At 50.7% G+C, this 144,179-nt stretch overlaps 2 protein-coding genes across 2 annotated transcripts; both read right to left on the bottom strand.

Moving 5' to 3' along the window:
* Positions 1-53,490: 53,490 nt before the first annotated feature.
* DCDC2C (doublecortin domain containing 2C) lies at positions 53,491-111,289 on the bottom strand. Its single transcript, XM_040994051.1, has 10 exons — positions 111,003-111,289; positions 107,247-107,298; positions 96,793-96,869; positions 92,540-92,668; positions 83,480-83,617; positions 83,221-83,263; positions 80,289-80,415; positions 78,275-78,375; positions 67,686-67,754; positions 53,491-53,553 (listed from the first exon to the last, which is right to left on the bottom strand). The coding sequence occupies exons 1-10, from the start codon at positions 111,287-111,289 to the stop codon at positions 53,491-53,493; spliced, it is 1,086 nt and encodes a 361-aa protein (XP_040849985.1).
* Positions 111,290-112,147: 858 nt separating this feature from the next.
* ALLC (allantoicase) lies at positions 112,148-130,914 on the bottom strand. The gene is made up of 11 exons (XM_040993919.1): positions 130,800-130,914; positions 129,507-129,557; positions 127,685-127,772; positions 126,631-126,756; positions 125,122-125,201; positions 123,604-123,736; positions 116,978-117,133; positions 116,141-116,214; positions 115,190-115,298; positions 112,885-113,009; positions 112,148-112,354 (listed from the first exon to the last, which is right to left on the bottom strand). The coding sequence occupies exons 1-11, from the start codon at positions 130,887-130,889 to the stop codon at positions 112,148-112,150; spliced, it is 1,239 nt and encodes a 412-aa protein (XP_040849853.1). The 5' UTR covers positions 130,890-130,914.
* Between the last annotated feature and the right edge of the window lie 13,265 nt (positions 130,915-144,179).

The raw sequence follows: 144,179 nt of genomic DNA, 5'->3' as shown, positions 1-144,179 counted from the left end.
TGATGAGGAAGAGTGAGTCAAATTTTTGTCCCGTTTCATCCCAGCATTTCCTAGCTCTTCCTACATGCCAGACACTTCCCTAAGAGCTATCATCACCAGTGTGCAACCTGCCTTCCCTTTCCATGGAAAGCATTTTCCTATTGCTGTGATAAGTCTTGGAGATAAAAGTCTACGCTAACACAGTGCTTGGGATTCCAGGCCATCAAAACTCCAGCTGAAGCATTTGGTAACTCTAGGGATAGATACACAGAGTAATGAGAATGCACTGATGGATTCTGGAACCATTATCTCCCCATGTAGGGAATTCCTCCTGCCGCACAGGCAGTTAATACTCAGTTCGGGAAGCGCAAACACGTCACCATGATGCTTGGTTTTACTTTGAAATTCCTAAACCCCCTGCCTAAGCAGATGGGCTCAGGAAGTGGGGTCAGGTGAAGTCCAGGGGATTAGACCAGAAGCATCCAGTCAGCGCGGGAGGAGCCGGCTCAGCCAGACCAAGAGAGCCTGCCCCAGCCAGCAGCCCCTCCCTCCTCCAAGCTTCAGCACACACTCCCTGGGACCCGGGAACTGACCAAATCCTGTCTTTCAGACTCCTCCCAAACTGCTAATCCTCTCCTCTGACCCTGCTCTACTCCCTTCAGTCAGCTGGGCCTCCTGCATTCCTGCCCGGGTGAACTACCCTCCCTCACTGCCTGCCCTCAGGGGTCAGTCTCCATGCTGCACCACCCCCTAACACACACCTCAGCCTAAGCACGGAAGTATGTTCTGATGGAATCCGCCCCTGCAAGTGCGTGTGATGTGCACACAACCTAGCTGTTGCTACAGATGCCCGCGACCAGGGCCAGCAACACCCCAGCGCCCAGCTCCCGACAGCCCCTTCTCCACACCTGTAGCCTTCACTGAGATCAGCCCATCGCCCCTTGCCCACCACCATTCCATGCAGCTGCAAATCCTTTCCCTCCAAACCTGACTTTCGGTGGCTTCAGAATCCATGTGACTGGCAGACCCAACCAGTATGTGATCAATGCTGAGGAAAGAGGCTCTCACGGGAAGGGAGCAGAAGCCATCTGTTTTCAATTGAAGCCTAACGGGAACTTTTCAACACAGGGCCCACTGCACCTGCTATTCACCTCCCACATTCACGATGAGCACAGTAGCTCCATGTCCCAGGGCACAATGCTACGCACCTGTGAGGCCCAGCCCTCCCTTCTCTCTGTCCGTCAGAGAGGAGTCCTCCTCAGCTCTCCATGCTGCCCACAAACCTGCTCCTCCCTGAGGTTCGGGGGAGAGCCCACTTCAACTCCTCCCTTCTCCCCAGTGTAACGTCATTCACCTGCCAGCAGTCCCCACTTAGCACCTCTGGTCCTGATTCTGAGGCATCATTTCCCACTCCAGCTACACTTGACCTCGTCTGTTTCTGCGCCAGTTGTTCCACACGTGGAGTCTATCGAAATCACCGAGGACACAGCGCACATCCTCAGAGCAGGGCCATCTTCCTCTGGCAGCATTTCCAGAGAAGCTGTAGTCTCCCAAGGATCAACGCTTGCCATTCCTGAGGAGCAGGTGCGTCCACGGGGGAACAAGTGCACTTCTGAACAATGTGACGTCAGCAAGTTTTAATGATTTTGTGCTCTACAGTAATGCTTTTCAACAAAAAACTTTCATTTGTTAAACTGGTAGCCACTGAGAGACGAAGCAGTTAAGGAAAAGGTACAGTGAGATAGCTTTGAGCTTCACTCTGGTTTAGTTCCAGGATCATGAGCCTGCATCACCTTTTCGTGGAGGGAAGAGGCACAGATGAGTCCATGCAGCTGGAGCAGTGAGGAAAGCTTCAAGGAAAGCACAGGGCCCCAAGGGGTGAGCGAAGACAGGGATGAGGGGACACGGAGAAGGAAAAAAGAAGGGAAAGAAGGAGAGTGTTAAGAAAGGGCGGAATCATAGGAAGAGGGGACTTGGGGGTCTTTCCAATGACCAGGCACTGTACCAGGTGCCAGGTGCTTCAGGCCAGCCTGGTGACTTAAATCCCTGAGGGACATTGGTGGGTGTGTTAAGCCGTCTTCTGATGCTGCAACAAAAGGCATGAGCTGCTGTAATCTGAGAGGAATGCAGATGTATTTGGCTCAGGGCCGAGTCAGAAAGATCCAAAAGCCTTGGGCAGCCCTGTGCTACAACACAACATGGCAGAGGCGTCCCAAGGTGCGAGAGCCAGCCACCAGCTCAGGCCTCTCATTTGCTTCTTGCAAACCCATGGATTCCGCTGCCTGGCTCCCACTCTCATGATCTTAACACTGAACACCTCCCAGAGGCCCTGCCAACAAGCACCATCAGTAAATGGTGAAAACACACCTGACCTTGGCAGAGGCAGAAAGCAACGTAAGGATCTCACAAATGGCAGTCAGTTGCTGGTCACAAAGCCCATGACAGCATCCTTAGCCACCCCCCATGTTACAATGGTGGTCTAGAAGCATCCACTGGGCAGGAGGGGAAGGGGCACCTGCCTTTTACTGGCCGATACCGTCCAGCAAGAATGCACTGAGGGTACTTCAGGAAGCCTGTTTTGTGTCCCTGACTCAGAACAGGAACAAACATCCCCTATTACCTGTCCATAAAAAAAGCTTACATTGCAGGAATAAGACCAGTAATAACAACAAAACCAGGGAGTGAAGTCAGGGCTTGCTCACTGCACTCCCATCCATAAGTTCCTCCAAAAAGCATCTCCAACCCTCCAGGTTGGACGCTTACCCTGACATCTCAGAGCCACCTGACATCTCACCCCACAGTGTATACAAGCAGGCAAGCTCTTTCCAGTTCAAGCAGCCTGGATGTTTCTTCATCTTCATAAGCTGTCCCATCATGTTCAGCAATGAGCAGCCCTTATAGGTTAGTGTTTGATGAACAACTAAGTCAAACCTACTATATATTCTGGTCAGAGTTTTTACAAAATGTGCACAATTAGCTGAAAGAGTATGTGGCATTCCATTCATGATCCACCCGGGAGGGGAGTCATTCTCCAAGTTCCAAAAACCATCTCTCCCTAGGAAGTTGCAAACAAATCACAAAATATTCTGAAATCTTGGATATGCTCCATCACTAACCACTCCCCATTTAGCCACCAATGGCAGAGCCAAATAAGGGGAGAACGCCGACAGCTGTCCAAGGATTCCTGGTCAGGAAATAGGGCAGAAAATGGAATTAAGCAAAGAGAAGGAAGGAAAGAGGGAGACCTCAAGCTTCAGACACAGCCTCCAAGGAAGAGTCAGTTAAGTAAGTGCCTCCAAAGCATTACAGTCCAGCAGAAATAGAATGGGAAGCACACCCATCGCGTGGACTTTCTGTTCAGCAGGCCCTGAGACCATGGGAGATGAGGCAATGGTGTTCCTCAGCTGCAGAGACAAACTGATGGGAGATGTCCATTTATCTGGAAGAAGTTACAAGCTTATATATAGTAGAAAGGGGGCAGGCAGAATGGTGGTGCTGACAGCGCTCCTACCCAACAATGACGCTGTGACTGGCCGGTAGGCCTGTCTATCTCTCTGGACCCTCCAATCAAGTTATAGCTCACGTTTTACACACAGGGCAGGAAGCTATGCCTCCAGAAAGACTCGTTACATGTGGCTGAAAAATAGGATTTCTTAGAGTTGTTTGCCAGGGAAGTCCTAGCACAGCCTGTTCAAGGACAGAGAAGAGAGAATAGGATGCAGTCCACTGCGTTCTCTGCACACCCAGTGAACAGACAAGTTGGGATCCTGGTTAGCCAAGACTCCTGTCAGGGGTTCCCCGGGAGACAAGGTGTGTTCTGTGCCTGTGGCCCCCCACATGGGCTAAGCAGGCAGAGACCCAGGGGAGATCTCCCACACATCCCAACTTCCTAAGACTAATTTTATTTTTATTTGAAAGACAGGGTTACAAAGAGAAGGACAGAGAGACTTGCACCCACTGATTCACTCTCCAAATGGCCGCTACAGCCAGAGATGAGGCGATCCAAATCCAGGGGCTTCTTCCAGGCCTCCCACACGGGTGCAGAGGTCTAAGGACTTGAGCCATTCTCTGCTGCTTTCTCAAGCCATAAGGAGGGAGCTGGATTGGAAGTGCAGCATCCAGGGATAGAATTGGTGTCCATATGGGATACCAACACCACAGCTGGAGGCCTAGCCTCCCAGCCCTCACACCCATGACTTTTTTGTATAGTAGCCACATTTTACAAAAAAAAAAAAAGTCAAGCTAATTTCAATGACTATTTCAACCTATTATCTACAGATACATTATCACTTAACTATGAAATCCACTAAAACATTTAATGTGATATTTCAACTAAATAAGAGTTTACAAAGTTTTAAGCAAAATTCATGTGATATGTCTAAATAAAAAACAGTTCTTTTTCTTGGACAAAATCTTCCACCATAATTTCTAATGTATGTTAGTTTTAGCATGACTGTATTATAAACCTAATTAGGAAGAAAAATGATATTCAAAAACCACCTGTTCTGTCCGTGAGTCTGCATGTCTGAACACATCACAAAGCAGGACCTGTGCACACGTCCCTCTTCTGCAAGCTTTTTCTCAAGACTCATGCACAATGTAAAAGTGGAAATGTAAGAAGAGAACGGGCACACTTCCGTTTTCCTATTCTGTTTTTTCATAATATCCCGCAGTAGCTTGGACACTGGAATATGTTCATTTTTCCTCTTCAATGACAAGTGAGAGGCGTGTCTGTTCAGAGTGTGCTTTCTCAGTTGTCAAGTGGGGTTACTGCACCTGCCCTTCCCAGCATGTCTCTGTAGGCAGAGATGTTTCTGGCCCTGGAAAGCTTTTCTTTGTTTTCTCCTGAACGAGTTCCATACAGCTGGGTCACTACCTAATGCAAACAATTGGAAGAGGTCATGCTATGAACTTCAATGAATCAATGACAACATACCCAAAATTTCAATGGTAATGGATATGATAAAGATAAAACTACTAATATGAACAAACATGAAGGGAATTTGCAGACAAGCTCTGACTGACAGAAAACAGATCCACAATGTCCAGCCATGAGGAATCTGAAAAGACACCTTAGGGCCACGGTGTCTGAACACTTTGCTTTGAAAGCAGGTGGCAAAAAAAAAAAAAAAAAAAAGAAAGAAAGTAGGTGAAGATGAAAAGCAGCATCAGGGTCCGAGCTCTCGTCAGTGAGCCCTGCTGTGACCATCCTCCCTTCAGGCTGTCAGCTTCATCAATGGAAAGACATGGTGTTTTCTTTTTAATTAAATGAGTCTAACAGGGAATAGGAGTAGGTCGGACAGCGACTTTGCTGTCCGTACTTTGCAATGACGCTCTGGGAACAGCCGTCCTGTACTACATTTAAAGACAGTGCTGTTATGGCAACACAAGGTCTGGAAGAATTCAAGCCATTTCTGGCATTCCCACATTTAAATTTACTCCTCTCTCAGGTCAAGAGTAAGGTCACGCCATTTACACAGCAGACTGCTCTCACTTGGTAATGAGAACAAAGTCAGACGGGTACCTTAAACTCTGTCTTCCCCTGTTAGCCATGGTCAGCTCCTCTCAACAAGAAAATCTACCTCGAGATGTCAGAAGGCAAAGTCTATCAACAACATAATGATCTGATCCTGTGTGTGTGTTGTATATAAGTTTATTTTGATGCAAAAAAATTGAAATCCATGCAAAGATGCATTTAAGCCAATTCATATTGAATAAACATTTTGTTTATATGGAATACACCAAGACAGATATTGTTAGTGTTAATATTCCTACCTAACATACTAAAAATTGTACCGAAGCAGCAGACATTACACTGCTTGCAGTATCTTAGTACCACCCTGTAAGGAGAGGCTCTGTGTTCACATCACGGCCTGGTTTCTGATTCCAGCTTCCTGCTAATGTGCACTGCGAGAGGCATGAGGTGACGGCTCCAGTGGCTGGGTCCCTGTTGCCCACGTGTGAAGCGCGGACGAGCTCCAGGCTGTCAGCTTTGGCGTGGCTTACCCTAGTGCTGCGCAGTGAGGCAGAAGGCAAATTGATCCATGAGTCTGTCTGCTGCTCAAAAATAATCTAAAGCCTGTGCAGATCAGAGGAAAAAAATCAGGTTGCCAATTTATCCAGTGCCCAATTTCCTAAAATTTCATACTAGCTTTCCCACCAACTGAAACGTTTCCTCATCCTGATTCTTCCATGTTTCGAAGTTATTTTGCTATAAAATTATTTCGATATCTGTGCTTTCAGTTAAAATACTGCAATTTCTGGGATAATTTCTGACTGATTGGAACTGAATATGAGACTGAACACAGTACTTGATGAGAAAAATCTGAAAAGATTTTAAGTGCCAACTTTATGTAAGGACTATGTCCTTCTAAAATTTATAAGATTATTGAATTTATTGAGACCAAAGCTATACAGCTGATAAAGCAAACAAATTATTGAGAAAATATTTTAAGTAAGAGAATGATTTGTTAAACAGAAGGCCTGTAAGAGTTCCCAAGTCTTAGAGGTCCTAACAAGAAACTTCCAAGCAAGCCCTATAGAAGCTTTCCATCTTAAACACCAAAAAAAAAAACCTGTACTTTATCAGTAGTTTTATTGCTAAGACTTTTCCTTTTCGTTATTCAACATTTTATGTATATGAAGATAACAAATTTCATGTATTTCATATATACAATTTTAAACCCATAATGATGTCCCTGCCTCACCTCATCCTTCACTTTTCTTCTAAATTTGGTGATAACATTCCTTCAATTTGTTTCATAGTTTCAAGCATTTCATTTGCATCTTGCTTCTTCTATTAAAATACCATAATCCTTCCAGGCGCCAATGGCATCTCTTTGAGAAATATTAAGCATTTCTCAGAAGAATAAGTGTATTGCTCTGTGATATATGATCTCCTTTCATGTGATATTCCCACAACAAGCTTTTATAAGCCCATGTCCAAGGTCCCCTGTGCATGTACAAGGAAGCTTTGCTTCCCAGAAATAAAGACTGTTCCCATGGGCCTGTCTGCCCTATGTTAAAGCTTTTGCGCAGTGCCCACAGCTGTGCCACAGCTACACTCTATACACACAAGGTGGTATCACTACCACTTTCTGTCTAGATGTCGTGACTTCTTCAGCAAAGAGCTCGATTGTTGAAGATTTCACAAAACCGTCATATACTTCACAGAATGTTCAGAATGACTGCGCCACCCACAACTGACACTGGATGTGGGAGGTGACCCATAACTGCTGCTCACGTCGCAGGGTGAGCTGTCGCTTTTCTACTTCTCCAACAGCTGATAGAGCAGCTGCCATTGCAATCCAATGGTGCTGGGAACAAAGTATTAAATGATTCACAGGCCCAGTGAACCCACAGGAACTCAGAGCGTGGTGAAAAGACAACACTACATACCATATGGTTTATGCACTTGGCCCCTAAAAGACCCTCAACAAATCTTCATTGAATAAGAAAATGGAAATATTCCACAGCAGAAAAGTATGCCGAAAGCATCAGCAGAAACTGGCTGTCCGTGAAGGATGCTGCTCTGCTGCAGATCATGCTAATCCTCCAGCAGTTTATGTCGTGTCAGGCTCAGATCGTATTCCACTCAGAGTCTCTGTGACTGGGCTCCAATTCCTGTATAATTCTTGAGAAAGGTAAGAATTTTAGCAACACTGGCTTTATGGCACCCATTTTCCCTGGGGGAAAAAGAAGCAATTGATGAAGAATTCATCTTTTTAGGGAATTTAAAAGAATGGTTTTATGTAGAAGAATAAATAAAAGATGTCCCACATATTTCAAAAAATACTGGAAGAACAGTGGGACTAGAGGAAACGGGGGGGCCAGGCTCCTCAATGCCGCAGAAGCAGTGACACATGCAGAAGAGTGATAATGAACCTCGTTGCACTAAACTGAATCCAAGATACGCTATGAACTCAGAGTCTTAACATGAACAAGTGAAAACAGGTAGTTCTAGAAAAAGTGCCTAAGTATCCATGGCAAAATTCCCCCTCTCATCCATCACACGGTGGTGTGCAAGCCACCCCTGTTGGTGGGAGGTACAGTTGGGCAGTGAAGCTGGGGAGGCCAACTGGACACTCATTCATCTTCTGCCTCTAACTTTCCTGTAAGTTTGAAATTATTTTTAATTATATTTATGTATAAACATTTCAGGAAAATGACTTTTGTTCCAAATTTAAGTATACCCTCTTTTAGCAGACATCTGCTACAACACTGAGGCCCCAGGCCAGTTTCATATGGAAAGCCGGACAATCACTCGGCCAAGGTCAACTCCACAGGACGACTGCTGAGCTGTCAGCAGAGCACTCCATCACCCCAGGATTCTCACAGCACACATCTGGGCTACAAGCTGTGGCCAACAGGAAGGGCCTGACAGAAAAAAACAGAACCCTGACCTCACAGATGCATCAGCTCCATCCTCCATTTCTCTTGAGCAGTAACGACAGGTATGAATGCGGACATACACCAGAAGACTTCTCCTGGCTACGCTCCTTCAACCTTCACATGAGCACTACGAGACAATGAGGACCTAGAACCCACAGTGACTCCCCTTTGCTGTTGCTTGCACAGGTGCCCATCACTCTTAGACTAGTAGGTCTCTGCACACAGGGCTCATGCCATGTGGGTATGCACAGGTGAAGGCCCCAGACTGCTCTTCCAAGGAGGGTCTTGGAGCCACAGGTGATGGAGGCAGGATGATCTAGAGTATACACACCCGAACACCCTCACCCAACAGCACCTGGTGCCCACACTGCTTCCAGGCTGCAGCTTCATGGCGCAGCGATTCAGAAACGGCCCACCCACAGAGTCTCTGTGCCAACACAAAGTTGTCTGCTGCAAGTGTGCTTTCTCTCTGGTTATTAATGTTGTTCATTAAGTGGTCTAATCAACAATAGCAACTTTCCACTTGATATAAACCTTCGATAATTCCTCTTTTGTATTTATTTCAGAGGAGCAGAGACAGACAGGATAAACAGTGCCCAAATTCTGGTTCATTCCCCACATGCCCAAATTATCTAGATGCCTGGGACCACTGAGAACACAGAAGTCAGCTTGAAGGGGCAAGCAAGCACTCAACACACCCCTCCCTCTGAGAGGAAAACAGAAAGCCCAGGTTACCCTGAGGGATTGGTTTTTGCTGCACCCGGCCAGGCCTTTGATACCTGGGAAATGTTAAGAATAAGCAGACCAGTTGGACCTGTGTGACGTTTGAACGGCTCACAAAGGCTCTGATTGAATGTATGTTAAGGTATTCTCTTGCATGAGGTCAGTCTGAAGAATGAGAGACAAGGGGATTTTCTAGTGAATACATATCACCACAGAAAGTGCAGAAACAGGGGGAAAAACACAAACAATCCAAATCAAGAAACAAGGAAAAAACTCCACAAATTGACCCCAAAGAAGAGATGCATGAAGTATCTGATATGTAATTCAAAATATCACATAACAAATGACTAATAACTATACAGGAGTAAGATGACAGGACAGAGTAAGGATGGTTTAAAACAGACGGAGAAGCAAAACAAAAACAGTGTGATCCTGGGAAATAGGAGAGGACAGACTGGCTGCAGAGTGCACTGGAGACCAGTGGGCATGGGAACAGCAGTGCCCGCAGAGCGACGCAGCAGTGAACAGATACCCCAACAGTCAGTGGCAAAGGCAGATCACCAGCAACTCAGGAGGTGAACCCATACAACTGCAGGTCCTACTGATTTTATCCGATCGGAAGCAGAAGCAGAGCGGCAGAGCCCTAACAGATAGATGGGAGCACAGGACAGACTTCACAACCCAGACCCCCACCAGGGCCATCGAGGTGCCGTGTTAAGTTCTGAGGCAAAGGCTCTGGGGAGGGACAACAGCAAGTTGTACAAGCCCTGAATCAGTGGAGAACTCGCTTCTGGCTCAACACATTGTATTATTGCCACCAGGAGAGTCATGCCAGCCTGGCTCGTCACAGGTTCCATCAAAAGTAAGTATGGGTTGCCCAGACTTCCTTTTGTACAGCAAAGGAGATGCTGGGAGCCATGGAGTTGGAGTTAACACCGCAGAGGTGTGAGCATGGCTCCCTCACTAGCAAGGCTGCAAGGACTTCCAGCTGTGTGAAAATGGCCAGCAGGGCTCTCTTCGACCACTTCAATACAATTTCACACTCTTTGAATGAATATCCAACTCCCCATTAAAGAAATCCTGAGAAACCAAAACCTGTTTAGGCATTTGTAGTTGCCTCTGCGAGGTGGCTTTTGTAATTGATGTGAACTTAGGCACTAACATTATCAATAGCATCAAGCTGAATGTCCTTCTGTTTCAAGAACTGATGGACACAGGAGTGCAATGAAGCTAATACTGTTCCCGTACACCTTGCTCTGTGCTTAGCTACTGTCCTGGGCTTAAGTCCCAGAACCTGACCCACCTTTTGAGAAATAACCCAATAACTATTTTAGATTAAAGAAATAATTATGAGAAATTCTTTTATTGTGTGAATATAGAGTTACTGTGATTCTGACAGTTCGCTTGCTTTTGTAAGTCTTTTATACTTCTTTGATTCATGCTTTTTTTTATTTTATGAGATGGTTCTTTTGATTGTTTTTGTGACGAACTGGTTAGAGGAATTAAAAGGAGCTTATATAACCTTTTGAAATATTTTTGTTCTACACTGATGATGTAAGCTTCAGAAATAAGACATGGTAGAAGCATATAATTATTTGATACGTAGCTGCAGTGCTACCAACTCTAGAGTTCCTGGTTGTGGCCCAGTTATTATAGGACAGAATGAATAATGGCTTGCTTTAAAGTAAGACTATTCTTGTATTCATTTACTATTTATTTTTTTTAAATCAAACATAAAGCAAAATAGAACTGTCAGATGTATGCACAAGTTAGTGATTATTTTGGCAAAAACAGACAGCCTTTTTTGAGTTGTTCATCACGAGCATTGAGAGACAGTATTCCGTGTCTTCCTTTTTGTCAGCTCCACACAGCCTTCTTAAGCTCTGAACTCAGCTGAAGCTGGTCACCAGCAGGAAAAGATCAACAAAGTGAAGAAGCAACCGACATAATAAGAGAACATCTTTACATGCTACTCATATCCAGGGTCTACAAAGAGCTTCGGAAACCCAAGGACAGCAAAACAACAACCCTGTGAAGAAATGGGCAGAGGAAATGAACAGATATTTCTCAGAAGAACAAATTCAAATGGCTAACAGACATATGAAAACATGCTCAGACTTCCTAGTCATCAGGGAGATACAAATGAAAACCACATTGATGCTCCACCTGACTCCAGTGACACTGGCCTACACCCAGAACTTCACTAACAACACCTGCTGGCGTGGATGTGGAGAGAAAGGTACCCTCCTTCACTGCCGCTGGGCTAGTACAACCACTGTGGAAATCAGTGTGGAGAGTGCCTGAAGAAATGCAAATAAACCTGCCATACGACCCAACTACCCCGCTGCTAGGAATATACCCAAAGGAAATGAGATCTGCCTAGGAGAAGAACAACTATCATCCTGTTTGTACAGCAGACAATCTGCAATAGTAATGTCATGGGCACTTTCCAGATGCCATCCAGAGAGCAGTGGACAAAGAACTGGAATATATACTCTGAAATACTGCTCAACCATTACAAAGAATGAAATTGTAACATTTGCAACTAAACAGTTCCAACTTGAGACCATTATGCTCAGTGAATTAAGCTGATCCTAAAAGGACAAGAATCATGTTTTCTCTGATACAAGGCAACCTTCATACAAAATACAGGATCAACAGCCCTGTTTTTGCTGCAACTCATAGGTTTTGAAATTTTTGTTTTTATTTTCATTTTTAAATGATTTCTTTTTTAATATTAAATTCTTCAATGACTCATAGGTGATACACTAACATCATTTTTCTCCAAGAAAGTTTTTGTTTTCTTATATTCATTTCCACGTTGACACATTGGTCATTCAGTAGCATGTTATTTAAATTTGTGGCATTGTAAAATTTTTAACATTGTACCTGTTGTTTTTGTTTCATGGCTTTTCATTTAAGGGAATGTATAGTAACTGTGTAATAGAGACTATCATATCCAGATGTGAAGATACAATGCAGTATGCATCTGTACTTCTAAACCAAAGATGAACTCCCAATGAAACTGTTAAATATATCTTAACAATAGGATGCTGGACTGACTACCATTGTCCATTCTCACAATGTCAGGCTACACTTAGACAGCAAAATGATGGACTTATAACTGCTTGTGAGGGACTATACTACTGGTTAAATGTGGGGGAAGTTAGTGGAGGAGGAAGAAATTTGGGGCAGGAGTAAGGGAAATCCCAGAGCCTATGGAATCGTATGAAAAAAAATTAATTAATAAAAGAAACTCCACAGAGATAATTAGGCAAATCAGATCAAATCAAAATCAAAGAAAAAGAAGCAAAACTGTCTATATGTAGATTACATGATCACCTATACAAATATCCTTTAATACTTTATAGCAAAAGCATACCCCCACCAAATTCAGTGAAGTTATCTGGAAAGTCAGTACACACGATTTGCTGGTTTTCCTCACGTCCATAAGCTCCATAATGAGGACTCGAGTCACATCCTCAAGTCCCACCAATTTCTGTGTGCATTTACAGAATACACTGCTTCCAGAGTAGAAACAGGATTCTGCATCTCTCATGTTAGGACGATGCTGAATTCCTCCTGGGCTCAAAAGCAGATCAAAAACACTGACTTCTCTCCTCCATGCACAGTTCACACGCCAAAGGAAGCAATGTGCATTGTAAGTGACTTTACGCATTCACTCCACAAGCGCCTAGAAACTGCAGGCTGTCAACTCTTCATTCTACCAAACAGAAGCTCTGTGTTTACACCTTGTAAGAGAATCTTCTAGGGCAAGCACAGTGGTGTGGTAGGCTAACCAGCCTTACCTGCAGTGCTGGCACCCAGAAACACCAACTCTGATCCAGAGCCCCTCCTAATGGCCTGGGAAAGCACCAGAGGATCATCTAAGTGCTTGGTCCCCTCCAACACGTGGGAGACCTGCAAGAAGCTCCTGGTTTCAGGCCCTAGGACCAGGGCAGCGCCAGACTCTGAGGTCGCTTGGGGAATGAGCCAGTGGATAAAAGATCTCTGTCATCGCTCCCTCTAATTCTGACTTTCAAATAAAAATAAATATTTTTTAAAAAAGAAATATTCCTCAGATGTATTTAAACTTCCTATTGAATGTGGTACAGGTCAGGGAAATTGTTTGTGGTGCTTCAAAACACAATAAAAACCCAAGGTGCTTTTATTTTTTTATTGATGATCTTGTTATTACACAGCTTACGTATCTGGTTACTTTTCCCACTTTTTACAGCGTAACCTTGAAACCCCTTTAGTCCACTCCTTCCATGTACTCTCCTAACTTAGGGTCATTTGGTAAGAAGATAATCTTTCCTTCTCAGATATCATCTACGATAGGGTGGAAAAACAAAAACACTAAACATCCTTCAAAAATAATAAGATCCCAGGGGGAAAATCCTGCTGTGAGAGCTATGCTTGTTAGCTTGGTAAGACAAGCAGGAGCAGGAGCAGCACCTCAAGTGGACCTCCCACAAGGCTGCAGAGGCATATTTTGCCAAATGACAACACTTAATCTGACTCCCTGGCCAGCCTGGCTGTGAGAGCAGGACTTTCTCTCACTCATTGCCATTCCTTCATGATCCATGATCACTTTGTAAGTCTAGACACAAAATGTGCAAGGGCTTCCAAACGTGCACTCAGCCACCAGCTGCTCACTCAGTTTTTATTCTTATTTCCCATTAAATAGGCTTATAGGTAGAGGATTTGCTCCCCTCCCTCCGCCTCCTCCCCTCCCTGTTGCTCCCTATGTTTTACAATATATAGTTCTTCAGCTGCAGTCTGGACTCCAAGACTGCTCTTCACACAGGTCATTGTAGGAACAGGCACTGTTGGAGGACCCAGTGTCTTGTTGTCAAAGCAGTTTAACAGTTTTGTTAAGGAGTAGAGGTGCATAGTGTGGATCTGGTTTTCCTGCTAGTCTAGTCTCCACTAGAACACTCAGTTACGAGAACGTAGGTGTAACACTTTTCTTGTTTGGCATTTTGCATGAAGGTTGTCTTACGTCAGAGAGAGAATATATTCGTCCTTTTGGAGTTGGCTTACTTCCCTGAAGTTGGAGCCATTTGGTTGCCAGTGGTAGAATTTCATTCTTTGTAATGGTTTGAGTCATATTCTGTACAGTAGGTGTATCAGTTTCTTCATCCAGTTCTTTTTTTAACAGGCTTCTGGGTTGTTTCCATGTCTTTCTGCCTTTCCCATAAAAATAAATCTTTGAAAAAAAATTTTTTTAAGAGAAAGAAAGAAAATGAGACTGTAGAAAAGAGACGGTGCTCATGTGAGTCAAACATGGTACCAAGCCTACCCTGGCTCCAGAGCATCAGGTTGGCCAGAAAGAAGCCAGCTCACTCACAAACACTTGCAGCCCTACTGGGTCCTGCTGTAACAACGCGAGGTAGAAGAGGATCAACAGCTTGGGAGATGAGACACTCCTGGCGAGTCAGGCCAAGGGAAATCCTTGACTACAACACGAACAGCACCCTGCCAGGACATCAGACCTGAGTCAGCCAGGAACACAAGTGGGCTTGATGGGCCTGAGCAGAACCGCACACGCAGGGCTGCATGGAACAAGCACAGCCCGGGCTCAGCTGTGAATCCCAGGTCCCCGCCCAGTGACAACACCCACCCAATACACTGCACCTTCTCCCACAGAGCACTAATCACTGCCAGCATGGTTATCCTGTGGTGTCTCAGTTACAGAGTTAAATTTCAGTGGACATATATCCTTATAATCACTCTAAAATAATAGCAGGGATTACTGCTAGTCGAGGGTTTGGGTGAAGAAAGACAGAAACAATCTTTAACCACCATGACTATGATCCAATCCAGCCAAGGATCCGTCTTGATGAATTTTATGGGAAAACGTAAGCCAAGTCAAAATACACAATGAAAACACCTTTGCGTTTAAGGAGAGAAACAAGGCACAGTGCTGGAAAGTGTGTTGATCCACCATGTAGGAACGAGTCCAACAGACAAGCGGAAGGCTCAGGAAAAGCAGCCTAGTGCACCTGCAAGACTCCCACAGCGGATTAGTGAGCAGAACTGGCACAGAGGGATAAAACAGTTCTGCTTGAGTAGAAAACTGACAATCCTACAGAGAACTCCTAACACAATCACGTGGAATAATCCAACCTGAGGGCATCTGATAAATCGCAGAAGCGTCCGGAAGGATGGCAAAGAGTGTTTCAAAGAAAGTCACAATGAGCTTCACCAGGCTGAGGAGCCCCATGGAATGCTCTGCTGTGGCCGGCGTGGCAGAGTGGTCTGCGCTGCCTGCCTCATGGCCCAAGGGTACCAGTCCAGATGGGAGAGGCGGGCACAGTGCCCTCAGCAAACTCACATCTCTGTGACTAACTTTACAAGACGAGACCTGAAGAGCCGTCTCTCCGCTAGCGGATGCGGATATCAACACCACAGAGGTCACCACCTAGGGGCAGGGGGAGGGGGCGCAAGAGGAATTCTGAGCATATATTTTGTTTTCACAACAAAATAAGATTGTGCTTTTTTAAAAAAAAAAACTCATTTAGCATTTTCTTTTCCTAGATTTAGTGATTAGACTATGCAAGTTGTAAGGTCACCAATTACTATAATACGTAAGTGATCTTGAACAAATCCAAATTAAAGATTTTAGGGGACTTATTGCCAGTGGACAAGTCCCTACCTGTGCACACACAAACAAAGCTGCCCATAAAGTCACAGGACAAGGCCAGCATACGCAAATGGCCCATCAAATGCAGGCAAGCATATAAACAGTATTTATCAGGAATATCCTGACTGTCTGATCCTGTAGGTCTTCATGCTCTGGGCAGCACAGGACCATTACTGCCATCTTTCGGTGCAACAGCTCAGCTTGGCCTGGCGTGCCTTCCTCACCTCGTCTCAGTCAAGTACTACCCACAGTGCTAACACATGAGCACAGTACTACCCACAGTGCTAACATGACCACAGTACTACCCACAGTGCTAACATGACCACAGTACTACCCACAGTGCTAACATGACCACAGTACTACCCACAGTGCTAACATGACCACAGTACTACCCACAGTGCTAACACATGACCACAGTACTACCCACAGTGCTAACACATGACCACAGTACTACCCACAGTGCTAACACATGACCACAGTACTACCCACAGTGCTAACATGACCACAGTACTACCCACAGTGCTAACACATGACCACAGTACTACCCACAGGGCTAACACATGACCACAGTACTACCCACAGTGCTAACATGACCACAGTACTACCCACAGTGCTAACATCACCACAGTACTACCCACAGTGCTAACACATGACCACAGCACTACCCACAGTGCTAACATGACCACAGTACTACCCACAGTGCTAAAACATGACCACAGTACTACCCACAGTGCTAACATGACCACAGTACTACCCACAGTGCTAACATGACCACAGTACTACCCACAGTGCTAACATGACCACAGTACTACCCACAGTGCTAACACATGAGCACAGTACTACCCACAGTGCTAACACAAGACCACAGTACTACCCACAGTGCTAACATGACCACAGTACTACCCACAGTGCTAACACATGACCACAGTACTACCCACAGTGCTAACATGACCACAGTACTACCCACAGTGCTAACATGACCACAGTACTACCCACAGTGCTAACACATGAGCACAGTACTACCCACAGTGCTAACATGACCACAGTACTACCCACAGTGCTAACACATGACCACAGTACTACCCACAGGGCTAACACATGACCACAGTACCTCCCACAGTGCTAACATGACCACAGTACTGCCCACAGTGCTAACACATGACCACAGTACTACCCACAGTGCTAACATGACCACAGTACTACCCACAGTGCTAACACATGACCACTGTACTACCCACAGTGCTAACATGACCACAGTACTGCCCACAGTGCTAACACATGACCACAGTACTACCCACAGTGCTAACATGACCACAGTACTACCCACAGTGCTAAAATGAGCACAGTACTACCCACAGTGCTAACACATGACCACAGTACTACCCACAGTGCTAACACATGAGCACAGTACTATCCACAGTGCTAACACATGACCACAGTACTACCCACAGTGCTAACACATGACCACAGTACTACCCACAGTGCTAACACATGACCACAGTACTACCCACAGTGCTAACACATGACCACAGTACTACCCACAGTGCTAACACATGACCACAGTACTACCCACAGTGCTAACACATGACCACAGTACTACCCACAGAGCTAACACATGAGCACAGTACTACCCACAGAGCTAACACATGACCACAGTACTACCCACAGTGCTAACACATGACCACAGTACTACCCACAGTGCTAACACATGACCACAGTACTACCCACAGTGCTAACACATGACCACAGTACTACCCACAGTGCTAACATGACCACAGTACTACCCACAGTGCTAACACATGACCACAGTACTACCCACAGGGCTAACACATGACCACAGTACTACCCACAGTGCTAACATGACCACAGTACTACCCACAGTGCTAACATCACCACAGTACTACCCACAGTGCTAACACATGACCACAGCACTACCCACAGTGCTAACATGACCACAGTACTACCCACAGTGCTAACACATGACCACAGTACTACCCACAGTGCTAACATGACCACAGTACTACCCACAGTGCTAACATGACCACAGTACTACCCACAGTGCTAACATGACCACAGTACTACCCACAGTGCTAACACATGAGCACAGTACTACCCACAGTGCTAACACAAGACCACAGTACTACCCACAGTGCTAACATGACCACAGTACTACCCACAGTGCTAACACATGACCACAGTACTACCCACAGTGCTAACATGACCACAGTACTACCCACAGTGCTAACATGACCACAGTACTACCCACAGTGCTAACACATGAGCACAGTACTACCCACAGTGCTAACATGACCACAGTACTACCCACAGTGCTAACACATGACCACAGTACTACCCACAGGGCTAACACATGACCACAGTACCTCCCACAGTGCTAACATGACCACAGTACTGCCCACAGTGCTAACACATGAGCACAGTACTACCCACAGTGCTAACATGACCACAGTACTACCCACAGTGCTAACACATGACCACTCTACTACCCACAGTGCTAACATGACCACAGTACTGCCCACAGTGCTAACACATGACCACAGTACTACCCACAGTGCTAACATGACCACAGTACTACCCACAGTGCTAAAATGAGCACAGTACTACCCACAGTGCTAACACATGACCACAGTACTACCCACAGTGCTAACACATGAGCACAGTACTATCCACAGTGCTAACACATGACCACAGTACTACCCACAGTGCTAACACATGACCACAGTACTACCCACAGTGCTAACACATGACCACAGTACTACCCACAGTGCTAACACATGACCACAGTACTACCCACAGTGCTAACACATGACCACAGTACTACCCACAGTGCTAACACATGACCACAGTACTACCACAGAGCTAACACATGAGCACAGTACTACCCACAGAGCTAACACATGACCACAGTACTACCCACAGTGCTAACACATGACCACAGTACTACCCACAGTGCTAACACATGACCACAGTACTACCCACAGTGCTAACACATGACCACAGTACTACCCACAGTGCTAACATGACCACAGTACTACCCACAGTGCTAACACATGAGCACAGTACACCGCAGCCCTCTCTTTGCAACCTGGCCTAGCCATGTCTTGGGGCCTGCTCTCTGTCTCTGCCCCACTCAGCAGCTGTGGAAGTATCCTCTGGCCCTCGCCTCTTTCACTCTCCCGTATCTTCCCTTCCCAGCTGCCAAGCACCTCTCAATGTCCTCTTCAGTGTCCTATTCCTTATAGGGCAGTGTTCCCTAAACCCCTGACTCCACTGCTGCTTTCTGATCTCATTCCTTCCCAGCATTCCAACAAATCCCAAATCTACACCTCCAGCTGGCATTGCTTCCAAAGCTGCAGACAGGTACAAACTGAACTGTGCCTCCTCTGACTAACTACACTTCAGTGCCCACGAATGTGAGCTTCTTAGAAAAGGATCTTGCGGACACAGTTAGTTATCCTAGAGTAGGGTGGGCCCCTAGTCCTACGTCACTGCTGTCCTGCCCGAGAGGGAGGCTACTCATAACAGGAGACAGAACCACAAACACCCACAGGCCCTACAGACGCATCACTAGGGATTTCCAAGCAACCCCCAAAGCCAGGACAGAGGGGTGGACAACCCCAGCCCACCCCAACCTCCCACAGCCACCTCACAGACCTCCACAAATGTGTTTGCCAAGGCCCTCAGTTGGGTGGTTCTGGTCCCGGAGGGCCCACAAGCAGAAGTCTGCAGTCAAGTCTCCCCATGACCTCACCAGCACGGCTCTCTCTTGGGGAGATGGTCCTGCACCCTGGCAGTGGCAGCCCCGGACAGCCATGCCCTCATCCTGTGTCAACTCGTTTCTCCCAGTCACCTTTGCCTCTGTTCTGGCCCAAGCTCTCCCTCCTCCTGGTCACTCCCCCGGAGTGTCCGTACCAGAGCTGGAGTCCTGCACGGGCCACAGACCCCAAAAGCCTGCAAGCTTCCCCTCCCTCCTTTCCGGTACACTCCAGCCTCCCTAACCTCGGGGTGCCTTAAGCCTCCTGTGCTTCTCGCCGTCCGAGGCACCACACCCTCCGTGGCCAACAGCAAAGGTGCCAATCCCCACCGCATTCCCAGTGCATCCCCAGTGCCAGGCCCTGACCTGGGAAGGAATGAATGTTCACCCAGAGAGGGTAGCCTGCCCAGAGCTCCAACACCACGCATGCGCCTCTGCGTCTGCCCTCCTTATAAGGAAGGATCTGAGCATGTGCCCTGCTACTCCAAGGCAGGCTGTCACAGATGCATCCTGGAAAGGTGGGCGTGTCCAGCGGACAGGTGGAACGGCATCATTTTGCAGAGTTGAAGAGCTTCCGTTGGCCTTCACGTAAGTAGTTACACCTGGTCCACTAGACCCTCGCTGCGGGCAGAATCCCTGGACTTTGTTAAATAACAGAGAGCTCTGAGTATACAGGCCTGATTTACTGAGGTCCCTCCTCCTGGCATAGGACCTTCAACAATAAGGAGGCTTCAGAAAGTTTCCAGAAAATGAATATAACAGGCAATGTTGCAGGACCGTGAGCGCAAGGATGCTCTCCGTTCTTAGCTCATGTCCAAGAAAAATTTCCCTGTGGACAGGGGCAGTGAACAAAGCATTTACTGAAAGTGACAAACCTCCTTCCTTCCGGAAAATCATGTTGTGGTCTGGGTTTGGGCCAGATATTTATTTCCTAGGTTCTTGCTTTTTACTTAAAAAGGAATTTAAGCACAGGTACTGTTATGCCCAGATCTCGAGTTCCCCATAGACCACCGGGAGACCAAGTCCAATGCAAGCACACAAGGGCAGTTTATTCAAGCTCAAGCCTGGGCCCCAACTGTCACGGCACAGCGATTCAAGATTGAGAGCCGCGAGGCTGGGTGGCGCAGGGATTTTACCACAGTCTAGGGAATTTTCAAGCCAGTACACTCACAATTGGTTCATAACAAAAAAATGCATTGGTAGGCACTGAAGTGAACAACCTTACGGCAGGCAGGGGGAGCGTGAGGAATTGTCTGTTATTCTTCTATAGGCTGCTGGTTAGCTATCTATTTGTGACATTTTTCCAGAATTGAAACCTAAGTCAGAAGTGAGACTCAACTTTCACAGCAAGAATGGCATAGCCCGTGCTAAGGCTCCTCAGTACCAACACAACTTCAACAAGTGGTTAAGTTTATCCAAAGGTGAGGAATGCAAAATCAAGTGGACCAGAGCCAGAAAGAAAGCCTTATGGGACAGATTGCCACATCTCGTTCTAGAATCTGCAGGAAGAGAGTGCAGGGGAGCAGGCGCGAGATGAAAACGGAAAGGACGCGCCACCAAGGAAGCAGGGTCAAAGGGGCCATGAAGATGAATCCCTCCTCCCACAGGCTTTCACAGGACTTGAGAGGGGAGTGCCTAATAACAGGACCCCGGCCCCACCCCAAGCCCCAGTGCACACTCCCTGACTCCAGCCGGGAAGTGCGACTTCCAAACTGTGACCTTGAACTAGCTGACTACCTAGGGCATCTCAATCAGAAGGGCGCTCCAAGGGTGGGACCGCCGAGGAAGTTTGCCAGTGTATTCCCGTATACATATCAAGTAGCTCCTCTGGCCCCTTTCTGGAAGTCAAACCTGGACTTAACTACCCAGGGGAGGAGCAGGAAGCAGGGACTGGCTAGCTCTGAGAAGACTTAGTGCAGTAAATTGCCTTCCAATTGGCCTAACTCCTCACAATAACGCACAGTGCTAAGACACTGCTTGCAACTCCGACATTCTGAACCACAGCGCCCAGGTTCAGATCCCAGCTCCTCTTCCAATTGCAGCTTCCTTCTGATCCACACCCTGAGAGGCAGCTAGTGGTGGCTGAAGCACTGGGTTCCTGACACCCTCCCGGGAGAACTGGCTTGAACCACACAGCTTGCACCTACAGCTGCTGAACACAGCACGGAAGGTTTCCTGTTTGTCTCTTTGTCTTTCTGCATTTCAAATGAAAGCAGATGTGGATTTTCCATGAAGTCATCTGAGTCCCATTAGATTAAACATTAAGTAACTATTTTCTTAATTGAACTCATTACAAGTGCACTTTCCTGCCACAGCTGTACTGAGTTTTGAAGACAACATCCATAATACCTTGTCCCTGTCCTCAAGATGAGCCCAGCCTGGGAAATGGACAAACTGGAAAATGTATAACATTATGGAGTCGGGGTTGGGTACGTGTTCAGTCATTACAGACACCCTTCCAGGTCTTTGGAATCAAGACCAAAATTGCAGACTCCACACGCCTCTGAAGTTTTTACAGAGAAGACATAGCCCTGGAGCTTGTGTGGCCCCCAAGGGGAATGAGGAGAGAGACACAAGAATTTGGGCCAATGTTTAAGAAGTAAAATGAGGGAACACCTCATGATCCAATGCGACAGCCACCAGCCCCGCATGGCTGCTTAAGTTCACCACAATTAAACACAATTAAACGCTTACTGTCTCCATCACATCTCAGCTTCTAAACTAGACGGAGAGAGGAGAGCCATGTGGATCTACATGCTGATAAAAGTCCATGCAAAAAAAAAAAAAAAAAAAGGAAAGAGTGGCTCACTCTTCTAGACCATTCTGAGGGTGTGTGAATGAGATTGCGTTGGGAAGGCCTCCCACTTTCCTCCAGGTGGGACAGTCTGTGCACAGATGTGGCTCATCAGTGAGAAAATAAGAGCCGTGGCAGGACTAAGTGCAACTCACATGCTTTGGGCCATTGCCCCTGGTCTGGCAAGCGGAGATACAAGAGCAAACCCTTATGTGTCAGAAAATGTGTTGTCGCATGCAGACAGCACGCCTGCTTCTGTTATTTTTACCCTTAGGCTGCTAGGTCCAACAATATGTGCATTTTCCAGACCACAGAATAAACATGCGTTAAGGACAAGCCTCTGCCTGCTTTGGGTCTATTCCCAACACTTAGCCAGATCTGACACCATGGAGTACTCCACGAACGTGGTGTATAAATCAAATGAATGAATGAGTGGACACTGAACTTGACACTTAACAGGAAATCGGTGCCTTTTAAAAATAAACAACCCTAGGCTGGCATTGTAGCATAGAAGGTTATGCTGCTGCATGCAATGCCAGCATTCCATTACAGAGCAACAGTTCAAACTCATTTGCTCCATTTTCAACCAAGCTCCCTGCTATTGCATCTGGGACGGCAGCAGAGAAGCCCCAAGCACTAGGACCCCTGCTACCAGCACGGGAGACATGACAGAGTTCCTGGCTCCTGGCTTTGCCCCATCCCAGCCCCAGCTGTGTTAGCCATTTAGGGAGAATACCAGTGGGCAGAAAAGCTCTCTCTCTCACTTTCTCTCTCTCTCTCTCTGTTTCTTTTTTCTCCCTTACCCTGTCCCTATAACTCTACCTTTCAAAAGACAAATATTTCTTTAAGAGTAACAACTCATGTATCTGATTAATTATTTAAAGCAATATAAACGGCAAAAGGAAATTCATTCATCAGACTCTACTCCCCTGCTGGGGCTGAGTCATCTCCACTTGGCTTCTCAGGGATCATGTTGAGTTCCAGGGACGCCTAAGCCTTTGAAGACACAGACAACTCTGCTGGCACAACTAGAATTTGGGGATCAAAGTAATTAAGTTCTGTCTGTGCTCTGAGCTTCTGCCACAAATGGAAAACCAAATTAAATGTATCTATCTAGGAGCTAAGTTTTATATGCTGAATTCTAGAATAAAACGAACAGGAGTACAGCTCATCATGTTGAAGCAACTGAGAAAAACACATTGAAAATAAGTAAAACAATATAAAATATAGCAAGAACTCACAAATGGTAAGCAATTTATTTTCTTCTCACACCATGTTGGATGCCAGGGGAGAGTGATGTCATTATTTTATTATTTATAGGTCCTGAGATACAACCCGTAGGAGAGTTGGCTGAAAAATCTGCACTACCACCCCTTTTGTCATTAATCATCCCACAGCCAAATACTGGAGCTGTGGAAATGTGGAACCGGCACCAGTGCCTGTTACCAGCTGGGGTGACTGGCTGCCAAACAGCAGGCTGGCACGTGTGCCAGGGAGGATTCAAATACAAAGCATCTCATGGCAGGCCCTGGAAGGGATGGCAGAAGTCATTTGGTCCCGTGACTACTTGCCATATGGCAAGATGGCAGCCTGATGTTGGCTCAGCCCCTGCGGCAATAAGCACATAGAGTTCTGTCCTGACTCCACAATGGGCTTGGCCTGTCATTGGTCAAGTCTTCATCCTCCTCCTCCTGTGGTACCCTGTCTGACAGAGGCACTGTGAATGCAAAGGCGTTTCATTTGAAATATTCTGCAAATGGCACATCATACCACAGTGGTAAGTCAGCCAATAAAACCCACATTGCATCCAAGAGAGGTTTTCAGTGTGAGGTGTGACACACCTTAGTTTTCTACTAGCCATCAGTAATCCATGATCCCAAGTAGATTCCTATATCCTTCCTGCTGTCGAGTGACCATACATCCCACAACAGGCTTCAGGCACCATCAGGGCCCACAGAGAAGCTGGGTTCCTTTCAGCTAAAGGACACTGTGGCAGTGCCAGGAGTACCCAGGAACCCTCACAGGTGCAATCTCCCTGCACCTCGCCATAGTCCAGGAGCTCCAATGGATACAACGTTAGAAAGAGCTTAAAGGTATTCTGTGGAAAACACTGCACATATTGATGAGCAGGGACATTGCACAGCATCATGGCCTAAACGGCTCTCCATGCCCCTCTCTCTTCCTCCTCACACATCATCATATTGTAACTGCTTTAGCAATTCAAGATTGGGAGGTAAAACTTAAATAGTTCTTAATAATCAATAAAATGACAGTCTATAAACCATCACAATTCTAGATGATACAGTCCAACATTTGCAAAATTTTACCTACTCTATTGTGACATAAAACCCAAAAGCAAATTAAAGCATCATTAGTGTAATATTAACTTCAAGTAAAAACCTTATGTTAGTGAATTATACTGAATTTCTTTATTATTTGAGAGGCAGCAAGCAACAGACAGGAAAAGCTCCTACCCAGTGGCCAACCCCCTTGAATACCTGTAACAGGTAACTGGGATCGAACTACTGGACGCTGGCAAGCCAATTCAGGTCTGCCATGGGGACGGGAGGAACCCAGCCACTTGCCCTACCAGTGCTGCATCCCAAGTTCTGCACCAGCAGGCAGCTGGGGTCAGGAGCAGAACCAGTACCTGAACTCAGGTACTCCAACATGAGATGTGGCACCCCAACTGGTGGCTAAAACACCTGCCCTTTTTAAGCACATGAATGTTGCAGGGCTCATGAAACCAACAACACTGAAATTCTCCACCAACTTCAGCCCAAAACCACAGGACACGATTGACCGGGTCTTCATAGGTTGGCCTGACTGAAGGCATAGGACCAACCCGACCCAGGCCCTGCATGAGTGAGTAGATTGCCTCCTCTACGTCATGAATGACACAGAGCCATTGTCCAGAACTGTATCTCTGCTAAGTCATAGGACCGCCTCAGGACAATCCTTAACCAGCTTCCAAGCCTTCACCCACTAGACAAAAGGGAAACCCTTGGCTGCACGAAGCTGATCCAATGGCAAGAAAGTGACTCAAGCGGTGCTGTAAAACCATCCTTTGTCATGTGGACAGCATGATTACAGGGAACTCCCAGGGCTGTGTAATCCACAGGTATACCAACTCCCAGACACTGTGTCATTTCAGGAACCCAGAAAATCCTTTGAAATAAGAAACCATCACGGCTATGAATGAAATGGTGAAAAGGGGCTCACCGTAGCACTATTTGGCAGAGATGGCACCAAGCCTTGTCTCCATGACAGCAACAATGACCAACGGTAGCATCCTCTTTCCACCTTCACTCTCACTGCAGGGAAAGCGACAGTGAACAACGACTCCACAGAACCCGGGGCAGCGCAGAGAGAGCAATAAACATCATGGGGAAGAAATACGTGTCCCTGCTCTGGCAGAAAAACTAAGCTGCGCCTGAAGTCGGGTGACAGAGGCCATGAAAACCAGGAGCTACTCTGCTCGCAACTGGAGTTCAGTTCAGAAGCAGGCCACGTCTGTGTAAGAACTGACACCATTACCCAGCTGGCCTTGTCTTGTAACGAGAGCTAAACGCAGCTGCAGCATCCTGAGTGCATCCAGTTTTCTCATTTTAAAATAGAAATGTGCTGACTTCCAAGGTGCCTGTTAGTAATTGTGCGCACCTGGATCATGCCGCATATAAATTCCTCTGAATTTTTTGGTATTATCGACACTAAGGATTAATTTTGAATTTCCATCATGATCCCCAGAAGCAACACCATGAAATTCTTTCTCTTCTTTACCAATAGGCACTCAGGAAATGCAAATGACTATAAAACACAATGCGGTTAGATCTTGTAAATAAGTGAGATGTTGTCAGCAAGGATTCACTCAAAAAAATGTGTATTTGGTGCTAATTATGTCCTGCACTCTGCAGACAGACACATAAAGGACAGAGACCAATATTCCTGCCAGATGGAGCTTGTATCCCAGCAAGAGGTGGTGGCTGTGAGGACACAGAGCTAGGAGACCTTAGGCCCACAACACAGGACAGCGTCCTGCGTGCCTGGCACTAACACAAGGGTGCAAGTCTGGAAAACCTCAAGGCAGTTAAGTAACTACCACTTACTGCGTGGCACATTTGGGCACCTCACAACATGCCGTTTAATAACTCCACTAAGTGGGTTCCAGTGAAACACGGAAAGGTCAGTTTACTGGCAAGTGAGCTTGCCAGAAGTGACCACACTAAAGCAGAAATGCAGGTGCAAACCCTGCATCAGAGCCTGTCCTCTGTCCCCTCTTCACCAACGCCCTGCAGGCCGGGCGCACATGGGGTACAGGACTCAGAGCAACACGAAGTAACAGATCAAAATGTAAGACTGAAAAAGGATCAGGTCCAAGAGTTGACGGGAAGGTTCGTGTAAGCTGTAGCAGGTGAAGTCTCTGCCTGCAGAGCTGACATCCCATATGGGCCCTGTTTTGTGTCCTGGCTACTCCACTTCTGCTCCAGCTCCCTGAAAAAGGCCTAGGAATAGTACCAGAAGATGGTCCAAGTGTTTGGATCCCTGATACTTACACGAAAGACCCAGAAGTTCCTGGCTCCTGGCTCCTACTCCTTGGCTTCACCCTGGGCCAACCCCAGCCACTGAGGCCATATGGGGAGTGCATCAGTGGATGGAATGTCTCTCTATTCTCTCTTTCTCTCCCTCTCTTTCTCTAACTTTGACCTTAAAATAAATTTTTTAAAGTTGAACAGATAGGGTGGACAGAGTCCAGGTAGGCCTTCCCAGAGGTGCAGATATCTGAATCTCTCAGCCACGTGGTTGTGGCTGGGAGAATCCATGCCAGGCCAGGCTTCCTGCTGGGGATCCTAGCTCCCCGTCCACCACTGTCAAACAGTAGGTGAATCCTGGGCTTGTTGGTGACCACAGCAATAACAGAGCTGGGCTTCACCCATTGGCTGCCCAGCGGCAAGCTCTGGGATCTTGGGGGTCTGGAATTAGTGCCTAGGGACAGCCATGGATAAGGTCACAGTACATGTAAGTGAGGAATGAATCCTGAGGGACATTCAACGACAGAGCCACTGTATTTGCAGGTAAGCAAGGGGACTGAGATCCAGTGGCTAGGAGGGGAGAGACTGGAAGATCTGTGTGGGTCAGATTCATGCACCAGCCCACATGGGAGTCCTGAGATGGGCTTGCTAGCATGAAGCATTGCTTATGACCACATGCCAGTCTACATCCAGCTGTGGCTGGAGGCTTGTCTAGCAGGACAAGGTCCTAGTTCCTGACAGAATGTCAGAACTGGGGACAGGTCACATTAGGCAGGGCCATTACATTAAACAGCACACAAGAGAACCAGGATTTATGGGCCAAACCCTGTGGAAATGCAAGTCCTGCTGGTTAGCTCAAGAGTTGGGGTGTGGATGGGCTGAGCCAGGTGTGACCATGGAACCTGCTACAACACTCATGGGTACAGGGACCAAGAATAGTCTGGGCAGGCCCAGGCTGAAGCATCCTCATGTGTATCCTAAAATGGTGTGGGGTGGGTCAGACTGCAAAATTCACCGGCTCATACTAGGCCAATATGGAGGAGCAGGCTATGCTGGGCAAGGGCCCAGCACCCACTGCCATGTGTAAGATCTGGGTCTGGGAGCGGACCAAGTTAGGGAACTTGGGAAATTCCTCTAGTCGGTCATAGCTACTGTTGGTGAGCACAAGGTCCAGGCCTGGGAGTCAGGCAAGCTAGGCAAGGTAGCTCCAATGGTTGGCAAGTGTATGGATTGGTTTTGGAAGGGGGCAGACTGGACAGTGCTAAGCAAACCTTAGCTCACCAGCAAGTGCAAAAACTGGGCTAGAGCACAGGTCATGCTGGGCTAGGCTGTTACCCTACCAGTTTGCATGAGCCAGGGATGGGAGCAGACTGAGCAGGGCCAGATTCCAGCAGTCACCAGCAAGAGTTGGGACTGAAGGCATGCCAGGCCAGGCCAGGCTACAGCATCCAAATGCAAAGGCCAAGACAGGTGAGGGACTAAACCAAGCTGGGTCAAAGCAACCACTGGCACACACAAGATCTATGGCTAGGAACAGGCCTGGTTGGAGAGCAAAGGAAATGCCCTGGCTGTGTCATGGTTCCCACTGGTGAATCTGAAGGTCAGAGTGGGGGCTGCGTTCTAATCTGGGCATGCTACAGTATCTCTCGGCATAAGTGTGGACTGGGTCTTGGATGTGCCAGACTGGGATAGACTCCAGCACCCACTGGCGCTCATGGAAAATGGGGTAGGTGTAGGATGGGCTAGGCATGGTCTCTGCCCCTGCTGAGTCATGTGTGAGCTGTTTCTGGGTGTGGATCAGGCTTGGCTGGGCTGCAATACCCAATGGTAAAAACCAGAATGGGTGAAGGAAAGGCCGCTGTTCCTGCTAGGACAGGAGGTGGACTAAGTAGGGCTGGCCCATGGACCCACTGGTGTGTGTGAGATCTGACATTGGGAGAGGTTCAGATGAGAGCTAGGACTGGGAGCAGGCTGGGCTAGGCTAGGCTGTAGCTCCCACCAGTGTGAAATGGAACCGGTGGGCCAGCCAGGTTAAAGCCAGGCTACAGCACCAAGTGACAAATGCCAAGGTGAGGTAGGCCATGCCAGACTGGGCCACAACACCCAACCAGCACACATAAGACCCATGGAAGGAAGGGGCAAAGCTACTAGGGGACGCTATGGAGAGTTCCCCAGCTGGACCACCACTTCTCCTGAAAAGCATGAGTTGGGATGGGGACAGACCAGGCCGGGCATGGCTCCAATACCTGTTGGCCTCATGTGGACTGGACCAGGGGAAAGCCAGGCTGGGTTGACTCTTCCTACTGATGCATGCATATGTCAAAGTGGGTGTGAGCTGGTTGGGCTTTGCCACAGCATTATACGGCAGATGCTGGCAGGGGTGGCAAATTTTGTCAAGTTAAACTGCAGTGCCACCTGGACCATGCAAGATCTGGGAATGGAAGTGGGCCCAGGAGGGAAACAGTGGGCCCCTCCCTCTTGGGTTATCACTCCCACTGGTGAGCATGAGAACCAGAACTGGGGCAGGCATGACTAGACAGAGTGGTACCCGACAGCAGGTGTGTGGGCTGGATAGTAGGGCTGGGTGGGTTGAACTAGGCTTCAATGCCCATTGATATGTATGAGAGCTGAACAGGATGTGGGACAGACTAGACCAGTCTGCTGTACATAGTGGCAAACTATACATACTGCCCAGGGCAGTGGGCAGGCCTGGTGGGGTTATTGCAGGTTGTTCTGACTAGACTGCAGTTCCTACTAGTGTGCATGAAGGCCGAATGTGTGGCGGGCAGGATCAGGCTGGGCTCCAACACCCAAGGGTTTGTATAAAAGCAGGACTGAGGACAGAATTTACCCAGCAATTGCAACCACCAGCATGTGCATAAGGTGACTGAGGTGACAGATTGTGCCAGACCCTGTATTGGCAAGCACACACAAGAATCAAGTCTGGGATCACCTCAGATTAAGTTTCTATGCAACTGAATTGCTGGACTCGGAACCCCAACTATTGAGAAAACTGCAAGTTCCATGGTCTGACCGTGGAGTGCATGTGTCAGAGCTGGGCCTCCGTCGAGGCTTACATGGAGCAGTGGGCAGCATGTCCAGGTGCACATAGAGGATACGGCAGTACATTGAGTCTTCAGAGGACACCTGGTCCCACAACAAAGGATGGAGGACAGAACAAATCTATCAACTACCCCAGCCAAGTGTTGGCAGTGAATAACTTGGCAAACGGAGACTCTAACTAAGGTGGACTATGTCAAACCAGTGGATTCTGGAGAGATTTCATTGTGCTTGGAGTGGCAGTAATTTGGAACTGTTGAACTATCAAAATCTAATGACCAGGACCCTTAGAGCATGCCCCACGTCGGGTACCCTGGGGGCAGTGTTGGGTGGCTGTCCTCCATCCCAGGGTGCAAAGGCGTTTAGGAGGCCGGGTGTGGCTTCTCCCCTTATCTCCCCACACCCCCAAATACTGGAAGAAAAAAGAGAGACTGTGGGAATAGTGATCTTACCCACCTTCCTGTAACCCTTGACCTTAACCACCCTAATCAACTATGTAAAAATCATCAGAAATCATTTTTTTTAAAGCTGAACAGATAACGCTTGCGCTCCTTCCTCTTTAACATCCTTTAGCCCTACCACATACACTTCCTTCAATTCCTCCACTGTAATGGAGTCTCTGCAAATTTATGCTTTCTCTGCATGGCCACCTATGCTGTTCTGCAGAAATGACTCCACAGTCCTCACAGGAGCAACTCAGCCAAAATAGGGACCATGCCCCACCACAACTTTCCAGTGATTGGCACCTAATACCCCCGTGGAATCCAGTTTAAAACCATCCCAGAATGCACATTTGTTCATCTGGCATCTTTTGGCACCTACTCAGTCTTCCCACTGGGAAACTCAACGAAGCAACAAAGCTGGATGGGGGCAGAGAAGCCTGGGCGACATCCCATGTGATGTGTTTCTTGTGAAGTGTTACAGTTCCCCAAACCTTACCTTCGTCTACCACCTGTATCAAGGCTTGTTTAGAGCAAAGCCTTAAGCTGAAGTAGATTACTAACCTATGCTGGAGAAGCTTGGAAGGAGAAAGCTGCCTGATCTTCAGATGAGGCTTGAGGGTTTCACAGGGAATGGTGACGCTCAGACACGGCACATGAACACAGAACACACTTGCCACTCTGTTGTGCTGTGGTTACACCAGAAATGGAACTATCCAGCAGCCTTCTCCAAGCAAATCTCCCCTCTCCCAGCCCACCTGTCCCAGTCCAGTGCTGTTCAAGACTTCAGCAAGGCTAATGCAAAGACTGCCCCCTGTGTGAGGCAGACGACAACACCTTGGCGGATGCCTGCTGGCAAGACCTGATGCTCTTGAACATGGCATTCGACCTCATAAAAATCATAAACACAAATAAAATCAAACACAAGTAACATCTCAATACACAAGATGTTATCTTTGAACTCATGTAACCCTTTGGCATACTTTCAACTCATTTCATAAAACACAAACAGCTCAATGCAGCCCCTCTTGGAGTATCAGAAATGCAGACCGCAATCAAGGAAGGAAAAAAGGGTAAGAATGACAAACAGACCTGGCTGGCACCTTGTTGGTCCCTGCAGCATTTACTCAGTGGGTGCGCACAGAATCTTCCGGTTAGTAAAATCACACGTGTATACAAAGAAGTTCATGCCTGCAGCATACTAATTTAGATTTGCAGCACTGTTTTTCTAATCTGACATTTCTAAGCATCCACAACCATTAGTTATTTTTATTTTGTAAGGCTGAATCGCCATTACAAAGGAAACCTTGGTGGCTTTTTGCTTGCTGTAATGAACTGTTCCATTGTGAAAATATGGTATGATGCTTGCTACAGCAACTCAATATCAAAGCCATTGATATTTCAAAAACCTGGGAAGAGTTGTAATTCCAAATGCCATTAAGGGTGTCATTGGGCGCTGTCCTGCCATTTTCTACAGAAACTAAATATTCTTGCCTAGTCTCTGCAGAACTGGCTTCAATTATTGCAGGAAGTTAGAAAAAGCTAAACAGGAACAGAAGGCTCTACTACCTGAAACTGCTCATGGACCCATAGAGCAGGCAGTTTGAGGAATTTTTTAAGAGGTATGAGCCAGCCAACCAGAGACCAGCTCCTCTTCCTCTTTGATCTATTGTTTATGCTGGTAAGCAAAAGGCAATTAAACATCAGAACCAGCAATTCATGGAGCTAAGCCAGATGGAAGGGGAAAGTAATTAAAACTGGCATTAACTCACATTCCTAATGCAAAGAGGGAGCACCCCAGCGCTGGCCAGGCAGGAAGAAAACCCAATAAAAACTGGGAAAGCACAGCAGCTGCTCCAGTGCATATGGCCTCCAGACTGGGAAGGCGGTGCTCACATCTCATCAAGTCCACCACACAAGGGCGACCCAGCTGAATGCTGGAAGGAAGTGTGTGGTGCACCTGCCCATGCCCAAAGAAAAGCATTACCACTGCCCACAGCGGCATGGTCGGGGTTGGAGAGGAAAGCAATGTGCAGATGGGAAAATAATGAGGCAGACACAAGATGAAGACTACAAAGCAGGAGGCCAGAGGGTCAACCCAGAAGGCTCGCTGCCTCAACCTTCCATTGAAATGCTTGTGGAGTCAAATTGTAGGAATTGATGTGGCGCAAGCTTTGATAGCCACATCCCACATTGGTGATAACCAGCCAGTGCTCGGTAAGGAGGAAGCAGCAGTGTGGCCGGTGTGCAGAAGTCAGTACATGACTATCTCAGGGTATCCTTAAAGCACACAGTCCTGTGGGCCTGGGCTGCTGCCCAGCTGCCCTCAGCCTGGCTCTCAGACTGTTGCCCACTCATGGACCACTGCCCACAGAGTTTGACCTCGGTCTCGGCATCAGCAGGCTGTGAACTCCAAACTGGAGACACAGTCTTTCCCGCCAATGGTATTTTATAAACTGCCAATGGCACTGACCAATGGATCCGTCCGACAGAGCCCTTCCCTTGGAGAGGGAGAAGCAAGTGGGACCTGGGCTGGAGAACCGGGCCACTCCCAGGAACCACTTTCCTTGCAGCTGGTAGCCTTTACTCCTGGCTCTTGTCAACCACCACGGCCATAGCATCAACTCCTCAGGAGGACTGAAGAACATTGCACAATACAAACACCTTATACCACTCCTAAATATGTAAGTCTAAAAGCATCACGAGTGAATTGTCAAGAGTATTCTACAGGGAACAGTCATAAACTACAGGACTGAGTCATTACAATCAAAACCAAATGGAGCTAACATTCCTAGAATTGAAGGATACTCTTATTTCCATGGCAAAGCTAATTAAATTTTTAAAAAACTAAATTTTAAATTTCAGTTTATTAAAGCAACTGATTTTTTTTGGCAGTAATGATTATTATTTCCCTTTTAATTTTAATTATTTTAATGTTTAAGAGAAAAGTATTATTTTTAAAAATATTTTTAAAATAGTTTTAACCCTTATTTTTACCTAAAATTATTTTTATGGGTATCATTCAAATTTCATATTTTAAGTTAGCTACATTTTTCTTTCTGGTCCTTTACAACCTGTAGAATCTTTTTTCCAAAGGATCTGCTTGATATCAGTAAAAGCGAATGAAAATAGGCATTTTACTAGAAAAAGAAAACAAAAATGGATCTTAAATAGGACAAAAACACTGAAACAGTTAGTGTTTCTTAAATTTTTAAATGAAGTTTTTTCTTTTTCCAGCACGGCCCAGCTAAAATTGCTAATAAGGCACTCCAGTTTTGCGAATGTTCACTGATTGAAACTAACTTGGAACAATATAACTATTCCAATGAAACCCATGACTTGAATATTTTCATATTTTTCTAACGCCAGTCATGACAAAGCCTATTTTACATTTTTGTTTTTAGGAATGAACTTGATCATGAGCCGATGTGAGGGATTTTTGTTGTAGCCAATTATAATTTGGCTATAACAAAAATATATAATTTTATGCTTCACAATCTGGAATCGAACCACTCACCAGGAAAGTGCCAGAAGCAGGTCAGAAGATGTCGCTGCGGTTCTTAATTCCCGTGTTCTTTCTTTGGCTCTCCTTACGCCCAACACTACGTCTGTCTGAAGGGCTGCTCTTGCTAATTTGCTGCCGTCAATCCAACATGAAACAGAACCAGGGATGCAAAACCTGCTACGATCGCGCACGTCAGGACTTACCCAGACACTGATGAACGCAGAAGGGCGGAGAGGGGAGGGTTCAGCCCTGGAAGGTTCGCGCACGTCAGGACTTACCCAGACACTGATGAACGCAGAAGGGCGGAGAGGGAAGGGTTCAGCTCTGGAAGCTTCGTGTTTGGAATCTAGGTTTGGTGTATGCTCTTCTGTCCAAGGCTATGTCCTGGCGAATCTTGGGCGAGTGTGGGAAAAGCAGGAAGCCAAGACTCTAGCACGGGTCTTTAATGTCATTCATCATAAATCAATCGTGGCTTCTTGTAATGAACTCAGGCTCGTCCTGAGTTCAGGTGTGTTCAGTTACATCCTGCAGACTGACCTGCTCTCGGGTGTGTGGGCAGGTGTGCATGCACTTTAGAATCCACTGCTGTTCTGGTTTGCAGTGTTCCGAACCCGTGCCCCTGCTGTCCCTTGCTCCCTGCTGTCCCTGTGGCCCTGCCCTCCCTGTCCCCTGCCCCTGCCTCTCCCTCTCTGCCAACTTCTCTGCACCCCCTGCATCTCCACCCCCAGCTCTAAGGATCTACAGTTTCTCTTCACTGTGATGCCATGTCAATTGGACTGAAGCCCTGGGCAGACAATATCTAGAGGAGACGTTAAGTGGAAATGACCAGCAGCCCTACCTTCATTTGATCCATACAGTGGCTCTAAAATTAAATTTAGAAAGGCAAAGAAGAAATAAAACCCTGAAAGCTAGCCTCACTCCAGATCCTCTAGGGCTTCAGCCTGCACCCCAGCCCCCAGAGGCGAGCTCCTGGCACAACCATGAACTCTGTCCCAGCCCTAACATCATCATCCCATCATCATCCTCACTTCCCATAGGAAAACCATGGTGCCAAGAGGACAAGAGGACAGCTCCCAGCCACACAGCGCTCAGACTGGAGGCGGCTCCCACACCCACGTCTCCACAGCAGCACATGGGTCTCAGCCACAGGCACCGGGATAGCCAGAAGCAGTGCAGAACACAATTCTGCTTTTCTCTTTCTTACACCAAGATCTGTATGTAGGAACTTAATAAAGACAAGAAGGAAATAACTTCCATTTGATTATAAACTTCTGCCCAAAAGCATAACAAATGCTACGGCCAAGTTTAACAAACAGCTCAGGAATCTGTGAGCACAGAACAGTAATAGCTTGTGTTTCTCCCTCCGTACACACCTGCTGTAATGGCAGAGAGGGGAGAATGAGTTCTCTCTCCACCTGGGTCTGCCCCCTCCTGGCACGCAGGGTGCTCCTCTCAGCAGGGCCCAGGGGCAGCACCATCTGCTTGCCCTTTCTTGGAGAGTAACAGGAAGAGCCCACCTCAAGATAAAGCAGTGACGCTAGCTAGCCTTGGTAATCCAGGCTGTTCTAAGCTTCATAATAATCATTATGCTGGAGGGCTGGGGTTAGGCAGCATCAGCCCTAATTTTTGAATGAGTCAACTGAGCAATGTGTAATGAGTAAAATGAGTAAACCTGACCACACTCTCAGTGATTGAAGAAGCTAGATTTGTGCAGTTTGAGTTGGAACAACCGCCAGGAGCCCTGAGCGGTCTGCAGAGACAGAAGAACCATAAACTCCCTTCGGGACTAGGGAGAGCAGCTTTCTCTGGTCCTTGCTTAGTTCCAACTTTGGATCCCCACCCACTCCTACAATGACTATCAGGGTCACCCCAAATGCCCCCCCCAAAAAAACAAACAAAAAACAACAACAACAAAATTAGGATAGACAGAGAACACCAAGGAAAGCCTAGAACCAGACAGGAAATGGTCAGCGGGGACTCACATATACCTTACTGGGTAGAACATGAAAATAAGTTACTCCTCATTGGGGAATTGAAGGTTTCTCTGCACACCCCTCCTAACACTGCTCTGTGCCTCAACTGGTGACATATACCTTGCTAAAAAGTTATAAGCCAGTTTGGACTATCCTAAAACCTGCCAAGTTCAGTAAAAATTATGCTTCAATACTATAAACTGCTAAATACAACAATGAAAATAGACATGAGACAGCTGAATAGTATCCTACAGCCATTTTAAGGTAGATGGAAGCTGGTTGCATATAAACTAAAATTGAAATGCCAATGAAGTAGTCACAGGATGTGGTTAAGAACTTGCATTTTCTAACATATCAGTCACTCAATACCATGTCAATTAACCCCATAATGTTGTAAACTGTTGTTGATGTTATGCTATGGTTTTTAATTGGTCAGGACGATATTCTGCCAGATCTGCTTTCAGACCAAAGATGGTCTCCCCAAGAAACTTTTGAATTGATCTGGACAATAAGATGCTGGACTCTATGCATGGCACATGCTTGCAATGAAAGAAACAAGACTGGATTTGAACTGTGGTACTGCAATAAAGTGGAGTAATCCGCCATGGGTTGAGGGTACGGGGAGGGATTGGGGGAACCTCAGAGCCTATGAAACGATGTCATAAAATGAAATGCAATTAAAAAAATGTACCATTCCATAGGTTCTACTTACGACAATTTCTAACACTAACACACATATCACGCAAATATGTGCATGTTACATCTGCTTTTTGTATGTAGATACAACGTGTAACTACAATATTCCTTAACTTGCTTTTACACAGGGGTTTGAGGACGGCTGAGCCAGTGGAGAGCCCCAAGCGGATGAAGGTTCCCACAGAGGAACACTCTAAGCCAGGGTGCAGGCGCTGAGTCTCACCAACCATACCCCTCCCTTCCAGCTTCATAACAGAATACAGGAAAGACTCCTGGGGGGATTTTGTCATACACATTTTTTTAAAACTTTACAACTGGCAACACCAAACTATGAAATTCACAATTTCAACATTCTACTTGCATACCTCTTCAGCGTATTGTGATAAACTGTCTAATTGTATTCAGATTCCTCATGATCCTGTCTGCTCTCTGACTCCTGTGTTTTGCAACATAGCAGAGGTTTGGGCATTCAAGGCTCTTGTTCTCTTTGTTGTTCCCGAGTCTCCTGTTCTTCCGAGGAGTGTTCACGTGGCTCTTGTGTGTCAGGTACCTGCTCTTCAGATGGCTGGTCCAAGGATGGATCTTGTATGTCAGGCACCTGCTCTTCAGAGGGTTGGTCCAAGGAGTGTTCAGAAAATGCTTGTTCCTCGTGCATGTCTTGTTCTTGCGTTGGTACAGACTCTTCTTGTGATGGTTGTCTTGTTGCTGGTTGTTTTAGAGTTTCTATTTCTACAGGGGTTTCTTGTACTGGCAGATCTTTTTCCTTTAGAATGCCATGTCGTGCTTTTTCTTGTTTTCAATAAACAAAAGAAAACAAAACCATCAATATACATAATAGCCAACCAATCCAAACCAAGTGAATAACAAACATGGATTCAGTAATGATAGCAGATAATATTCATTAAAATAACTTCACATAGGTTGTGTTTTTATGTTATAACTTACTCATATTTGAAAATAAGCTTTCAAACATAAATATATAGGGTGGAACAGTATCAAAGAACCCTAAAAGAAATCACGATAAAAGTGCATTGCCAAATAGTATACAGATAAAATCTATTAGTCTTTAAACATTTAACAGTCACAAGGAAAAAAAAACGTGCTTTCTTTTGAGCCACTGAGAGAGGGAATGGATCTTTAATAAAAGAAAAAAGAAAGAAATCAGAATGCAAGGGAATTCTGAGCCAGTCTCCTCAGAATGGATGTTAAACAGGAAAATCACCGATGGAGCTGCGGAAGAATGCCAGGCACAGTCGGCAAGGCCAACACAGCCTGGCCACGTGCTTGTGTCACACGGCAGGGAGGCTGAAGGCTCTGAAAGCCAGAACCCTGTCCTTCCCTACAAGCCACCAGAAGACACCTCAAGGAGACATTTGGTGAAGTCACATCCCCCATAAGAGTGCCTGGCCAGCAGGCTCCACTCTTCCCCCAGGCACAGCGTCCTGCTAACGCGCACCCCAGAAGGCAGCACTGATGGTCCAGTGCTTGGGTCCTGCCAGCCATGGGACACCACGACCAGTAGAGACTGGGACTGAATACCCAGTGCCTGAATCAAGACATTTAAGGAATGAACCAATGGAAGACAGATCTCTCTCTCACTCTCTTGCTGTCTCGCTCGCTGTCTCTCTCACTCTCTCTGCCTCCCTCCTCCCCTCCCTTTGAAATCAAAGCAAAATAAGTAATTTTTTAAAAAGAAAATTCATCTTAAGTGAGAAGCCTGACCACACTGGAGAGGAGCCACGTACCTCCAGTTTCCAATGAAATGTGGGAAGCAACATATCTACATGTCACCTTGCACCACAAACTGTATTTTCCTTCTAGAAGCACTACTAAGACTCCAAACCAGCATGCCCCACTTGGATTTCATGTTGACCCTCAGAGCCATCATGTAGTCCCGTCCCCTAGACATTGGTTCTCCTCCAGGCAAGCCCTCGCCAGCAGAGTGGCAGCAGTGCGGAGCACCTGACACCTTAGCCCTTCCCTCCCTGCCACCCGCAGTCATCGCAGGGTAAAGACCAAAGTCCTCAGGATAGTGGACGAGGGGGCAGCAGAATGCGTTGGGCATTGAAGCTTGGCACTTCCTTAGCACAGCAGAGTATGGCCAGAGCTGCATCCCCAGCCACACTGGATCCCGGCCTGGGCAAGGGACAGAACAAAGGCCTGTTCTGACCACAGGAAGGGAGCCGTGGCATGTCCCTCCTGCACAGAGACGGCCAAGCATTTGCTCCAACTTGTCCTTGGCTCTTTCTGCCCTCCCTCACTTTGCAAACTCAGCACGCATGCTGAAGAGGGCAGTGTGTCAGCCACCAAGCACTGGAATCACTGCATGGATGAGGGCTGCTCAGGGAAGTCTCCAGCCCACAGCAGACTTCCTGGGACCAGGAGAGAAACCTCAGCCACTGCGGTCTGGAGTAGATCTTACTACCACCTGGCGTCACCTCCTCTCAGTGACACCGAGGCAGTTTGCCTTTCCAGCTGCACTGCACACATTCGCTCCTTCTCTGACTACAAACCAGCGGCACCTCTGCAGCTCACTGTTGCTCTTCCATGCAGTTGGACACTCTGGCCCCTCAGCCGAGCGTCCCCTTCTCCACACTGACCCTTCACAGCTCGTCTGAGCGGCCCTAAGACCCACCTGCCCTGGAGCTCACGGGACTATGACAGCTTTGGTTTGTAACAAGTGATTACGATATGTGAGTCCTACTTTCACATTAACCTTGGACTGCTCAAATGTCCTTTCTGCGTTTTAGTGAATGTGAAAAAAAATAAGGACAAAATATGGGAATACTCAAATTCTGGTGACCACTGAATGAATACACACCATCAACAGCAGGAATGGAAACATCTGGTAAGACGCTGCTCATCACAGCAGAGCTTACCAAGCAAAGCACCAGGGGTCCAGAAAATAAAACCAAACTGCACAGGGCAACACAGGACAGTGTGCCAGCAGAGGTGGACGCCTCCACGCTCTGCCTTCGAAGCTGCCTTTGGCTGCATGCTGCCTCCTGCTCACCGAGCCAGTGCCCAGCACCCCTGCAGACTGTGAGCACTCAAGGCAGGGGCTGGGTCTTACACTTTCTTGTCTCTCCAATGCCCAAGACAGCCTGGCACATGGAAGCAATTCACAAGTGTCGATAAATGAAAGCAACAATCAGTGAGCTAGCAGTGCCACACATGAAGCATTGCCTAAACTGTAACTTAAAATTAGGATGCGCATTATAACGCACTGGAGCATTAAACTGTCTTTATATGAATAGCTTGTCAGAATACCTATAAAGTACATAAAATATTAATAAAAATTTACATGATATACACTATGCATACATATTAAACTGCAAGCCCAGACATCCCTGCGTCCACCCGGGCTGGGAAGCAGTTGCCAGTCACGGGCATTTCCGGCATCGCGTCTGAATCCCGAGCTGAAGTCTGACAGGACTAACGGCTGTCAGCCTGGCGCACCTGCCACGCACCCACTTCTCAGAAGCACCCCAGCTGAAGCCTGCCTTTCTTCCCACACATTTCCGTCATTTCCCTTTTCTCTTGCCCACTCCACTTTCATAAATGATAGCAATAAACACAGTGAAAGTATAAAATAACTTCACAAGGGAACACGGGGCCATCTGCCAGACTTGGACGGCTGGCCGCAGAGTACTGCCACTGAAGTCACTACCTTCCCCTGTCCTTCCCGTGTGGCCCAACAGGTGCCCGCAGGACAGAGGACTCAGCACAGCCCTGAGTGGGCTGCACTCAGCCACAAGCTAAGCCACCGCAGGAGGGGGCGGTAGGTTCTAAGGCCAGCTCAGAGCAGGCACCACACTCCAGCCTCTCTCCCCCCCTGCGAACCCCTATGAATGTTCTCTTACCAGGAAGCGGAACCACTTTTTTATTCTTGCTGATGTTCTTGAGAGATGCTGAGGAAAAAAGAAAATTGAGTCATCCATAGCTGGTCTAAGGATGGAGATTCTATCGTGAGACCCAAGTTGACAACGCGGTGGGCAGGATGCCAACGCGGTGGGAGGGGGTTCAGGGCCAATCCTAGTGAAACCAGGAGCACAGACCATGCACAGGGACACTGTGTAGATGGCACTTCTGGGACTGCAGGGGCACGGGCGGCATCTGATCTTCACTCTTCCTTGAAGGAAAAAGCCCGACTTAGTAGATCTGCTTTGGCCACCCTCCCCATGAGCCCCATGGCAGGGCGTCAGTGGAAGGCACAGGACCTCGTCACAGGGCGTCAGTGGAAGGACGGGACGTCATCACAGGGCGTCCATGGAAGAACAGGACGTCATCACACGGCGTCCGTGGAAGGACGGGACGTCATCACAAGGCGTCAGTGGAAAGATGGGACGTCATCACAGGGCGTCAGTGGAAGGACAGACGTCATCACAGGGCATCAGTGGAAGGACGGGACGTCATCACAGGGCGTCAGTGGAAGGACGGACGTCATCACTGGGAGTCAGTGGAAGGACGGGACGTCATCACAGGGCGTCAGTGGAAGGACGGACGTCATCACTGGGCGTCAGTGGAAGGACGGGACGTCATCACAGGGCGTCAGTGGAAGGACGGACGTCATCACAGGGAGTCAGTGGAAGGACGGGACGTCATCACAGGGCGTCAGTGGAAGGACAGACGTCATCACAGGGCGTCAGTGGAAGGACGGGACGTCATCACTGGGCGTCGGTGGAAGGACGGGACGTCATCACAGGGTGTCAGTGGAAGGACGGGACGTCATCACTGGGCATCAGTGGAAGGACAGGACGTCATCACTGGGAGTCAGTGGAAGGACGGGACGTCATCACAGGGCGTCAGTGGAAGGACAGACGTCATCACTGGGCGTCAGTGGAAGGATGGGACAGCATCACAGGGCGTCAGTGGAAGGACAGGACGTCATCACTGGGCGTCAGTGGAAGGAAAGGATGTCAGTGGAAGGACGGGACGTCATCACTGGGCGTCGGTGGAAGGACGGGACGTCATCACAGGGTGTCAGTGGAAGGACGGGAAGTCATCACTGGGCGTCAGTGGAAGGAAAGGATGTCAGTGGAAGGACGGGACCTCAGCACAGGGCATCAGTGGAAGGCACAGGGCCTGGTCACAGGCTCCACTGAAGGGACAGCACCTTCTCTGCTCGTCACCGGCTTGGCCAGCAACAGTCACCCTGCATGGACCCAGGACTTTAGAAGGCAGGTCTTGGGTATACTCTACTGGCCCCCAGAGCCCAGCCCGGTTCCCAAGCAGCTGCCTCGTAACGGCTCGTGGTCGTTAACCATCAGAAGAGAATGTTCACTCACAAGGGCACTACTGAAATGAGAAATGTGTAACTAGCATGAACACCTGCAAGACAAAGCCCCTTGGTGCCAGCCAGACACCACTGAGCACACAACTTCTCTGAAGAACTCCAGCTTCCACTTACCTATGAGCCTAACTGTCTCCATTTCAGTGCATGCAGAGCATGGGAGAGCCCTTGGCAGCTCAACTACCCGACATGCAGCATAAGCCTCTCTGTGTGCTCCTGAGCACCTGTGTCAAAGGTCCCCTGGCATGATGAGCACAGCATGCTGTGGGCTAATACACACTTTGGTTCCATTGAGTCCGAGCCAAAGCACGAGGCCAGGACTACCGAAGCTGCTCTGAATCCCTGACGCTTCGTCAAATGAGGTGGAAAGAACCTGATGAGCAGGTCAGAGAACTGCCAGTCACTGCAGGAAGGAAAGCAGAGGCCACCACCAGGCTGACGGCACTGCCCAGAGCCAGAGCTGGGGAACCGCCACGTTCCCACGTGGGGCAGAGAAGAGCCAAGGAGGGCTGGTGCAATGCCCGAGGCCGCTGAGGGCCACTGGCCAAGGGCAAGGAAATGAGGCCTCTGTCCACAGAAGAGCCACCGCAAGGCCTGCACTCCTCGCTTCATTCAAAGCCTGCTACTTGTTTTGACACAGTTGTGCAGCCACCCGCACGTGCAGCAGCAGTTGGCAATGAACTAAGACGCCAGGCTTAGGGTCTGGAGGCAGAGCCTGAGCTTGGCCTGAAGGTGTGATGAGCCTGTGAAGTTAGAATCCTGAAGTTAGTGCCGGATGTTTGTCCGTGGCAGCTGTTACCTGGCAACCGATTTCTCTGCAGATTAGGACACTTATAAATCAGAGAAGACATTAACCATTTTCTAAAGCTTTGTAGGAAATAAGTCCCAGCAAAAAGTACTTTGATTAACAAAAGCTTGGAGGGTTCCTCAAAGCTTCTCCTGTCCAACCACAGCCTACAAGGTTAAGCTAAGCAATTAACATCTGTATTTTCTGTTCTCTTGAATGTGCATTGAAGAACTGGACAGCAGAGCACAGGTAGAAGGCATGGGAATCAGCAGGAATCACAAAGCCACCGACAGTATGTAAACCACTCAGAGATGGAGCAGATGAAAACCCACCAACCACACTGCAAGGTGCGTGTACACACACACACACACACAGACACACACCACTCAGAGATACAGGAGCAGATGAAAACCCACCAACCACACTGCAAGCTGCGTTGTACACACACACACACACACACACACACACACAGCACTCGGAGATGGAGCAGATGAAAACCCACCAACCACACTGCAAGCTGCGTTGTACACACACACACACACACACACACACACACCACTCGGAGATACAGGAGCAGATGAAAACCCACCAACCACACTGCAAGGTGCATGTACACACACACACACACACACACACACACACACACATTTTGACACATGGACAGATGCACAGAGTCCCAGCAGAAAAGCCAGGCCTGAGACCCTGCTGGCCTTGGTCTTCCTTAGCCTTGTGTCACAAATCCCAAACCCAAGGGCATTAGCCTTACCAAGTTGAGCTTGACTGCCTTTAGAGGCCCCAGCACCAGCCTGGGCGCACAAAAACGGTAGTTCCCACTCCGTCCTGTAGGCAAGCCTCACAGGTGGAGACTGCAGAAGTAGAGCCCTGACTTAAGTTCACATCACAGTGTGAACAACCCATGGTGGCTTCCAGAGAAGAGTGTATCCATGGGCCAAAGCCAAGGGGGCAGGAGTCACAGCAGGGTGTCCTGAAGCCAGACAACCACCCTCTGCCAAGGACAACCACACAGGCAGATGGAAGTCAGTCTCACAGCGCCACCCAGAGACGCACACAGAGAATCACACAGGAGAGGGTGGGGATAAATCCCGCTTGGAGCGGACTTACAGCCAATGCAGGTTGTCAAATGCCACACTGGGGAACAGGCAGCAACACAGGTCCCTAGCCCGTGGGCACTGCTTGAGGGGCTGTGCCATGGTGGGGAGCAGGCAGCGACACAGGCCCCTAGCACTTGGGCACTGCTCGAGCGGCTGTGCCATGGTGGGGAGCATGCAGCGACACAGGCCCCTAGCACTTGGTCACTGCTCAAGGGGCAACTCAGCTAAGTGTGTACTACCCCCCCCCGTGTGCTCACTTGTCACACATGCTGGCCACTCTCTGGATTACAACCAAAAACAGGTTGTCACAGAGCCAAGCTCACTTGCGAGTATTCTGTAACAATCCAGATTGAGGAAAATCACAACAAAGACAAAACAAGACGTGGAGTGTGGCTTTCCAGGGTGAAGTTTCGGTTTGCATGCACTGCACCCCTCACTGCGCATGCTTAAGGCACAAAAAGACCAAGAGTAGGGAGCAGGTGCATCTGTTTCCACACTGCAGGGAGGTTTGCAGCCCCGGCGCTGCGGGCACCAGGCAGTGCCCAGCTGCTTCCAGAAACAAAGTCGCAGCAGGCAGAAGCTGGCCTCTCCTGCTTCTTCTGTACCTGCTCTAAGACTATCCCCCCAAAACAAAAAGAAAAAAAAACCACAATTAAGCACAGAAAAACATGAGTGCCAGAGAGCTTAAAAAAAAAAAAAAAGAAAAAAACTTATTACAGCCTTGCATTAAATTTCTGGGACTTAAACTTGCCTCATTCTCCAAAACAAAAATGGAACTTGGGAGATCACAAAATACAGACAGGTGCTGTGCTGCATGGGAGCTAGTGTTCCAATTGCAGGGATCTGGACACGTACAAGCCCCGATTCTGCAGAATTCGATGCGATGGATGGATGGCCGCTAACGGCCGCAAGCAGCTGAGAGGAAAGATGAGAAATGGCCACATTCCCTCCTCCCAAATAAATCTTTTTACTGAGCCACAATTTCTGGCAGCTTCGGGTTGGTGAATAGATCTCACAGCTGTGTGTAACGCACTTCCATGAAAAACTGCTCAGAGACCTTGAAGCTGCCCTTGACCTGCAGGGTCATCAGGCAGTGCCTGGAGGGGGAGTGGGCACTCGTGATGAATGGGAGGGCTTGTGGAATCACGCTCTGCCCCCGGTGAAGGCTCCAAATGTGGGCATTGTGGAGGAACCCAAGGCAGCCATGCTGCAGGAGATCCCACATGGCTGCCTGGGAAGATCCTTGCACTGCCTTTGTCACCAAAGACAACACAGGCCACCAGCCCACATCACCTCTGTGAAGTGGGAAAAATCATCTGACAAGGCTGTTATCATGAAATCCAAGGTCCAGGGCAGCGTCTCAAAGGCACTCTAGAATCTGCATATAGTCTCAAATCAGCCGCAGCAGGTGGGTCAATGCATGCATCGGGAGCTTGAAGCTCCATGGGTGTCTGCAGGGGCCTGCAGGCTGGCAGAGGCAGATGGCAGAGATTCTGCCCACTGATCTTTCTGAGGCCACTGATCTATTAAAAATCAAATAACAAAAGGAAAAGTGCGGCAGCAACTGAATCCACGCCCGGCCAGACTTACTTGGGCGCCCCGCTGGTTCCTTTCTGGTCCATAGGTGGTGTTCTGGGACCCAAATGGACTTGCGCTGCAGTGCAGGACAGACACCACCTTCCTCTATTAGTATCTGGGGCATCCATTCTACAAACCCCTTTTCTTGAAAACAGAAAAAAATAACTGAGAATCATGTTGCCATTTGTCACACTTAATGATGATCTCTCTCTCTTAAGTTATAGAAAGTCAACGTTCAAGGGAAATGGCTCAAATATTCTGAGAAAACATTAGCAGCTTCATTGTGAAATTCAAACTCCAAGTAGCATCATCACTGGGTTCCTTAACCACTCACGTTCTCCCAGACCACGGCAGAAGATCCAGGACCATCCCCAGAAACAGCTTTTAGTCCCATCTGGGAGCCAGAGAACCAAAAGGCCCTTCCGTCCCACCTGCTGTGCTGACACACCAAGCAGCCCCTGCTGGCCTGCTCAGCCTGCCCAATGGTCCCCATGGCCCCTCTCTGGGTGCCCACCCTCCCACAGATGCCCACACAACTGTTCCTCAGGGTCTCTTGTCCAGCCAAGGGACCCACTGCTGCTAATTAGCATAACTCTGTAGGTGCAAGCTAAGAAAAACCAGCCAGTGCAAACTGAGGGGTGAGGCACAGACAGACAGCAGGTGTGGGTCAACCACCCCTCAAGCACCAGCAGGTGTTCTGCAACCAGAACCAAGCTCGGGTCCCCACACACAGGATCTACGTGACAACTCTGGGTGGCAGGCACAGGGCAGCAACGCCAATGGTGTGGGACAGTCATCACTGGGCATCTCCCAGGTCTCTCGTCTCTCGATGAAATCTGGGTCACCATTCGGGAAGGAGGCTGTAGGTGCTCCACGTTGGGAATGAGCCAAGTCCGACAAGCACTAAAGGTCTTAGCCCCAAGGCACAGTTATGGAACAAGCTGCTGGGATCTCTTGTGCTTACCCATTGATACAAGACCCTCAGACCTCAGGAATCAGCCCGGAGGGAGTGCAGTACAGCGAATTCAAGAGGAAAAGCACATGACCTTGAAACACATGACCCTCTGGCTGCCTCTCAGCAAAAAAAAACTGTCCAATCCACATCCTACCAAATCGAACAGTTCACACTTGCACAGGACTGCTATCACTGGCAAAGCATTTTGCCAAACAGAATGCCATGAACAGTGTAACCTGTCATCTCCCTGCCCTTCACAGCTAAGAAGCTGCAGCACACAGCCACACGCAGGCGCACTCCAGGGAAGTGCTTGGAAAGCCACCTGGGCAAAGAGCCATGGCTGTCAGCAGAAAGCAGAAACTCAGCAGAGGTATTTGTAGTTGGGTGACGTACGGGGTTCCTGGACAGAGGTGGGTGGGTAAGGTCTTTTCTCCAGGGGGCATTCTCTACATGCTTTAGTTACATTTAAACAGACAGCTTAGCCACGATGTACCAGCTGCTTCAGCAGGGCCTTCTGACACAGCCACGGCTGGATTGTCACCAGATATGTACATTTCTATGTCTTCAACGTCTACTTGACATACCTTTTCTCTTTGTGCTGTGTCTTAAGGACAATCTTTTCTTAAAAGACACTCGTGAATGGTCTCCCTGAAACAGAAACCATCCAGGTTAGCAGCTGACACTTTCTCTGGACTGCAGCAAGAGTCCTCGGGACGGGGGACAGAGCCGGCGTGTGCGGCACATTACCATAAGGGAAGAGAGGAAGCTAAATCTGATGTGTTCCTGTCCATCCTCACGCAATGACCTAGTCCTGTCAAAGCAAACCTCAGAAGCAGCAGCACTAATAATTCAATGGCAGGTGGATCTGTCCTCCTGCATCACAGTTCTTTAAGGGTGCAGAATGGGGAGAGAGACGGCAGCATCAAAATCCTCACTATAACTAAATTATTTGCTGGGGAAATGATAGAATTCCAGTAAATATTGGTGCTAATGTCATAATTACAACCTCAGGAAGCTCCAGTGGCATAACATGGAATATTCCCAAAGCCACATGTGTTCCCACTGAGTCTTCCTTTCCAGGGTCTTCTCATCCTCATGGTGTGGTTTGTAAGAATCACAAGCTAAGAACGCCAAAGCAGGAATCAAAGTGACGGGCAGGGCCTGAAGCAGAGCAGGAAGAGGCTCTTCAATAGACTGAACACCAAGAACACAAACAATAAGACAGAGCTTATTTCTAAGCAATGGAGAGAAATTTCCATCACAGACACTGGGAGTGAAAAGTTTTGGTCTTATTTTAGATGTCTGTTTCCTGGAAATGGTACATAGCAGCCAATCACTGGTTGTCTGTGAAGTAACGATTGTCTGGCAGTCAAGGACACATACGGTGTGATCTCAGTGCTGGGACTTCACAGTGCTACCGAGGGACCAGCTGAGAGCCAGAAAACACCTACTTAACGAGACTCATTCTAAGGGCCGAGCTCTGTTAGTGCTGTTACTACAGACCGTGACTTGCAGGATCTAAGAACTCCCAACATTGGGAGTAGTCAGGATGGTTCCCCAGAAGAGGTGACACTTAGGCGGAGACAGAGCAGTGACACAAGAAAGCTGCGCAGGTGGAGGGTTCCCCTGTCCATGGAGGACAAGGAGGAGGGGACTTGGCACAAGAGTACTGGGAAGGCCTGGTGAGTGACCGCCTGGAAACAGGTGTGGCTGAGCAGGCCTTACAGATAAAACACATGCCTCTTCCAGACCAGGGTGACATGAAGGGCCAAGGTGCTTCCAACAGAGCGAGGCTCAGAGATGCTCAGGGTCTGAGAGGCTGTACTCACGATGAAGCAGCACAGCACATGAAGCAGCACATCCACACTCAGTGCATTTCCTTACCAGCTCAACCAACGGGAAAGTTCACCCACCCGGAGGGCGGCGCAAGTGTCCTGCCCAAAGCCTGACTCCTCAGACAGACCTCTTCTGCACTGAAACTTGCAGTCTCTAAGAGTTCAAAAAATACCCAGAAACCAAGGGACACAGCCTCCAGGTACTTCTAGAAGCCCTGGGGTCTAGAGGCACAGGGCATCCTGCAGGGGCTCTGTGACCTGGACTCCAAGGAGCTACAATGAGCAGTGCTGGCAGAGGCGTGCCCCAGGATGGTGATTAGACATGGAGAGGCAGGGCACAGGGCTTGCCAACGTGAATACATGGGGAAAATGGAACACGGTTCGGGATAAGAACACAAAAGGTATCTGAAGCCAAACAACAAGCTCATAGGAAGAAGCTGGACCCTGAGACATAGCCAAGACCAGGCCCTGAAGGCTGACTTCCCCAGGGTCCTGAGATGCACCCAAGACCCAGAGGCCAGAGGCTGCTTTCCCCAGGGTCCTGAGATGCACCCAAGACCCAGAGGCCAGAGGCTGCTTTCCCCAGGGCTCTTCTTGCTGCCTGAGCATGTCACGCTACACTCATTTTTCTCACGGTCTGTTATAATTCCAGACACATGGTTCTCCATGTTTAACTCATCAATACTGAACAATGTGTCCTAATGTGTAGTAGCTTTAGTTTTCCTGTCAAATAATCAATGGTAGCTAATGAGTACTGAGATCTGCCTGTGCCCAGTGCCACTCCTGAGAGTCCCGCAGGCCCTCCCATCCACAGTGGCAATGAGAATGTCGGCGCACACGACAGGCCGCACAGCCCAGGGTGTCTCAGCCCACCGCTGTCCTCTCACTGCAGCACCTCCACTCACGGCCCACTGCTGCACAGGGGCCAGGGGCCAGGGAGATGCCCTTCAGTCATGTCCTGGTTGGGGACGAAGCTCTGCTTTGTTCTAAGGACACCTAGCATCACAACCACCAAGCTATTTTCCACAGCTTTGCTCCAAGAAAGTCTCCAGGGAAAGCACTCGCAGGTGGCACACGCTGCAAGCTGAGCAAGCCACTGACTCACAAGGCGTTCTATTCCATGAGGAAGACTGACTGACCACAGTCATTGCCTCTCGGGTATTTGGCGAACATTCTCTTCAACAAAATAAGTCTATAATGAGAATAACTGTCAATGTTTGGGGCCAATAATAAAACTGGAGCATTCAAAAGAAATTAGAATTTGCAAACATGTCCATGTGTTTGACAATTTCATGAAATGATATGTTTTTCCTAAATGTAATGATAGATATATCAATGCCTATGAATTTTAAAATATTGTATAATTAAATGTGTTGGCATTTGCAGAGTCCATTGTACCAGTATTCTGGAAATCACCTGTGAATCAAAACCACAAACTTTAATGTAGCCAAGAATGATGGGATTTCTGAATCCACATCAGAGCCAACCTTTAAGAAGCAACACCTGCCAAGTCCTGGTGTGGTACCAAAGAATACCCAAGGTTCTTCAAATTACAAGCAAGTATTCTTGCCTTTTCCAAGCACATACCTGATGAGGCTGGATTTTTTTTCCACCTACTTCAACCAAAACAGCAAACAGTGTGACACAAAAGATGCAAATATCCAGAAGTCTCTTCTGTCAGGCAGAAAGATCTGCCAAAACGGACAACAGTGCCCCTAAGCTGAGGGATTTGTTCTTGCTTGATTTGGGAAACGATTTTCTGAAAGACCTCTGTCATTTAGAGTAATGCGCAACTGATCAATTGTAGCTATTTTAAACAAATCAGTAAGTAACTGTTTTCAACTTCCTGTTTTAATTTCTATGGTAGCAACTACTGATAGATGCTGCCCACACAAACAAACGCCCTCTAAGGTATGTGATAATACAAATGCAAGAGCCCCGAGAATAAGGTTGGGGAACCACTACTCTAAAGAATTAGATGTGTCAAAATTTTATATAATGAACCATTGAATTCATCTAGCAGATTACAAAATAGGAGAGAAGGATGTAGGGGTGCCCACTGACAATGTGGCATTCCATCTCAGTTATGTCCTGGTTAAGCTCTGGATGCTCCACCTCCAATCCAGTTTCCTGCTAATGCGCCTGGGGCAGCAGCAGCTGGTGGCTCAAGTATGCAGCCCTGCCATCCATGCAGCAGATCCATACAGAACTTCCTGGCTCCTGAGTTTGGCCTGACTATTGTGGACATTTGGGCAATAGATCCAGTACACAGAAGGTTCTCATTCTCTCCCTCTGTCAAATAAATATTTTTTAAATGATGCTTATAATTAGTTCCTTTGTATTTTGTTTATGTTCGTTGTATTTGCAAGGCAGAGAAAACCAAATGTTCCATCTGCTGGTTCTTCAAATGCCCGGGCAGCCAGGCCAAAGCCAGGCGCCCACAGTTCAGGCCAGGCCTCCCACGTGGGCAGCTCTCCCCTGCTGTCTCCTAAAATGAAATTGGCAGGACGCTCATGTGCAAGCAGAGGAGCCGGGATTTGAGGCAGGCACTCTTGCATGAAATCTGTGTGTTGGGGGGTAATACTGTTTCAACCACACTTTATAGAAGGATCATGAATCTACTAACATGTCCTACATACACATCAAACTTCCAAGGTCTGAAAAAAAATGCAGCCATATCTTCCAGGCTCAACGTTTGCGGGGAGGATTCCTAAACCAAGATTTCCTTCTTTTCTCTAGAAAAAAAAAAACAGAAATCGCTAGTTTCACCTATTTATGTAACAGTTATAATCTTTAAAGTCTGTTTTGTTTTCTTTCTGACCCAAATTTTGGTGCCTCACAAGCAGATGGAAACCCCACCTTAGAAGTGTTCCTGAAGCCCCCTTTCCCTGCAGGCAAGCTCCGCTCCAACGCCACCACCTCTCTGCACTTGGGACAGACAAGCGCAACTGCTGGTAAACTGGAAACTGGACCCACAGTCTACTGCACTTCCTGTGTGTGAACCAGGACCAGGGTCTGGTCGGCCCAGTAGGTCCCTAGCACAGACACTCACTTGATATTTGGAATTGTTTCTGCGCAGTTTTAAAGCAATGAGGGAACCTATTAAAACTGCAACATTGCAGCGCCGGGATTAGCAAAGAGATGCTTCCATTTTTTCTCCAGCTGTGTGAAGGAGTAGGGAAGAAATACTCTCAGAACTTCTGAGAATGTTAAGATCCCAGAGATCTAAGGAACCCTCCTGCTGACTGTCGGGGAGGGAGCTGCTGACCCACATGACACTGCTGCACAGAACATGTGACCTGGGGGACTGCGGTGACAAAGTCACAGGAAAGGAATGCTGCCCAGGCCACAGGCACAGGAGATGGAATTGGGACATTTAGAAACACCCTCACCCAAACCCAGATGTGCACTCATTGTGTGAAATCCCTGCCTACCAGCTTGGGAAACATGCGCCTAAGCCAAGATGTAGATTTGCTTTTGGGAAGCACGACTTCTGTAAGATCCTGGCTTCTTCACATTCTACTTGGAAGCTGAAAACATGGGCTTTTAATTACAGAACTTTCTCTCACTATCATGGATCCTTCCCTTTCAAATAGCCATCCAGACAGGCCTGGACTTGAGTGGATGGAATCTTCCAGCAGCCTGAGCCGAGCCTCACATCTGAGTTAGACAACTTTGCTGTTCCTCGGGAGTGCGGAAGATATGTGGGCTAAGGGAAGAAAAGGCTACCAAGCAGCCTCGTTTGTCAACTCCAGGACCCGCAAGCCCTTTCCTCTCCCAGCTCTAAACTACCAATGGGAGGAGATATTTTTCTCTCCAAAATATGGCTGTCAATTTAAGGCAACTAAGTAGTAAATCCACCTAGAAGTGCCTTCACAGCGTGTGGTATAGAAAGCCAATAAAGATTTCTCATTTAGCTTTCCCAGTAATGAAAATGCGAAATGTCACTTTCTGTGTCCAAAAATTCTATTTATGACCTTATCTAGGTTATATAAACTCCAGGTTGTTCGGTGCACTGCAGAAATGCAGTAGGGTGACCATATATATTTTTGCAATTAAAAATAATTCATATGTTTTAAAAGTTATAGCTAGCAGATCGATAGCTCATGGGGAAACACAAGCAAGCATAAATAATTCCCTTTCCTTCCATGAATGCAATGGTTTTTGTGTTAGCTGGTCACAGTTTTACAAAACCTGTCAAGTCAAGGCAAACAAAGTGTGCTAAGAGGCCTACTCATTGTGATTGGAAATGGGTCAGGACACCCCACAGGCAGAGGGCTAGACTCCCAGCCCAGAGAGCACGGTCAGGAAGAATTCAGGAGGATCATCCAGCCCCTACCCTAGTCCAGCTAGTCCAACTGGCTGCATTATATGTCAGGCATAACCCATGAAGTTCTTTAGTCTGCTTTCAACCCAAAGGAGGTACCATGCTGACACTATTCAGAACTTACAACAAAATTCCATTGCCATTATTCCTCTGTGTCCCAGCCCATGGCTCAAAGGGATCGCTGTGTTCTTATGTTTAAAATCAGTATTCTGGAAAAGATACTATTATAGACAACAACTCATAAAACAACCTGTTAATACATGAAGGCCTATAGAATATCTGACTTCATCTCACCTGCTTTCCCTTTCACAACGTCAAGGCCAGCAAATAAATGGTAAACATTCCTCAGAGACCAGGAGAACTCAGAAACAGCACGCTGGGCTCAGCATTCTACCCAGAGGCAATGGCTCAGTGACCACGGAACCGTGGGAGAGCCTTGGAAGGCAGCCACTGACCTGACCAAAGCAGCAGCTCCTGGCCCGGTCATGGAAGGGAACCATTGGCCAGACTGTGGCAGGAAGCCAGGCACCAGGAAGTACACATGGTACTGGGACACCGGGGGTCTCAGATCTGTGCCACAAGGGAAAGCCAAGCCCTCTGAGAAGTAAGAAAAAGAAGGGGAATTTCAGTTCACAACCTGAAAGCTAGAGACAAAACTCCAGGAACTGGAAGGTGTACAGGAGGAACTGGAAGGTGTACAGGAGGAACTGGAAGGTGTACAGGTGGAACTGGAAGGTGTACAGGTGGAACTGGAAGGTGTACACGAGGAACTGGAAGGTGTACAGCAGGAACCGGAAGGTGTACAGCTGGGAACTGGAAGGTGTACAGGTGGGAACTGGAAGGTGCAAGGGTGGGAACTGGAAGGTGTACAGGAGGGAAGTGGAAGGTGTACAGGAGGAACTGGAAGGTGTACAGGAGGGAACTGGAAGGTGTACAGGAGGAACTGGAAGGTGTACAGGAGGAACTGGAAGGTGTACAGGAGGAACTGGAAGGTGTACAGGAGGGAACTGGAAGGTGTACAGGAGGAACTGGAAGGTGTACAGGAGGAACTGGAAGGTGTACAGGTGGGAACTGGAAGATGTACAGGAGGAACTAGAAGGTGTACAGGAGGAACCGGAAGGTGTACAGGTGGAACTGGAAGATGTACAGGAGGAACTGGAAGGTGTACAGGAGGGAACTGGAAGGTGTACAGGAGGAACTGGAAGGTGTACAGGAGGGAACTGGAAGGTGTACAGGTGGAACTGGAAGATGTACAGGAGGAACTGGAAGGTGTACAGGAGGGAACTGGAAGGTGTACAGGAGGAACTGGAAGGTGTACAGGAGGAACTGGAAGGTGTACAGGAGGAACTGGAAGGTGTACAGGAGGAACTGGAAGGTGTACAGGTGGAACTGGAAGATGTACAGGAGGAACTGGAAGGTGTACAGGTGGGAACTGGAAGGTGTACAGGTGGAACTGGAAGGTGTACAGGAGGAACTGGAAGGTGTACAGGAGGAACTGGAAGGTGTACAGGAGGGAACTGGAAGGTGTACAGGAGGGAACTGGAAGGTGTACAGGAGGAACTGGAAGGTGTACAGGAGGAACTGGAAGGTGTACAGGTGGAACTGGAAGGTGTACAGGAGGAACTGGAAGGTGTACAGGAGGGAACTGGAAGGTGTACAGGAGGAACTGGAAGGTGTACAGGAGGAACTGGAAGGTGTACAGGAGGAACTGGAAGGTGTAGAGGAGGAACTGGAAGGTGTACACGAGGAACTGGAAGGTGTACAGGAGGGAACTGGAAGGTGTACAGGTGGAACTGGAAGGTGTACAGGAGGAACTGGAAGGTGTACAGGTGGAACTGGAAGGTGTACACGAGGAACTGGAAGGTGTACAGGAGGAACTGGAAGGTGTACAGCTGGGAACTGGAAGGTGTACAGGTGGAACTGGAAGATGTACAGGAGGAACTGGAAGGTGTACAGGAGGAACTGGAAGGTGTACAGGAGGGAACTGGAAGGTGTACAGGAGGAACCGGAAGGTGTACAGGAGGAACTGGAAGGTGTACAGGAGGGAAGTGGAAGGTGTACAGGAGGAACTGGAAGGTGTACAGGAGGAACTGGAAGGTGTACAGGAGGAACCGGAAGGTGTACAGGTGGAACTGGAAGATGTACAGGAGGAACTGGAAGGTGTACAGGAGGGAAGTGGAAGGTGTACAGGAGGAACTGGAAGGTGTACAGGAGGAACTGGAAGGTGTACAGGTGGGAACTGGAAGGTGTACAGGAGGGAACTGGAAGGTGTACAGGAGGGAACTGGAAGGTGTACAGGAGGGAACTGGAAGGTGTACAGGAGGGAACTGGAAGGTGTACAGGTGGGAACTGGAGGTGTACAGGAGGGAACTGGAAGGTGTACAGGAGGGAACTGGAAGGTGTACAGGAGGAACTGGAAGGTGTACAGGAGGGAACTGGAAGGTGTACAGGAGGAACCGGAAGGTGTACAGGAGGAACTGGAAGGTGTACAGGAGGGAAGTGGAAGGTGTACAGGAGGAACTGGAAGGTGTACAGGAGGAACCGGAAGGTGTACAGGAGGAACCGGAAGGTGTACAGGTGGAACTGGAAGATGTACAGGAGGAACTGGAAGGTGTACAGGAGGGAAGTGGAAGGTGTACAGGAGGAACTGGAAGGTGTACAGGAGGAACTGGAAGGTGTACAGGTGGGAACTGGAAGGTGTACAGGAGGAACTGGAAGGTGTACAGGAGGGAACTGGAAGGTGTACAGGAGGGAACTGGAAGGTGTACAGGAGGGAACTGGAAGGTGTACAGGTGGGAACTGGAGGTGTACAGGAGGGAACTGGAAGGTGTACAGGAGGGAACTGGAAGGTGTACACGAGGAACTGGAAGGTGTACAGGAGGGAACTGGAAGGTGTACAGGTGGGAACTGGAAGGTGTACACGAGGAACTGGAAGGTGTACAGGTGGAACTGGAAGGTGTACAGGTGGGAACTGGAAGGTGTACAGGTGGAACTGGAAGGTGTACAGGAGGGAACTGGAAGGTGTACAGGAGGGAACTGGAAGGTGTACAGGAGGGAACTGGAAGGTGTACAGGAGGGAACTGGAAGGTGTACACGAGGAACTGGAAGGTGTACAGGAGGGAACTGGAAGGTGTACAGGAGGGAACTGGAAGGTGTACAGGAGGAACTGGAAGGTGTACAGGAGGAACTGGAAGGTGTACAGGAGGGAACTGGAAGGTGTACAGGAGGAACTGGAAGGTGTACAGGAGGAACTGGAAGGTGTACAGGTGGAACTGGAAGATGTACAGGAGGAACTGGAAGTTGTACAGGAGGAACCGGAAGGTGTACAGGTGGAACTGGAAGATGTACAGGAGGAACTGGAAGGTGTACAGGAGGGAAGTGGAAGGTGTACAGGAGGAACTGGAAGGTGTACAGTTGGGAACTGGAAGGTGTACAGGTGGGAACTGGAAGGTGTACAGGAGGAACTGGAAGGTGTACAGGAGGGAACTGGAAGGTGTACAGGAGGGAACTGGAAGGTGTACACGAGGAACTGGAAGGTGTACAGGAGGGAACTGGAAGGTGTACAGGAGGGAACTGGAAGGTGTACAGGAGGAACTGGAAGGTGTACAGGAGGAACTGGAAGGTGTACAGGAGGGAACTGGAAGGTGTACAGGAGGAACTGGAAGGTGTACAGGAGGGAACTGGAAGGTGTACAGGAGGAACTGGAAGGTGTACAGGAGGGAACTGGAAGGTGTACAGGAGGAACTGGAAGGTGTACAGGAGGGAAGTGGAAGGTGTACAGGTGGAACTGGAAGATGTACAGGAGGAACTGGAAGGTGTACAGGAGGAACTGGAAGGTGTACAGGAGGGAAGTGGAAGGTGTACAGGAGGAACTGGAAGGTGTAGAGGAGGAACTGGGAGGTGTACAGGAGGGAAGTGGAAGGTGTACAGGTGGAACTGGAAGGTGTACAGGAGGAACTGGAAGGTGTACAGGAGGAACTGGAAGGTGTAGAGGAGGGAACTGGAAGGTGTACAGGAGGAACTGGAAGGTGTACAGGAGGGAACTGGAAGGTGTACAGGAGGAACTGGAAGGTGTACAGGAGGAACTGGAAGGTGTACAGGTGGAACTGGAAGGTGTACAGGAGGAACTGGGAGGTGTACAGGTGGAACTGGAAGGTGTACAGGAGGGAACTGGAAGGTGTACAGGAGGAACTGGAAGGTGTACAGGAGGGAACTGGAAGGTGTACAGGTGGAACTGGAAGGTGTACAGGAGGAACTGGAAGGTGTACAGGTGGAACTGGAAGGTGTACAGGAGGAACTGGAAGGTGTACAGGTGGAACTGGAAGGTGTACAGGAGGGAACTGGAAGGTGTACAGGAGGAACTGGAAGGTGTACAGGTGGAACTGGAAGATGTACAGGAGGAACTGGAAGGTGTACAGGTGGGAACTGGAAGGTGTACAGGAGGAACTGGAAGGTGTACAGGAGGAACTGGAAGGTGTACAGGAGGGAACTGGAAGGTGTACAGGTGGAACTGGAAGGTGTACAGCTGGGAACTGGAAGGTGTACAGGAGGAACTGGAAGGTGTAGAGGAGGGAACTGGAAGGTGTACAGGAGGGAACTGGAAGGTGTACAGGAGGAACTGGAAGGTGTACAGGAGGAACTGGAAGGTATACAGGAGGAACTGGAAGGTATACAGCTGAGAACTAGCTCAATTGCCATTCTTGTTCCAGAATTAAACAGGAAGCACTGTATGTCGCCCTGCAGGAACTCCCATGAAAGAGACAAGACAGTCTCCAGGGACCTCATCCCGTGAAAAGCTAGATCTGTCGGTCTATATATCCATTCAGCATCCTGTTTCACACGAAGAGCATTACACAAAACATGTATCTGCAATTGTGCAGATTTTAAACTTAAATTCTCTCTCCACTTGAATCCAGAAGAGCCTACTACATAGAGAGAAAAACAATCTTGATTTTTCTGGAATCAAGCAATTCTCAAAAAGTTGCATTACTTAATATTTAATTCACTATGATTCCACTTAGCATTATTGATGACATACACTTAGCTTCTGGAACTCCAGTGCCAATTAATATTGACCCTGTCTCTTAAGGAAGCAATAAAATACTTAGCATGGTGACACTGTGGTATCAAGATAATAAGGGGAAAAAATAGTAACGACCCTGGACAGGCAATGAATTTTAAAAATCAATTAAAAGATCAATGCTGTTTTCATTTTGTCACAAAAATCCTGAGTCAGAGACAATGCTAGATCACAAAAACCCTGGTTTTATTGGCATTTCTGGCAAAGTTAATTAAGTGGAAACCCTCTCCTGATTGATTGATAAAGCACAGAGCCACAGCAAATTTCTGGTCTGGGTCTCTGTGCGCACTTTCCTTCGGCAGGATGCATAACTGGTGTTTCCCTCAGCAGCTGCAGGCAGTGAAAAATCCCCTAATGTACTGAGCTTAGAATTTATTAACACATTTAAATATTATTTATGTTAATCAATATAAACCATTACATTGATCTTTCAGAAATATTGCACTGTTTTATTCCTCACTAATAGCTAATAGTACGTAAGTGTCAAACACTTTTTTCACCTGATCTCGGGCTTTCTGGGTAAACCCTGGCACAAGGCTCACCATTCCCCACCACCCACAGAGCACACCATACCCAGGATGCACCCATGCCACAGAGCACGCCATACCCAACATGCACCCATGCCACAGAGCACGCCATACCCAACATGCACCCATGCCACAGAGCACGCCATACCCAACATGCACCCATGCCACAGAGCATGCCATACCCAGTATGCACCCATGCCACAGAGCACGCCATACCCAACATGTACCCATGCCACAGAGCACGCCATACCCAACATGCACCCATGCCATAGAGCACGCCATACCCAACATGCACCCATGCCACAGAGCACGCCATACCCAACATGCACCCATGCCACAGAGCACGCCATACCCAGTATGCACCCATGCCACAGAGCACGCCATACCCAACATGCACCCATGCCACAGAGCACGCCATACCCAACATGCACCCATGCCACAGAGCACGCCATATCCAACATGCACCCATGCCACAGAGCACGCCATACCCAGTATGCACCCATGCCACAGAGCACGCCATACCCAACATGCACCCATGCCACAGAGCACGCCATACCCAACATGCACCCATGCCACAGAGCACACCATACCCAACATGCACCCATGCCACAGAGCACGCCATGCCCAACATGCACCCATGCCACAGAGCACGCCATACCCAACATGCACCCATGCCACAGAGCATGCCATACCCAGTATGCACCCATGCCACAGAGCACGCCATACCCAACATGCACCCATGCCACAGAGCACGCCATACCCAACATGCACCCATGCCACAGAGCACGCCATACCCATCATGCACCCATGCCACAGAGCACGCCATACCCAACATGCACCCATGCCACAGAGCACGCCATACCCAACATGCACCCATGCCACAGAGCACGCCATACCCAACATGCACCCATGCCACAGAGCACGCCATACCCAACATGCACCCATGCCACAGAGCATGCCATACCCAGGATGCACCCATGGAATGCACTCAACTGTCCCAACACCCTGCACCTGCCTGAGGAGATTTCAACTCCGAGTGAAGTTCTAAATACAATGTGATGTTACAGGAATTCAGAAAGCCAAGCATTGTGGTCTTACGCAGCAGGTTCAGGGTCTCATGTTCGGAAGCCACGCCTCCTCCACCTCAGGAGAGCAGGTGCTTGGAAGGTGGAACACACCGCCCCCAACGTGTGTCCCTAGACGTCCTGCCTTTACACGATCATGCTGACCCTGTCATGAGTCACACAGCATGCACCTCTAAAATATAACAGGCCATCTCCCATGTTGGCAGTAATGCTCGGACTTTATGTTTTACTAATAGGACACTCACTAGCAAAATTATACTTAACTCTTCGAGCCGTGTTTAAAGTGACACTTATCTTTTCAGCTTCTTAAACACGTTGTGTCCTGGGAGTTGTCGCTGTGACAACCTGTCTTAAAACTAGTGCATCAGAAATGACGGGTGAGTTTATAACCCAGCCTGTTTTGTACAAATGGAACCCGGAACAGGCAAGCTACATTCCAAGTGTTCTTTGTCAGTGCTGGCTTGGCACAGTCATTATCTGCCCAGCACAGCAAGGAAGTAAAACAATTCAACATCTAGATTCATGATGCAAAACTCTCAGCTTACAGTTTGCAAGCCCACTATTTGCTGATTCCAAGTCTTTACTCTTCTTCTACCTAAGGCTCTCCTACTTTTCAACTCTAATCACGAGAAAACACTGAGAAGTCAGTGTGAGTTTGTTCCGTTGGAAAACCGCCCTTTTCGGTCCTGGCTTGAACCTGCCTGGTCAGACTGGAGGCGGCCGGCAGCGGCCTCTGTCGGACGCCTGTGGCAGAGCCTGCCCAGCACCGCAACTGGAGGCAGTGCTGTCTCCAGCGCGAGCCACAGCCAGTGCTGCTAAAAAGGCTAGCATCCATTCCTAGGTGATAAATCCAATGTATGCACAGCACGCTGAGCACAGATGTCAGGTGTGGGAAGTGTCCTCGACTCCAGTTCAGAGTGTTTGTTAATCGCCACAGTAAAGATGAGAGATGGCAGGCAGTCTTAAAGAATGTACACAGAAATAAATTCTTTTGAATACAGGAATTCAGTGATCTTATTCTTCTTGACCACATTTTCTAATTTTCTATAGTAAACACAATTTGTTTATGATTTCATAAGTGTCTTAATTTTAAAGCTATTATGAGATACCAAGAAAAAGATTGATTTGAAAGTAATGCTAATACTGCCTGTGGGGCAGTCCCTCCGTTTGCCTTACATTCCAGAATACGCAAGCAGCAGCGAGTCCCTGCTCCCAAGGGTGCCGCTCTGGGAGGGAACAGGGTTTCCTTGGAGATCACACCGACCTTACTCACTGCCGTTTACCCCCCGCTCGTAACCTGTGCTGGCTTCGGGGCATTCCTAACTTCTGCAATAACTCCACACACTGGGCACTACCCCAATGTCTCCGACAAGGAGACTGCATTCACAGCGAGCTGGCGTGGATCGAAAGCTGCACTCTTTTCACTTCCACGAGTTTGATCAAATATTCTGATTGAAAGAGCAAATAACACACACGCCAGACAAGTGATGATCTCGCCAGTTACTCAACACTAAAAACAGTGGTTTTGTGAGTTCACAGTGCATCGTTCTCATCGGAATGATGGTTTTTCCAGCCAGCATCAGCAAGTGGGCTGCTAACTGCTGCGGAGAACCAGCAGTCAGAGTCTGGGCTCTCCAGAAGGGAGTTAGGAGTGGGGACAGCCCAGTGTCTCCTTTCTGGCCAAGAAATCAAACTCTCTCTACCTTAAAGACAAACAGCACAGAGAGCAGACAGGCTCTAGCAGAGACATCTGGCAGAGACAAGTGCAGGAGTTCTGCCACTTAGCGAGCTAATGGGGAAGCTGATACCGGGATTAAGGGCTCTTCTTGTGACTGTGCATCCACACGTGCCAACGTGCACAGAGAACACGTGCTGTACCCCTCCTCAGAACCCGGGGAGGAGACTCTCACCAGTCGGCCGACACAAACAAAAGCACGTCTCATGCATGTTCTAATCCAACAACGAAACCAAGCTTCCGAGGAGGACCCAGGCTCTGGGATGCGCATTCCCATAGCTCACAGCGCTGGTCGCAAGCTCAGAGCCAGTCCCCAGGCCCCCCGGGGCGGCTTTGAGTTCTCCCCTTCCCACACATGACCACAAGTAGCTCAGAGCACAGAGCAGCCTGAGCAAAGATGACATTTTACAAACTCCAGTGAAAACCATCACCAATGTTTACTCAAGCAGCGAACACCATGAGAACCTGGTCCACTGTGGGACACAGCTGCTGCTGAAGGACCACGCGCTGCCAGGCAGGGGCCTCACCCACCCCCTCGGGGTGTGGCTCGATCTGCAGCCTGGGAAGCCTGTGCCAGGGCTTCCAGGAGTCCCTCACGCCCTGCCATCCCAGTTCCAGTGCGTCTGGCTGAGGTCTGCCATCCACCCACCTGCAAAGCCTCGGAGGTGCTTCTTCCCCTCTGAGTGTTCTTTGCTAGGTCTGGGAGCAGAGCTATGGCACATGACAGAGCCGCGGAAGTTACATTCCTAAAAACATCGACAAGGTAGGGGATCCACTGATCATGCTGTTGGGTGTGTCTACCGAACAGGAAACAAAGCACAGTCTGGCCATACAAACCTTTCTCTCAGTATCTTCGGAGGGCAGCTCATCTTCCTTTCCCTGTTATCCAAAACACACAAATGGTAATCAGTTCTCTGCCACAAGGGAACCCTAAAATAAACCCCAAGCTCCTCCTCCCAGCACCTTCTTGGCTGGTTACATCAACGCCCTCAGGGGCGCCGGGAACACCCAGCCCCATCCCTGCTCCCTGCTGCAGCTCTAAGGCCTTGTCGCCCATGTACCGCTGGCAGGATATTTTATACAGAAGGCAACACATCCCATTCACGCTGCACTTTGGTTTTTTTCTGACTTAATATCCTGGAGCCTTTGCTCTTCAGAACGTAGCTGTGTTGTTGCCCATTCTGCCTGGGAAGCACAAGCCAATCAGCCAATCCCTGTGGGAGAGGTTTGCATCTCGCCCTATCATTTGTTAGCAACATATTTGTGGATCACCTCCAGCTGTTAAAATATTTTTAAAAAGATATGCACACATGTAATTTAGCAGGAATAACAGAAGTCCCAGCTCCAGGGCTGCACCGCTGGAGCCAAGCATCGCTGCTTGCTTGCACCTGCACTTGCGCATTAAGACAAGGCTCACCATCCCCGGGAAGGACCAACCCTTAAAAGGACTCAGGAAGCACCAGGACTTGGAGTTTCTTATTTGTGTTCATTTCATTAGGAGTTGGAAGGATCTATTCCCTTGTCTTTCAGAAATCCATGTTCTTCTGTGTCATAATTGTCCCATCTGCCTTTCCTTTCATTGGTTTTTCTATTAACAACTCATGAGGTCTTTTTCAATCAATAGAGTTTATGTCACAAATATTTTGTTCCTTATTTTGATTACTTAAGACTTTATGTATTTTTTCCAAAAAGAAAATTTTAATTTTCATGCAGAGAAAGGGTCTAGCTTTGTGGCTCATGTCACTCCGCTCACAGAACCACCCTCAGCCGCTGCTTTGCCACATCCGGTCTAGGTGAGAGTTTTCATGATGTCGCATGCTACCTCAAAGCCATAACAAGAGTGATCTTCAAGGTTCTGCCCTAAACACCAGTTACTCCCGCGTGTCAGTCACTCATTCCAGAAACTTCGGAGGGAACACTGCATAGACACAGCTCCAGAGCCACTGCAAGGGCTGGATGGCACAGAAAGTATAAACCTGTAGGAGTCAGTGGAGGAGAGACTGCTGCCTGGGCTGTGGGAGGACGTCCAACAGGAAGCTGTGCCAGGTAGCAGGCGCAGCACAAAAAGAGGCAGTCAGGTACAAGCACGGTCATCGAAACTTAAAGTCAATTTTCTTTTCCCTCCGTCTTTTTATTGAATACATCAAATTTCCCATGAAATTTTGTAGACCTTTTCACAGAAGATAAAAATTTTAAACCAGTAAAACTTGGAAACCATCAAAAAAAAAAAAACAAGCCATGCAAGACCCAGCCACCACTATAAGCAATGATGGGACCTGACCCTCTGGAGGCAGTGGGAGCACTGGGACCTGATCCTGCTGGAGGCAGTGGGAGCACCGGGACCTGACCCTGCTGGAAGCAGTGGGAGCACTGGGACCTGACCCTGCTGGAGGCAGTGGGAGCACCGGGACCTGACCCTGCTGGAGGCAGTGGGAGCACCGGGACCTGACCCTGCTGGAGGCAGTGGGAGCACCGGGACCTGACCCTGCTGGAGGCAGTGGGAGCACCGGGACCTGACCCTGCTGGAGGCAGTGGGAGCACCGGGACCTGACCCTGCTGGAGGCAGTGGGAGCACCGGGACCTGACCCTGCTGGAGGCAGTGGGAGCACCGGGACCTGACCCTGCTGGAGGCAGTGGGAGCACCGGGACCTGACCCTGCTGGAGGCAGTGGGAGCACCGGGACCTGACCCTGCTGGAGGCAGTGGGAGCACCGGGACCTGACCCTGCTGGAGGCAGTGGGAGCACCGGGACCTGACCCTGCTGGAGGCAGTGGGAGCACTGGGACCTGACCCTGCTGGAGGCAGTGGGAGCACTGGGACCTGACCCTGCTGGAGGCAGTGGGAGCACTGGGACCTGACCCTGCTGGAGGCAGTGGGAGCACTGGGACCAGAGCTGCTGGAGGCAGTGGGAGCACTGGGACCAGAGCTGCTGGAGGCAGTGGGAGCACTGGGACCTGACCCTGCTGGAGGCAGTGGGAGCACTGGGACCTGACCCTGCTGGAGGCAGTGGGAGCACTGGGACCTGACCCTGCTGGAGGCAGTGGGAGCACTGGGACCTGACCCTGCTGGAGGCAGTGGGAGCACCGGGACCTGACCCTGCTGGAGGCAGTGGGAGCACCGGGACCTGACCCTGCTGGAGGCAGTGGGAGCACCGGGACCAGAGCTGCTGGAGGCAGTGGGAGCACCGGGACCTGACCCTGCTGGAGGCAGTGGGAGCACTGGGACCTGACCCTGCTGGAGGCAGTGGGAGCACTGGGACCTGACCCTGCTGGAGGCAGTGGGAGCACTGGGACCAGAGCTGCTGGAGGCAGTGGGAGCACCGGGACCTGACCCTGCTGGAGGCAGTGGGAGCACTGGGACCTGACCCTGCTGGAGGCAGTGGGAGCACCGGGACCTGACCCTGCTGGAGGCAGTGGGAGCACTGGGACCTGACCCTGCTGGAGGCAGTGGGAGCACTGGGACCTGACCCTGCTGGAGGCAGTGGGAGCACTGGGACCCAGCTACCGGTGACAGCCGCACAACATCGCTTACATCACCACTGCTGATCACAAATTCAGGTTTGTTGAAAGTTGCAAAGTTTACATTATATGTAAAGGCACTTCTGAAAGTTCAGGGAAAGTGAATTGAAAATATGAGGTTTTTTAGTGTAAAAATTTGGAAACCTGTGCAGTTTGTACATAACACACATTATCCTTGAACTTCTCTAAAATCCTCATGCCTCAAAATTTTTGCACCAGAAGAAACATATTTTCAATTGTCTCCATAAACTTTTTCAAATATCTTCCTGTCTTTATATAGGTTCAAAAAAAGTGATAAAAAAATTTGTAATCAAATATTGTAAGCTTGTATTTTTAAAATAATGCTCACAATAATATACGTACTCTTAAAACTTTGCAAAGCAGTTAGCATTTTACTCTAGGAAGGACACACGTGACAATCAGAACCAACAACTCTGCACCTTAAGGATTCATCATCTGCTTCAGGTAAGCTCAGGCCAGCAGGAAGAGACCTGCAACATTCAACAGTCAATAGCAACAGATGTCACGGATGGGAGATGAGGACCAGGTGCACAGTTGCTATGGAGAGCAGGTACAGCTCACGGAGGCCTAGGGTTCAGAAAGGGTTAACTGGACACTCGTTCTCCACTGCTCCTGTTACTATTCTGAACCCTCAAACACAAAGGTGGGGACCAACACCAGGGCACAGCAGGGCACAGCATGCCGAGTGCACACAGGTTCTCCTGGCTGCTCGTGCACCTGGGAAGGCACCAAGGGATGGCTCAAATACATGGTCTTTCCCACCATACGGGAGATGTGTGTGGGGTGCCAGGCTCCCGGCTGTGGCCTATACCAACCCAACTGGTAAACTACCAGATGGACACTCTCTCTCTTCCTCATTCTCTTTCTCTCTCTCATTCTGCTTTTCAAATAAATAAATAATTTTTTAAATGCCAGCCACTACAGGTTAGGGACATGCAATCTTCTGGGGGGTTTCACACCCACTACATCCTCTTCAGGTCCTGCTGGCAGCAGCAAGGACAGGGACAGGTGGACCTGATGGAGCTCTCGCTAGGGTGGCAGAGCACACAGCTCTGGGGCAGCAAAGGCAACCTCTGGAAACAGACTGTCAGACCCAACACAGTGACTCTCCTGGGAAGTTATACACAGCATCCCGGCTCACTGGGGACATGCCAGCCCTCAGCATTATTCAAGCCTGAGTTCAAATCCAACATCCACCCCTTCCTGTGACCCTGATCAGCTGCACAGTCCATTCTGACTTCTCAAATCTCCCTTTTATTGACACCTGCATTAGGGAGTGAATGAGACGGCCCGCCAAGGCCTGGCGCATGGCACCACTCCCTCCAACACCCCCAGACCTGAGTGGATGAGCAGTACTTGGGCAAGAGAATGGAGGTTTGGTTATTGCCCAGCATTCTCTGATCCCAAAAGCTTAATTATTAACCCATATATCTAAAGACTGAGAGCTTGGGCTTGCTATCATCTTAGCAATATCACTTGCATTTAGAGAAACATCTAGACTCACTCTAAGAAACTGAGCATGCCACTGGCTGGTACCAAGTGACCAACGTGCATGAATGCTCCCAGGGGTCTGTGGGGATGTCCACTGCAAGCAATCTTCCCTGAAGCACAGATGACAAATTCAATGACCAACCTACACAAGACAGCATAAACTCCATGCAGCCAAAATACCCATGCCGGATGTCCATTAAAACATGCATGCTGGGCAGGTGCAAAGGTTCAATTGTCTAATCCTCTGCCTCCAAGCACCAGCATCCCGTATGGTGGCTGGATGGTGTCCCAGCTGCTCCACTTCCCGTCCAGCTCCCTAGTTAATGGCCTGGAAAATCTATGCAGGTGACCCAATAGAAGTTCCTGGTTCCTGGCTTCAGGTAGGCTCAGCTCTAGATGCTGCAGCCATTTGTGGAGTGAACCAGCAGATGGAAGATTATGCTCTCTGTCTCTCTTACTCTGCCTTTTCAATGAAAATAAATAATAAGTAAGTAAATTAATTAATAGTGCACGTGCAGCCCTTCTGCCCTCTTGGCCAAGGTTCTGGGACCAGGGACTTCGTCGCCTCTCCCTGCTGGGTCACAATTTCACTCCCTGTCACCATCTTCGCCCCAGTCTGACATCATCTAACCATATGGGCACCAAGAGCAGTGAGCTGCCATCAAGGCAAACCTGTGAACAATGCCAGGGAAGCAAGGACCAAGCATTGCCCTGAGTCCTGGCCATTTCACATCATCAGCTCCTTGGGTGCTTTTAAAAACCTGAGCTAACTTCCTGAGGACTCAGTGCCTTCCTGGCAGGAAGTCAAGGACAGCCACAAGTGGAATGCGCTTCTCCTGTCTGAGGACAGAAAGGGTGGCTGCCAAGGCTGTGGTGGTTACACCCAGGGTTACGGGCACCTGCAGCCCCTGTTGCAGGTCAGGCTGTAAATCCCATCTACCACACAACCTCCTGCCTGAGGCCCAATGTCTGAAAACCAAGAAACCACCTTTGAAAAGTCTGGAGATCAAATGTTGAAAATATATTCCACCAACTCCATTTCTTAGCTGCCCAACCATTATGCTGATGTGACATTAGGGCCATTCCTAATGGCACCTGGGGCCAGGGAGGCAATGAGGACTAGCACTGGATTGCCCCGGCCAGCCCACATGCCACCTGCAGAACCCTGGCACTCCAACACTCAGAGCTCTTTACAAGCGGATCCACCCACACCACTGCTGACTGGGATGCCCACTAAAAGTACCTCTACAGATGTGCTGAGAAGACATTCCCACATCTGCAACTGTGACTGCAGGGAGAGGTAACAAGGAGACACTAGAACGGCCCAAGAGGCCCCGGCATGGTAGCCTAGTGGCTGAAGTCCTCACCTTGAATGTACCAAGATCCCATATGGGAGCTGCTTCTAATCCTGGCAGCCCCGCTTCCCAGCCAGCTCCCTGTTTGTGGCCTGGGAAAGCAGTCGAGGATGGCCCAAAGTCCTGGGACCCTGTACCCACGTGGAAGACCCAGAAGAGGTTCCTGACTTTGGATCGGTGCAGCTCTGGCTGTTGCAGCCACTTGGGGAGTGAATCAACAAATGGGAGATGTTCCTCTCTGTCTCTCCTCCTCTCGGTATATATGACTTTCCAATAAAATAAATAAACTTTAAAAAAAAATGGCCCAGGAACTTACTGGCTCAGGGAGCCTGGCTGTCGAACACTCTGAGCTTCCTTGGGTCTGAGCCAACTTGAGTCACAGATCCTTTGGCCCTTGAACATGAGCTCTATTCACAAGTCCAGTAATAAGAGAAGCCTTACTGCTGAACCACAAAAACCAAATTACATGAACTCACCACATTGCCTTCAAAGTCAGGACTGGTAACTTGCGTCTCTTCATCTTCCTTGACTATTTCAGCTGGAACCTACGGAGATAAGACACCAGGTTTCCACTTAGGTGTACTCAACCCAATTGTTGAACACTTCAGAGACTGCGTGAAATAGTGTGGGTGACCAGCGGCAGGGAGGGTAACCGCCATCTGTCTGAAACAGCAGTATCTCTTCCATATTCAGTTTTGTTGACAAAATGCCACCTGCCCAAGACAGCTGTTGGGGTCACCTTTAGGAAGGCCATGGATGTTTTCACATGGACAGGATGACACAGTTGCCTCAGACGCCTGTGCTCAGCAGGGGACAGGTGCCTCCCTGGTTCTTGGTGTACCCACAAGGCTCCCAACCCAGGGGCAGGTCCCTGTGCTGGAGACAATCTCACAGCCCTGGGGGCTCTCGCTCCATTCACACCTTCAGTGTGCACAGCTCACAGAAGCACCGACCCATCCTAGTGGCATCCGGTCGCCTCTCTCCCTCCTGGAGAGAATCATGTTCAGCATGGACTGACATGGCCACGTGCACATGGAGCATGTTCAACACAGACTGAGAAGAGTCGAGGAAACCTGCCAGTGGCAGCCTGCTCCTCCCACTTCACAACCACCCACAGGGAAGAAGTGGGGAGTTGTGCACCAGCTTTTCCAACCTGTGCTGAGAAGCACCAGCCATGGAAAGCTGGGCAGCACAGCCACCCTGGGCTAAGGCTGGTGGAGAAACACACCATCACTGTGTGACCAAGCAGAAAGGACTGCCCTTGGCAAAGAGCACGGTGGACCTAAGAACGTGCGAGCGGACCCCATGGCAATGCAGATGTATCGAAATGTGCTCTCCCCGGGCTCCCTTCAACTTTCTGAAAATTCAGATCTAGCTACAGGAGCATCATTCCTACCACAGACAAGAAACTGTGACAAGGAGCACTCAAGGAGCACTCAAACCCTCAAGGAGCACTCAACCCACACAAAAGTAAGCTTTTCCAAAAACATACATGATTTAAAACATTGATACCATGCTGATCATCAGTTCATCTGTTTATTTGAAAATAAAGAGGAGACCTGTCCATTGAATCCCACAGTGTAGGGAGATGCCAGTGATTGTGGAACAAAGAAGCATGGTCACCAAGCAATTCAAAGTCTGAAGGGGAAGACAAGGGTTAACTAGATAATCAGACAGCCAGCAAGGAACGCAGTCGCAGTAGGCACTACCGGAAGAGGCGCACAGAGCGAAAAGAATCATATAGGGAGACTCAACCAACACAGGACAACAGCAAGTCCTCCCCCAGTAGGTGACCGTTCATTTGAACAGAACAGTGTGGGTCAATGATCTAGACAATGGGAACAGAGGGAACAAGCTTGGCAGCAGGGGACACCAAGTCCCAGGAAGGTGGGGGCAGGGGAGGGCCAAAGTGCTTAAAGCAAGAGCCAAGAAGGGTTGACAAGGCCACCTGGAACAAGTGGTGAGGACACAGGCAGAGGTGTGGGCAGAGCCCAGACACAGGACAGAGCTTGAGAGGAGCCAGACATGGGTGGGCTGAGGGCGATCGGTTCAGGGGCATCACAGAGGGTTACTCTCAGCTGCCTGAGTAGACAGATGTCACTCACCAAGACAGAACACGCCCCGAGTGAGAGCTGCAGACGCATGTGGGACCACAGCTGGGACACGGGAAGACAACGGGATGGTGGTGGAAGCACAGCCTCTTACATGGATGCCATGGTAACGTGGGACTTCACGTTATCCAAGGAGAACAGGTGCCCATACCCTGATCCTGCTGAACCCCGATGGTTAGCAGACAGGTGGGAGGTGAGCAGCCTGCCAAGGAGGAGAGAGACAGAGAGAGGCGGAGTGCCGGGAAACCAGTGCTTCTTGTCAAAGGAGGGAAGTATCTCAAGGACGAGAGGTTGAAGGTGACGGTGGCAAGTGATGAGGCTTAACAAACCAGGAAGACTCAAGTGTGGCGAGGTGGAGTGTGGGAGCAAGACAGTGACTCTGAGGAGTCAGGACCTGATGCCCAGGAGCAGTTGGGCACTTTCATCAGTGGTGAAATGCTCACACTGAGAGCCACCCACCTGCGCTCACCCTGCACCCTCTGCAGGCCCAGAGGCGTGGGGAGGACAAGGCAGCGGGTCCAGAGGCGGTGGGGAGGACAAGGCAGCGGGCCCAGAGGCGTGGGGAGGACAAGGCAGCCTTCTGGGGGATTTCTTGCTGTGTAAAGAAAGCCCAGGCTACGAATGGTCCTTCGGTGCCTGGTCAGCACTCACACGTCCTGGAGGGTCCTCCAGATCCTCAGGACTCATGAACACAGCCTGGATCAAAGATGGGGGCACTGAGGATGGCAGGAGGGGTGATGGAAAGAAGTGCAGTGCCCACGACACCCTGGACGCTTCCCTCACCAGAGGCCTCCACCTTCTACTATGCCTTTGCTGTTGAAGGCACATACAGAAACAGAAGCTCGTGGTAGTTTTAAATTCACTCATTAAAGCAGATACCCCCAGGCCTCAGGTAACTTAGTCTGAGCTGCTCCACACACCCAAAAGGACCCTGCTTGGCAATGCATACTCCATGCAGACTCTTCACAAATCACACAAAGCTAGCATGAACTTCTCCAATCAGTCTGACTCCCAGGAAGCCACCCCCACTAACAGAAGACCTTGCTGTGCAGCCATACTCCTGACCCTCCTTGCCATCCAATGAAGCTACACGAAGTTCCTGAACAGACTTTCAGAAGCCAGGACAGGAGTGGGCATTTAGTGCCTAGAGTGCTGCTTAATACACCTACATTCCCATTAGAGTGCCAGACTCCGTTCCAGCTCTGGATCCTGATCCCAGCTTCCTACCAGTGTAGGCCCTGGGAGACTGCAGGAAAATCTAAAGTAATTGAGTTTCCAACTCCTGAATTCCCAGCTCCTGGCTTCACCCAGCCCAGTCCCAATCATGGCAGGCATTTTGAAAGTGAACCAACTGGAAGAATACTCTCCCAGTATCCCTCGAACAAACGAATTATCATACATATTAGTATAGGTATGAATAGTGGGAGAGCATCACGAAACACGACAGCCACAGAATCAAAGTCTTGGCCACTGACACAAAGGCGGCAGAGCGAGCACAGCATCCACAGCCCAGCAAGGGCAGTGCGTCCCAGACAGGACCCAACACAGGGAACCTTGTCAATGGTACAGGATGCAGGCTGAGCACCAATGCCTCAGCTGGCTGTACCATGCGTCTGCTCACTACACCACAGTGACTCTCTGCACCAGCAGCCCCTGCCACGCATCAGATCACAGCACAGAGACACCAGGTAAACCCAGACAAGTCTTAGAGGGCCAAGCAGGAAGCTTCCCCCCAACACCCAACACTGAGTGTTCTCAGCCCTGTGGGAGGCACAGCCCTTGAGACCATACCATACTGTGGGACTCCAGATCAAGCCCTTGGGAGGTCTGCAGGCCCAGAAAGTCAGTCCTCGTGGGGAGTCTGTGCATCTTCAGGGCATAGACCTTGGTGAGAACTGCCACCAGGCAATGGAAGAGGTTCCCTTCAGTGAGACGTCACCCTGTCCGGCCAGCACAGGGAACAGAAAAGATGCCTGAACAGAGCTCTTCCGAAGAGCCTCCCCTTGCCTCTAACTGTCCACCTTGCCAGGCCTGGGAGCCTCTCCTTGCCTCTAACTGTCCACCTTGCCAGGCCTGGCTCTTCTTCCTCCAACAGTCCCTCAGGGATAGCGCCAAGGGCACCACTGAATGCTTCTCTGACTTCCAAGATACTGGAAATCAAATACCCTAGTGGCTGACACTGGTATATATGTAACACAAATTGTTACAAAGATACCATCTGTTACAATAAGATCACTTCTGCGTTGAAAACTTACACAATGATTATGTCAACTAAAACAAAAATGGGGCCTGGCGCAATAGTGTGTTGGTTAAAGTCCTCACCTTGCATGCACCAGGATTCCATATGGGAGCTGGTTCTAATCCTGGCGGCCCCATTTCCCATCCAGCTCCCTGCCTGTGGCCTGGGAAAGCAGTCAAGGATAGTCCAAAGCTTTGGGACACTGCACCCATGTGGGAGACCTGGAAGAAGCTCCTGCCTCCTAGCTTCAGATTGGCTCAGCTCCAGCCATTGCAGCCGCTTGGGGAGTGAACCATCAGATGGAAGATTTTCCTCTCTATCTCTCCTCCTCTCTGTATATCTGCCATTCTGATAAAAATATATAAATCTTTTAAAAATGCGTGACAGTCATGTTCAACCTACCACCCAGAATACAGAATATGTCAATAACAAGAATATTTCATGAAAGTAACTTTAAGAAGGTCTTGGCCACAACTGTTAAGATGCCACAAGAACTGCAAATAAACCTGCCTTATGACCTAGCTATCCCATTCCTAGGAATATACACAAAAGAAATGAAAACTGCATATGAGAAGGGGACCTGAAATCCTGTATTTACAGCAGAACAACCTACAATAGCAAAGACATGGAGACAATCCAGATTCCCAACCAAAGAGGAGTGAATAAAGAAACTGTGGTATATCTACTCCATGGAATATTACTCAGCCATTAAAAAGATTGAAATCATACCATTTGCAACTAGGTGGTCCCAAGTAGAGACCATTCTGCTCAGTGAAATAAGTCGATCCCTCAAGGACAGATTCCATATTGTCTCTCTAATATAGTGAAACCATCACGCAAATTCGGTGTGTTTTCTTACCCATGCGTTGGTTATTCAGTCGTGCGCGTTTTGACTCCATGGTGCTATCACCTTGTGTTGGTGGTATTGTCTTGACTTCATGCCAGTTGTTGAATTTGTTCCATGGCTTCTCATTAAAGGGAATGTATGGTGATGGAGTGACAGAGACCAATGTATGGTGATGGAGTGACAGAGACCAATGTATGGTGATGGAGTGACACAGACTACCACATCCAGATGTGAAGACACACTGCAACATGCAGCCCTACTTCCAAATCAGAGACGGACTCCCAATGAAACTGTTGGAAATGTGTAGACAATGGGACGCTGGACTGACACTGTCTGTACCAACAATGTTAGGGCACACTTAAACAACAGCCTGATGGAATTATAACTCCTTATGAAGGCCTATACTATTGTAACAAAATGTATAGTTGGGAAAATCAGTCGGAGTAGAAATTTGTCAGAGGAGGGGAATCCAGGACTCAATGGAATTGTACCATAAAATGCAAAACTCAAAATAAAAACTAAACAAAAAAAATGCTGCTTAGTTGGCTGGCATTGTTAAGTAACCACCTGTGACCCAAGCATCCCATATGGATACCGGATCATGTCCTGCTGATCCATTTCCAATTAAGCTCCTTGTTAATGGCCTGAAAAAGCAACAAACAATAGCCCAAGTTCCTTGTTTTTAGGAAAAATAAAATATTTTTCTTACTTTTTTGTCACATTAAGGGAAAGGATTCATAAGATAACTCTTAATTTAGAAAATACAGCAGGAAGTGAGATCTAAGATGGCTGAATAAGAAACAGACACGCTGATTCTGGCAACAGGAAGGTAACCGAGGAACAGGAAACAAAATGCAACCCTGCAGGAGAGCTGGAGAGCACAAGAAGCACAGACAGAGACCTTGACACGTCAAAGTCCAATTCTCCACAGTGAAATACAGAGATTCTCACATGTAACGAGAGAGATCCTTCAGAGGATCTCCAAGTAGACTGAAAGCTGACTTCTCGTTACAAAGTCCACAGACCAGGAGAGTGAGAGGCATACTCCAAGCCTGAAGAGAAAGAAGCTGCCAGACCAGAACACTAAACCCACAAAAATTCTTATTTATAAATGAAGGTGAAGTGAAGACTTTCCAAAATAGGAGTTGAAAGAATTTGTCACCACTCGTCTAGTCTTACAAATAATACTTAAAGATGCGCTAATGCAGAGACACTCAGCAGCATGGAAGAATGAGAAGGCAAAACACCTCCTAGTTCAGGTACAAGGGAAACAATAGGAATATCTACGGGAAACTGCCAGGCCCAAGTCGTTATATATCAGCAAATCCTTGGCCTAAATTCTCCAATTAAATGACACAGACTGGCAGAATGGATAAAAAAAAAAACAAGGCTCATCTATTCGCAGCATGCAGGAAAGACATCGACCAACAGAGACTGAAATGGAAAAGATAGAAAAAGAGATTCCATGCTAACAGAAAGAAAAAAATACAAGTATCAGACAAAAAAATTCTAGTGCCAGACAAATTTTTTAGACAAAAGAAAAACTGTCAAAAGAGATAAAAAAAGGGCACTGCACAATGACAAAGTGATGATTAAACAGGAAGACATGACTGTAATTAACATACTTGCACCCAAAGCCAGGGCATTTGACTATTAAAACAAATGCCAGTGGATTTAAATGGAGCCATAAACTCCAACACAACAATGATAAGGGACTTCAATGCCATATTTTGATCAATCAAAATTAGTTAATTAATATCAACTAAACAAAAAAACAAACAACACAGATAATCTACGGGTGAAATGGATTTAATTGGAATCTGCAGAATATTTCATCTCACAGAAACAGAGTGCCCATTCTTTCCATCAACACATGGAACTTTCTCCAGGATGGACCAAATGCTGGGTCACAGAGCAAGTCTCAACAAATCCAAATACATGAAATTGTACCATGTTATCTTTTCCGAAATTAACAGCTTCTGAGAAAGCTGGAAATTAACAACTTATGAAAATCTAAAACCTGTGCAAATACATGGAGACAAAACAATGTGGTCCTTACTGAACAGTAGGTCATAGAAAATGGGAATCAAAATATTCCTGGAAACAAAGATGACAACACAGTACATCAACATGTACGGGATACAGCAAAAGTAGAGCTAAGAGGGAAACAGCAATTTTTGTCTCCATCGGAGAGTGTAAAAACATCAAACAAATGATTAACAATACATCTCCAGAATCTACAAAAATAAAAAAAATTAATAGGAGGAAAAATCAAAATTAAAGAATAAAATTGAGACCAAAACAATATAAACTATCAGTTAGATCAAGAGCTATTTTCTCAAAAAATTAAAAATTGATATACCATTGGCAGAACAAATCAACAACAGGGAGAAAACACAAATCAATAAAATCAGAGTGAGATTTAAAAGGAGCTGTTAGAGTCGACAGCACAGCAATAAAAAAAATCATCAGGAATTGTCTCAAATAACAATTTGCCAATGGACTGGAAAGTCTAGAAGATATTAATATATTTCTGGACACATATAATCTGCCAAAACTGAGTCATGAAGACACAGAAATTTTAAACAGACCAATCACTAAGATGGACTCAATTACCAAGACAAGCCCTCAGCCAATGATTTCACTGTGGACTTTGTCAAGGGAGCAGGACACAAAATTAATGAGCACAAATCGATGGCACTAGTGTACACAAATAATTCCATGGATGAAAAAGGAATTGTAAGTACAGTCCCCTTTAAAACAGTGGAGAGGAATCAAACAGCTAGGAATTAAGCTAACTAAATATGTGGAAGATGATCTCTATGCTGAAAACTATAAAACAAGAAAGAAAGAAATAGAAGACAGTAAAAAATGGAGAAACTTACCATGTGCCTGGATTGGCAGGATCAACATCATCAAGATGTCCATATCACCAAAAGTAAAATGCAAATTCAACATGACCCCAATCAAAGTCCCAACAACATTCTTCTCAGAAACAGAAGATACAAAAGTTCATCTGGAAACACAAGAGACCGTGAACAGCCAAAGCTATCCTGAAGAATAAAAACCAAGCTGGAAGAATCACAATTCTAGACCAGAAGACATACCACTGAGCAGTGGTCATCCAAACAGTCTGGCACTGGTACAGAAACAGAGATCAATGGAACAGAACAGAAACCCCAGGAGGGAGCCCACACAGGTACAGCCAACTCATCTTTGACAAGACTGAAAACAATCCAGGGGAAAAGCCTGATCTCTTCAACAAACACTGCTGTGACAACTGGATAGCAGCTTGCAGAATTAAGACGCAAGACTCACACCTGCCACCTTATACAAAAATAAGTTTGAAATGGATCAAGGACCTAAGTCTACACCCAAAAAGCCTCAAACTATTAGAGGAAAACATAGGAAGCACTCTACAAGATATAGAGATTGGGAAAGACTTCTTAGAAAAGTCACCCCAAATTGGAGTGCCTTCAGAGGCCGAGAACTCTGAGGTCACACATCTCCATTTGGATCTACCACATGGGAGGGAAGAAGCACAAATCCTGCCTTGCAGAATCCAAGGTCATTGGGAACAACAACCAGGAGCACTGAGCAGTCCACAGAAACAGAACAGGAAACTTCCTTCGGGACTAGGGAGAGGAGCTTTCTCTGATTCTTGCCTGGTTCCAACTTTGGGTCCCCACTCTCTCTTGTAATGACCATCAGGATCGCTCCAGAAACCCCTCAAAATAAACTAACAAATAAACAAAAAAAAAACTAGAATAGAAGGAGAACAACAAGGAAAGCTTAGAAACAGAAAACGGGCAGTGGGGATGCACTTAAAACTCACTGGGTGGGACACAAAGATTAGTTACTCCTCACTAGGGTATTGAAGATTTCTCTGCACACCCCTCCTAAAACTGTTCACCTAAACTGTTGACATATGTCTTGTTAGAATTATAGACTACCCGAAAAACAGCCAGGTTCAGCAATAAACTGCTAAATACTAAAATTAAAATAGACATGAGACAGCTGAATAGTAATCTATAGCCATTTTAAGGTGTATAGAACCCGGTTGTATATAAACTAACAATTGAAATGTCAATGTAGAAGTCACAGGATGTGGTTCAGAACTAGCACTCTTTCTTTTTTTCTCTCTTTTAACATGTTGGTTACTCAATACCATGTCAACTAATTCCATTACATTATAAATTGTTACTGATGTAATGTCGGGGCTTTTAATTGATTGGGATGATACTCTGTCGGCTCTACCTTCAGACCAGAGATGGTCTCCCCAAGAAACCATTGAACTTATCTGGACAATAAGATGCTGCACTCTATGCTTTGTAGATGCTTGCAATGAAAGAATCTCAACTGAATTCGAACTGTGGTAATGCAACAAGATGGAGGAATCCACCATGGGGTGGGGTTTGAGGTGGGGTGGGGGGACTCCCAGTGCCTATAAAACTGTGTCACATAATGCAATGTAATCAGTAAAAAAAGAAAGAAAAGTCACCCCAAGCAAAGGCAATCAAAGCCAAAATAAACAAATGGGACTATATCAAACTAAACAGTTTCTTTACACCAAAGGATACAATTAACAAAATGAAGAATCAGCCAACAAAATGGAAGAAAATCTTTGCACACTACACAACTGATACAGGACTAATATCCAGGATTTACAACAAGCTTCAGAAACCTGTATTTACAGCAGCACAATTTAAAATAACAAAGATATGGAAACAATCCAGGTGCCCATTCAAAGAAGAGTGGATAAAGAAACTGGTACATCTACTCCGTGGAATACTACTCAGCCATTAAGTGTAGCAGAAATTAATATGTTCATAGGTGGAAACAGAGGGAAGAGTGTCTCTATGCATGCAGTACCAGGATGGGCTCATAGCAAAACGGCTGGTAATCTCCTACATTGTTGGGAGACACCTCAGTGGCAGCAAGACGGACTTGTGAGCACGACCCTTTGCACAACGCAGGTCCTTTCTCAAAACCAGCTGTTGGAAATGTCCTTTTAGTCACCAACAGTTTCACTCCCTGTGCAGGGGCATGGAGGAAGCCTGGCTCCAGACACTTCCAGAAACTGGTTGGCCAAGCCTGACAAGCTCCCATGGCTGCTGCCCACTGTGTCCTGAGCATCCCTCCCCCTGCACCGCAAACCAGGCCCCGGCTTTGTAGCCCATTTCCCTGCCACCTCGCTGGTCACTGGCCTGCAGACCTTCGTCTTAGCAGCCCCTTCCATGACCCCCTCTCCCACCTCATCGACCTCTCACCTTCCCCTGGACCCTTTTTAAACTCCTCTCCTCCATCAGTCCAGGGAGAGGGAGATGGTGCCTGTGGGTTTCACCAGCACCTCATCCTCTGACACCATTCACTCCCAGTCAGTCCCCAGCAGTATGAAAGGCCTCAACCAGGGGCTCTGCTGCAGACAGGACTGTGGGTAGACCTCAGTGGCAGGGCAGGGCTGGGGAGCGAGGTAAACATCAAGGAATGACAGCATCAAGTTCACACTCACACATGGGATGGGTGTTACAGAGGCCCTGGGGAAGAGGAGCCTGCAGGAAAGAAGCAGGCAGGTCTAAGGGTGAGCAGCGGCTAATGGGGGACCACAGGACACTCAGTGAGCAAGGACTGAATGAGCAGCTAACAGGGGACCACAGGACACTCGGTGAGCAAGGACTGAATGAGCAGCTATCGGGGACCATAGGACACTCGGTGAGCAAGGACTGAATGAGCAGCTAACAGGGGACCACAGGACACTCGGTGAGCAAGAACTAAATGGGGAGCGGTGAGAATGAGCCTGGTATGGGTAGGGTTGATGGAGCAGGAGGAAGGGGGTGGTGGGAGGCATGGCCAGCCCTCACTACCCACCTGGTCCACAGGCACCTCCACCAGCACGTCCACATCCTCCTTGACCTGCAGCACTCCCTGGGAGTCCTTGGTCGGCGTCTGTGCTCTGTACACATCACCTTCTGCAGGGAAACACGGGGGAAGCTGACCAAAGTCCCAGCACTCAGTATTCCCTGAGTTTCCCATGTCATCAGACAGATCACCTGGCCCAGGGGCCCCAGATGTCATGCCATCTCGCCCTCTTGGCCGCTGAGCCCTGGATACTGCTTCCACAATGGCGGTCAGCTCGGCCCACATTCAGCTGTCTGTGTAAAGGCCCTGGACACTGGAGATGGGGTGTCCCCTGCACAACCACCCACCACTGTAGTCAGCTAAGTCACAAAACAGGATTTAAGGAGACACAGCTTGGTGACTTCAAAACACACTGAAGAGCAGAGGTCCAACAGGTACTGCTGCATGCACTCTGAGATACACTCAGCCCACGGCTGTTCCTCTTGGCATCACAATCACATGCATTAAATGCTAGAAAAAGCTGAGGTCCCTAAGGAGCTCATCCTCACCCTGATCACATGCACAGTGGGCCAGGTGGCCCAGCCAGTTCCTCCAGCATCGGAAAAGGCAAACAGTCCCTGACCAGCTTGGTTCTCCCAAATGGGAAGCCCTGTTCACAGGCCCATCTCATCCTTCAGCAGCTGCGTCCTTGTCCTTGTCTCTCCCTGGTCCTCAGCCCGGGAGAATCACCCCCAGCCCTGTGCTGGAGGGTACATTTTCCCATGGTGGGAGAGGGCAGCAGAAGGCAAAAAGAGCAACCTTCCTACTAACACTGAGGCGAGCCCACATCCTATACACTGTGCCCTCCCTCTCAAGAAACCGTCAGCCAATGCCTCCTGCAAGAGAAGGACCGCCCCACGGTTACACAGTGCAAGCCACCGCTGGGCTTTGAACTCCCAAGTTTAGCGGAAGAAACAAAGAGGAGAAAACCTGAGATGGGGGAAGGCACAGAATCCATGGCAGAAGAAGCTCTAAGAAAGATGGCTTATAGGAGCATGATCACGGCCATGCTGCCCACCCTCCATCCAACAGCCTGGGCTTCACTCCCAACTCCCGCTCCTGCCTCCAGCTTCCTGTCAGCATGCACCCAGGGAGGCGTCAGGGATGGCTCACTGACTGGCCCCCAGAAGAGCTGGACTGGGGTCGCAGCTCCCAGGTTCAGCCCTGGCCCAGTCCCTGTCATTTGTAGGCATGTATGGAAAGAACCAAAAGGCCAGTGTTCCCATGCTCTCCAGCTCTGTGTCCCCTCTCAAAGCCAATGTGAACAAGAAGTTAAAATCAGAGAAGGTTCAGAGCTGCCGAGAGGTCTGGGCAGGGCGTACTTCTGTCCTGGGCTCTGTCCTCTGTGCTTATTGGGGTCTCGCTGAGTCACTCTCATGTGTGCCAATGGGGCACCATGGAGAGGGCCTCCTTCTGAGCCTGGCACCATGGAGAGGGCCTCCTTCTGAGCCTGGCACCCAGGAAGGAGTCAAGTCCACAGGCAATGGCCCTTGTCATCCACACAGGCACTCTCGTAAAGCCAGCTCTGAAGGCCTCTCCCCCCAAAGTCTCTCCCCCTTGGGGTGCCCCCAGCCCCCCAGGAGAGCTCACTCTCGCACCTCCCCCTTGCTGCCTGCTCTGTATGCGCCCACCCCTGATTACACACAGATGACAGAACTGACTCCCAGGGCCCTGGGGAGAATCTGCTCGACTCCAGCACTGGGATTTTGCTCGCTATAAACTGAACATTTCAACAGATCAACTAGTTAAAAGTCAGAAACCATCAAGTGTAAAAATCTGAAACACACATACATGCCCACGCACATGTGTACATATATACAAACACTGTGTGTGCATGTGTGTGCAACTGTGTGTGCACGTGTGTGCATGTAAGCATGTGTACACATGTGTGTGCGTCCACATGCGTGTGGACACATATGTGTGTACATGTGTCCCCAGCCCCTGAGTACTCTGTCATCTTCCGCACAGTATAATTTCACGTTACCTGCACCTGTTTGGACCAAAGGTTCTACCAGAGCTTCCTTCCTTCCTTCTTTGGCATAATAAACAGAGTCCTGAGTTCTGGGGGGGAGGCTCTCTTGTTTAGGAGGTTCTCTCACTTTGGAATCCACCTAAGAGACATGAAAACATAAAGCATGCTAGGTGCAGGGGCTCCGGCGGCCCTCATGTCCTCCACAGGGGGGGTCAGGAGAAGTGCAGGCCTTGCTGGGTCCATGGTGGCAGAGCAGGCACCTCCTGCGAGCCTCACCAGGAGCTCCCTGCCCCTCCAGACCCTGTGTGAAGCAGCAAGGAGAGTTCCGGCCCTCCCAACCAGGACAGAGGGAGTGGGCTGGCTTCTAGCCTGACCCCTGACCCAGGAAATGCATGAGCCAGCCCAGCAGACACACAGCTTTCCCAGCCACATGGAGTGCTGTCAGCAGCCACTGCAGAGCTGTTTCCCTGTGTCTCCAAGCATGCAGACAGCTTCCCCAACAAAGATCACCCCTGGGCTTCAGAAAGGGGAACTCAGCTTCTCTAGATGGCAGAGCATCTCGCCAAAGCAGCACTGAATCACAGAAGAGAGTTGGAGTCATCCTTGGCAGACCAAGCTCATCCCACAAACTGTCTCTACAATGCAATCTGTCTTCTTCAGCGTCTCCTCTTTTCCATCGGGAGTGCTTGGAACTGAATCCAGGTGAAGGGGCATAAATAGGTATTTTTCTCACACTATGTGACTTAAGAATGTCAGAGTAAAAACAGCCACCCGTACCATGCATACAGCATGAATGACACAAGCTCCCTCGCGGAAAGCAAAGCATGAAAGTCACCCTCCAACCTTACACAAGAGGGCACCCAGAATGTCTCCACCTGTCTTAAGGAATTTCCTGCGAGCTGAAATTGTGTCCACGGGTATATAAAAAGCACCTGAGCAGAATTGGTTTCAGAAACAGAAATTGACACAATGCTTGAGACCCGGAGCTGGGAGCAGGCGTGGGATGCTGATTATCAAGGTGGTTCCTGTCAGTTACCATTACCCACATCTGCTTGCTGCTGTCCATTCTGCAAGCTACGGCCACTAAGCTGGAGATCGCATATCTATGATTGATTATATCCAAAACGGTGTTCAAAGGGTAAGGATGAAGCCATGACCAAAAGCAGCTATGACACCAAGCAAGGACCACCCACACCTTGACAGCGACTCCTGTCGCCTGAATCTTCAGCAGGTAAAGAGAGGCTGCCCCCACTCTGGCTGTGGAGGGCTGGGCACCACACAAGCACTGCCACTCACTCAGGTTACACCTCACTCGCCCTCTTCCCCAAGCACATGCCCTGAGCTGGGGGGCTGGGAGCTCCAACACGTCCTCCTGGGTGACTGCCGACAGCCACTCCCAACAGCCACTCCCTTCCCCACCTGCCGCTCACAGCATTCCCATAACTGATAGATTCACTCCTTGTGAAGTCGGCCATTTCTCTATCGTCACCATGACACAAGAACACTCATGAGGAGAAACTACGGGGTTTGTCTATGCGTTCATTATGAAGGGCAAGAACGAGCCTGGCATGTTGGGTGCTCGGAGCCGCTCTGTCAAACAAGTGAATGGGGCCAGCACATCTGTTCACCTCCACCATCCCGAAAGCTGCAGGGGCTGCCAGCCTTGGCTTAGCGCAGTGCCCTTTCTGCGCCAAGTCCTGCCTCGCTTCTCTGCTTCCTGTTTGCACACCACCCTGCCTTCCTACCCACAGCCTTCCAACTGGGCACTCTTCCTCACCTTCTTCCTGTGTTAGTGCTGCTTCGAATCCCAGGCCTACCCTCACCTTGCAAGTCCCTCAGGCTCATTGCTACAACACCTTCATGCCTGCTGACCGTCTGCGTTCCCAGGCAAAACAAGCAGCAGGTGCTCAACATGCACTTGCCATCAACTGAGCGAGCAGAAGGGCGGCTCCGTCATCTTTGCCAACCGAACAAGCTGAGCAGGAGAGCAGAATGAGCGGTGAGCACCTGCAAGCTCACACTGGAGGACATGGGCTGGAGGGACAGCGTCTGCAGGCTGAGTCTCTTTGCATGTTAAATCCATGTAGACCCATCACCTTTTGATACTTTTCCCAGAAGCATAGTGTTTTATCACAGGACAGGAAGTTCTCTGTGATACGACTCTTGCCCAATTGTCCATATTGCGACACAGTCATTCTCCAAAAAGAATGACTGCATTTTTCACCCAGCTGGGGACTCAGTCCAGGAGCTACATGGACATCAGGCCCTCCAGTCTCTGACCTGGAGCAGCTCCTCCCACTTCCTTTGTCTTTTGAGGATGTGGGCATTTTAAAAGAGCACAGCACAGCATTGGTCTGTTCTACGGAAAAACCCAGAAGTCTGCCTTGCCTGCTATTTCCACGCAGTGAGGTGGAGGCCGTGCACCCCTGGCTGGAGCCGTGCCTGAACACGCCCTCCAAGGCACCAGACCTGGGACTCAGAGGTCTTCCCATCCCTCCACGGACACGGCCCTTCGAGTCAGGTGCCCAGTTCTCCCCCGGGCAGCGTCCTGTGCCTTCCAACCAGCACCCCCTACAGGACATGCAGACACGCTGCCGCCTACTCTCCTGCCCTAAACATGGGCAGCGTGTGAGGCTTGCCCACATCAACCTCAACAAGAAGGCTGGTGGGCGAGTCAGGAAGTGGGACATCACAGCCTCCTAAACAGCGCACATCGCAGCAAGCTGCAAAAGGCACCAAATCTGAATTCCACCTGAAAGAGAGAAAAGTCACCCAATCTATGACGCCTGCAGGCTGGGTCATACACAGCTTAGTGCTTACTCAGTTGAAGACATTCAGCCTCTTACACACTGAGTCTCAGGGCCACACCCAGCACTTGACTCAGACGAGGGCCTGAGCCCGGACTCACTCACAGTGCCCAGCTCCATTTTCAATGAGAGCATACCTGTTTCTTTCTCTGTGTGTGTTTTTCAGCGTCCATGTAACTTCTGAAAAACAAAAGACAGTCAGCTGGAGGCGGCAGAGCTCAGACCTCACCCATCCTCGTCAGGATGCTGCTGCCGCCGTGGTTTGACAAGAGACCTGGCGCACACCGGGCGGCTTGCTGTCCAGGGCAGACAGGTGCTTCCGGAAGCACACCAAGCAGCAGGGCAGGGGCTCTCCAGCTCCTCTCAGACGGAAGCACGGGCACAGACCACACTCACCGCTGGACCTCACTGGGAACTTTCGGGGACTTCCAGTAAGCAAAATGCTTGAAGGTCTCAAGTCCCACAGCAACATAAAAATGATTGTCTTGTAAGTCCTTGGAATTGTTCAACAGACTTCCATTCAGGGTAAATAATCTGTAAGAAAGGAAGTAGGGGAGATAAGCAGGCAGGAAGAGTGGCCCAGAGCTGTCACACAGGTGACCAGACCAGCACATGGACTGCTGCGTTCCGTGTGCGACCAAGAAGCATCTGACTGTTGTGTTCTCCATGTGAGCTGAAGGCCATGCAGACGATTGCAGAAGCAAGGCTGCAAGCAAGCACAACCCAACGAACCCTCGAAAGCTGATGGGAGCTGCTCTTGCAGGGTTAGATTTGCTTTCCTTAAGTTTTTAATTAAAGTATATTTTTAATTATGTGCAAGTGCTCAGAGGCTCTCAGACTTGGTAAGCGTTTGGTTGGTCTTCAGTTAATTTTAATAACAGCTAAAAATAATATAAGTTGGCGTGTAATGAAATAACAATCCTTGGAAGACAAACCAGCATTTCTTAGCAAATAACACAACTCTACACGCAGCACAGTCCTCTTGCCAGCCTGCTCCTTATTCGGCACTGCTTTGGGGAGATATTCACTCGTGGATTTCTTAAGGAAGGATTCAGCTCAACACTGACCGCCTATTATTCATTAGAATAATACAGGAGGCATGTATTGAAAAAATGTGAATAGGAAAGTCAAAAATTACACAAAACACTACAAGAACCAAATGGAAAGGGATGGACAGAGTGCCGGAATCCCAAGGAAGAAAGATTAAACCCAAAAGCAGAAATAGCAAAGAATAGAGAATAGGCAGTAGGGGTGGGAGGGTGCTGTGACTGTCCCGTGTAAACAAGACACAGTCTCCAGGGACACAGGAGGCACTTGGGCAGGAAGCTAGACACTAGAGCAGCTGTTGGCACTGAGGCTGAGGTACTGGCAGAGCACATGAACATGCAGGTAGGACTGTGGGGGAGGACTTGATCACGGCTTGACCACAAGTGACCCAAGATTTCCATGCACCATGGACAAGAGCTGTGCTCAGTGGCTGTGCACTGGCAGTTGTGTCGGGGATGGTGACGGAACACCCCCCACACCACACACATGCACACCAGAGAAACACACACACACACACACATGCACACCAGAGAAACACACACACACACATGCACACCAGAGAAACACACACACACATGCACACCAGAGAAACACACACACACACATGTACACGAGAAAAAACTAGAAAGGAAGGGAGGAAAAATCAATGGAGGAAAGGAGGACGGGGTAAGGAAGGATGAATGGAAAGCAGGCAAGCTGAACACCAGGGCAGGGAGAAGGGGCATCATCCAGATAATAAACCTCAACGTAAGTTCAAATAAAAGTGAAAATGAGAAAACATATGTTAAAATAAAGACAAATTTCACAAAATTAAAGGAAGATCTCAGGTGAAGAGTCCACAGTTGGCCAAGAAGAATGGCTCCAGGAAACTCCCCTCAGACACACCATGGACACAGTACTCACATGTCAGAAGATTCTCCAGAGACAGAGCACAAGGGACAGAATCAGAGTGGCCTCAGACTCAACCACAACGCGGAATGCAAAAACCCATGGGGAGACATTTCCAAAGTCTGAAGAAAAGCCCTTCGGAACTAGCACATCTGCCCCTCACGTGTGAAGAGCACAACAGGTACAGATACATCCCCCCACAGGCTCCCAAGGCCCCGACAGGACCCACAGCTGCAGCCTTGGAGAGGTGGTGGGTAAATGACAGACAGAACCAGACAGTGCTGCAAGGATCGTGTGACGTCAAGACTGGCAAGCACGTTGGCACAGCTGACGTTGGCTTTTAACAAAACTAAACTCAATGAAAGCATATTCATGAACACCCAGGATGTGAGGTCTAGATCACAGCTCCCAGCAGCAGTTGCTGCAGAGAGAGGAAGACAAAGAGCTGAAGTGGTCATCCCAGTAAGACGAAAGCCCAGACAGGCAGTCAGGGAGTCCCTGTCGGCAAGCAGAGGTGCCGTGTGTCTGATGCGAGTCAGCTTTGTTTTGGTTCCTGGGAGAAGCGCAGGAGAGGGAACCAGCAGGATGGACAGCTTGATGAGGAGGGGACAGGTGGGAGAGGCACAGCCCACAGCAGTGTCCCAGCAGGGACCAAAGCCTTGGCTTCCCACCATTCAGCAGGAAGTCGTGAGTGCAGTGTCACTGGGTTGCATGGTTGTTGGTTCATTTTCAAGGAGCTAAATATTCTTTTCACTGGAGGATAGATGCAATTAGCAAAGGAAGGACTTCAGATCCCCCAGAGTAGGTTGCAGGGTGTGCCCCCCTGAGCTGGGCTAAGCTACAACTCACCCCTGTGCTCCAGCCCCAGGGGCCAAAGCCCACATAACAGAGCCACTTGGGGTGTTTCTCCTACAGCCTGGGTCCACTGTCCTCCAGGAGATCCCTTCTGCAGTACACAAGGTGGCACAGAGTCATGAGAAGCTCATCGGCTGCAGACACGGAGAACTGTACATACAGGAACATGCACGTGGGCAGGTTACATACAGGGACACCTGAAACGTGAGTCCGTAGCCCATGTCCACATGTTAGACATGTGAGCATTGCAGTCATGAGCATGTGAACATGGATGTGCTTGGAGTATACATTAGCATAAATTAAACAATGGATATGGACACGGGAAGCAGGTGTCCCAAAGAATGTCCCGACTGCTGTATCAAATGTTCAACCCAAGTAAGCATTCTAGCACTGACAGACCTTTACAACGGACACAGAACCGGCCTCCTTCAACCAAGGCACCAAGGTCTCTCGCCTGGGCTAGGAGCCTCCCGCAGGTCTCCTGGTTCACCACTGGCCCATCTCACCTCACACAGCAGGTCACACAGTGTTCCCTGCCTCCGAGTCCTCCAGTGGATTCACAGCCCACTCAAATCCCAAACTCCTCAGCGTGGAGGCTGCCGGTCAGGACCAGCGTGGGGCTCAGCTGGGTAGGCCTCTGCTCCCACTGCCGCCTCCCACAGCAGAGTGCCAGGTCCCAGCAGTTCTGCTACAGGTCCAGCTCTCCGGGAACACACCTGGGAAACCTGAGTGAGCTGGCCAAAGTGCTTGCATTTCTGCCCAGATGGAGGACTGGGCTCCCAGCTCCACCCAGAAGTTGTTGTGGGCATCTGAGGAGTGATCCAGTACATGGGAGATATTTCTCTCTCTCTCTTCTCTCTCTCTCTCTCTCTCTCTCTCCCCCCACCTTTCAAATAAGTAAATAGGTAGTATAATCTTTCTACCCTCTTCCAAGTGATCTTAACAGAAATACAAAAGGACCCTCCATGGAGTCATGTTAGTTTTATCCAACAGCTGATAAATGTTGGGGAGGCAGGAACAAACCCTCAGGTGTCTGTTGAACATGAGCCACGGCCGCCATTCACAGACGACATCCATTAGTTAAGAAGCTGTTGGGTGATTTTTGTCTCAGTCTTTCCAGGTTCACGTTTCTGATAGCTAACCATCGCTGCTGCTTCCAAGCTCTGCGCTTTCCTAACGGTAACTGCAAACAAGGCGTCTGAGCGCAGGGGATCAAGACATCACCCTGCTGTGCCAGTGCCTTCGCTCCCAACAGTGCGTATCCCCAAGAGCGGCTTGCCCATGAGGGTCCCCTCCCTTCACCACTACGAAGGAAGTCCACCAGAGTGTCCAGCCTCTCCCACCTTGCCCTGCCTGCTAAAGAAGCACTGAGAACTCTCCTGGACTCGGCTGGACAACCTTGATCCTGACCCTCACAGACCCTCTGCCTTCTCTGCAGGGCTCGCATCCCCTTGTGCCTCCCACTCTCACTGGGAAAGCATCAGCTGTCTTCCAAGCGAACTTGCCAGCTTTCACTGCCACAACCACAGCTGTCAGTCACACTCTGTTTCCAACTTCCTTGAGGGAGAGTCCCTGGGCACGAGGAGAAACCAGACACAGGTTTTGCTTTGCACCACAGTGTCCCTGCTCAAACGCAGCCCTCTGCCACTCAGGTCCACACCACGACCCCATATCCTCAGACTCGTGCTTGCCCTGGGCTGCTGCTTGGTTCCCTGGTCCCCACACCACTGCTGTCACTGCACGGATGCCTCTGCCTTTCCAGCGGTAGCCTGTCAGCTTCCTTCAGATTCACCCTAACAGGCAAACTCCACGTCCAAGCCGCCCCCACCGAGCTGTCCAGCTTGCCTGTCCTCCTCCCACCTCTGCTCTGTGGCATACAGTCCAAGAAGCCCCTCAGCCCTGCTCAGGCTGCACTACTGCCCTTCCCCAGCTCCCAGGCAAAAGTCTGTTCTGGGTTCACAGAAACTCCAGGCTTTGGTCTATTTGCCATCCTGATCTTCCTCACGTCTCCACCACACCACCATCTTTGCAGCATCACCCCCCCCCCACAGGCAGCCACCCACCCAGGTGAAGTTGAAAAACAGCCTCCAGGGACAGGAGATCAAATATGAGTGCTGAAATCAACACACCAACTTAGAGAGGCCACAGAGAGACATGGAAACCAGGTCCACAGCATCAGAGAAGGCACAGCTGGAAACTGGGCCCTCACCGCTCACCTGCAGCAGGAAAGAGCCAGTTGGAGCAGGGTGACCATGTCTGTGCCTCGCGATCTGCCAACCCAGGCCCCACGTCTGCAGCGAGTCAAAGGCTGAAGCCACTCTGACTGCAACAGGCGCCAGTTCACTCTGCTTCTAGGAGCTTTTTTTTTTTTTTTTTTTTTTTTGGGGGATTCCACATAAAGGTGAGATCTTTTCTTTACACAGAACTTTCCTTTTTTAGCTGAAGGTTACTGCACTGTGTAGAACACAGGTTCCTCGTCCATTCACCTGCGAATGGCCACTTGGCTTGTTCCCACACGTTAGCTGTTGTGAGCTCAGGGCTGTAGATGTCACTTTGAGATGCTGAGTTCATCTCTTCTTGATGTGCACACAGCCAAAGTGGCAGAGCCTTCCGCAAGACTTCCAGTGCTCACCTCCAACAGTGTGGGGCTTCTTCCAGTGCTCATCCTGACAGTGTGGGGCTCACTTCTTCCAGTGCTCACCCCCCAACAGTGTGGGGCTCACTTCTTCCAGTGCTCACCCCCCAACAGTGTGGGGCTCACTTCTTCCAGTGCTCACCTCCGACAGTGTGGGGCTCACTTCTTCCAGTGCTCACCCCCCAACAGTGTGGGGCTCACTTCTTCCAGTGCTCACCCCCCAACAGTGTGGGGCTTCTTCCAGTGCTCACCCCCCAACAGTGTGGGGCTCACTTCTTCCAGTGCTCACCCCCCAACAGTGTGGGGCTTCTTTCAGTGCTCACCCCCCAACAGTGTGGGGCTCACTTCTTCCAGTGCTCACCTCCAACAGTGTGGGGCTTCTTCCAGTGCTCACCTCCAACAGTGTGGGGCTCACTTCTTCCAGTGCTCCCCCCAACAGTGTGGGGCTCACTTCTTCCAGTGCTCACCCCCCAACAGTGTGGGGCTCACTTCTTCCAGTGCTCACCTCCGACAGTGTGGGGCTCACTTCTTCCAGTGCTCATCCCCTGACAGTGTGGGGCTCACTTCTTCCAGTGCTCACCTCCAACAGTGTGGAGCTCACTTCTTCCAGTGCTCCCCCAACAGTGTGGGGCTCACTTCTTCCAGTGCTCCCCCCGACAGCGTGGGGCTCACTTCTTCCAGTGCTCACCTCCGACAGTGTGGGGCTCACTGCTTCCAGTGCTCACCCCCCAACAGTGTGGGGCTCACTGCTTCCAGTGCTCACCCCCCAACAGTGTGGGGCTCACTTCTTCCAGTGCTCACCTCCAACAGTGTGGGGCTCACTTTTTCCAGTGCTCCCCCCGACAGTGTGGGGCTCACTTCTTCCCATCAGCCAACACTTGTTATGTTATTGTCTTTTTGATAGCAGCAGTGTGGTGATGTCCCATCATGGTTTCAACTTGCATTTCCTTCACAACTAGCGATTTTCATATCTACCTGTTGTCCATTTCTTTATCTTCTTTGGTAAAATGTCTGCTTGGGTCCTCTGCTCACTTTTGAATGAGGCTGTTCTGTTGGAAGTGGGTTGTGCACATTTCCTCTCCCCATGGGATGGAACCCTTCATGACGCAGACCTCGTTTGCACACATTTTCTCCCACTTGCCAGGTTGCCCTTGCTGTCTGCTCGTGGCCTCCCTTGCTCCACAGCAGCTTTTCCATTTTGCACACAGCTCTACAGTGCAGTTTGAAACCAAGGAGTGCAATGCTGTCAGCTCTGTTCTTCCTCAGGACTGTTTACCACACATGGTCTTTCATGGTCCTATACAAACTTTGGAATCTTTATTTCACTGATGGGGATTGCAATCAGTGCATTTTACTTTGACTGGTGTGGCTATTGTCACAGCATGGATTCTTCCAAGCCATGAGCAAGAGAAATATTTCCATTGTGTCTTTCTCAATTTCTTTATCAGTGTTCTATAGATTTCAGAGTACAGGTATTTCACTTTCTTGGTTATGTTTGTTCCATTCCTTCTCCTTGCTGCTGCTGCAAACAGGGCTGTTGCATGTCTTATTCAGAGTCTGTCCATTTGCAAGTTCTTGGGCATGAAGTTGAGTTGGTTATTTGAAATCTTGCCTTCTGACATTATACATTTTTCCCTTCAACCAGTTTTGTTCCATCCCATGAATTTTTGTATGTTGCTATTTTCATTTATCACCAGATTTTTACAATCTCCTCTTTTTTTAAAAATTTTTATTAATCCTCAAGATGACTTTATGTAATATGAGACTTTCTACACTTCAAATATATAGCTCTTTTTAAAAGATCCATTTATTTATTTATTTTTAATTGGAAAGGCAGATCTACAGAAAGAAGGAGAGAACGAGAAAGATCTTCCATCCACTGGTTCACTCCCCAAGAGGCTGCGATGGCTGGAGCTGAGCTGATCTAAAGCCAGAAGGCAGGAGCCTCTCCCAGGGTTCCCCCGTAGGTGCAGAGTTCTGAGGCTTTGGACCATTCTCTACTGCTTTCCCAGGCCACAGGCAGGGAGCAGGATGGGAGGTAGACACTAACCAGTGCCCATATGGAATCCCCAGGTAATGCAACGTGAGGATTTAGCCACTAGACTATTGCACCAGGGCCCCCTCCTTTTTTAATTTCTTTCTTGAGTCACTGGTTGTTGAAGAGAATGTTGTTGAATTTTCACTTACTTGTGCATTTCCAATTCCCCTCCTGTTGAGGATTTTTGGCTTTGCACCCTTGCATTTCGAAAACATACTTGACCTGGTTTCAATCTTCATGAGTTCACTGGAACTTTCATCTGGCTTTGTCCTGAAGAAGTCCCCATGTCCTCCAGATGCTCTCTGACCAGCACTGGAGCCTGCGGTCATCGGGGCCATCTGGTCCAAGGCACAATCCAGGTCCAGCGCTTCCCTCTTTGTTCTGTGTCTGGACGGAATTGTGCATTGCTTAAAGTGATGTCCTGGCATTTTCTGCCTCTTCCTTCCATTCTGCTAACACTTGTTTCACAGACTGACATGCCTGCCCAGGCCTGGGTGCACCTGTCGTGGAGGGACCATCTTGAGGGACTGACCTGGCTCTTAAGCCATGATCTTCTTTGTCTCTTTTTACAGGTCAGCCTCATTGCAGCTGTCTCTGCTCCTTCGCATTCTTTCCAAAACCTTCACTTTCAGCCCATCTTATTCTTAAAGCCAAGACCTGGCCAGTATCGCAGCTGTGACACCTGACATAGAGCTGTCTCTCATCTCCCACCCTCTATCCATCAGCACAGCCACCACAGTGAGCTCTCATCCACTCAGTGGGACCCAGTGGCTGCCTAGGAAAATGCCTAGGAGAGCAAAGGCACACACAGTGAGTAGAAAGGAGATGTGGTTCCAGCTCTACACTGAAGCCCACACTGCAGCCATCAGTCTGTGCTGCCTCCTGCATGCTTGTCCACTGCCCCATGGGATCCACTTCCTGCCTCCTGCATGCTTGTCCACTGCCCCATGGGATCCACTTCCTGCCTCCTGCATGCTTGTCCACTGCCCATGGGATCCACCTCCTGCCTCCTGCGTGCATGTCCACTGCCCATGGGATCCACCTCCTGCCTCCTGCATGCATGTCCACTGCCCCATGGGATCCACCTCCTGCCTCCTGCATGCTTGCCCACTGCCCCATGGGATCCACCTCCTGCCTCCTGCATGCTTGTCCACTGCCCCATGGGATCCACCTCCTGCCTCCTGCATGCTTGTCCACTGCCCCATGGGATCCACTTCCTGCCTCCTGCATGCTTGTCCACTGCCCCATGGGATCCACTTCCTGCCTCCCGCGTGCATGTCCACTGCCCCATGGGATCCACTTCCTGCCTCCTGCATGCTTGTCCACTGCCCATGGGATCCACTTCCTGCCTCCCGCGTGCATGTCCACTGCCCATGGGATCCACTTCCTGCCTCCTGCATGCATGTCCACTGCCCCATGGGATCCACTTCCTGCCTCCTGCATGCTTGTCCACTGCCCATGGGATCCACTTCCTGCCTCCCGCGTGCATGTCCACTGCCCATGGGATCCACTTCCTGCCTCCTGCATGCTTGTCCACTGCCCATGGGATCCACTTCCTGCCTCCCGCGTGCATGTCCACTGCCCATGGGATCCACTTCCTGCCTCCTGCATGCATGTCCACTGCCCCATGGGATCCACTTCCTGCCTCCTGCATGCTTGTCCACTGTCCCATGGGTTTCACTTCTTTTCACACAGCCTCCCTTATGGGCTCACCCTACTTCTTCAAGCCAGCTGCCTCCCCGATTCCAACTAAAGCACGTACGACCACTGGTTCTATAGCCAAGGCCTAGGAGCACAGCCTTTTATGATGCTGCAAAGCAGATATTGGTAGTTCCCTGAATGAACAGTTCATGAAACTTGTTAGAAATAATTGCAGTACAAAGGAAATATTGACTAACTTGAAGAATTAAAATCATAGTTCTTGGAGAGTCATTGTAGACCCTGCTGATCCTAGCATCACCCCTGGTTCCCCTCCAGACAAGAGTCTCCTTACTTCCGAACGCCTCCCAAAGGAAAGACCTTCTCTCCAATCGTGGCCAGCACGCTATTCCAATCTGACAGACTGAACTTGGGGATGATGATCTTTATAGGTGGGATAAACAATCGTCCATTTGTGAAAACACTGTAAGAATAAAAAGAAAAGCATCCAAATGTTAGCATATGAAATTTGAAGGAAGACCTTTCAAATTCAAAAATACTACAGAGAGTGAGTGTTAAAATTGTTAAAACAACAGGGGCACTGAACAGCTGCCAGGATGCATGCATGGGATGCAGGGACCATCATCAGCCACACAGAGCATCACGCAGCCTGCTGACCTGACACGTACAGTACAAAAAGGTCTTTCTATCAATCCTAAAATGCCAGATGAACAAGGCAGAATTCTACTTTCAAATACATACGCTCCCGATGCTGTGATGGTTATAATGGAATAAAATTGCAAACATTTGGAAAAGAAAGAGAAATCATGCCTTGAGAATGTATGTTCTCCTCCCCCCCGGGGTGAGAGATGCCCACAGGTCACACGCAATCCTTTGCAAAGACAAGGGACACAGACTCCACTCATGCGGTTTTAGGCCAATCCGATGCACTCCCGGTGGGCCCATTTTAGCATTTCTGTCTGTTCAGCCTAACAGGGTGCCTGGCAGATTTTCAAAACTCAGTACCAAAGCTGTTAGGCCTCTGTATTGTCTTAATATTCCACCCTGTTAGTCAGAACCACTTGACAACATTTGAACTGAACAAAATACTGAAACTTGGATTAAATTACAGCCAAATACAGGGCTATGTCTTTAGGTCTCAGATAGCCTTTAAGAAGAGAGTTTGGTGATGCCTTTGTAGATATTCACATTTTATCTATGTACCTAAATTTAAGTGGAAATGTCCATTGAAAAAAAAACTTCCTGGGTGGAGCAAGGCAGATGCTGAGAAGACAGCCATGCCACACTGGGCACCGGTTGGAATGCCAGCTGTTCTGCTCCAATCCAGGTCCCTGTGCATGTGTCCAGGGAGCCATGGACGGGGGGCCCATGCCCCAACACTGGAGATGCACATGGAGACGAACTGCCCTGGCTTCCCTCTGGACCAGCCCCAGCTGCTGAGGCCCCTGGGGAGTAAACCCGCACATGGAATATCTCCCTACCTTCTCTATCACTCTCCCTTTCAGATACATAAATAAGCAATGTTTATATTTTAAATATTTTAAAGAAAAGAAATATTCTATTATATAATAAGATGGCTGTGATTTCAAAAATGCTAGAATTGTGAATGTTTTCACCACACACACACAAGAAGACACATACACCGATCCAAACATATATCAAAACATCACATGGAATCAGAGCTAGGTGTCAGTCAAAAATGTAATTAACAAAAATAAAGCCACAAAAAGAGAGATGCAGTAAGAACCACCTGCAGTTTACAGGTGCAGAAGATTCAAGCTGAGAAGAGGCGGCCTGCGTGCATCTGCAGGCACTTGCCAGGGAGCTGCCCAGCAGCCAGAGTCCTCCGGTAACCTCAGCGCTGTTGCCATGTCCACCTTCCACCCAGCGCAATGGGGAGCCAACCCCATAACCCCCAGGCACAGTCTCCCCAAGTCTGGTGGAGAGCTGGTAGGTGGGCACAGATCAAGCCCCATCTTACTTAAACGCTGTGCAATTGCCGCGAGCATGATGCCCACCCAGCCCTCTTTAAAAGCACAACCACCACCATGACAACTCGGGGTGGAAACAGAAAGAAGGCAACAGTGTGTGCAGCACAAACAGGCCTGTGAGCAGGGGCCCAGAGCAGAGCCACAGCATCGTCCTTCCTCCCCTTAGCCCCTTACCCCAGGTAAAAGGGCCCTACATTGGCTGTTCCGGCCAGAAACCTGCCGATACCCTTGGCTGGGAGGAAACCAGAATGACACTTCCTGTGTCACCACTTCCCTCACACTGTCTGCTCCACTGTGGTGGGGGCGTCTGCGCTGGCTGCTGTACTCGCCACTTCCTAACCCGGGGCCCAAGAACCCCTCAAACTGCAGGAGAGGTTGGACCCAAGCTTCGCCATACCAGACAGGAGGCCACGGAGAGCAGATTCCAGACTAACACCCCTTAGGCGTGGACAGTGCACTGCCCACAGCACTGTGGGAAATATAACGAAGCCCCGTGAACACCACACACACACCACTCCACTCAACCTGTGAACTCACCACACACAGAGCTCCACCTTGGGCCCCGTGAATACACACACACATGCACACCACTGTACCCTGAACCCATGAACTCCACACACAAAAAACTCCACCCTGGGCCTTGTGAACCACCCACATACAACTCCATTTGGATGGAAGCTGCACCACAGAAGTCTGGATGCTTCGATTAAAATAACCAATAAAACAAGAACAATTTGACTGATGGCAAGACCCAAAATTGTTGGCTGCCATGTCTGGGCTCTGGGCCACCACTGCCCAGTGCTAAGACCACAGAACAAGCTCCAGTGTCCTCCCATAGAAACCCACTGGCCGCCCCAAGGACATGCCCTGTGCCCTCAAAAGCCCCCGTGTTCACAGAGGGACCAGCACCTGTACTCTGCACCTGGAGGGGCCCCCACCTGGCTTGTTAATGTTGCTGGGCAATCACTAACCCAACCTCCAACCCTAACTGCCACCTCATGCTGCCCCGCCTCGAGTCAGGAGGCATCAGCAGTGGGGAGAGGGATGTGGCCACTCACCTCAGGGCCCAACTAGTACGATTCTACAGGACCCCCAGAAGCTCAAAGGTCTCCCGCCCCAAGAAAGCCGCCAGGAAGGGGTCGGCATGAGTCCCAGTCCTGCTCCTGCCATTCTCCCCTCAAACACCTGCGTGATTAGCCAGCGCTGCACAGAGCCCCTGTGCCTGGCCAACCTCCCACCCCTCGGGGCAGCATGGCTCAGCTACCTGTGCCCACACCTCGGTGACGGGACACGCTCATGCAGTCCTGGCTGTCCGGGGCCAGGCTCTTCTCAGCCAAGGAAGGGTGGGAAGCCATTTGCTCCTGGATGTTTCAGACTCTGCCATGCTTAACTGGGTGTGTAGGCACAGCACTGAGCTCTCTGCTTGTAGAGGAACCCTGCATTTAGACGGATATTTGGGTCCATCTAGTGGAGCTTGTAGCATGAAAGCAGAGGCTGGGCACTCACTACAGGAACAAACGGTTTCCAGCTGAAAAAAACGTCGTCTGCCAAGTAAATGAGCAGCCTGCACATCTCAGCCCTGCTTGTCCAGTGTGCCACAGGGGCCGCACACTGTGTAAAGGCCCACAAACCAGTAACCTTCTGCAGCCTTCCAAACGGAGAAGTGCGGTGTTTTCTCCTAGCAGCACAGCTCATATCGTGCTGCAGACTTCAGAAGCATGTGCAGGCAGCCTCCAACAGAAACTTTAGGAAAAGTGCTTGGAACAAGGCTCACTGGGTCCCCAAGATGCCTCTGACCAATGGGCTGTAGTACTGCCTTTGTCCTCCTCATCCAAGGCTTAGGTCAGTTGGTTACATGGAGATCCAGCCTCATACACTCCTACACATGGCAAAGAAAGAGGAGCCCTGCTAATGGGCTGGGGTTAGGGGCCCCAGTTCTCAGAGTCAGTGAGGCTGTGGCCACTCACTAAACCGCCTCCCTTTTGGAGCTGGTCGTTCAAAAGGAAATTTCGGTCACTGCCACGCTAAAGCACCTGACGAGACAGATGTGGAGAGAAATGGCATTTCCTGGAAGCATCACACGCATGGGTGACCATCACAGCCTTGCAATGTGGCTGCTCAGTCCTGCTGCACCCCAGCAACCAGGGCAGAGAGAGGGGACGGGGGAGCCATCCCTGACACGAGGAGCTGGACTGGAACCAGCTCTTCCCATAAGCTGCCCTCACAGCACTAAGGCTGGACTCCTCCCACTGGGCCAGCAGCACCATGGAGGCAGCCAAGCTCAGATCAGCCCTCCCTCATGCCATGCGGGACTAGGCTGTGGGGTACCCTCACTTTGTCATGCCTGAGACATAGTAGGTGGCAACGCAACAGCAGGAACTGTCCCGAAGCCAAGGTCCAAGAGAAGAAAGAGCGTGCCACAGCTGAAGGCTGCATCAGGAGGGGTCTGCTTCTGGGAGAGACCCCAAGCCCCAGAGCCGGGCCGGAAGAGAGGGAGAGCCAGGACAGGGCCAGGCAGAGCTTGTGGGAACAGAGCGTGCTATTGCTTTTATGCAGTTCTCGCCACGACTGTTCCCAGCTGTAATACTGTACTCACTTGATGTGTCTGGATATTCGATGGCAGGCCTGCCACCTGGAGGGCACGCTGATGTCACAATGTACCACCGGCTTGATCTGAAAGGAGACGTGGGCCTGGGGTTCAGTTCAGGTCTACAAACTGCTGCAGCATGCACATCACTGCCCTACCCCAAAACATCAGCAGGCCTGGGGGACAAGAGGGTCACGAAGAGGGGCAGAGGTATGCAGGGCGCCGAGAGGTCGGGGCAAAGGCTGTGCACGCCAGTCCAAAAAAGAGCAGAGTGCGGGGGGCAGTGCCACTCAGCAGGGCAGCGCACACCATGGCCACGCCCAGCATTCCTGAACCAAGCACCTGTCAAGGCTCTCTTGGCACTGCCACAGGCTCTCTGCTGGCCCAATTCCTGGGTCTGCAGAACAGATCACGTGGCTTCCGATTTTCAGACCAGGACGTCCCCGCCAGCAGGTGCAATCCCCACATGCCCTGACCTTCCCTCCTCTTCCCTGTGCTGCTATCTGAGAAGCAGAGCCACCAACCATGGCCTCATGCCAGCATCAACCTCCAGGTCAGCAGGGCTGAGATGCTGAGTGGGCAAGATCTGACACAGGACAGCACACTTCCTCACCCTCACCCGCTGCCCGTCAGGATCGGCAGAACATCAGTGGAGGGGAGGTTGGGGAGGAGTTGACGGCCCTGCCCTGCCTCTACAGGGGCCCAGCCCCCCCACACACACCCTGGCCTGCCCTGAGAAGCAGCCACTCTCCATGTTGGATCCTAAGCACCCACTGGCTCCCTCCCCACCGCTCTCTCTCCCTCCCCTGCCCTGCCTGGTTATTTGCTCACATGTGTTGTTCACAAATCCTGCTATAAGTCCCCCTTGGCCCCATGGGCCCCACTCCCCAGTCCCCCTGCCTGCTGCCTGCCGGCATGCACACACATGGCCCCCCATAGGGTGTCTCCACAGACCCCGGCCAGCTTCAGCCTCTCAGAGCCCCTCCACCGGAGCTTCCGACAGACCCCATCTGGCCCATTTTGCAGGCTCTTGGTCTCAGCTGCACTGTAAGGGGGCTCTGAGAGGCCACGACTGCCCCACTTTCACCCCAGGTGCACCCTGCCCTCTCACCTGACTCCAGTGGCCTCCCTGCAGGCACTAGCCAGGATGCACCCCCGGCTGCTGCCCTCACACCTATAATATCACCGCCAGTGGGAACGCATTGGGACACCCGCATGCTCACACCACACCAGGCAGGTCTGGGGCCCTTCTATACCTGGCACCCTAAAGCCTTCCCTGGAAGACTACAGCCTCACCCTTGGGGTTCCCCAGTGGCTCAGCCTTCAGCTATAACCCCTTGCAGCTCAGGTGCAGCCATATGGCCCACACTCACTCCACCTGCAAAAACCTCAGCTCTGCCAGGCCCACTTTGCTCTGGCACCTGCTCCAACGTCCTCCACCACCCCCTGCAGGCTGCTCCAATGGCTCCTCCAGAGCTGCCCTGCTCCCTTCTGCTCTCAGTTCTGCCAGGACCCCAGCTTCCACACAAGATGGGCCACTAACTATATCCCCATTAATACTGGGGATCTGTTGATTCACCCCAAGTTGAGTAAGTCAGCCACAGTCCCGACGCCAAGAACAATGCCCACACACACACTCTGGGCTCATGGTGACAACACAAACAGGCTGTTGCCTCTGGCAGACCTAGGTAAGCACTGACTCTCGCTCTTCCCAGAGAACCAGGTTTTAAGGGCAGGGAGGGGGAGAACAGGAAGCTGACCCAGCAGTTAAGACACCCGTGGGGCTGGAGGCTGGCGCAGGGGTTAAAGCTGACGCCCATAATGCCAGCATCCCTTGTGGGCGCCAGTTCATGTCCTGGCCACTCCACTTCCCATCCTGATCCCAGCTAACGACCCTGGAGATGCCACAGAGGATGGCACAAGTATTGGAACCTCGCCACCCACATTGGAGACCTGAATGAAGCCCAGCTGCTGGCTTGGGCCATCCCAGCCCCACTGCTCTAGCCACCTGGGGATTGAACCAACCAGCGGAAGATGTTTGTGTGTGTGTGTGTAATAAAACCAACATCCAAGTGCTATTGGATCCTTGCCCCCAGCTGCCGATTCCAGCTTCCTGCTAACACAGACCCCATGAGGCAGCAGGCGGCGGCCCAAGCACTGGGTCTGTGCCACCCACACGGGGGACTTGAATGGAATTCCCAGCTCCCAGCCACCACTCCAGCTATGTGAGCATCTGGGGAGAGAATTCTTTATATTCTGACTCCTCTCCCTCTCTCTCTCCCTCCCTCTCACATTCTTGCATCATGTATGCACCTATTCTCTAACGGTGAAGAAAGCGGTGCTGTGTTTACAGAGCAAGCTGGGAAGCAACGAAAATCGCATTGTGCACGTTCCATGAGACACAGCCCCCAAGATACAGCTTTCTGCTTGGCTGCACAACATCACAGAGACAATGAGATAATTGCTCTTCCACTGTGTTAAAGACTCATTAACCCTGATATCACTACCTAATTAAATAACTCCAGCAATTAAGCACAGGGCTCTGGCTTCCTCCCTGACTCTGCGCAGCCTCCTCCCAGGCTGTGATGAGCAGACACGGGTTCCCATGACTGTCTAACAGGGGTGAGCACAAGCACCCATACGGGAGCCAGGCTCGTGCCACTCACCTGCATGAGTACAAGGACCCGTCGTCTAAGAGCTCCTTAACCCAAGGCAGGAAACCACACCCGAACCCATGACATAAGCCCCTCAGCACTGAGCAGGCATGGCTGCGGTTTCTGGAATGCTGACTGGCATAGGCAACTGTGTGCATTCAAACAGCCAGGCAAATATCCCAGTACCAAAGAATCAGAGAGGTACCATAAGCTTCCTAAGAACACACAGCATCAAACACTTTGTGGTGACAAATCATCAGAATATCTCATGGTAGTGTTCAGCAAATTTGTCTGGGAACCCACTCCGACACAGCACGGTGCTCCGGAGCCTGGGCTGCAGGACATCCAGGGATCTAGCCCTGGTTCAGACACTGACCAGCTTGTCAGCTGGCACCACGTCATCCGCCACCCATACCACTCGCTGCTGCACACCACAGATCACCTCGGGTGACATGGAGTCAGGCGCCACCTCACCACCTGCTGTGGCAGCAGCTGCTGCTATCTGGCTGTTGCTCAGCTCCACAGTCATGGTCCATCTGGGGGCTGCTGCAGCTCCCTCGGCCCCTTCCACCCAAAAGATACCACGCACATCAGGAAAATCCTATGAAAAATCCACTGCACCAGAGAGCACGGCCAGCTCCCAGCATTCCTCCGGAGCTCGCAGGATCCCACCAGATGGCCTGAACCGACAGAGAGGGGTGGGGTGACCCAGGAACAGGTGTACAACCAGGAAAGCCAGGACAGCCACAAGGCATGAAAACCACGTAGACAGTGCAGCCAACTCCCAGCTTCAGACCAGCCCCACTCCGGCCATTGCAACCACTTGGGGAGTGAATCAGCAAACACAAGATCTCTCTGTGTCCCTCCTTTTCCCTCTGCAATCCTTTTAAATAAAAATGCTTGAAATAATAATACTATTCTATCACTTTAATGTAAACATATTTATAAAGCCATAGTTTGGGTGCTGGTGCAGTGGCATAGGATGCTAATCCCCCACCTGTGGTGCAGGTATCCCAAATGGTCACAGGTTCATGTCTCAGCTGCTCCTCTTCCAATGCCGTTTCCAATTTATAACATGGGAAAGCAGTGGAGGATGGCTCAAGTTCTTGGGCCCCGGCACCTTCTGGGAGACCCAGAGGAAGCCCCTGACACCTGATTTCCACCTGACCTAGCCCTGCCATTGCATTCATTTAGGGAGCAAACTAGCAGAGGGAAGATCTCGATCTCTCCCTCCCTCCTGAGAGAGGCTTGCTTTGAGGACTATAAGATGGTCAGTTCTGGAGAAGGTTCCATATGCTGATGAAAAAAAGTATTCTCTGTCTGTAGGATGAAAGGTTCGATAGTTGTCAACTAAGTCCATTTGCTCTGGAGTTTGGGTGAGTTCTGTTGTTTCCTTGCTGAGTTTCTTTCTCTTTGATCTGTCCATTGATGTTAATGGGGTATTAAGGTCCCCCACTAGGATCATGTTGGAGTCTATTTCTCCCTTTAAACCCGTTAATATTTGTTTCACGTAGCTAGATGTTTTGGCATTTGGCACATACACATCTATTATGGTGATCTCTTCTTGCTGAATGGATCCTTGGATCATTATGTGGTGTCCTTCTTCATCTCTTTTAATGTTTTTCACATCAAAGTCTGTATCATCTGATATAAGAATGGCTACACCTGCTCGTCTTTCCCTACCATTTGCTTGGAATATCTTTTCCATCCTTTCACTTCAATTTCCTCTGATCTTTGTTGGTGAGATGTGTCTCCTGTAAGCAGCAGATAGATGGGTTTTGTTTTTTGATCCATTCCTCTAATCTATGGCATTTGACTGATGACGTTAAGCCATTCAGAGTCATTACAGATAGGTGGCAGTTTGGTCCTGTCATTCTACCAATGGGTTATTCTTCGATTTAGTCTTCTGCTAGCCTCTTAGAGGGATGTTCTCCACATTTGCCTTTGGTTCTGGTAGTTGCTATTCCCGTGTTTTTTCATGGGAACATCTTTATGTATCATTTGTAGGGCAGGTTTAGAAGAGGCAAATTCATGGAGTTTTTCTTTACTGTGGAAAAATTTCATTTCATTTTCAAAGACAAAGGAGAGCTTTGCATGATATGTTATTCTGGGCTAAAAATTTTTCTCTTTTAGAATCTGGAATATGTCACTCCATTGTCTTTTGGCCTGTAGTGTGTCCTCTGAGAGGTCAGCTGTGATTCTGATTGGGGTTCCTCTATAAGCCACTTGATTTTTTTCACATGCACATTTAAGGAATTTCCTTTTGTTCAATTGAACAGAGCTTGAGTATCACACGTTGTGGTGAAGATCGCTTCTGATCAACTCTGTTGGGAGTTCTGTGGCCCTCCTGGATATTGTTTCCTAATTCTTTCTCCAGATTATGGAAGTTTTCCTTTATTATTTCATTGAACACACCTTTAATCCCAACTTCTTTTTCTGTGCCTTCTGGGACTCCCATAATTCTCATGTTGGGTCTTGTAATCATACCTTTTAATTCTTGGATACTTTTTTTGCTTGATTCAGCTCTGCTTCCAACTTTTGGTTTGTTTCCCCCAGTGACAGAAAATATCTTCTAATTCTGAAATTCTTTCTTCTGCTTCATTCATTCTATTTTTAAGATTCTCCACTTTACTTTTAATTAGGTCCATTGTATTCTTAAGTTCTGAAATATGAGCTTTCATTTGCTTCATTTCCTGTGTGACATATTCCTTAAATTTCTTGAACGGATTTCAGTATTCTAACTAATTTTCTGTAAATATCTATAGTAAATCAAGGTCTCTGAGAAAGCTTCATCAGTTTTACCACTAACATATTCTGACACTAATAAAAATCTATGAAACAGTAACTTACAGAAGTGTTTCTCCCCCATACTGACTTCTCACAACATAAAACAAAACATTTAAGCATTGGACTTGGGGAATGGACAAAAGCTTACACTCTGCAGTATCTAACCTTTGAAACTGCTGACATTGGTGTTCACATTGGTAAGGCCTTCATGGATCTCAGAATTGGACGGGGTGATTGGGTTCTTGCTAAATGCCAGTTTCATGGCTATTTCATGTAGTCCTAACCACATGCCGAAAACTACAACAGGTCAATATATGTAGGTCTGACCACATTGTGATACTCTATGAACCATTTGCTTGCTCCTCTAGCAGTGAGCTTCAAGTTTCAAGATATTATCAGCCTTTTCTGATCACACATACACATTGCTGTAAGCATCCATGCGGTCCAGAATGTCAACAGGCGGAGGACTGTCCACTGAGAGCACTGGCAGGGCCAGAACAGACAACCATGTCTGGAACCTTGGGGCTGGAGCTGTGAGGAGTCTGCAGCTTAACCTTACACATATCACCTGCCCTTTACTGCTCTCTCACTTCATCTTGTAACTGGCAGCTATGAAGACTACCTTGCATTGTTGCAGTATGCCCATCTTCCCAGAGGAGACCTGAGATGTAAATATTCACCTTCTGATGAGAGCACAGATCTCACAAACCGCATGTCAACCTCAGGGAAAGTTAAGAACGCCAAACATGATGAAGCACTCAAAGCCTGACAGGACTTCCAAGTGCCTCACGTGACTTGAGGATGTGGAAACTCTAACAAGTAAATCTGGGCGTTTATGGAGCCCATAGCCTGGGGACTCATGATGAGACCACAAAGCTCAGACTTCGGCACTGGGCAGCTCATGGGAGATAAACAATGAAAACAAGTGTTCATCTCATCAGGAATATCACCAGCCCTGGACTAGGTGGACATCCCAGAAGCCAGCGTGCTGGCACAGTGCTCTGCAGGCAGTAGTGAGGTCACAGAGGAGAAGCAGGCCCCGGGAAGGAGCAGGTGCAGCACGCTGCAGTTCCCAGCTTAATTCTCCAGCCCCATGGGGGTCACAGACATCCCATAAATGGACAGAAACAGTGGGAGATTGTGGAAACATCCAATCCAGAAGTCAATATTCAAAGGACGAAAACTGTTACATAACTGCACTTCTCTATAAACAGTCATGAATGGGAGCAAATCTGTTGCTGTAAGGAATCTGTTATATCACTGCTTGAAAAAAAAACAAAGAATAGAAGATCATTCACCAAGGGATTTATCTCAGGGATGCAGAGCTGGTTCACCACCCACAAAGCAGTAAACATAGTACATTATATCAGCAAAATGGAGGAGAAGAACCACCTGATTTTCTCAGAAACACAGACAAAGCTTGCAGTAAAACCCACTCGTGTTGAGCAAAAAACCTCAAACAAATTAGGATGATGCCTCAGCATAACAAAGGCTGCGTATGGGCGATGTGACACCGAGTGCAGCAACACTGGACACATCTTCTCTCAGACCTAGAACCAGACAGTGTCCACTCACCGCTCTTACTCAGTAACACACTGAAAGTTTTGGCCAAAGCAATCAGGAAAGAGAAAGGGTACACAAACAGGAATGCAGGAAGGCAAAGCACTCCTTTCTGCATATTACACGGTTCTCCATATTAATTTAAAAACCTAAGACCCCACTGAAGGACTATTAGAACTCAAACAGTGAAGTTGCCTGGCAGAAAATCAACATACACAAGTCAATAGCAGTTTCATGACCAGTAATGAACTTGCTGAGAAAGAAATCATAAAAATAACCATACCCTCAATAGCTACCAAGAGATGAAAACACCTTACAATAGGGTTAATTAACAAAATATGAAAGACCTCCATAATAAATATTATAACACATTAATGAAAGAAATTGAAGACCCAGAAAATGGAAAGACTTCCTGTTCAAAGATTGCAAAAGCTAGTATTGTAAAATTGTCCAATCTAAGATAATTTTCGGATTCAACAAAGACTATCTCAAAATGCTAATAATATTCCTCACAAAACTAGGGGAAAAAAGCTATTCTAAATTCATAGAAAACAACAAAAGATCCAAAGTGGCCAAAGTAATCTCAGACAAAAAGGACAAGCCTGGGGCATCACAGCACCTGATTTTAAGACATACCACAGAGCTATAGTTAACAAAACAACATGGTACTAGCACAAAAAAGACACACAGAGCAACAGAACAAAGCAGAGGCCACAGAAATGAATCCATACATCAACAGCCATTTGGTGTTCAACAAAGCTGCCAAAACACACATTTAAGAACAGATAGGCTCAGGCCCAGTGCAATAGCTTAGTGATTAAAGTCCTTGTCTTGCAGGCATGGGATCCTATATGCGTACCGGTTCTAATCCCAGCTGCTCCATTTCCCTTCCAGCTCCCTGCTTAGGGCCTGAGAAAGCAGTAAAGATGGTCTAAAACCTTGGGACCCTATACCCATGTAGGAGACCTGGAAGAAGCTCCTGGATCCTGGCTTCGGATCAGTTCAGCTCCGGCCTTTGCAGCTACTTGGGGAGTGGACCAGCGAATGGAAGATCTTTCTCTCTGCCACTCCTTCACTCTGTAAATCAGATTTTCCAATGGAAAATTAAATCTTAAAAATAAAGAAAGAACAGATAAGCTCTTCAATAAATGCTGCTGGGCAAGCTGGAGATCCACATGTGAGACTGGAGCTGGCCTTCTCCAGCCCAGCTCCCAGATGTACCCAGCAACAGACGCATGGGAAGAGAAAGTGTGGTGGCTAAGCACAAAGAAACACTACTCTACTACGAAGAAGAGTCAAATTCCGATATTTGCAGCAAAATGGATGGAACTCAAAGTCATTAAATTCAGGAGTGGGGAACCCTTTCTCTTGCAATTCCCATCGATATGTTTATAACAGCATCTGTGAGCCACGCAAAATTAGCAACTTAAAAATCAGCCTGCGAGGGAATCAAAATGGAGGAAAATAAGGTAAGGACACATTTAAACAGACCAAGACATACTAGCCAGTGTGAAGCAGAGAGGACACATTCCAGGAAACAAAAGAGGCTAGAACAACAGCCGAGGGTACCTGGAGACTGACAGACACAGGAAAGCCGTGGAAACAATGGTGTGTTGGCAGTGACTGACACACCAGCTGACTGACACCCCAGCTGCATTCAGCGAATGGCAACCTGAACTCTACCAGCAACAAGGTGAGAAGGGACATTCACCAGGAGCTCCAGAGGTAAACCCAGACAAAGAACTGCCCGTCATGCTGGTCTGTGTGATTTGACCAGAAGCAGAGACAGAGTGGCGGGTTCCAGATGGGGGGTGTGGGAACCGGATGGAGTTCATAGCCCAGTCAGCCCCCTAGAGTCGTATCAGGCACCATTTTGTTTAAGGAGGCAAAGGTGAGGGAAAGGACTGAGCATGCACTGAGCTGGAAGTGAACTCATTTCTGCCTCAGTGAACTACAACAACGTGGCATCCTACAGGTTCCACCCAAGACAGGTCCAGGTAGCCCTCAGACCTGACGGCCAGCAGACCAAGAACTCTAGTAGTGGCACATCAGGCACCATTTTATACAGTGTGGCAAAAAATGTAAGACTGCAGAGGACAGCAGGGAGCTGTGCGTGCACTGAGCTTGGCGAGAACTCACTGAGCTCAGCGCACTGCACTGGTCCCACAGGAAAATAATACCAGCTACAGCATCATACAGGTCAATATAGGTCCGTGCGCAGGCCCCACCTCAGACCACTGCTCCTGTCCTCAGTAAGGCAGCCCTGGAAGCTAATGACCACCTCAATCACCATCAGAAACTCTGTCCTTCTGCCATTTACAAGTTACAATTCCAGGTAAGGAGGGAGCACTGCTGCCCCGCAGTACAGACCAGGGGAAGCAGCTGGGAGGACTAGCCGGCAAGGGCTGTGCTCAGGCCTGAGGCTCCCACACTGCCTCCACAGGGACACTGTGTGATGGACAAGGCCACAGCAGGACCCAGCTTTACAGGGTGGAGGACAGGAACCAGCATCCATTTCATGCTGCAACTCTGCATACACCTTGCCACATAATCCAAATAAAGGCTACCTACCATCTGCACCTTGTGGAAGAGGAGACCCGGGGGCAGCCAGGCGGTACAACCAGGAGGAGACCCGGGGGCAGCCAGGCGGTACAACCAGGAGGAGACCCGGGGGCAGCCAGGCGGTACAACCAGGAGGAGACCCGGGGGCAGCCAGGCGGTACAACCAGGAGGAGACCCGGGGGCAGCCAGGCGGTACAACCAGGAGGAGACCCGGGGGCAGCCAGGCGGTACAACCAGGAGGAGACCCGGGGGCAGCCAGGCGGTACAACCAGGAGGAGACCCGGGGGCAGCCAGGCGGTACAACCAGGAGGAGACCTGGGGGCAGCCAGGCGGTATAACCAGGAGGATCAGATCCTCCCAAATACCTCACGTGGGTAAGCCCCCACAAAATAAGAAGCCCATTCTTAAAGCCAAAGACTACAAATCATGCTAACAAATTCTAGATGTCAACAGGTGATTTTCGTGGCCTACCAGAAAAAGCAGCTCTCGTAACCAATTAAACATTGATTTCTGTCAAGGATCAAATGCTGTGGATGATGGCTCCTTGTATCCTACAGATCTTTCAAATATCTTTCAAGAACATTCACAAATGTGGAGAACTCGGTGCAGATCTTTAAATCTAGCGTTATAAATATCTTCAATGCTGTATAGCTTCACATAACTTTTCCTGACACCTGTCTTTCCAAATGCCCCAAAACCAAAGGCTAGTGGAGATTTTCCGTTGTCAGGTCTTAGAATACTCGGACTAACTCCTGACTAACTCTGATGAGCATGACAAGCCGGCACTGGGGACAGCATTCAAGAGCAATACCGTCTTACGAGACACTTTGCTTATTCCGTATTAACATTTAAATGTTTCCCAAATCACCCGCTCATCTCGAGCAGTTAGTGAACACTTACTTCTTTCAACTTCCTCATCCTTGTAGGTTTTCTGGGAACTATGTGAATATAACTGCAAAAGAAAAGAGAAACTGCTGTCAAAAGCTAAGTATTGAGACGGGAAGTTGATCCTTTTCCGGGGGGAATCCTCTCCAGCACGGAGCCAGGGTACCCTGCACGGGAAGCAGGTGATGGAGTGTGTGTGAGCACGCAGCAGCACTGCAGGTGCAGGGCCGTTTCCTCACCAGGTGCCTCTGTTAACCAAACAGAAGCCTACTTCAGTGGCCAGTGGCCAGGTCACCAGAAGAGCGGGGCTGTGGGCTCCCCCCATTCTTGACAGGCTGAGATCAGAGCACGAACCCACTGCCTCACACGGCACCTCCCCAATGCCCATCCTCTCTCAGGGTTCCATCCCTGTCCCCATTTGGCCAAAACTACAAACTGGAAAAGAATCACTGGACTGGACTGGTCGTGGTTCCCACAGGTAGTTCTGAGCACTTGGGGACTTCAATTTTTGATGTGCCCCCAAATAAGCCCAGATGTGTTCAATAATAAAGATGAATACCCTGATATTTATATGTAATGTTAAAAATTTCCTCCTGCTTTAAAAAAAAAACACATTCTTGAAATTGTTGTGTTTGTGATGATTTTAGCAGTGGTCAGAGAAGGTTTGACTTAAATAGGTAAAAGGAAAAATAAAGACTAGATACAGTCTACAGCTGCAAGCTGGACCACTGCGGAGGCCAGGCAGGTGAACAGCACACTCAGCCAGGGGCTGGCGGGGACTGTGGCTGGAGCAGGTGCTTGCTGCACCACACGGGACCTGACAGGCCCAGGAAGCTGTTCTCATGAAGAAATGCAAGCAACAAAACCAATCCCTTACAACAATCAAACCTCCATTTCTTCAACAGAAACTATAAATATGTATGATTATTTGAATTCTCTACTAATAAAATGCTGCCAGCAGTCAAAGTATAAATCATAAATTTATAAATCCCAACCAAAGTTATAAAATTTGAGAATTGTAAGCCTGGACCAAAGCATGACTGCTGGCTAGTTCAGCTCCCCTCCTGTGCCCACGAGCTCACGCACGCCCTGTGTGAGCTGCTCCTGCTTTTCATATTTCTCCAAACCAGCACTGCCAGCTGGCTCTCAACTCCCAAATTCCATATTTGCTTGTGAACATTATTCCAAATATGACATCGGATTGTCAATCAATGGAAATGAAAAGCAAAAATAAATACAGAAAACTCAAGAGCCTACAACTCACAAATACTATTTTTTTGGCTCAGTGTTGGACTCCTTAAAACACACAGATAAAAAGGGAGTTTCGATGTGTCCTCCAGAGCCGCTGGGCAGGTCTCAGGCTGCCTGGTGGCCTCAGTGTCCTTGGGGACCAGGATATGAGCAGCAAAAGTAGGAGCTGGACCACGAAGCGGGAGGAGGCAGGAGCAGGGGGAGCCAAGGCCAGACACTGGTCAGTACCACATTTGCCTACATCTTAAAACAGCATGAGGAGACATCAAGGAACCCCACTTTCCTGCACAGCAAACCCAGTCTTCAGGGAACCCATCCCATCTGCTCCATATCCCTCGGGAAGCACAAAGCAGGCCTTGGCTGCAGCAAGGTCCAGCTCTGACAGCAGCACCCCCTTGCACCGCTCACTTTCCTCCTTTTCCTGGTATCCACCATCTTAGAGTACAGGTGGGTGGCAGGGGAGACAAGGAGGAGAGGGGAAGGGGGGACAGGAGGAGAGGGGCAGGGGAGACAGGAGGAGAGGGGCGGCAGGGGAGACAGGAGGAGAGGGGCAGGGGAGACAGGAGGAGAGGGGCAGGGGAGACAGGAGGAGAGGGGCGGCAGGGGAGACAAGGAGGAGAGGGGAAGGGGGGACAGGAGGAGAGGGGCAGGGGAGACAGGAGGAGAGGGGCGGCAGGGGAGACAGGAGGAGAGGGGCAGGGGAGACAGGAGGAGAGGGGCAGGGGAGACAGGAGGAGAGGGGCAGGGGAGACAGGAGGAGAGGGGCAGGGGAGACAGGAGGAGAGGGGCAGGGGAGACAGGAGGAGAGGGGCAGGAGGGACAGGAGGAGAGGGGCAGGGGGGACAGGAGGAGAGGGGCAGGGGAGACAGGAGGAGAGGGGCAGGGGAGACAGGAGGAGAGGGGCAGGGGAGACAGGAGGAGAGGGGCAGGGGAGACAGGAGGAGAGGGGCAGGAGGGACAGGAGGAGAGGGGCAGGAGGGACAGGAGGAGAGGGGCAGGGGAGACAGGAGGAGAGGGGCAGGGGGGACAGGAGGAGAGGGGCAGGAGGGACAGGAGGAGAGGGGTGGAGGGCAGACAGGAGGAGAGGGTGGGGTAGAAGAACCAGCCACATTTCATTTAAACTGCATTCGCAGGGACAAGCATTTGGCCTGGCAATCCAAACGCATCAGGGGTGCATGTGTTTGAGCCCTGGCTCTGAATCCCAACGTCCTGCTCATGTGGACCCTGGGAGGCACGAGGTGCAGGCCCGAGTGCTTGGGTCCCTGCCACACAGAGAGCAGACCTGGACTAAGTTCCCAGCTCGTAGACTTGGCCATTTGAGGGATAAATCAGCAAACGGGAGTTTCTCTCTCTCTCTCTCTCTCTGTCTCTCTCCCTTTCCCTCTCTCCCTCTGAAATAAATTTTACAAATAAGTAGTGGTTTCACACTTGCATCTCAATAATAAGCTCTAAGGTGACTAGGACAATATTCTTAATATAATTCAAACTCCTTGGGGTCCCTTCCTCACACATATATACATATACACACATATATACACACATAATATTGTTGATGGAGTTATCCATAAAATAAATACTTAATTCTAGGCTTACACACTAATTAGCCTATGGCACTTTGTTTATAGGAAAAAGTCATCTTTTTCATCTTGAGTATCTTGCTCCGGGAAACACTGCAGGAAATACTCCAGCAAGGATGGGTGTTGGCTAGTGCTCTGGCACCTGCTTCTCCCAAGGACCCGCTCGCCCCAGCACCCTGCGGGGACTCGAAACACTCACCCACCATCCAGGTTCACTTCCAACCCACTTGCTCAGGGCACGGGTGGAATGTTAAGGTCTAGCAAAGCCCATTTCAGCTGCTCCGTGGCAGGCTAATTACAGACACCACCTGCAGCCAGGGCGCCCTCGCAGGCCGGCGAGCTCACGCTTCACGGAACCAGGAAGGGGCACAGAAACAAAGCCCGGGCACAGAACTTCACGGGCACGTGGCACCCGTCAGGTGGCAGCCGCAGGAAGCAAGGCCAGGGCCCCAGAGAGCCCCACCTGCCGCCCGTGTGTCAATCACTCCATCCTCCGAAGATGACAGCCACAAACCTCGCAAGGCCGGAAGAGACTGCTCTCTCTCCACCTTTCCTCAACTTTTTGGGCAAACAGTCACCCAAAACACCGTAAGTAAACTGTGATAGATGTAACAGGGTCCAGCAGAGGGAAGGAGGCAGGGGTGGCATCCACTGGTATGTACCAGGCACGACAGCAGAAGCCTGCCACCCATCCCTCCTCGGTGGCGCTAACACACCAGGTTTACCAGAACATGCTTTGGGGAAACACTGCATGCCTCTCACCACATATGAATTGGAAAGAATTTTTGAAAGTCTGTTCTTGCAGCAAAACATCCTTGTGCTGTTTTGAAACAATGCTGCACACTAAATCCTGAAAGAAGTGCTACCTGCACCTGAGGCTCGCCACTCCCCGAGACCCCCCGAGAGACCCACTCCTCTGCGCGGGCAAATCTGGCACACTTACTCGAGCTTCTTGAAGCGCTCGCGCCCGGCCGCCACGTACTTGCCGCCAGTCTGCAGCGCGTCCAGCTCGAGCACCTGGTGGCCGCGCGTGGGCGTGTAGAGGCGCCGCACGCCGAACGGCACGTCCACCTGCTCCGTCAGCTGCTCCAGCAGCGCCTCGAAGGTGGCGGCGCGGCGCCGCGACAGCACGAACTTCTTGCCCACGTAGAACTGGTCCCCGTTACGGTACACCAGGATGGTCTTGGCGGGCGTGGTGTCCACCAGCGTGTAGGGCCCGCGGGAGCCCATGGCTGCGTCGCCCACAGGACTGGACGCCGCGGACAGCGGGCGGTGGGTCGCGGGGCTGAGGCGGCGCGGTCCAGCTGGGCGGCCTGTGTTGACGCGACCTGGGGGGCAATTGTGACCCTGCGTGCGCTGGGCAGTCCCCGGGGTGGACGGGTGCGGAGGTAACTGAGATCCCAGACCGGTGAGGGAGCGGTGGAGAGTCTGGGCAGGTGAGGGAGCGAGGGGGGACCAGAAGTGACACCTTTCAGCTCACGGCCCACGAGCCCCTCTCCACCTGCTGCCCCTGCAGACAGGGTGGGGTGAGTGGAGATTCTCCGGACCGGGAGAATCTCGTAGGAGCTGGAAGGTGCTTCACCCTTGTGGCCTTTCCTTTTCTGGTCTCACTGGCAGGGAGCACTGAACGCTAAGCTCCAGCTCACAGTGAGCAACTTGGGCACTTTCCAGCAGGGGTAGGCCAGAACCGGCAGCGCTCGGGAGCCACCCGGTGCCCGAAGGTGCCTCTCCACAGAGCAAGCTCCAGCCTGGAGGAAGCACAGTGGGGGCAGGATCTTTGAGACAGGACAGTGAATGGCTCACAGGTGTAGTGTGCCCTGGTGTATGGACAACAGGCCACGCAGCAGCTGCTGGAGCCATACACAGGAGGCACAGTACCTGAGGGTGCTGAAGTGAGGGACCCCCAAGAGCGGCCCTCCCCGCCCCAGCATTAAACCCAGCACCTGCTTCGTGGCAACACCCGGCAGAGGCCAGCCCACAGGATGAGCACTTTATTAGGGCACCGGGAGGCTCCGCGTTCCAAACGCTTGAAAAGCAGACTAACCAGACAGCCCTTCCTGCGTCCGACTCCGGGGTCCCCGCGTGGGATTAAAGGTTGGTTCTGAAGCCTCCCTTCACTGAGAACCTCAAGGCAGGCTTCTCGCTGGGCCGCAGGAGGCAGATGGAGCTGGGGAAGCCGCGGAGGCGGAGGCGGCTGACCCCGCCGTCGGGCATGATGGAGAGCCGGGCGTGCGTGATGACGTCCTGCAGCTCCAGGGTCAGGCTGCTGAAGACGTGGCTTTGGTTGGGCGACAGCTGAAAGGCAGGCGTGGGCAAGGTAGGATGGGACCCCAGCGGGAGGCCCTGCCCAGCTGCCCCAGAACTGCCCCACAGCTCGGGTTTGAGGGGAGAAGTTTAGGGAGTGAGCCCCTGACGCCAACAGCGGCTCCTTAGCAGTAGGCTAGAGGGAGGGATGCGCAGGCGACAGGGGCGGGAACACTCGGGTTCCTCCATGGCTATGGGGTCACTGTGTATGGCATGGACACACTGGTGGGGGCTGCGGGAGGCTGGCACACTGTGCTGTGGCGGAGGTGGGAGCCACCCCAGCCCAGGATCCCCCTCCTGCTGGAGCACAGAGGTGCTCTGGAATGTCCCAGAGTCCTCCTGCCAGGACAGCCACCATCCCAGTCGCCTCCACACAGAGACTGTGTGCCACGTCTGTGTTCTCGGCACCCGCAGGCTTTCGGCTGGATGTTAGCGGGGAAAGCAGCCTGCCTGCTGAGGAGTGCGGCTGAAGGAAACACCCCCGCTGTCCCACACAGCGCCCCTTGCTGCCCCCGGCGGACCTTGGTGACTGGCAGCAGCGGCTTCCACTTCTGGGTCGGAAAGTTCCACTTCTGCTTGATCATGTCCTCCTCTTCCTGACTGGTCAGGACGCAGCCGTCCACTCTGCAACTGTCGGGGTAATTGCCTGTGGGAGCAACCGCACACCTGTGCACCCGGGCTCGCCAGGCACGGCTGTGCACCCGGGGCTCGCTCAGCACAGTACTAGGCATGGCTGTGTACTCGGGGCTGCCAGGCAGAACGCTCAGCACCGCTGTGTACCTGGGGCTCACTCCACACAGTACTAGGCATGGCACTGTTCAGCATGGCTGTGTACTCGGGGCTGCCAGGCAGAGTGCTCAGCTGGGCAGTGCACTCAGGGCTCGCCCAGCACGGAACTTGACCCTTCATCAGATCAGAGCAAGTTGTTTCCAAGCAAAGGCAAAGGTAAGTGACACGGGAGGAGGAAGGGGTCGCTCAGTGTGGTGCTGTGGCCTCAGAGATGTGAGTGCGTGCACGAGTGCAGTCCCAGCCTCCCCTACTCATGGCTGGCCCATCAGCCTCTGCACTCCTGGGCGGCAGACTGCTGTGGACTGCTGACACTGTGACCAAGCTGGCAAACACTGCCCTAGTGGCAGCATAGTTTGCAGCAGGATGCGAACTCACTGCAGTGAGTTAGCCAGCGCTGGGCACCCAAGGCAGAGCTCTGCACCATCCCACGGGACGGCCTGTGCTCCAAGTCTGTCCCGCTCCTGGGACTCCATGTGTGCAGTACAGTGAGGAGCCGCTCGGGCGGGGTCCCCCAGCCTCTAAGAGCAGCAACGGAGGGGCTGCTGTTGACGCTCAGAGTAGGGGAGAGGTGCTGAGGTACTCACGGCTTGCCTGCCCCCAGGGCTCCTCTCCCAGAACAGTGGTCCCGGGGTAGCCTGTCAGGGCACAGGGGAGAGCAGCAGAGCTCGGGCTTCCAGTTCTCTCAAGTGTGTGCCTGGGAGCAGATGCTCAGCTCTATTTCCTGTGTCATTGCTTCCGGTATCGCATCATGTCAGTAGGTCCCTGGGAGTGTCACTGGATGGTGCCAGAGGCATCCTGAGCGCTCGACAGTGGTGCCTGTCTCATCCAGCACCAGCGGGGTGTGGGATGAAGTGGGGTTAGTGATTTTACAGCATCCATGCAGAGAACCAAGGGTTAAAGAGAAGCCTGGGACACAAGCACCCTGGGAAAGGGCAGTGCCATCATGTCATCTGGCCTTCAAGGTGCCTGCTTCATCCCCAGACAGAAAGGTGAAAGCAAGAACCAGACCATTAGAGCTCAAATGAAAACCACAACTGCCCAGAAATAATCCAGGTCTTCATCTGTCACTGTGGAGGACAAGCCTGTCCCAACAGCGTGTGTCTCTCTGTAACAGTTACCGACTCAGTCATCAAAAAGAGTAACTGTGCAACACCAAGTCGCTGTCCAACATATTTGAATGAACCTGAGTGCAGAGTTCGGAGAATCAGCAGCCCAAGAGGAGCTGGTGCCCCGTGCCCACACACCTGTTCACCCGTGGGCAGGTGCCACACAGCTCTGTGTTTCTCCCAGTCTCTTCCAAAGACGGGCTCAGACCCAGAGTGACCCAGGGCAGTGTGACCCAGGGCAGAGTGACCCAGGGCAGAGTGACCCAGGGCAGAGAGACCCATGGCAGAGTGACCCAGGGCAGAGTGACGCAGGGCAGAGTGACCCAGGGCAGAGTGACCCAGCGCAGAGTGACACAGCGCAGTGTGACCCAGGGCAGAGTGACCCAGGGCAGAGTGACCCAGCACAGAGTGACCCAGGGCAGTGTGACCCAGGGCAGAGTGACCCAGCGCAGTGTGACCCAGGGCAGAGTGACCCAGGGCAGAGTGACCCAGGGCAGTGTGACCCAGGGCAGAGTGACCCAGGGCAGAGTGACCCAGCGCAGAGTGACCCAGGGCAGAGTGACCCAGGGCAGAGTGACCCAGGGCAGAGTGACCCAGGGCAGAGTGACACAGCGCAGTGTGACCCAGCGCAGAGTGACCCAGGGCAGAGTGACCCAGCGCAGAGTGACCCAGGGCAGAGTGACCCAGGGCAGAGTGACCCAGCGCAGAGTGACCCAGGGCAGAGCAGAGAGACCCAGGGCAGAGTGACCCAGCGCATCCTTGGATCTCAGAGCACTCGGCCTCTTCCAGCCCAACTCTGAAGCTCAGGCAACTTGTTCACAAGGACACAGCTAAGAGTGGCCCCTGCACAGACCATGCTCAGCCCCACGGGACCCAGCGTCCATGAATCAAGCACACAAGTCAGTAGGCATGCTCATGGCTTTACACTCACCCTTAAAATATTTCGTGTCTACTTCAATCTGAGTTATTACTCCCGGGTGTGCCAGTCGGAAAACTGCCCATTCACAACCTGGAATCAGGAGAATGCCATTTTCATCATTCTAAAATTAAAACAAAAAGAGAGAAACTAGAGGCCATTCAGGGACTTGATTCCGAAGACAAGCAGGTGGAAGGGTTGACACGCTGGGTTGGACTGGGCTGCTCGTCTTCCTTCTTGCTGAAGCATGTCTCCAGTGGCCTCTCTGCTGTCCCTTCCCATGCCCGTGCCCGCTGGGCACTGGGTACATTGCTCCGGGTGCCTGATTTGAATACACACACTGCATCTCCACATGTCAGAGGTTTGTGCAGATGTTACATCCGGAGGGTCGTCCCCCAGCGCACCCACAGATGCCCACTGGGTGTTCCCTTGATCTGCCCACAACCCTTAGCTCTAAATGGCAGAGTTTACTGCAGTGACGAGAATCCCACCCAGGAAAGGAGAAGGAGTGAGTCCAGCCAGGTTTGGAGTGGGATTCTCCACAAAATCGACAGGTGTGTTTGTCTTTCATTTCTGTTTATCTCGGGCGGATTTCTGGCTACGTCACACACCGGAGTGGACTCTGCCCTTCTTTCTGTCGCAGGTTTCCATTGCGGCCTCGTCCTGGGGCACACAGATGGGGAACATTGCTTAGATTTTTTCTCCAGTTCTGCCAGCACATTTGTTCCTAGCTTTTATGTCATTAAAGCTGTGGATCCCTTTAGCTCCTTTAGTGAAAAAAAAAATACAAGAATGCCCAAAACCACCATGGAACAGCCAGCAGCAACCGTCGTCTGGGGCCTTGGCCGGGAAGGTGAGGGAAGCCGTGGGAAACACGAAGGCAGGGACGGGCAGTTAGAGCCCTGTGAGGAGCTGGTCATACAGAGAAGCTTCCTGGATGTGAGGAGGAAGGACGAGGTGCCTTACTTCTAACACTGGGGGCCGGTCCAGCCTCCTTGCCGTCTCCCAGCCGTCAGCCATGGACTTTGCCCTGCCAACTCCTGTGGAAAATAACAGCATTGAAGAGCAGGTCTGTGGCTTTACCTCCTGTGTGATGGACCCCTGGGAGTCTCACACACTTGAACCTTGTTGCAGGAGCTCCTTCCCTCAGATTGCAGGAACTTCACAGACACCCACATCCCAGGGCTGGAGGGCTGCTCTCTCTCTCCTACAGAAACAGCTTGGACAGAAATCAGGGAGGGAAGTGGCTGCTGCTGGCTCCCTTCACCACACAAGGGCAGCCAGGCATGCAAGAGTGCCCTGTCCTGCCCCTTCCTCCAGAGCCTCGTGGCCACTGATGGGTACTGATGCTCCCTTTGAAATGCAGTGCAGCGGTTTATAGCTAGCACCCCATAGCAGTGAACAAGCATGCTGGGTTCATTGACAGCATGGACAATGTGGAAACATCTCTGGGGGGCTCTGTGCACACGCACCTGGCTCCCCAGCGTCTACTTAGGTTAACGAACTACAAGGAAACTTTGGCCTCTGGCAGTTCCCTTCCTGCCTTCTGATACAAAAGGTAACTGAATGTTTTGTATTGTGCGGAAACTTAGTACTGCACACCTCTCAAGCTGAGTGCAGGATGAGAGCTTAAACACCCTGACTTGGGCCAAGCAGTGCCCTGGCTCCTGGAGGGCAGCAGGAGCTGCTCTCTCCAAGCTTGAACAACAAAGACTCCTCCATCCTACACTTGTGTCTCAGTCTCTGCAACACCTCGGACACCAGTTTCCTGAGCACAAGCCTACTCCTGGAATTCTGTCTTACCTATCACGTTGTTGGGGTGCCCACGGTGTGCATTGCTGAACCCTACGCAGACACCCCCAAAGGCGATGGCCACCAGGTCAACAGGTTCCTGGGAATCTATTGCCGTCCAGTCTCTCTGTCCAGTCCCATACACTCTAAGGCGTGCAACTCCACCATCTGCAAAGGAAGGGAGCCTTGGCTACCACTGGGGGCAGAGGGTATTTGTATACCCTAAGTTCTGGAACACTGTGGTCTTCTCCGAGCCCTTTTCAGGCATAGCCTCATCCACACCTGCTTGTACTTCACTTCCATGGGCAAGATCACTGCCCTGGGGCCTTAGTGCGAAACGTTGCCTTGGATCAGAACAATTTTCTCAGCTCTCCAGGAGACACAGCCATGCTTAGATCTTAAGTGTCGTGGTCCCAGAATTCCCCTATTAAAGTTGCCCTATCTGTTCCCCTCTCTACCCGATCCCTGCTCAACTCCCATGTGAGGATTTTGTCTTATCTGCTGTTTTGTTCATAGCTCTAATCACAGCCTAAAACTGCTTTTTAATCTTTTTATTATTATTATTTGAAAGAGAAACAGAAATGTTCCATCCACTGGGTCACTCTTCAGATGCCCCCATCAGCCAGGCCTGGGTCAGCCGAGGCCAGGAGCCTGAGCTCATCCCACTAGCACGTGTGTGGTAGGGACTGCATGCTAGGACACTTCAGCCATCGTCCCGTCCCTCCCAGGTGCACAGCAGCAGGAGCAGAAGCAGAGGAGCCAGGAATCCAATGTGGGATGCAGGTACCCCAAGCAGCAAGTTAACCACTGCACCAGACGCCCGCCTTACTGTCACTCTATAGACCCTCCCATGCTCAGAATGTAAAATCCTGGAAGGCCAGTCACCAGTCTCACTCACACCTCCTGCATCTAACCCTAGAACAGGCTCCAGTACATCATAGCGTCATAGCCAGTCCATTTTTTAAAATAAACACAGAAAATGGAAAATTTGCCATAGACAAATTACTGATGTCACAATGAGCGTTGCCAACTCTGACATGGACTCACCGAGAACTTTGCACTGAGCGTACAAAGCGCAATGCTCACACTGACGACTGAGCAGGTGGCGTCCAACATCAGCACCCCATGTCAGACTCAAGGAAGCTGAGCGCTCTGTGCGAGCACCACTGCCAGGGGACAGGCAGTGAGAGCCACAAATGTTCTAACACAGAATCTCGGGACCATTTAATCAGACTATTCTACGCAAGCTAAAGCCGTTATGTGTTCAAGTGAAACCTTAATGAATCTGAGCAATCACGTTCTCCTAGAACGATGAAAATCCTGTTATTTGTTTGTTATTTGTTGCAAATAAAGCCGTGTTTCAGCCACAGAAATCCCTGGAAACTATTCTGAAGAGGAGAGCTTGACATGACTGTCTTCTGAGCTGTGCACTAACCTGACTCACTCATCCTTACTGTCGCTCTCATGGTACATGATATTTTATGATCCTGATTTCATGGGGTTTTTTTCAGTTTTTGCAGACATATCTGCATTTATTTTTCTATATCCAAGGAATGTAACTGATCACATGTTAACCCTACATTTAATCACTTAGGGAGATTCAGAAGTATTTTTTTAATTGATTACATTGCATTATGAGACACAGTTTTATAGGCACTGGGAGTCCCCCCACCCTTCCCCAACCCCATGGTGGATTCCTCCATCTTGTTGCATTACCACAGTTCAAAATCATTTGAGATTCTTTCATTGTAAGCATCTACAAAGCATAGAGTCCAGCATCTTATTGTCCAGATAAGTTCAATGGTTTCTTGGGGAGACCATCTCTGGTCTGAAGGTAGAGCCGACAGAGTATCATCCCAATCAATTAAAAGCCCCGACATTACATCAGTAACAATTTATAATGTAATGGAATTAGTTGACATGGTATTGAGTAACCAACATGTTAAAAGAGAAAAAAAGAAAGAATGCAAGTTCTGAACCACATCCTGTGACTTCTACATTGACATTTCAATTGTCAGTTTATATACAACCGGGTTCTATACACCTTAAAATGGCTATAGATTACTATTCAGCTGTCTCATGTCTATTTTAATTTTAGTATTTAGCAGTTTATTGCTGAACCTGGCTGTTTTTTGGGTAGTCTATAATTCTAACAAGACATATGTCAACAGTTTAGGTGAACAGTTTTAGGAGGGGTGTGCAGAGAAATCTTCAATACCCCAGTGAGGAGTAACTAATCTTTGTGTCCCACCCAGTGAGTTATAAGTGCATCCCCACTGCCCGTTTCCTGTTTCTAAGCTTTCCTTGCTGTTCTCTATCTATTCCAGTTTTTTGTTTGTTTATTTATTTGATAGTTTGTTTTGAGGGGTTTCTGGAGCGATCCTGATGGTCATTACAAAAGAGAGTGGGGACCCAAAGTTGGAACCAGGCAAGAATCAGAGAAAGCTCCTCTCCCTAGTCCCGAAGGAAGTTTACTGTTCTGTTTCTGTGGACCACTCAGTGCTCCTGGTTGTCGTTCCGATGACTTTGGATCCTGCAAGGCAGGATTTGGGCTTCTTCTATCCCATGTGGTAGATCCAAATGGAGGTGTGTGACCTCAGAGCTCTCGGCCTCCGAAGGCACTCCAATTCCCCGTGGTCTCCTTGGGGCTGGGATGTAGTCCTTGGAGCTCGTACTGATAGTCCTTGGTGAGGATCTAGGAGTCTTCATGGTTGGGATACAAGCCTCCTCCTGTCTGCCTGCTTCACTCTGGGGTCCCCCCTGCTCTGTGCATATGACCTCCTGTTAAGAGGTTGTTAGGATTGCTCCTGATTAAAATCTTGCCCAGTTAGTCTGAAGCCTTCATTTTAACCAACACTGAGAAAGGGACCTCCCATCTCCCAAGGGCATCTCGATCACATTGTCCTGCGGATATCGCCCTGGTTTACTGTGACTTCCTTTCCCTTGTCACCAGATCCCAGGGAGAATCCTCCTAGAGCCATCAAAGATGCCACTGCATGCAAATAGGGAGTTGGTGTTGAGTGACTAAGAACCCCTCCCCAGCAGTCCGGCCAAGTGGCACTTCCACCATGAAACTACAAGTCTGGGCCTGGCGGCGTGGCCTAGTGGCTAAAAGTCCTCACCTTAAATGCACCAGGATCCCATATGGGCGCCAGTTCTAATCCCAGCAGCTCTGCTTCCCATCCAGCTCCCTGCTTGTGGCCTGGGAAAGCAGTCAAGGACAGCACAAAGCTTTGGGACCCTACACCTGTGTGGGAGACCCAGAAGAGGTTCCTGGTTCCTGGCTTTGGATCAGCGCAGCATCAGACTTTGCACTCACTTGGGGAGTGAATCATCGGACGGAAGATCTTCCTCTCTGTCTCTCCTCCTCTCTGTATATCTGACTTTGTAATAAAAATAAGTACATCTTTAAAAAAAAAAAAAAGAAAGAAACTACATGTCATGGGCTCAGTGCTGTGGCATGATGGCTTATGCTTCCACCTGCAATACCCATACCCATATGGACACAAGTTCAAGTTCCAGCTACTCCACTTCTGATCCAGCTCCCTGCTAATGCACCTGGGAAAGTGGTCCAAGGCTTTGGATGCCTGCATGTGGGGCATCTCCAGGCTCCTACTTTGACCTGGCCCAGCTCCAGCCATTGTGGCCATTTAGGGAGTGAATCAGCAGATGAACAGCCAGAGCTGAGCCAATCGAAAGCCAGGAGCCAGGAGCCAGGAGCTCCTTCTGGGTCTCCCACATGAGTGCAGGATCCCAAGGACTTGGGCCTTCCTCCATTGCCTTTCCAGATCATAAGCAGAGAGCTGGACCAGAAGTGGAGAAGCTGGGACACAAACTGGTGCCCATATGGGATGCCAGCATTGCAGGACCCCAAGGCAAGACCCTTGATAGTGTGAGAAAACAAAGGACCCCTCTCCGGATCAACACCGACTCAGAACGAACAACGAGAGCAGTGGCCTGATGGTCAAAGTTGGGGGGAGTCCACAAAAAACAAAAAAGCAAATATTTGTTTCAAAATTGGAACTAAAAGGAAAAGATATTCCAGATTCTACAACAGTGAGGAGAATTCAGTGTTAGCACACCTGTTCTCCATACTTAAGTTCTTAAGACTGAGAGCAAGTGACATTGAGTGTCACTTACCACTGCATGAAGAAACAAAACAACAGCAGCAATTTGTAAACGTCTCAATGTTCAAAAACAAGGTGATCCGCAAGGAACACATTCACCGATCGGAGCACAAGGGGCCAGTGCAGCCAAGCTGCGGTGAGCCGGGACGACTCCAGGTGTTTCTGCAAATCCACGGAAATGGAGGGAGCTAGAGGTAATACACAGGCTAACATTTTAAGTTTAAAATTATTATGATAAGTTTACTTTGGTGTAAAAACTCTGAAATCCATGAACAGTTTTTTTTTCATTATATGAATTTTCTATGCATTTTTTAAATCCCTTAGAATATAAAACCAGAAAACAAATTGGATGCTCACGATTTGAAAACAGGAAGAAATCTGGAAACTTAAAAATGTTTTTAAATTATGCACTGCTAAGCAGTTACTGGGTAAAAGAAAAAAACAAATATAAAATAATTGAGGCCCAGCACAATAACCTGGTGGCTAAACCCTCACCTTGCATCTTCCAGGATCCCACATGGGCACCAGCTTGTGTCTCAGCTGCTCCGCTTCCCATTCAGCTGGGACCCTGCACCCATGTGGGAGACCCAGAAGGAGCTCCTGGCTCCTGGCTTTGGATCAGCTCAGCTCCAGCCATTGTGGCCACTTGGGGAATGAACTAATAGCAGATCTTTTTCTCTGTATCTCCTCTCTGCAAATCTGCCTTTCCAAAAAAATAAATCTTTGATATATATATAAAAAATAATTGGGAATGAGAGAAAATGAATATACAACCTACCAAAACTTCCAGGAAGCAGAAAGCAGCACTCAAAGAAAAATGTACAGCCGCAGACATCTGTCTGAAAAATAGTCACTTCCCGCCTTGGGATGCAGGAACAAAAGCAGCATGCGGACGCAGCAGCTGAGAGAGAGCTGAGTGACCGCCAATAAAACTGGGGGGGGAAAGCAAAGGAACCTTTGGAAAGAGAAGCAGAATTGACAAACCTTCAGTGAAAGCATTGACAGAGATGCACAAAGACCAACAAGACTCAAATGACTGAAATAGAACGTGAAAGCAGAAACATCACTCCCACCTTACAGAACTTGGACACATTGTAAAGCAGCAGTGTAGACAAGGACAGGGCAACCAGGCAGATCACTTGGACACATTGTAAAGCAGCAGTGTAGACAAGGACAGGGCAACCAGGCAGATCACTTGGACACATTGTAAAGCAGCAGTGTAGACAAGGACAGGGCAACCAGGCAGATCACTTGGATTAGATGGACAACTGACTCCAGAAGAAATAGACAACCTGAATATACTCATGTCAAGTAAGTAGCCAGAGTTAGAAAACAAATTTAAACACTGGTTCCTCACAAAGCCTTTCCCAGAAATAAGAGAACACATCCCAACTCATACCATGAAGTCCGTTTTACCCTGGTCCCAATGCCAGGCACAGACATGAGAAAACCACACACCAGCAGCTCTCATGGGATTGCGGACATGGAATCCTCAGTAAAACCAGACCAGCAGTGCAGCACAGCGTGTTCAGCTGCCCCCTGAAGCTTCAGCATCCCATAAGAGCATCCGTTCCATTCCCTGCTGCCCACTTCAGACCCAGCGCCCCGCTAAAGCACCAAGAAAATAGCACGAGATGGTCCCAAGTCCTTGGGCTCCTGCACCTATACAGGAAACAAGATGAAGCTTCTGGCACCTGGCTTCGGCTTGACCCAGCCGCTCCCAATGTGGTCTATGGGAAGTGAGCTGTAGATGGAACAGTGAGTGTGTGTGTGTGTGTGTGTGTGTGTGTGTGTCCCTCTCTTCTCTGTAACTCTACCTTTCTTTCAAATAAATAAATCATCCAAAAAAAAAAAAAACTAGCACACCAAATCCAGTAACCTATTTTCAAGTTGTACACCATAACTAAGTGGGATTTATCCCAGAAGTGCACAGTGGTTCAGCATCTGTATCAGCAGGACTGAAGTGAACACCCCAGTAGACACAGGAAAGGCGTTGGACTCGCTCTCCAGAACACTTGCATGAGGAAAGCACTCAACAAAGCAAAGGGAGCTTTCTTAGCCTGATGAAGAGCATCTCTGGGAAACCCAAAGCATCCATCTCACCCACACGTGACAACTTGGATGCTTTTTGCACACGATTAACAGTGAGGAGAGGGCTTCGGTCACACCCAAAGACCCTGACCAGGGCAGTCGGGATGGGAGGTGGAAGCAGGGCATCCAGGTTGAAAAGGAAGAAACAAAATTGTCTCCAGTCACAGCTGACATGCTCTTCCAGGTGGACAATGAGAGCCATTTGTACATACGGTTCACCTGCTATCGTCACACACCTGTGGAACAGAGATCGTGGGGGAGTTAGCACTCCTGCACAGTGTGGAGCCAGCACACCAGGGCTTAGCTGCTGGTGAGTGCGCTGAATGAGACAGTTCCTGGAGCACAGGATGACAGTCCAGTAATGCTACCAGAATCCATTACCATTCTCTACTGCAAAGGCGGAGCAAAGGAGGTGCAGACCTGGGAAGATGTTGAGCCGCACGTGGGTCCACTTCTGCTGGGAATTGATGAGAAAGTAGTTATGGCTGCAACTAGGGCTTCCTGTCTTGAGCTCTGTCATGGCGACCAGGTGACTCCAGTTGTTGGATTTCAGCTGGGAAGAGACATGCAATGTCAGCCTGGCTCTCTCATGGCAGCCTCGGGAGGCTTAGGGGCACAGCTACTTGGAAGGAAGACAACGATGGAGCCCAGCAGTACGTCTCAATAGTGAACTAATGAAGGCCTAGCCCTGTGTCACTCCAGAACAAAGGCCTGTTCTCTGCTGTCTCTCACATTGGGCACGATAACTACTGCTTGATTGTGCTGGGAACTTTACCTGAAGATCTCAGATACCTTCACCAAAGGGAGCCGGTGGATAAACACTGGTGCAAACAAAATCAAATTAACATTTACGGACCCGGCATGGTGGCCTGGTGGCTAAAGTCCTCGCTTTGAACACGCCAGGACCCCATATGGGCGCCGGTTCTAATCCCGGCAGCTCCACTTCCCATCCAGCTTACTGCTGTGACCTGGGAAAGCAGTCAAGGACAGCCGAAAGCCTTGGCCCAGAGCCTTGCACCCGTGTGGGAGACCTGGAGGAAGTTCCTGGCTCCTGGCTCCAGATCGGCACAGTATCAGCCATTGCGGTCACATGGGGAATGAATCATTGGACAGAAGATCTTCCTCTCTGTCTCTCCTCCTCTCTGTATATCTGACTTTGCAACAAAAATAGATAAATCTTTTTTAAAAAATTAACATTTACAAAGGGAGCAGCGTTGTATGTGCTGCCCGTGACCCCACCATCCCAATGGGTGCTGGGTGTTCCAGTCTCACTCCCTGCAAACAGCCTGGGAAGCAGGACAAGACGGGCTGAGCACCTGCCACCTGCCACGCAGGGACACACAGATGAAGCTCCTAACTCGAGTAGACCCAGCCCCGCCCACTGTGGCCATATGCAGAGGAGTCAGCGGAGCAAACAGCTCTACCACCGTCTCCATAACTCTGACCTTCTCAGAAACAAACAATCTAGAAAGGAAGGAAGGAAAGAAGAAAAGAGAAATCTCAGTATGCATGGACTGGGAGAGCCAGAGAAACAGTCCGAACCTTCCCACAACTCGCCCTTGCACGTGTGTCTCTCAAACACCAGGCCTGTTGCTACTTCTGCTGTCCTGCTCACTGTCCTGTGGTGTAAGGCACCAACAACCACTAGACAAGTTGCAGTAATGTCTCAGCATCGAAACAAAAACCCCGTTGGTTATGATTAAATCATCACAAACTGTCAATTCACTTTGCTGTGTACCGTGCTGAGGTGCTTACTATGCTTACTATCAACTTCCACAAGAAGCTTGTCAGAGACTAGCAAGTTCTCAGGGGGCCCAAAAACACCCTCTGGGAAGAGTGGCAGGAACTCAGGGGCTGTTGAAAGAACCACTAATGGGGCATCTGCAGTTCCCAGACAGGTCCCAGCCGACCGCCTCTCCCCCAGCAACCGGAGCGTACCGCGGCAATGGCCTCCAACTCCTCGGGCGAGGCCGCGCATCCCGTCCTGACGCCTCTCGGGGGGATTTCCGGTAGCTTTTCTGAAGTCAGAGAGGCCACACGTGACGAGGTTAGGCTTCGGCACCGGTGAACGAGGAGGGCATTGCACAAAGGTCAAGGAAGTGTGCATTGTGGAGAACAGAGCGCTTGTAAATCAAAGTCTTTAAACTGCATTTGCCACAAACCTTGTGAAGCCTCTCATACATTCTGTGACTTACCACATGACACTGCAGACACTGTGTCTTCAATGGAGCATCAGATGGTGAGCATCTCACGCACGCACGCACACACCCGTACACGCACACGTGCACACACATGTACACACAAACACACACATGTACACACAAGCACGCACACACCCGTACACAGACACCCATGTGTGCACACATGTACACACGTACAAACACGTGCATCACATGCACATGTACACACAAGCATGCACACCTGTACATACATGTGCACATATGTACACACAAACACACACGCGCATGTGCACACAAGCATGCACACACCTGTACACGCACATACCCGTACACAGACACACATGTGTGCACATATGTACACACATACAAATGCATATATGCACATGTACATGCGAGTGTGCACATGCCCACACATGTGCGCACACATGTACAAGCACACGTGCACGTGTACACACAAGCACGTACACACATGCGCACATGTACACACAAACATGCACACACACCCGTACACGCGCACACACACACCTCTGCATGCCTCAGGTACGAGTGCTTACCTCCAAACACGGGGATGACCATGAAACACTACATCTGCCTATTGTAGCAGCTAGGCAGAGCAGGTCAAAATCAAATGTATCTCATCCCTGAAGTTTGCAAATCATGAATCAACGAAGTTGGATAATTTCAAGATCCATCCCAGAAACACTCCCTGGCCCCTTTGTGCCCTCTGAATTAATGGTGTGTCCTGGAAACCCGGTCTCACAGGCTAGAACGGGCTCCAGTCATCTTGCTCAGTTCCTGAGCTCATTTCCTGCCTGCAAGGAAGCATCGCCCGCAGCCCCACCTGCTGAGCTCTGCCGGGTTCTGCCGAGTAAGGGAATGAACCTACGCAGCCAGCACCCCAGAGGCACCACCACGCTCACCAGGGTCACCCCAAACAGGGCTGGATGTGCTGAACCCACACAGCTGCCCACTTCAAATGCAGCTTTGACTCCACATCACCCAGGTCACCAACGGCACCCCTCAGTGTCCTGGGATCACAGGCCCTGCCCCAGTGAGGCTCTGGCACTGTACAGGGAGAGGCTGCACACTGAGCCCAGGAGCAGAGTAGGCCTGCAAATCAGGAAGCTGGTCCCCTGTAGGGACCCTGCTCCAGGGCCTGTGTCATGCAGGGGCTCAGACAAGCCAAGGACTGGCACAGATCTGGCAGGGCCCCCCAGCCTCCTGCAGCCACCATGCTCCGTCAGGGCCTCAGGGGGCCCCAGAGCACCTTCTTCCAGGTTTGCTGCTTGAATGGACATTCGAGGTGCGTGATTTCCCGCGAAGTAAGAGATGTCCACGTCAAAGCCGCGGATCACTCCTTGTATGCCCAGCCGGATGACACACCAGTCATAACCTGGGAACACACGGGGGGGAGGCAACCGCCAAGGTGAGCGGCTGAACAGAACTAGCCTTTCAGGTGTCTCCCACCCGAGCCGCGTGTGACCCACCGGCCTCCGTGTGAGTCGCCATGCCTTGGATCCCTGGAGACCCGATTCTGGGTGCCCACTGGGCACTGCTTCTGCCCAGCCCTGCCCGGCTCCGGGTCCCTGAGCCTAGTCTCCTCAGCTGTACCCGGGGGTGCTATCAGCAAGCAGGCAGCTGCCCATGCCGTGGCCAGCCTGTCTCTGCACGCTGCCTGGCCATGGCCATCTCAGTCTCCAGCAGCCTCCTGCAGCCTGCTGGCCCGAGCCTGCCAGGCACAAACAGCCTTCAAATGTCCAAGTTCATCAAAAGTCAGAGCCTGCCTCAAGTGCCACAGACACAAAAAGAAAAGGGGTGGCGGGGGTATCTATTCTGCTCATAAGAAACAGAAGTGCAATGATCATCATCATGACTAGAGTAATCCACAGTTTTAGGAATTTTTTAAACTACAAAAAGTATATCATGGTGAAGACAAGTCAGTTCATCAATACAGCAGTCATCGGTAAAGAGCGCTTGGAGGCGACCTCACCGAGACTGCGTGCAGTGGAGTGGGACAGGTCGTGGCCCCGGGCCTAACTACCTTGCCAGCTGTGTGACCCGGGCTAGGAAGCTGTGTCCACAGCAGTTAGAGGGAAGTGGTAGTGTGCTGCAGACGGCAGCTGTCTGCCACGTGGCTCAGCAACATGCCTAGACTGTCATTTCCCAGCAGTCTCCACCTCTTTCGCAAATGACCCCTCAGTGGCCAGAACTCAATCATTGCTTCCGCCTTCTCCCAGCCTGGGACTCAGACGGGAAGCAGCATTCCGAGGGACAGCGGCCTCCTGCCTGGCCGTGCTGAGCAGCCAAGGCCACTGGCTTACCTGGAACCCTCTTCCTCCTGGTCTCCCAGCCATCCATCCACTTCCCAAACTCAGTGTATTCATGTTCTCTGAAGCTCGGACTGTCGCTCTAGAGCAAAGACACACCACAAGCTCAGCGCGAACCTGTGGGCTGGGAGCTGCTCCCGCACTCGGCTGGCTTCCTCCAGGTCCTGGGGCACCGCCCTACACGCCAGACCTCCAGTGGCAACAGGCAGGGCCCCTCGCTGTTAATTCCCTGGACACCAAGCACTGCCTCACCCAGCTGTGACCAAGTGGGTGGCTGGTCAGCTTTTCTGGGCAGCCCGGGAGGGTTGGGGTGGCATGGCACTCAGCCAGCATCTAGACTCAGGCCCACAAGCCCAGGTGCTCCAGGCCTGACCCCACCAGGCCGACTCCAAGGCTCTGACCGCCTGTGGAAAGGTGTGACTCTCACGTGGCCAAGGGAAGCCCAACCAGCTGCAGACTGTCATCCACACAACCTCCCCCCGAGACCCCCTCTCAGCAGTTATGGGGGTTAGGTGACACGTGTAAGAGGCGCCTGGGAGAGCAGACCTCAGCAGTCACTGTCGGGCAGGGGCCGTGCACAGCACAGTGTTACACCTGCTCCACGCGGTTCCTGCAGAGGACCATGTGTCACTGTGAGAGCTCCCTGTGGCAACACAGAGGATGAACAGCGCCACCAGAGAGCTGGAAGGCATCAGGGCGGGGCTGGCCCTAACAGGAACTGTAGCAGGTAACACCAATCAAGAACCCAAGGACCCAAGCTGCACACTATATGGCCAAAGCAAGGGTACAGCCCAGCCCAACTTCCCCAAGCGAGGGTCCTCCTCAACTGGTCAGACAGAAAGTAGCCATGCTGCCCTGCCCTGAGCCCTGGGAGCTAACTGCGCTTGCCGCCATCGATGGCCATACCACCCTGAATGTACCCCATCCCATCTAGACACGCTTAGCACTGCCCATGGCCATGCCACCCTGAACGGCCCAATCCGTCTAGACATGCCTGACACGAAACAAGGGCCTGGTGTTTGCTGGGCTTCATCGTTTGAAAGTCGGCGGCATTTTGAAGCCATCAAGTCAGATTTTTCAGATCCCCAACAGCAGCATTCCCACTGCTGATCAGGAACTATATTGCTCTGATTGAACTCAGCAAGACTGTACCACACTCTCTACGAGAGGACGCCTCATGCCATGTGTGGACAAGTGTGTCCTGGAAGAGGGCCTGAGCAGAGAGCTGCACAAGGGGTTGGCACAAGGCACCAAACAACCCAAGGATGCCCCCCAGGGGAGGGACCACAGGGAAAAGCGAGGACGGTGCACACAGACATGTGGAAATGCATCCCTGTATTTCACGTTACAGTACTCACGCAGACAGCTCTGTGCGTGCCACCGCCTGGCTGCTGGGCTGAAGCCCAGACAACGAGACAGGTTGGCAGGAAGGCCCTCAGGGTGACTGCGCCATGAGGCGCAGCCTCCCAAGGGGAAGGGGCCTTATAGGAGCCATGTGGGCAGTCGCTGGCACTGGTGGGGACACACACACTGTAGGACAGCACCCAGCTTCAGTCTAGCTCGTCTGGGAGACAGCTGAGTGCCCTGCCCCTGGCCTCGGTCTGGGAGACGGCTGAGTGCCCTGCCCCTGGCCTCGGTCTGGCGCAGCCCCAGCTGTGTGGGCAAGGGTCCCAAGTTCTGTGGTCAGGTGCCAGGCGACACTGTGATGTGAGATGTGTCCCCTGGCCCACAGCACAGAGGTCTCCAAACCCACGCACACGGGGTGGCCCACACTCCACCCCTGCCTTGTAGGTGGCGGGCTGCCAAAGTACAATACCTTTATGAGGTTCTCTGCAGGTGCAAAAAAATCGTCAGTTGCAAATAAAACCTAGACAAAGAAAGACAGGAAGAAGGATAAAGTGATCATAAACTTAAAACTGTTACTTTATTCCCTGGTGAAATCTCAAGAGATGCAGGGCAGAAACGCCACAGCGCACAGCCACAGCACACAGCCACAGCGCACAGCCACAGCGCACAGCCACAGCGCACAGCCACAGCAAGCCATCACCAGGGAGCTTCTCACACAGCTGGGGCCTGGGGTCCACCCCCTCCCTGGCCTTCTCCCCCTTTTAATTGGAAGCCCCTTTCCCATCTCCTGTGAACTTCTTACACTTGGGGAGCAAAGAAGCCCTCCCCAAACCAAGCACCTTGGGAGTGGTGTTTCTTCTGCAACAAAAATGAGCAGGAAAAGCCCAGCCCGGGTCCCACCTGTGGCTTCCCCCTGTGGTGTGGCCCATGGACGGTGTCCTGGGAACTTGTCCCCTCAGACTACTTCTCAGCATGACATTCAGTGCTGTTGTTTATACACCAATAATCACAGTAATAATAAGTCAACTCAAATGTGGGCACAACTTTCTTGAGCAAAGCAAGCTGTGGTCCCTCACTTCCCCTAAGCCAGGACCCGGTGACCAACGCGGCCCTGGTGGGCACAGCCCGGATAGTGCCAGCCAGGGAGTCACTGCTGCGTGGAGTTGACCTGCCCTGGGAGCATCTCGGGTGTGGGTTGGGGGAGGGCACCCCTTGGCTTCAGAAGCTCAGACCCCATGCACCCAACACATGGGCACACGTGCCATCACCTATATGACGGCAGATCCCCCACGCGGGCTCCGTCTGTCTGCACAGGCCCTGCCTGCCCCTTGCCCACAGCACTCCCACCTCCCTCTCCCAGGCCTCCTGCATCCAACCAGTGCCCACAGGGACCGCGCTGGGGTCCATGGCTCCCACCTGGCACCCCGCTCTTACCGTCGTCACAGCACTGGCCTGAGATCTATGTCTGCCCCCCCAACACAGAGGCCAAGGTCCTCCTCTGACAGTGTTGGTGCCTTGGGGCTACGACAGAACCCTGCCCAAAAGCGCGACACGTGTGCAAATAAAACAAGCAGCAGACACCGCTGCCCTCCTGCAGAACCGCCACCAGTTCTGGAAGAATCCTTCAGCAGCCTCTGCTCGTGTGCCTCCCGGCCAGGCCACTCCTGCAGCCTGACAGCTGGCTCCCGCCACCGCAGCAGGCTGCCTCCACGGGGAGTGGACCTCAGGGCGCACCAACAGGCGTCCCCGAGCAGGACGCTACCTTTCCTCCTACGGCCTCCGACGCCATGTCGACGAGCTGGGTGAAGTCCAGGAACCTGGCCAGCTTGCCTTCCTTCGGCGTGTCCGTCATGCTTCCTAAAGCCAGGCAAGTGGACTCAGTCAACCTCTGGGGGCAGGCAGGCAGCAGGGACGCGTGAGGGAGAGAGGCACTGCCCAGGCTCCTGAAAACAAGGTCGTAGACACGCAAGGGTCACGCAGTGGCGGAACACCTGCCAGCTGCACGCGCCAGGGCTGTCCTGCCCCTGACGTTCATAAACAGCCCAAAGGATGGGCCTCCTTCTCAAGTATTACGAAAAAAATGTTACTGGAAATACAGCTCCTACCATTACAAAGTGCAAACTGAGTTTTATTATTTTTCGTTACTGCTTTATTATTCAATTTAGAAAAGAGGCAGCAGGTAGCAGGCCAGCCACGGACCGGGGGAAGTACACCTGCCTTCAGGAGCGCCCAGAAGGAAAGCCCACAGCACAGAGCTCTCTGGGCACTCAGCACAGCGCTGCCATGGTGCCTGAGATGGGGAGCTTCCCCCAGCAAGCCGGTACCTATGAGAAAGCAGAGCCCGGGAGAGAGAGCGGACAGGGCCAGTCTTTCCCACCATGTGCTTTCCTACCTTTCATGAGAGGAAGCTACATAAAAGCTCCCGGTGGGGGCCAGCATCGGTTCACAGGCTGAGCTACCGTCATGTCAGCATCCCGCATCCGAGGGCTGTTCCTCCTCCACTCCAGCTCCCTCATCATGTGAGTGGCAAAGCAGCAGAGATGGGCCAGAGCGTTTGGCTCTCTGTATCCATGTGGGAGACCTGGGTGGTCCAGGCTCCTGGCCTCATTCTGACTGCACATGGCTGTCGTCAGGAGTGACCCAGCAGATGGAAACTAAATAACTTCATCTCTCTTCATCCTCCGTCATGTTCCCTTTTACTCAAATTTTAAATCTCTTTTAAGAAATAAAATCCCAACAGCACCTTAAACTTCATCCTTAGTTTCCAAAGATCTCCAGAGCAGTGTGGACGTGGGCAGTCAGCGGCCCTGTAAGCAACACCACCTTCCCCAACAGGGATGCGAACAAACACACTGTCCCCTCCAGACCGCGAACCGGCACCCCCAGGCTGCCTGCTGTCCTCCTTGGCTGGCCCTCCCCTGGCTCTCGGTGCTGGGCTGTCCCCTGCTTGGTGCCCAGCACCGGCTCTTAGGACCCCAAGGCATTGGCAGAACCATGGCCCCTCGGAGTCCCAGAGCTGAGCTGTGCGAACCACACTGCCCCACCTCAGCCTGTGCTCCTCGCCCGAGCTCTTGCTGCTCGGCAGAGGCCCGCAGTCCTCCACACCCCTCCAGCCTCACACCCACACCCGGCCTGCCTCCAGCTCAGCGCAGGGTCCTGAAGTGACAGACACCCGGAGTTCTCAAAGGCGGTCCGAGTGCGAGTACGGTTGGCTGAGCGCTGGTGATGATTGTGGTGGGTGATGAGACTGGAGCAGACACAGTAAGGGAACCCATTCCTGCAGGTGCCGAAAATCACTCCTAAGCAAGAGCCACACGTCTCTCTCCTCTCTGTCTCTCCCTCTCTCTCACACACACATATCTCTCACATGCACATACTACACACAGACATGAAACACATGTATCACATCTCATGCACACATCACACGTGTGTGTCCGTGCATATCACACACCTCTCGTGTATGTCACACATATCTCACATACGTGTCACATATGTATCACATACATTACATATATCATCCCGCCCACTGCTCTCCAGTCTCCTCTCAGCATGGCACCTGGGGTCCTAACGTGACTGCTCAAAATAAAAGCTGGGCCCCTCCCAGTGGCCAAACCCACTCCCTCATCCAGGGGGAACATCCCCAGCTTCCCCCACTCCCACCTCCAGCCAGACTGCGCCTCGCTCCTCATCACCTCACAGGTGCGTCCTGCCTCGCCACTTTGTACAGGTGACACTCGATGCTGTAGTGCCCCTCCTGCCTGGTTCTCATTAGGTGCCCACAAAGCATCTGCCGAATACAGGGATGAGCGGGCACCATTTCCTCCTATGCTTGTGTCCTGAAGCTGGCTCCCTCGCTGCACTACAAGCTTTCTGGGCAGGAAATCCTCCTACCAGCGCTGTGCTACATGGCTGCATCACTGACGCTGGGCAGGCACCTTGCCACGCTCTCACACTGCGCAAGACTCTGCCACCAGACGCTACGCAGGCCTTTCAAAGGAAGAAAACGCATTTTCGAGAAATCACATAAGGGGTCTACCCCACAGCTGAGCAGTGAACTGTGTTACTAGTCAGTGTGGCCACGCAGGAAGGAGACAGGACTCCTAGGACAGTGCTGGCACATGGGAAGGCCAGTGTGGCCATTAGGAAGGAGCTGGGAGCTCCTAGAACAGTGCTGGCACAGGGGAAGGCCAGTGTGGCCATTAGGAAGGAGCTGGGAGCTCCTAGGACAGTGCCGGCCAGTGTGGCCATTAGGAAGGAGCTGGGAGCTCCTAGGACAGTGCTGGCACAGGGGAAGACCATTGTGGCCACGCAGGAGGAGCTGGGACTCCTAGGTGCTCAGGGCAGCTTTCTACATCGGTCCCAAATCCCACAGCACCATGCCCGGCTTGGCAGGCAACAGGGCTGTGGCAGAATGGCCGGGACACTGGTCACAAAGCCTCGCTTTACCCACTGCTCCACTCGGTCTGTGTCCAAGTCAGGGGCAGCCAGCCACACAAGAGCACTCCGGTCTGTCCTTTCCTGGCCCCTCTCCCCAGCCCCCACGTGGTGCCCCCAGCGTGCATCATGGCAACGGCACACTGCCCTCAGGGCACCCGTACCCGCAGCCTCCCCGGCCTTCATCTCTGGCATGTCTCATCTTTCTCTTTGATGTGCCTCAAATGGCCCATGGGAGCATTTCACATTCCACGCGTGCGCCAGCGCCTGCAGCTCCAACAGACACACAGAGAAAGGCATCGTGAGATTTTTCACAGTGAAGATCTCAAAGTCACGTTTCATATCCTCCCTCCCAAAAGCTCATCTCTGGCAATATGCCACTTTGCTGAATATCTTCAAACACTCACACACACTTCTTTCTGGAAATGACTAGAAAATAAAGGTAATAAACAGCTCTTGCTCAGAAGATGCGAGTCAGTGCCCTCTGCAGTCTGTGCTAGACAGCAGACTTCCACTATTTAGGTCCGCGTTGTTGGGACCACCCTAGGCCAATGCATACATCAGCTTAATGTGACCCAACATTCATATTTAGGTGGGCACACTTTCCAAGAGTAAAGCATTTTTTAAAAATTTATTCATGCATATGTTTTAAAAGCAGAGTGGTACAGAAACAGAGAGAGACCTTCAGTCTGGGTTCACTCCCCCAAACGGCCCTAACAGCCAGGGCATGACCAGGATGTGGCAGGGCACCAGGAATTCCATCCGACTGTCTCATGTGGGTGGCAGGGAGCCATATACTCGCGCCGTCAGCGGCTGTCCTCCAGGAGTATTAGCGTGAAGCTCGATCAGAAGTGGAACAGCTGGGACTTGACAAGCACTCTGAGGTCGGATGCCAGCACCTCAGGCAATGGCTTAGCTCATTCCAGCCCCTGAAATACTACATAAGTACACACTGGGCACTGGGGACCTATAGAATGTTCAGGGGATGCTGGTGCCAGGATGCAGTGCATTTGCTAACACTGGCATGCCATATCAGAGTGCAAATTCAAGTACAAGCTCCTTCATTGTGGTCCAGCTTCCTGTTATTGTACCCAATTAGGCAGCAGGAAACAGCCCAGCGCGGAGTGCCTGCCGCCCATGTGGACGGCCCGGATGGAGCTCCTGGATCCTGCCCTCAGCTCGGTTCAACCCGGGCTGCTGCAGCCATCTGGGGATAAACAATAGACAAAAGATCACTCTCTCCTTCCTCTCTCCCTCCTTTCCTCTCCTGGAGGACCTGCTAAGCCAGGTGAGGCCAGCACTCCACGGGCAGAAAAGCCTAAGGCCCCAAGTGATCAAAGTCACACCCAGCTGTGACGGGGTCCACAGCCCTTCCTCCCTCCAGCGTTGGCATTAAGCTGAACGCAGGAGGAGAGGAAGGGCAGAAAGCCTGGGGCCGAGGCGCGGAGGCCTGGAGTGCTCTCCCTGCTGCCTCCGGGACTCTTGTCTCTGCTGACCACAGCACACTTCCCGCAAAATGGGACAGTGGTTTGCTCAAGTCTGAGACAGAACTCGAGTGTGCCCACACTGGGGTGTGCAGATGCCCACGGTGACAGTGAGCACCGCGGACTGGGCGCATGTCGGAATCAACTCAGTTGTTCAGCTTTTGTTTCCAAGGAACTCAGTCATGTTCCTTTAAGTCAAACAGAGCAGGGACCAGAGCCCAGGCTGTCCAGCCTCTTGTGGGACACACCCGACAACAAGCAGGCAACACACAGACAAGCACGTGCCACCCAGGCCACGCTTACCTCCTAAGGCATCAAACACGCCCTGTGCGACTGGCATGTGACCCTCCAGGCTGGCTTGTCAGACAGCAAGCGGTTCCCAAACGGTGTCAGAGCACTCCACCCTCACCCAGGACCTGAGCTTTAGGGCTTCACGTGCTCATGGTCAGCTCGGACAGAACTTCCAAGGGCTAAGTTGGAACTTTCTAGAGATTGGCTCTGTCTACATGATGTCACAGAGGCTGGGAGCTGGAGCTCAGAACCCGGGGGAAGCCAGGCAGAACTGCCAGGCTGTGGCCACCCCCGCCCCGCACGCACAGAAGCACCAGGCACGCCTGACAAGCAGGTCCCGTCCTTACTGACGAGGTGTCAAGAGGAAGACAGGGTTCGAAGACAGAGGAAATAGAAATGGTCATCGAAGGGGGCAAGGCAGGCAGCAGACGGCAGGGCGGGGTCCGCAGGGCTGCTGGGTGCACGTGGGCTGGGGCTTCTGGACGGTGACCACGGGGGAGTCAGGAGGAACCAGCCGGGTGCTGAAACTGCTTACACGTTGGAAAACAGGCCATGTCGAGCACCAACTCAGTTCCTTGAGAAACTTGTCGATGGCTTGACTTTGTCCCAAGGCACAGCCTATAGACATGAGACAGAAAATGTAGGTCTGGAAGATTCCATCAGCAGGAACTCCTTCCTTGCTTCTCTGGGTTTTCTGCACCTTGTCTGCCTTTCTTCAGAAAGCAAGCTCAGTTTGAGGGCTGGCCTAGTTGGCTCTGGAACCTGGCCCACCTTCCACCCTGTATGCCTAGCTAGCAGTTTTCTCTGCGCTCAGCAAACCTCCGGGTCCATATTTGCACATCAATCTCCCCTCCCCACATTGTAATAATATTTTAAAGATTTTATTTTTTATTAGCAAATCAGATTTACAGAGAGAAACAGAGACAGAGAGAAAGATCTTCCACCTGCTGGTTCACTCCCCAAGTGGTCACAATGGCCAAAGCTGAGCTAATCCAAAACCAAGAGCCAGGAGCCAGGAGCTTCTTCCGGGTCTCCCACGCAGGTGCAGGGTCCCAAGCCTTTAAGCCATTCTCCACTGCTTTCCCAGGCCACAAGCAGGAAGCTGGAAGGGAAGTGGAACAGCCAGGATACAAACCACGACCCAGATGGGATCCTGGCTAATGCAAAGTGAGGGCTTTAGCCATCAGGCAACCATGCCAGGACTATATTGCAACAAATCAATGCCTGTGGCTTCCTCCCCGACAGCTCCTACACACCATAAACTTCCAGGCGGCCTCATTCATGTCCTTTCGGCTTCCCTAAATCTAGGGCCTGGTATACTGACAAGCACACAGGAGAGCCCATGTTGCCGAGGAAAGTGGCCATACACCTTGCTGACACTGGGAGCCAGCTCTTGGAGTCACTCTGTGTGCACTCAGCCCAACAGTCACCTGCCCACAGGCAGCCTACAGTGTAACAGGTGCTGAAGTCAGCTCCAACTCCCCACCTGGCCTCAACTCAGCACCTGGAGCCCAAGGCGTCAGCCAGCCCTTCAGTCCCGTGGATGCCCAGATCAGCCCTGCTCTCCTATCAGTCCCTGCAGTGCAACATGCTCTGCACTCGGCCCTCAAGTGTGCCTGCGTGCTGCAGTCACCCACGCCAGGGAGGTGCTCTCCAATCAGCCCACAACTCGCATTTGCTCCATCAGAGCCCACAGGGCAACCCGCCCTCTGGCCAGCCCCTTTAGTCCCTCCTGTCCAACATGAGCATTTGCAGATCAGTGCGGCTACAGCCGGCCTGGCAGTGCCACAAGCTCTCCGGTTAGCCCTAGAGTCCATCATGCTGGCTAGCTAGGCCCCAAGGACCCATGCAGTCAACTTCAGTCCAAAGAGCTGTCCAGTCAGCCCCATGGTCTAAGATGGTCTCCTGTCAGCCCCCACATCCCAGCATGCTCTCCCTCAAGGCATGCTCCAATTGGCCTTCCTTTCTCACGTGTTCTCCAAGGAGCCCCTGCCACCCAACCTGCTCTTTAAGTAGCAACCACACACCCGTGTGTGTGCCAGGCTTCCCAACACCTAAAATGCCTCAATCAGCCTCCGCCATCTGCCATGCTCTCCCGGGCAGAGCCAGGCATTCTCTGGTAGTCTCTCTGACACAACATGCTCACAGTCGGCCTCCAAGGAGCAACACGTGCTCCGGTCAGCGCACAGACCAGTGGGCCCCCTGGCTGCCTCCTGCACCCCCACACCCATGCCACTCAACGTCAGCCCCAATGGTTCTATGCACGCTCTTCACAGCCCAAAAACTTACGGGTTGTTCAGCACGCCCTGAAGTCCAGCTCGCTCACCAGTCACATCTGACATGTTGGCTGTGCTCCCATCAAAGCCCTCACTGACCAGCACCTATGTTCCAGTGCACTCCAAGTCAGCTCACACACTTGGGCACACAATCTGGTCACCTCAGCAGTCCCAGGTGCTGCCCACTTGCCTTCTGGTGCTGGTCAGTGAGGGCTTTGATGGGAGCACAGCCAACATGTCAGATGTGACTGGTGAGCGAGCTGGACTTCAGGGAGTGCTGAACAACCCGTAAGTTTTTGGGCTGTGAGGAGTGTGCATAGATCCATAGGTCCAGTATGTCCCCGAGTCAACCCCCAGTCAGCCCCCGTCAGCCCCCTGTCAGCCCCGTCAGCCCCCGTCAGCCCTGTCAGCTCCCAGTCAGCCCCCAGTCAGCTCCCAGTCAGCCCCCAGTCAGCCCCCGTCAGCCCCATCAGCCCCGTCAGCCCCCATCAGCCCTGTCAGCCCCGTCAGCCCCCATCAGCCCTGTCAGCCCCCAGTCAGCCCCCAGTCAGCTCCCAGTCAGCCCCCAGTCAGCCCCCGTCAGCCCCATCAGCCCCATCAGCCCCCGTCAGCCCTGTCAGCCCCCAGTCAGCCCCCAGTCAGCTCCCAGTCAGCCCCCAGTCAGCCCCCGTCAGCCCCATCAGCCCCCGTCAGCCCCCATCAGCCCCGTCAGCCCCCGTCAGCCCCCGTCAGCTCCCAGTCAGCCCCCATCAGCCCCATCAGCCCCTGTCAGCCCCCATCAGCCCCGTCAGCCCCCGTCAGCCCCCGTCAGCTCCCAGTCAGCTCCCAGTCAGCCCCATCAGCCCCCGTCAGCCCCAGGCAGCCCCAGTCAGCCCCAGTCAGCCCTGTGTCTCCACGTGCTTGCCATCCGCTTTTACACTTGGACATGCTCTGCAGTTACTATGTCCCCCTGCTACAGATGGAAGCACACTCCAGAAAACCCCACAACTCACATTCCCCCGTTAGCCCCTAGAGTTCAAGTTCAACATGTTCCCCATTCAGCCTCCAAATGAGACCTGCTCTCCGGTGATACCTACAAACCAACTTGCACTCCAGTCAACTCCCAAGTTCAGTGTGTGCTCCAATCAGCCCTGCAAGACAACACGCCCCCCAGAAGGCTACACCGCCCCAACATGCACTAGTCAGCCACACACTCCGACACACTCTACCTCCACTCTGCTCGTGCGCTGTGCTCTCCTGTCAGCTCCGACCCGCCAGCATGCAGCCCACGCGCTGCAGTCCTACAGACCAGTCAGTCCTAAGGTCGAAGGCACTCTCCACGCAATTCCTATAACCCAACACGCCCTCAGCCAGCCAGCCACAGGCACCGTGTGGGCTCGAGCAAGCTCCTGCAGCCACTGCCCTCTCCATCAGCTCCTGTAACTCCACCGGGCCTCCAGCCAGCCAGAGATGAATGTGGGCTCCGTCAGCCCCAGATTCCAATGCACTCACCAGCTTGCCCCACGGCCCGCTGTGTTCCCAGGCAGTTCCTGCACCCAACCTGGCCTCCAGCCAAGCCCACACTTGGAACGCTGAACTCTCACCCTCCAGCACACCCTCCAGGCAGCCCTACAGATCATGCCAGACAACTCACATGCCCTCCAGTGAGGCCCACTGTCAGCCGACACATTGCGAGCTCCAGCCAGCCCTCCACCCTCAGGCCCTGTCCAGCCAGCCCTGCACCCTCAGGCTCTGTCCAGCCAGCCCTGCACCCTCGTGCTCTGTCCAGCCAGCCCTGCACCCTCAGGCTCTGTCCAGCCAGCCCTCCACCCTCGTGCTCTGTCCAGCCAGCCCTCCACCCTCAGGCCCTGTCCAGCCAGCCCTGCACCCTCAGGCTCTGTCCAGCCAGCCCTCCACCCTCAGGCTCTGTCCAGCCAGCCCTCCACCCTCGTGCTCTGTCCAGCCAGCCCTCCACCCTCGTGCTCTGTCCAGCCAGCCTTGCACCCTCGTGCTCTGTCCAGCTCCCCAAGCCAGGTGTCTACCGCGGCGTGTTCTCCAGGCACCTCCTACACTCCTTTGTGCTGGCTAGTTACCCCGGAGCCCGACCTGCTCACTGGTCCACCCCACACTCCAGAGGCATCATCCGGTCAGCTCTAGCACGCCCTCCAACCAGCCCCCAGATATCACTATGTGCTTTGGGCAGCAATACACTCACAGGCGCCCTCCAGGCAGCCCATCTCCATGCTCTGCAGTGAGCTACTACTGTGCACCACGCCCTCCAGCCAGCACCTTCGGTCCAGGTTGTACATCAGTCTAACCTGAAGATCTGAGATAGGCTTGCAGTTCCAGATCCAACAAAGTCCAGAGGCTGCTGCTGGCTCACAGACCCCCATTTACAGAGCCCCTCGGGCTGCACCAGCCAAGGGAGGAGCTGCTGGCTGCTTGGTTAAAGTGCTATGTAAAATTGAAATCCATGCCATTAGAACTAGATGGGATTAAACACACCCCCGAGTCACGGTGGTTTCAAGTGTGCAATGGCAACAGGGGACAGATTCAATTGCTACGCCCCTCAGCCAGCCATCCTCATCCAAGCAGTCCCTTCCAACTGACAGGGAGGTGGGCATCTAATGAGACTCCCTCCTGACCTGCCCAGTGGCTTTGCTGGCCACTGGCCTCCAGCACTGCTCCCTGTCAGGGCGGATCATGGGCTTCCCGGCTGCAACAAGAGCCCAGATTCAGAGTGTAAGAGTGTATCTCCCACCGCCTGCCCCAGCACACGGGCAGACTCCAGAAGTGCTCCCCTCCTGCATGCCCACTCGTGCCAGTGAGGGAAACGCAGCAGGAAGGAGGGGGACGCGTGTGGAGCAGGCAGCAAGGCACCGACTCCTGGCTGAGCGCTCACTCTTCCACAGTCCTTTCGCCCGATGAAGACGGCTGCAGCGGTACAACCCTGCATCGTGGTGATGGGATGGGTGAGCAGCACCACATTCAGAGGTCCTTCACTCAGAGACGGTGACAGATAGCTACGGGGACTGTGGTCAGAGAGGAGCCATGGGCCATGGGTCAGTGAAGCCAGGCTGAGATAGTGACCACAGACACAGGACAGTGTCAACACTGGCTTAGGACTTGGAGTAACTTGCAATGCAGTTACAGAAAGCTATGGCAATGCTCTTCTCATCAGGACCAGCTCTGGCTGCAGGCGACAGCACAGCCAGGCAATGTGCCAGGTTCTCCCCGGATACAGCCTCTCCTGGTACACATGCACACACCCATGTGTGCGCGGCGACCTTGCCACCTGTGCAGCCTGGCTGATAACGAGATCCCATGGATGACTCCCTGGACATCTGGGTCAAGTCCACAAGCCACCACCAATTTAAAGCCCAGCCCTAAGAAACAAACTTGACGTCAGCTCCCAGATGCCCCAAAGAGCCCCAGGAGGCAAAGCCTCACCAGACTGAGGGGTCCAGGTAGCATGGCTGCAGGAGGTCACAGACATGACTGCGTGACCCCGAAGCCAACCTGCCTTCCATGTGCAAGGTCTCCGCAACAGCCTGCTCCCCGCTGCACTGCCACTTCACGCGAGCAGGTGTTCCAGGGGCATCTGTGAGGAAGAGCACCAGCCAACTTGTCACAAGGACAGGCAACCTTGGAGAAACCCACCTGGTGCCAAGGTGGTCCAAACAGCCAAGCTAACTCACGAGTGTGCGAGTGCGAGTGGGTGACCTCTCGCCCCAGACAAGCCCCAGCAGCACCTTCGCTGTGATCTCACAGGAGTCCTGACCCAGAGCACCCAGGGACGCTCCCCAAATGCCCAAGCAACCAAAGTGACCTGTGGAAGCAGCAGCACGCTGCACAGGCGACTCCCGAGGCAGGCAGGCAGGCAATAGCACATCAGCTGCAGCCTGCACATCAGACAGGCTCCCCACCCCCATCGGGGCCCTGCTTGGGTTGCCTCGCTGCTGGAGAACAAAGGAACGGAGCTCCTTCAGGGCTGCCGGTCAGCAAGGATCCCTGGGAGCCTCTGGCATGCCACAGCCCAGGGTAAAATGCCCTAACCTGCTGCTCAGGTCCCACTGCCCCAGCAGTGCTGAGAGCGCTGAGTGACAGCCAGCACACGGCCCCCCCGGAGTACCCCTCCTCTCAGTCCCACACCTATTCCCTTCCTGACAACCAGGAAGACCCTTCCCTGTCCTCCACATCACCCTGACTTTGGGCCTCTCTGAGCCGCCTCCCCATGGCCCACTGCAGATATGACCATGATCCTCCACAGCCTCACGCATAACTGCTCCCATCCAGGCTTGGCTCCTGCCCAACCTTGTGGCTCCAGCCTCCCGTTCTGATGGACTGTGGCTGGAGCAGGCAGCTGCATCACCGGGCCGACCTGTCCACTCTGCTGACCCACAAATGGGTCAGTCAGTGATTAAATGGCAACTTCCTGGGCTCACCAAGCTTCAGGGTGACCGATGCCTGTTCAGGACTGCCCACCCTCAAAGACCCAAAACTACGGGCTGTCCCAAAGGCTGTGGAAGATGCATGCTATGGTAAAATTATTTACTTATTTCAAAACTCTTATATCCCCAAGTACACCTGTTCTAACTTGTTACAGCGTGTAACCTAGTGTGAGACACTGAGAAAGGGAAGACATCAGTTTAAAGGAGCCCTTGTCAGAGCCGGATGGCTTCAGCTACAATTACAGCAAATCTTTAAGGGCACGGTGAGGCTCTGCTGGAAGGAGAGAGGAGCCACGGAGGCGGCTCCGTGCAGAGCCCAGTGGCCAGAGGCGGCTCCGTGCAGAGCCCAGCGCCCAGAGGCGGCTCCGTGCAGAGCCCAGCGGCCAGAGGCGGCTCCGTGCAGAGCCCAGCGCCCAGAGGCGGCTCCGTGCAGAGCCCAGGGCCCGGTGTCCCACAGCAATCCGCACTGCGATGCAGCTGGGTTAAAGCCTGCAGTAGCAGCCCAGCCACACCGACCTGGAAGAAGAGCTAGCCTGTGCTGTGCTTGGAGAGGACCAACGGTGACCATCAGATGCCACTGTCAGTGACACACATCGGCTGCTCCTCCACCACGGGCCACTGAGGCGCCTGACAGGTGTCCGGGTTAGGGTTAGCCGGTCCACAGGAGCCGAGCTCTCGGCAGGTGCTAAGCGGGAGAGGCCAAGGTCCTGCAGCAATCCCTCGAGGAGCCAGAGCAGCTGAGCACAGCTGGACCCTCCAGACAGAGCACCCAGTTACAGCCACAGCACGAGTGGGCAGTCAGCAGAGAGCACGGCCTGCTGGGGCCAGCCTGGAGCTGCCATGGAACACTAGCGCCCCACTGCCCATCCAGTTCCCTGCTAGCACGCTTGGGGAGGCCGCGGAGGAGAGTCACACTGGCGTCCCTGCCCCCACGTGGGACACAGGATGAAGTCCCAGATTTCTGGCTTCAGGCAGGCTATTGTAGTCACTAGAGCAGTGAACCACGTGATGCAAGACTCCTGTCCTCCCCTCCACTCCCCTTCCTCCTCCTCCTCCTCTTCTCCTCCCCTCCTCTCCCCGTCTCCATATACATAAGGAGATATAGACATCTCCCTCTATGTAATTCTGCCATTCAAACGGATCAATCTTTTCAAGTCCTTTTGCCTGCTGGTTTTCTGACCAACCTCTGCTCCTCAGGAGAGTGTGGCGGTCAGCCCATGCCTCCTCAGGAAAACACGGAAAAGCCTCCCCAGGGCCCCCCACCCGCCCGCGGACAGCTGCGGTTCGGTTCCGCCTTCTGATTCCTTAAAGGGCACCCTCTATCCGCGCACCGCAGTCAACGAGGCTGCCGGGTTCCAGGACCTCAGCTCTGTGCTCAGTACTTTACACAGACACGCGGAGAAGCCAGGTCAGCTTCGGAGCTGAGAGCCTGATGGCCAAGACCCCTCGCAGCGCGCCCCGCCCCGCGTCCCCCAGGACAGAGGCCAGCGAAGCCCAAGCCGCTGCCACGCAGCCACACTGCAGCAGGAAGCCCACCGCCCTGCCGGCCTCCATGGCAACCACAGCAGCCTAGCAACCGCCCCGCACCGGGCTTTGTTCTCGGCGCCGCGAAGACAGCCCCCAGCTAGGGTCTGCTGGGTGGGTTGGGGCTGTGTCTGGTGTCCCGGCCTCAGCACCCCAGCCCTCTGACGCCGCTCCTTTAAGACCCGCAGCACCTGGATTGCTACGGAGCAGGGCTGCAAGGCAATCCACAGCAATCCCAGTGGCCGCTCCTTCCTGGCCAGCCTCTGTGCATGGGTCTAGATGACCCCTGCCACGTGCACAACTGGCCCCAGGGTGTCCTCGGAAGCAAGGCCCCTCGCGCGGCCACCTCGGCTCTCCCCGCCTTCCTGCCCTTTGTTCTGTTTGCGTGTCACCTTGGCATGCCACTAGCTAAGCCCCCTCCCTTGTTGTAGGTCTGCCTCGCGCACACACCACCGGGCACCTGCTGCTCGCACGTCCCCACCGCCCCGCTGGATGGCAGTGTGGCACCGCAGACAGCAGCCGGGCCGCCCCAGGCTGTTGGCACCGCTCCTCCATCCAGGCCCACGCTTCACACAGGGTTGCGGGGGTGGGAGGAGGGGGGAGGCCACGTCCCCGCTTTCCGGTCATGCCTCACTGCGGTGCCCATAAATCTGGGCCCCGCCTCGGCCAGATCATTCCCCTCCTGCTTTGCAAATCAGATGCT

This window comes from Ochotona curzoniae, unplaced genomic scaffold (genome assembly GCF_017591425.1).
Source record: "Ochotona curzoniae isolate NIBS_2020 unplaced genomic scaffold, NIBS_Ocur_1.0 contig_883, whole genome shotgun sequence".
NCBI classification, from domain to species: domain Eukaryota; kingdom Metazoa; phylum Chordata; class Mammalia; order Lagomorpha; family Ochotonidae; genus Ochotona; species Ochotona curzoniae.
This window is presented reverse-complemented; position numbering and strand designations above follow the sequence as displayed.

Excerpts from the sequence above, each read along its gene's own strand:
- DCDC2C (XM_040994051.1), bottom strand. The coding sequence starts at position 111,289 with ATGGGCTCCCGCGGGCCCTACACGCTGGTGGACACCACGCCCGCCAAG. Across the intron at positions 107,299-111,002 it reads GAGCGCTTCAAGAAGCTCGA|TTATATTCACATAGTTCCCA; the intron begins GTAAGTGTGCCA and ends TTTCTTTTGCAG. Across the intron at positions 96,870-107,246 it reads GGATGAGGAAGTTGAAAGAA|ATCAAGCCGGTGGTACATTG; the intron begins GTAAGTGTTCAC and ends GTCTCCTTTCAG.
- ALLC (XM_040993919.1), bottom strand. The coding sequence starts at position 130,889 with ATGACGGACACGCCGAAGGAAGGCAAGCTGGCCAGGTTCCTGGACTTC. Across the intron at positions 126,757-127,684 it reads CAGGAGGAAGAGGGTTCCAG|GTTATGACTGGTGTGTCATC; the intron begins GTAAGCCAGTGG and ends GTGTGTTCCCAG. Across the intron at positions 123,737-125,121 it reads AGTTGGAGGCCATTGCCGCG|CTGAAATCCAACAACTGGAG; the intron begins GTACGCTCCGGT and ends GTCTCTTCCCAG.